We start from the raw sequence: 141,609 nt of genomic DNA, 5'->3' as shown, positions 1-141,609 counted from the left end.
TGTGTGTGTGTGTGTGTGTGTGCGGACACATGGGTGTTTTCAGGTGTCTCGGTGAATGATGGGTTTAATTTTGAAGGGGTTTGTGAGGTCTCACAAGACATGGGAACTTTTTTATGTATTAGATATATCACTGCAGACAGACGGAGAGCTGAGAAAAAGGAGAAAAAGAGAGTTTTGACTTTTGGTGTTGATTATCTTAATAATTCAGACACTGCAGCACATGTTAGATTTCAAGGAGAAACATCAGAGCCACATTATGGAAAGTAAAAAAAAGTATCTCACAGACATATTAGATGTATCCTTAAAGTGTTAATCCACCAATTTTACACATTAAAGTATGTTTACAGGCAGTGTTGTGTAAAGTGCCCATAAAAGTAAAGATAACATTACTTTGGTAAAAGTGAAATTTGCGCATATGAATTGTATTGAGTAAAAGTCTTAAACTATCTGATGGTAAATGTACTTAAGTATCAAATGTATAAGTAAAAGTAAATGTCAATGCACATATATTGTATATCGTATGTACACTGTATGCTCTGGGTCGGTATCAGTATTCTTTTTATCCGATTGCTGATAAAACAAATATGTTTCTAAACACGCTACTTCAGCTCTGATGCAGCAATCTGCAAAGTAACTAGTAACCAAAGTTATCAAATAAATGTAGTGGAGTAAAAAGTACAATATTTTCCTCCAAAATGAAGTGGAGTTGAAGTATAAAGTAGCAGAAAATGGAAATACTCAAGTAGAGTACAAGCACCTCAAAATTGTACTTAAGTACAGTACTTGAGTAAGTGTACTTAGTTACATTCTGTCACTGTTTACAGGTGTTGGGGAGTACAAGTGCATATGTGTCCAGAGGAAGCTGCATGTAATTGCCTCCAGTGATGTCACTCAGTGGTCAAGTTGCATTGTGGGTAATGCAGGCGCCAGGTTTTGAAAATAGGTGGAATAATAAAAGGCGATATCTCTGGTTCTGTTGTATCGATTTTGTTAAACTGTCCATAATGAGTCCAATAGTATTGTAGGAGTGCAATGCAACCAACAATGCAACTGTGCGACTGGGTGACATCACTGGAGGCAATTTACCAGATTACATGCAGCTTCCTCTGGAGTCACAAAAGGGTTTTTACTACTTTTTTCACATACAGTTTGCAGTAGTACTCCCCAACACCTGTAAACACACTTTAATGTGTAAAATTGGTGGAGTAACCCTTTAAAGGCATCCGTCTACACAGTCACATGCTGTTGCATTGACCCAGAAGCAGTGCTGATCAATTTAAATGAGATTTATCTGACTTTAAGCACGTACAGTTCCTCCTGTGTCACGTCACTGAAACACAATGTGAGCATTATCTCTGAGTGATAGTGCACGAGAGGAACATACAGTAAGTGGTCCTTAAGGATCATACCGAACATGCCTCAGCACACCGAGAGGGAGTAACTTCAACATAATTTAGGACCTCTCTCGGTGTCCCACTCTGCTTTTTATGGCTTCCCTTTCCCCCCTCACTCTTTTCGCACATTCCTTCACTCTGTCTTTATGTCCCTTTTCCGTCAAAATAAATTTTGCAGGCGTCTCATTTCTCGGTACGCAACGTGCCAAGATTAGAGCGAATGAATATAACGTACAGCCCCTCCAACGCTGACATGCAGGCATGATTTTAATAGAGCTGTGGGACTGCTGTCAAGGTGATGTGTTTGTTCGTGGAAAAAAGGAAAAGAAAAGAAAAGTTTCTGTCCCCTCTTGCAGCTGGAGAGGAAGTTGTGATTAACGTATCAACTCGTGTCATGATCCTGCTGTCTCATCTCCTCTTTTCAGGCCTTCAGACGCTCATTTTCCTTCCATATTTTTCTGTTGCCTTTACACCCGCTGTAGAATTACATCCTTCAAATGGAAAGGTATCCATTACCACCCCCTAGGTTGTAAATCTCATGACCTATAGTGAGGTCATGCATGCTGTAGCACTGCTGTGGAGCTGAGAGAGCAGCTTGTTGCGAGCTGTGGTCGTTGTATACAGTAATGGCCAATTACCAGGCTGGATAATGACTATAACCAGGGGAGTTTACAGTACGCAGGCTTATTGTTTAGTCATGAAGGAGAATGATAGGGGATTTGACATTCAGCAGGACTGTGGTTATGTGAAGGAGTGATGAATTCAGATGTGTGTGTTTGTACGTTAGGAGATGCTGTGTGTGTGTGTGTGTGTGTGTGTGCGTGCGTGTGTGGCAGTCGACTTATCCAAAAGAAGCAAAGAGACTTTGAGCTCTCATCTTAGCCTGCACGCAAAGAGAGACCCACCCATCTGCACAGGCGCTTCATGACACGAGCTTGTAAAAGTGTGTGTGAGAGCATGGCTGCGGACGAGCATGCGTCTGTGCGGAGATTGCACAAGTGTGTGTGTGTGTGTGTGCATGCCGTCGGTAAGGGATTAAGGATTAATTGCCTTCAGAGATAGACTTAACTGCTTGTTACATGAACTTTGTAAAGTTCTCACTTGGCCCCAGAGAGGCAAACAACAGTGTATAGTGAGGAGCGGAGGGAGAGGTCCCACTTGTTTTCCGTTCTTCAGAAGTTTGTGTTGCTTGTTACTTTTTTGGTTTTTGTTTGTTTTTGTCTGGAGTGTACTGCCACCAGAGGGTAAGAACTTCCCTTGTTCTCACCTTTCGCTCCAAGACTGGTTTGAGAAAAAATACTGTTTGCCTTTTTTTTTGCTAATTTGTTTTCATATCACTGCCTTGTCTTTTTTTTTTAATCTCCCTTTTCACTGTCTGTAGTTCCTTTCTTCAGCCTGTGCCTGCAAAAAAACCCAGAATGTTTCCTTTATTGATGTCAAAATTTATATTTTTCAATTGAAACTGCTGTGTTCTCCAAGAGCCAAAACACTCACTCTTTTTGCTTTGTGGCTTCAAAGATTATTTGATTGATACAGTTGGATTTTTAAAGAATGCTGATGTGATGAAAATCCACGAACAGATTCTACAGATTATTTCATCTATTTTTTGCTCATATATGAATTACACTAACTTCTCTGCTATCTAAGTGTCCTTGCTTTCTTCTGTTGAGGGCTGCAGCCAAAGATTATTTTCATTATCGATTAATTAAAAACAATTAAAGCATGTTTCTCTTCATGCTCCTACAGTTGAATGTTTGAGCTTCACTGTGTGTGACGCTAGAAGGCTGTTTTCACATCATTGCTGAAAAGGTCAAATTTGTCAGTGCTCACTGAAAATCTGATTTTAAGAACATCATTTGTTACATCGCAAATAGTTTGGAAGCCAGTTCTGGTCCAGTAGAGTGCCGAAGTCAGGCTGATGGGGAGAGACAAACACATTTTTGATCCTGTTTGAGTGTTGCCATGAATCAAACATATGATGTTTTTCAATTTAAAAGACAATTTTTTCAAGTCAAGAAAGTCGCAGTTTGTCATAATTAAACCAAAACTACCATCTAGTTTTGTGTTAAACCGATCAGTGAACTACATCATCTCACTCAACACACATCACCAACAACAACATGGCTGCCAACTCGGCACGGAAAAGGTACCAAAAAAGATGAAAATCACAATAAATCTGCAGTTAAGTGAAAGGAGAGTTACAGTTACTTGTGTCCAGCAGTTAAATGTGTTTTACTGTCAGAATGATACCTTTTTTGCCTGCAAAAACCAGTTTGACACACATTAGAGAATTTATTTTTTCAGTTAAGCCATTAATTAATCCACTAATTGATTAGTCCATTAAAAAAAGGAAATTAAAAAATGTCTACCACAATTTCTCAGAGCCGAAGGTGACATTTTAAAATGGCTTGGTTTGTCAGACTAACAGTCCAAAACCGACAAAAACTGAATTTACAGTCAGATAAACCAGAGAAAACCAGCACATTCTCATGATTAAGAAGCTGCAGGCAATAAATGTTTGCTCAAAAAATCATGATTAATTGATGATCTAAATTATTGCTGATTGATCAGTCGACTAATTGTCTCAGCTCTTCTGCGGTCTCCCCTCAGGTGAGTTGATACAGCCGGCAGCAGAAGGAGGAGACCCGAGAATGACGGAGACCAACCCCCCCAAATCGGCTAAGAAGCCCCGCTGGACCTCCCTGGAGATCGGCCTCATTACTATCGTCTCCTTGCTCTTCATCGTCATTGTCGCCCTCATCATCCTTTTCGCCACGCAGAAGACTGGTGAGTGCTGAAGAAAGTACTGAGAACTGATTAGAAAAAGTGAGAAATATCTGAAAATCTGAGAGGCTCCAAGAATAAAGAACATTCCTTTAGATCTTTGTCAGACTGTGAGAAAAAAAACAGAGCGATCAAAAGAAGTGCGTCGTGTAATTAAAATCTATTTTCGGGAGCCATTCAGCGTGGAGGACATTCTTTTGTTTTTCTTGTCACCACAATATGAAGTAAACCTTTCAGAACTTCTTGAATCTCACCTGTTTTAAAATGTGCACACGCACTGACCATCACTTCCAGCTGAGTTCATGTTTAATGGTAAGCATGCTGAGGAAGTGGATTGTGTTCAGGTGAATAGAAGACACTCGAGCTGTGTGCTTTTAACGCAGAGTGCTAAAGTACGACCACTGAGCCAGAAAGAAGAAAGCAATGTGCAAAGGTCCTTTTTAGAGTTTACTTTGTGCTCTCAGGCATTCCTATACTGCTGTGTGTGACTCAAAACATGGTGCAATTTCACATTTCTGTGTAAATGATGAAGAATTGTGTGTCTCATATCTCGCTGCAGATGTCATCAATTCACATTATGAGATATGGATCATTTAAAAGGGACACAGTGAAATCAAACAGACCTCCACGCCCCCGCTTTCCTCGCCATGGGAAACCAATCGAACCGGCTTCAGATCAATGTCACAATATGAGCATCTCATGGGGTGTTTTTTTCGAAAAGCACAATCATTAATCTCCTGACAATTGCTTTGCTTGCTTTTTGGACTTGGATATCAAATTATTAAACTGGTACATACACAAAGTCAACATGATGAGGGCTTTTATAAATCACTTATAAGTCCAAGGGGGAAGGATCACTGTGATGTAGTATGGGAAAAGTTATCTACTAGTATGACATTAACATGCATGGTCAGCAGCTTGATTATAGATCTATAGGTTAATGATTGATAATGGAATAACTATGTCCAGCAGGTCAAGAACAGAAAAACAATCCAATTAAAGGTGCACTATTTAGTGTTGGGGAAGAAATTTCAATCAGAAGAGAAAGATCATCATTGACTGCTTTTAAAAAAAAAAATGCCTTAACAAACAAAGTCTCTTTCATACTGTTTTACTTTGTTTATATTTGGTGGACCCTGCCACCTTTCTAGCTTGAAACAGTGTTCTGGGGACCTTATTTTCCCCTGAGAAGCAGTGTATAGGGTCATATGTGTTTGTGTGTGTGTGTGTGTGTGTGTGTGTGCTTGTGTCAGAACATGTCAGATTGTGTTTGATTAACAGTTCTGCACCTAAATCATTCATGACAGTGCGAAAGAAACACTTCTAAGCAGTCATATGAGTGTAAAGAATGAGCTGTAGAAAGAAGAAGCAGAGAATGAGCTTTTGACATTATGACTGATGACTGCAAAAATACCACTGAGTGATGATTTGTTTTGCATTTTCCTACAGATGAAATCTGCACCACAGCTGACTGCACACAGTCAGGTAAGTGTTGTGTGTTTGTTTGTGCCATTTCTTTATTGTCTCCATCTAAAGGCTTTGATTTTTCACAGAGGCGGACAGAATGGGAAAATCGAGACTGCTGCGGGAGCCGGGGGATTTCAGACGTACTTAGACAAAATGGCCTCTTCAAATGTGAATATGTTGCCTCTAAGTCAAAACAGTGATCAGCACAAATATGTTGCGAGGGGTTATTGTTCTCGGCTCACCTCTGAACAACAGTACGAGAGGAGTTGAGAAACTGGTAATGGGTTTGAGCTTGTATCTACAGCTTAAGCAAATCCACTGGGATCTGCGTGTGCGACGTGTGTCCAAAGCTGAAGTGTTTCAACATATCCCAGAATTGTTGTGGAGCTTTTGTAACTTAACTGTAAGTGCTCCTTGTTTGGTTTTCATGAAAACACGGCCACAGTTAATTAAAGATTTGTAGCTCTACTTCTAGTTTCCAGCAACAGATGCCAATTCATTTTAGATGCATTTTCGGGGAACCGCTGTCCCAGTTCAGTCAAATATGACAGGCTGCCCTCGTCACAAGAGATCTCTCAGCAGCCCTCATGTAATTTAATTACAGCTCAAAAAACTTAGCGCATTTTCAGTATTAGTTCAGCACTGAACCCAATTACTGCCATTTTACCTTCAGACTTTTGTTTCTAGCCTTTTGAATCATATTTTAATGAATGTGTTTTTAGGATACATGTTGAGTATGTTAGAGCATGAAACAGTCTGGCGAGCTTCCAAGTCTCAAGGCACCACACTACTGATAGTGACAATTGACACGCCTCAAATGAAGCGCGTCATTTCATGCTGCTATGGCGCACTGCAGGCATCAGATTTGAAATGCCAACACCACAGAATCAGCTGTATTTATATGTAGCCCTCATATTACTCTATAGTGACCTCAGTTGTGCAACACGTACATAAACACATGCAGCCTTTCAAACCCAAAATGAAAACTCCGCCTCTGTCTTTACATCTCCTCTCCTCCTGCCTCCTCACACTTACATTTACCTCAGTTAAAGTTTTCACAACAGCTGAATTTGGTCATTACTGATGACAGATTTCCCAGCAGCGTGTCCTCACAGGCCACAGCTGTGATATCTCTCACCCTCTGTCTCTCCTTACATTCTTTTTTCCTTTTAGCTCTTTCCAAATGGGTACCGCGGCGGCAGAAAAGCATTTATGGTCACTGGGTCCCTATTTGAAGCTTTAAAATTGAAACAACGTCGGAGTACGGGTGTCACGGCATCTTGACGCACCTCAAAATGCTTTTAATGTGCATTCGGACATTTAAAACAATGGGTGGGCTTCAAAACATGAGCGTCAGACGCTTTCAGTGCATTTGGCCCTTTGAGGCCGTCCATCATCTAGTTCCAGGGCTCTGGTATTGTGCATGCTCACTCACTTACATGGCGTTCTGGGACACTTTGGCCCTGTCCACATGTACATGGGTATTTCTTAACAGGAAGCTTATCTATAGATTTTGGGCTTTTGTACACATGTAAACGGCATTTCAGGTCACTGAAAATGGACCTTTTGGAAAACTCCAAATACACAATACACGCAGATACACAAGTTTATCAGGAGTGTTTGAGTTTGTAAAGTAATGAAATGGATGTTACATTGTTTAAACATTGTTTTATATTTGGAGAGACGCATATGGACATCTGTAATATAATGATGGAAAAGAGAGACTGCTTGCAATTTTTTGCTGACAAGTTATCCGGGAAGATTCTGTTTAAGAGCAGTCATGTTTCCCTGCCTCGTTTATAGTATTTTCTGTAATTAACGGCACATGCATGCCCAGTGTACTTGGATGGCCATGGTATATGTATTTTCAGAGGAGATTCACAGAGATTTTTTTTTTATAAAACCCTGTTTACAAAAATACCTGTGTACGTGTGGACTAGGCCTCAATTTAATGGAGCCCTCATTAAAGTTACTGATCACTACTGTGCTTTTCCTGCTTTTTTTCAAATCAGCAAGTAATGTTTAATACGATACTTTTTTTGAGTGAAGACCCCAACACTGTTTAATTTAAAAAGGAACCATAACACTGACAAATTGTAGTTTTGTTGGGGTCACGTGCAGGACTATTTCTTGGTAAGGCGCAGTGACTTCCTGGACTCACCACTGGTTGCCTGGTAACCTCAAAGTACAGCACATAACTTCAGTTTTTGTACAAATTGAACAATATGGATATAATGTGATATAAAATGTGAGTTTAGTGAGCTTTGTAGGTGGAATTTTGTTACCTTCAGATGGATTCTGCTCACTTTTTCACTGTTTCCAGTGTTTATGCTAAGCTAAGCTCACATATGCGAGTGATATTCATTTTTTTCCTTTAACTCTCAAGAAGAAAGTGAATTAACATATTTCTGAAAATGTCAACCCATTACTTAGTGAAACAACAAGCATCTCTGCCCTTCATAGACTTGCTAATCAGGCTGGTAAGAGGGAAATTCACATGCAAAATGTTATACTATTAAGGCTTTTATATCATTAGTGGTGGTTGATTTCCTGCCAGGTATTTCTTTTAGCATGCTCTCAGATCTCTGTTTCCTCTCTGTCTGTGCAGCGTCTCGTCTCATTGAGAACATGGATGCTAGCGTGGACCCCTGTGACAACTTCTACCAGTACGCCTGCGGAGGCTGGCTGAAAAAGAACATCATCCCCGAGACCAGCTCTCGGTACAGCACCTTTGACATCTTACGAGACGAGCTGGAGGTCATCCTCAAAGGTCGGACACCTACACGCATCCACCCGCCCACGCACAGGCAAACAAACACAGATCTACATACAGCGAGGTACAGACAGGCCGCTCATTTGTGAAAAATGTGGAGACCTGTGGTGCCTGTTTTTATTAGAGTCATAATACTTTATTTAATCCATGATTAAGAGTTGTAAAAGCAGCGTAGAACACTAAGTCTTTTTCAGTGCACTCGCTGTGTGAGAGAACAGCTTGATTCAGTTGCTTGAGAATATGAGCTAAAGAGGGCTGTCCTTCAGGGAGCGCAGCTCTATAGATATCACAGATGCCATGGGAGTTTTGGCTTCTGTACTACCATGTGAGCTGGGTTTGTCAACAGAGCAGGAATTATCTGTGTGTGTGTATGTGTGTGTGTGTGTGTGTGTGTGTGTGTGTGTGTGCATGTGTGGATATTGCTTTCAGGCTGTTTTCTAAAGACGTCAACACACAGTAGTGAGAACAATCTTAATAGCACGTTTGTGTATGCGTGTGTCTCAGGTGTTTTGCCAGCTTTTAGCAAGCATTAGAGTCTTGTTAGTGTCCTTGTGGCATGCTTGATACAGGGAGGGTCACGTTACGCCGCATATGTGCGAGCGCTTACGGATGTGTGTGTGTTTGTGTGTGTGCGCGTGTGTGTGTGTGAGGGTCCATACTTCACCAGGAGTTGTCTTCAGGAAGGCCAGTCAGATCCCGGGTGCTAAATCTTCAAGGGGCACAAACCTTCCATGGACAACCGAAACTCCTCATCTACCATAAATTTACAATTTATATGCCGGTCCCTTCCGCGATAATGAAGACAGTGCAGATCGGCTGCAGGAGAAACAGAGTGATTCAGAGGGGGGCGAGAAAGATTGATCCTTAGTGGGAAAGGAGAAACCAGAGTTTAAAGTGCAGCCTGTCTCGTGGACTCAGATAATTCGCACCAGCCTCGAGCACTTTATCTGTCCAATCTTGATGGAAAAACACAGAGTCTCGTGTCGCGGACAGCCCTTTTTTTCTCTCTCTTTTCTCCCTTGCTTTCTTGCCTTTCTGTTGTCCACTGATGACATGCAGATTATTTTTCCTAAATATAAAACTGAGCGTGGGTGTTAATGGATAGATTTGTTTATTCAGTACATCATTAATATGCATAATATGCATTTAGTCTCACGACACATTGTTGTTTGAAAGGACAGGGAATCTATTATGAGCCTTTAATAAACATTTTTTCTTTCTTAAACCTTAAAGGAAAAGTTCACCCAAAAATGAAAATTGAAGGTAGGTAGTCTGTGAAACATTTCTGGAGCTTTTACAGCAAAACAGCACTGCAGCATTCTCCTTAACAACTGAAGTAGATGGGGAGTAATCCAAGTCTCCAGAAGCCCTCAGATAAGATTTCAAATGGATTTTAAAAGATGCTTGTTTTGCTGCTTTTGCGGCTTCTGGAGACTTGGACTACACCTGTGGAGCCTTATGGACCCATTTTATGTTTTTTTTGGTTACTTTTAGAACAAGTCCCCATCTGCTTCAGTTGTTTAGGAGAACGCTGCAGCACTATTTTGCTGTGGAGCTCCACAAGTATTTTATGGACTGCAAAACTTCTCCCGACCTTGCATTGGCATGAGGGTGATAATAATAATAATAATTAATAATGATTGAATTTTCATTTTTGGGTAAACTTTTCCTTTAAAGCTTTATCTTTCTGTCCTCTGGAAAACAAATGCCTTTAAACTAGTTCACTGCCCTCACGTTTCTTTTATTTTTCTTGATAAACACGTTTTTTTTTTTTTCCCCAGATCAATATAACATTCATTACGGTTCAGAGATTGCTTGTAATGTAGTCAGCACTTGTCCCTTTTGAGGGTGCTTGCGGTGGGAAAAGTGCATCTTCATTCGTTCTGTGTAGCCTAATTATAAAAGTGCGTTATTGAAATTCTGGGCTGTTGTTCCTCTGCAATGATTTGCTCGAACATGATGATTTTAGAGCCACTGCAGAGTTTTCTAATTCCATTTCAAACAAACACGATATACTGGTGTCAGAGTCATCGGGAAAAACAGAGGCAGCTGCGAGAATTGTCAGAAAACATGATGCATACTAGCTTTTTGTTGCATTGTGACAACTTATAGCCCATCTGTTCTGTTCTGCTCCGCTCTCTCCATCTCCTCTCCTCTTCGTGGCAGCCTTAACACCCATAAAAATCACACACAGGGGAGAAAAAGGAAAACAAACATTGCTTAACAAGGGCTCATTTCTCGCATTTTGTTACTGTATGCGCACTTACGTACATAGCACGTCTCTGTGCGAGTGTGTGGCGTCATTTCACACTTTGTTGTATTTTTTTACTATGATCGAGCAGATTTACCAGAGGTCTTAGGGTGAAAGAAGATATTTGCTGCCTGTCTGAAAACAGAGCGAGATGATGAAATATTGGGCAAAGTGCAACAGTTGATGTTTTTCAATAAATGTCCTATTTGCTCTAAAAGCTGCCAAAGAACTGATCCTAATCATTTAACAGCTTAAATGTTGTACTCATTCCTTCATCGTGTCTCGCCTACCAGCCAGAGCTGTGCTGTATGCACACATGCTCAGGTTTACTTTGTGTGTGTTTTAAAGAGAATGCTGTGTATTTAAGATTGTACAGTATTTGACATTCCAGCCCGTGGCATGTGCGCATTCCGCTTTTTGAACATTTACAGTAGCAACTAAGACCCGCTCGCTTTCAGAGTTTCATTTGTTTCTCAACCGCTTACGCATGTCGAGCTATAGGCCCCGGCAGTGTGAGGCCTCAGCAGAGTTGTGACCTCCACTCTGGAGGTGACATCAAACATGCAACCTCTGATCCCGGGGCTGGCTGCTGCCGCCTGCTTGGATACCACCGCCCGCTGATGGACAGATCCTTTTCCTGTCAACAGCTTCGGGGGCCTGGAAACACCTGGACACTGCGGCGCTCTAGGGCTGCATGACAGCAATAAAGAAAAGGCAGCGTGCGTGTGTACACGCGTGAATGGCTGCGCAGATTTGCGGCTGCTTGTAAATGCCTCGGATTGTTCTCTGCCGCTGTAAAAGGACATAAATGATTCATAATGAGGCTATGCACTCTGATTGTGGTGTGTGTACATGTGTGTGTACGCGGCTGTGTGAGTGTTTTTTCCGCCTCCCTCTACTCAGGTGTGGCATACTGTGCAATGATTTGCCCAATTGACCGTGAGTGTTTTAATTACTAACTAGTTTGTGTCAGGAAGAGGAAGACGGTAGGCACAACAGGCAGAGGAGGATGAAAGAAAAGGAAAAAAAATAAAGAGCACTGAGGTGAAATGAAAGACAAAATGAGAGTGATAAAGGAGAAAAGATAGGTGAGATACACTGTAACCATAGGGGCTTTTGAGGAGAAATGAGGAAGACGCTTTGAGGATAGGTCAGGAAATGTGAAACAGCATGTGGTCGTCATCTCTAAGCTGAACCTGGTGTGTGCGTACGTCCATCAGTGCACGAGTGCGTGCGTGACACTTTTACGAGTGTGAGCGAACTGCTGCTCCTCTGTATTACACAAGGTGCTTCTCGCATGACTCCAGGTCTGAATCTCGTTGCGAAGGAGATAATTCCAGCTGGAGGCATGCAACACACGAACCAGCTTATGTTCCTTGTTGAATTTATCATCACCCGGAGTGTCGAAGCACGTCTGTGACGTCAGAGAGCCGCTCAGATGTGTGATGGATGTCGGGCATGCTGCGAACAGTCTATGACACACAGCACAACATCTAAGAGACGGAGTGTCTGTCTTTTTCCTGCGATAACAATAATCGGAACAGAATTTATGTCAAACAATTCTGACTACAATGAGACTTTTTCGATAAACGGTTTGTTCACATGACCTCCCTGATATCAAAATTCCAGTCCAGACCCATTGCACAACACCATAAATACTGTATTTCTCATAAACATATCAAATAAAGATAGCAGACCAGAGGTTTCTGGCCAAGTGAAATATTATGAATATTAATGCAGCAATTCTTGGCCAACAAAAACATATTCAATAGAAAACCTGAATTGAATATGTTTTTCCCTGCTAGGATGTTATAAACAGCAGGAAAAGAGTTTAGACCTCCACCGAGGTAATAATCTGCCCTGTTAGCTGTCTCACCGCCAACACTGCACTGGGTACATGCAGATGACTTTTTTACACAGTGAGACGAGCCAAGGGGCATGACTTTGACTGACAACATGGCACTGAGGAAATGACAGAATGTGGACAAAGTTTGGCCTAATGGCAGTGCTAGTGGAAACGTCAGGAGCTCACCAAAATCAATTTTGAACCGGTAGTTTAAAGCAGTGATCTCAAAGTGGGGAATTGTCCGTGAAGGGGTCCCAGAGGCTCCCCGGCAACAGGGAACAATTTATTCCATCCATTAGTAAAAAATCACAATAATGTATGACTATTGTGGTCAGGTTTAATACACTTTATGTAATAAAACATCTAGAGTCATATTCTTATCAGATGGGGGTACATGGTCTATTTTTTTGTCAGTATAGGATTCCTTGACATGTTTCCAACTATTTTGGTCTTCAACCAACCATTTCAGTCATGTTTCAACCAAAGCTGTCAAACATTTGCTTTTCCTGCTTCTTAAATGTAAAGATTTGCTACTTTTCTTTGTCATTTATGGTGACAAATGAAGCTTCTTTGGGTTTTTGATGACTACCTATTACTGGTAGCACAAATGATATATTATGATATATTATTATGAGATATTATGATAAGCATTCATTTTCTTTTAAACGATTAATCAATTTATTGTGAAAATAAGTGTCGAATTAACTAATAATAAAAACTAGAATGGCACTCAGTAGAGTGCATACCTCCACCATGGCCCAACAGTCTCACATCACATCAAATTCTACATAACAGCCACCTAAATGCACCTGAGTCTTTTCATCAAGATTCCCTGACAAATTAATGATAGCGTCAAAAAATGCCCTATCCCGCAATGTTAAAGAAAGTGAGAAAAGATTCCTGTATCCTTTTATCTGGATCCGCACCAAAAAGACTGAGATCCACTGCATCAAATGACACTGTTGAGCTGGATAACCTTTTTCAGCTAACACAATAATGGTTTTTGCTCACACTGTAGTTCCCCAGAGGGATGAGCCACCGGGTCTGGAGGTATTATTACCTCTGCCATGGAGGTTATGCTTTGTCCGTTTGTTTATTACACAAAAACTTCTGATTGGAGTTCCATGAAACTTGGATGGGTCTCGGCCCAGAATAGACCTCATTAGCTTTTGGTGTGGTTCCAGATAAAGGGATGGAAAAAACAGGTGTATTTAGGTGTCAGGTATCTATGAGTGCTATTTAAAGATCCTAGCTCGGGTGAGCTTATTATGGTTGCTATGGGTGGTTTAAATTTAGAGTGATACTTGAATTAAGTATATCGATTGAATTAAAGGGGCCTCGGTGGACGTATGCATATTCTTGTTTTAATATAATTCTCAATGTTCCCTGAAGAGAGAAAGACAGAGTTTCCTATCTGACGCTACAATAGAGTTTATGTTATGGAAATCTTTTTTTTTTTGTATCGTTATGTTTGTTATGGCAGATGGCTCTTAGATACCCATGGGCCTTAGCCGCCATTGCTACAGAGAAGATGCCAGTCAGAGGTGCTGATGAGAGCTGTAGCAAATGTAGACTACTTAGTCATCACTATTGTTGCCAGATTCAGCAGAATGTGACAAGTAAAATGATTTACACTGCACAATTAATCATTGTGTTTCCGCCAAGAAGTAAACCGTAGCTTCTGGTTATCTTTAGTAGAGCCGGCATTAGAATTTTAAATGCAGTGCCTGCAAGTTTTGTATCTAAATAAACCTCGGGAGTTGTTGATTTCTCTCCTTTCAGCTCTATGAAGACAGTCTTTTTCCTTTCTATCCAAGAACCACATTTTTTGAACACAACCGCTTATCTTGAGGTGAGGTAAGAATTGAACCAGGAGACTTTCACTACCATCCAAGCTTTGAAAGTGCTCTAACGGTCAGCCAAATAACAGTGCCTGTACAAATAAACAGGAACGCCCTGTTTAGTTCCTCTCATTTTGAACAACCCCCCCCCACACACGCACGAATTGAAGTTAAAAAAAAAGATAAATAGACACTTGTATTGTAAACAAAAATCTGACAAAACTCAATTGTATAATCCTTAAATACCTCAATGAAGTGATTTACAGCTTCATCGAGGTAGTTAAGGAAGTTTTTATTGGGCTTCTGTTGTGGTTATATGAAATGTTTAAGTTATTTTGACAAATATGTGTCCTTACGGGTTTATTACCACTGCAAAGCTCTGAAGCCATATGAATGTCGAAAGAAATCTACCTCTCTATGGTTTCATAACACACAGAGAGAACAGTAAACATTTCTATTGTGGCTGATTGAGACTTATCACTTGCATAAAGTGTCAACTCATTTTGGTTTCAACCTCATTTGCAGCTTCTGTGTGCAATATACCCTGGAGAACTGCGTCACGATGATAAATTGGAAGCTAAACTCTTTCTGAAAACACTGCAAGTGAAGTGCCTGGTGGAACGAGAGGCAGTCAAGGATAAAATGGCAACGCGGAGAGGATAAAACTCAAAATTCAGATTCTGTATCATGCTGAGTGGTTTGGTTCAAATTGACGTGATGTCTCAAACAAACATCAGGTGGCACAAAATCCATTCTCAAATAAATCCAAACAGGCACACATATGGGGCGAGGGAGAGAGAGTGTATGTGTGTGTGTGTGTGAGCGAGAGAGAGGGTAAGCCTTTGCTGTGGTTAAACATTAGCACCAGGCAGTCAGTAATCCAATCACACACACATGATCTGTGCCCTTTTGCAGGAAGCGCCCTGTGAAGGGTCCCTATCTCAGGACTTCATTAAGATTAAATGAGCACATAAATAGTGCGCACATGGTAATGAGAAAACAGGAGGATTAGAAAAATGAAAGGGTAGAAAGAGCAACCAATGAAACAAGTTGAAACAGGGGAAAGAAATTAGTCTGATCGCTGAACAAAAAAAATAATAATACATTAGATTTCTTAGATTTGGAATATGTGGCTCTGCTAAGTTGGATGACAGTAGAGGGGATGTTCCACAAACAGGTTTTCTTTTATTTTGATCTGTTGTGACATTCAGTGAAATTAGAGATTAAAGAAAGGGATAAACCTTGTCGTAATTCTGTTCTATCTGCTTTGTCTAACTGTCCTTATTGTGATCGGTCTGACAGTAAGTCACGAAAATTGTTCTTATTTTATTCATCTTTATCTTTTGATCCCAACTCATGGCGACATGAGTGATGTGTCGTTGGACTCAGGGGAGGTTTTCCTGTCAGTTGGCTGTGCAATTTAAGATCCGTCCTCTATCCAGTATTGATCCTGGAGTTGCATTGAGATCTGCAGTATGATTGTGTATCTATATGTATTCCATATGCAGCATTTAGAGTAGATAACTTTATAAGTGACAGGCGGTACTGAGGCCATGTTTAAAGGATTTCCTTTGAATTTAGTATTGATATTTAAAGTTGATTTTACCGTTTTCACTTTCTTGCCCCTCCAAAAAAAACACAACAGCAACAAAAAATCCACCTACCAGCATCTCTTAAGCTCTCTGAGTAATGGTATGTGTCCACGTGGGCATTTTCCGAGCATTGGAAGCTTGACCAAAAAGGCAACACCCTGATACAGCCACACAAACATGTCCTGGCTGAATCTGACTGGGTGTAACACCACTCACTGGGTGTAATCATGGACTCAGACCTGACTTTCAGCAGCCACACTAAGACAATCACAAAGTCAGCCTACTATCACCTTAAGAATATATCCAGGATAAAAGGACTTTTGTCTCGGCAGGATTTGGAAAGACTTGTTCATGCATTTATCTTCAGCAGACTTGACTATTGTAACGGTGTCTTTACAGGACTCCCTAAAGAATCCATCAGACAGCTGCAGCTGATTCAGAATGCTGCTGTTTGAGTTCTAACAAAAAACAAAAAAGTAGATCACATCACTCCAGTTCTCAGATCTTTACACTGGCTTCCTGTCTGTCAAAGAATAGATTTCAAAATCCTGCTGTTGGTTTATAAGGCACTGAATGGTTTCTTGCCAAAATACATTTCTGATCTGCTGCAACGTTATGAACCATCCAGACCTCTGAGGTCGTCGGGTACAGGTCTGCTTTCAGTCCCTAGAGTCAAAACTGAACATGGAGAAGCAGTGTTCAGTTATTCATATCTGGAACAAACTCCCAGAAAACTGCAGGTCTGCTCCAACTCTCACCTCTTTTAAATCAAGGCTGAAGACCTTTCTGTCTGCCACAGCCTTTCATTGAAGCAATTTCATGGCTTTGAACTGCACTGTGACGTTTATTTTCTAGTCTTGTCTCTTTTAAACCCATTATATTTTAGCTTACTTTCCTATTTCTTAACTTGTTTTTATGTTTTGTTTCTCGATGTCTTCCTACTTGTTTTTATGCATTTCAAATGCAATTTTTAATGTATTTTAATTTAATTTTTATGCCCCTGTAAAGCACTTTGAGTTGCCTTGTGTCTGAATTGTGCTATACAAATAAACTTGCCTAGTCTTGCCTTGCTTTGGGCTATCTGCTCCTAGATTTCAAACCAGACCAACATGGCAGTTAGTTTAGAAATTTTCTCTTAAATTACCGCAATTAGTTAACAGTTTAGGCAAGAAATAAGCATGCAGTCACTGTATCTGTCTTCACTTCAATCATTTTATGGGGACTACCAGTATGTATTGCACAGCAGCTTACATAGACAGTGAGTGGAAAGTGTGTCTAACATATCTTGTTTGTTTATTCTGAACAAAAACGTAATTAAAAACGATTTCAAAATGATGAATTGTCATCTTATGGGGGGTTACTGTATGTGTTGGTATATTTCTTGGCCAGGTCCAGTAACTTCCTGGAGTCTCTGGTTGCGTGGCAAGAAACTGTCGAACAAATGAAATACAATTTGTTAATAAGTTAGCGTTTGAGGTGCTTATTGGTGGATTATGTTATTGTTATCGAACCAGGCTAACTGTTTCCAATCTTTGCGCTAAGCTAAGCTAAGCTAATTTAATTTAAACTAAACTAAACTAAGCTAAGCTAAGCTAATTTAAACTAAACTAAACTAAATTAAGCTAAGATTAGCAAAGCTTACTTGCTTCTTTATTGAAAGGGTTAGGGTTAGGGTTTATGAGAGTGGTATTGATCTTCTCATTCAGCTCTTGGAAATAACGCCAATAAACATGACTAAGTGTGATCTCGTTCACAGTTAAAGGTGCAATATGTAAGAACTGGCGACCTGTTGAATTCATACACAAAACATAGAAGGGGGCAGCATAACACCAGAGTAACAGCTAACTGCTGCCAACTTTGCTAGCTACAGCAGCTGCCATAAGGTAGTTAGCTCAGTTAACCCTGCAGCTAGCAGTCCAGACTGGGAGTTCAGAGGACTGTGGGACTGTTGGTGTTTACAGTGCCAGGTCAGAAGCTTTGGACTGGGATGGGCTGTGGCTACCTGGTTAGCATACTAACATCAGTGTATATCATGATGTCGTTCACATTCTGTTGATAATTTTAGGTAATTTTCTTAATGTTTACAACTTAAATAGTTGCCTATTGCACCTTTAAATTATTTTCATTGAGAAATTTAGTTTTACTTATATGAACTTGTGTTCTCACATCTGAACACAGATTGCTTTAGTTTTACACAGCATGTTTTAATGTTAGAGCTCTCAGTTCATTTCCTTCATCGAACAACTTCATGAGCATTTCGTACAATGTGGACATGTACATGGAAACACAAATGATCCAAATGCATAACTCTAAGTAAACGCATAATGAATTCTCGACACGTGCAAACAAATGCAATGATGCGTGATATAAGCGTGAATCTACATGGATGTCAAATGACAAACATTTGTTACTTCATACCTTCTCCTGGCTGCTTTCAATTTCAACAGGCTCTTCATGCCCTTCTTCTAAATTACCATCAACAAGAGCAAAATCAATCTGGGGGTCAACAGTTTGCACACATTTTGCATTACGGAGAGCTGATCACATGTGCCTGGACTTTAAAGAGATTTGCTTCATCCATTATTCATGCTGCAGTCTTTATAAGCAAATAGACACATTGTGAATACTATACACTCCACAAAACAAACCACAGGAATCTTGGAAAATTAACTGTTAAATATGAAACACTCATTTTCAACCCCAAAGACAAAAAATATACCTCATAAAAAAATGAAATAAAAATAAACGATCATGCTCTTATTAAACATAATGGTTTTGTTTGTCAGTTTAGTTAAACCAGATAGTTCTGGTCTGCTGAACCAGGACCAGATGGACTTCAAGGGATCACATCAAAACCCTTCAGGATCCCAATGGCGAAACTAACTTGCCAGTGCTTCCAGTCTCAGACAGGACAGGCCTTTCTTTAAGAATAGCGCTGCGCCACACAGGAGCCTCAACATACCAGTTGAACTGCAGCGAACTGAGATTTGAGAGTCATGAGGTCGTAGTTAGTATATAGTGTAAGTTAAGTTTTATCATTTTTTGGTACTGAACGACAAAACATCAGACAGTTTAAGCTGAAGCTGAGGTAAAGTTTGAGAAGCCTGTTGAGTAGGTGTGAGGTTCTCTTCCTTCGAAGGACAGAGGGCACAGAGTTTCTAACACCATCACAGCAAAACACTTTTATTCACCATGGTGGTGTTCAGAAAAATACCAAAATTACAATGTGGGTGTCAGGTTGAACCTTGTTCATCAGAACATTCATTTAAGCTCATGTTCGATGCTGCTGAAAAGCGACAACAGATCCTGAGGGAATGGTTACACTTAAGAGCTACAATATTCAACTGTGTGCCTCGAGGCTGTGCAGGAACAGAGCACTGTTGGTCCCACTCTCCTCCCCCTCAGTTGAGCAAGTTTACGCCCCAACACTTATCACTCATTTTGATTAGCTGTCTACCTAGAAACGCTATCTAGCCTGAGGCTGAGCTAACTGGCGTCCATATGCCCACAACAGGTGTTGAAGAGGCAATGAACGCACGCAATAAAACAAGCAATGGTGTTCACTCTTGTTTTCAAATGGCCCTTTACTGCCCCCCCCCCCCCCCCCCCTTCAGCTTTACTGCGCCGTGATTTCTTTCCACCTTTTTGGATTCCCTGCTCTGAGGTCACTAGCTTCCCCTTGATTACAGCTGCCAGAGTCCAATTTATAGCAGCCACAGGTTAAAATATGCATTGCGTAGCGGCACTCTAATTTGTGGTTTATATAGCAGTGTTGACCTCTATGACAAATATTCTTAATCACCCAAATGAAATGATTAATTGCAGTGCAGCTAATAAATAGTTTGTGCTTGATTATTTATTCATCATATATAGCAAAGCTTGGCCGTGCACAGCACAAGAGAACATTTTGTAATCGTGTATTGATGTGCCAGTTATTGTTGTGCTTTTGATGCATTTGATGATATAAGGCAAGTGGATTTGATACGATGATGAAAAATTGCCAGACTAGTGAAAACTGACTTGTCTTTTCAGCAAGGGAAACACTAAAGCTTTATTCTCTCTCTGAACAGAGTATTCATTTCTAATATTGGCCAGTTTTGTCATCAAACACAAACTTCATTACAGTTGTCATCTGAATCAGTTACAATTCTTCGGTAGTTTTTCAGCTTTTATGCCAAGGCCATAAATATACAGAGTGCAGATAGCGTGATTGCACTGGGGCATGGGAGGTCAATACAGAGAGAGCAGGTCCCTGTGAAAGACTCAGCTTGTCACCTTGAAATACATCTTTGCTCAAAGATGAAAGCACATTCAACTGCAAATGGTGCCATTTGCTATACATGCCCTCGAAATGGCAAACCGTTCTCCATCATCTTTTCTGTTTTTTTGTTTGTTTTTTTAGAAAATAGTCAGTAGCATTACAAAAAAACCCAATATGCCTATTCTACATAAACTCTGTGAATGAATCATTTGTTATTTTCTTCACTTTTTTTTTATCATATACAGATATGCCGTGTTGATTGCTGGGTAACATGTGTTGATGTTGTACCATTTCAAGTCTTGATTATGTGACAGGATGAATACACTGTAGCTAGCTTAGCTGTCAAGACTGACAGCGCATCTGCATGTCATCTCTTTCATACAAGAACAGGAATAGAAGGAAACAAAGCTCCCTAAGAATTCTTTGGCTTTTTTTGAAATATAATACCCACAACCCTTTTCTACTTCTGATCGCTCAACACGTTATCACTCCCAACTCAACTTCAAATACGGCAGCTTGGTCAGTGGCCTTAAAGGTCCAATTTTTAAGATTGTTGATTGTTGAGTTGCATTCCCATCTTTTCAAATACTGACGCTTTGGGTTGGTAGATTAGGCCCGGCAGACCAACCCAAAGCGTCAGCATATGACGATTTGAGTAACCCAAAGCGTCAGTGTTTGACACGATGGAGATGAGACCCAACAATCAACGATTTTACAAACTACACCTCTGATGTTCTCCTGACCCATCTGGCGTCCATTTTGCATGTGAGGGGCTCCACGTTCCAGTTAGCAGTAATACATAATATGTAGCGTCCGGTTAGAGTTTGATGACTAACAGTTCAAATATTGTATTGTGGCTTTTGGACTGTTGTCAAACGGTCTGGGTTTGGTTAGGTTTAGGCCTCAAAACTCCTTGATTATAGGCTTGAGGAAAAATAACTATGTTTAGTTTTGTATCGTACATAATGTAAGTGACATAAGCGATGTAACTCACCTCACGTGACCTTAGTTACTCCGTTTACCTAATTTTACTTACACAACATTACTTAAAAACAAAACACAATACTCTTGGTCAGAAATGGGACACAAACCCAGGTCTCCGTGTGGAAAGTCCATTGTATGAGCTATCCAACCACCATGACCATGACCATCCCCTGACTCTGACTTTGAATTTAGAGGCATGGGGCCTGACGAGGTTGCTGTATTTGACACATTGAGATTGAAAATGGGCTGGATAGCTTTCTTATTGACCTCTCTCCCAACACAATAACTCATTCATCTGTGAAATCCCAAACATTGTCATAAGAGCGTGCACTGGTGCCATTTCTAGTCCCTTACGCCACTTTACTGTTAAAAAACAGAATTCCAGAAGTCCACAATTGTTTTCCATCAGTTTATAGCATTTGTCTGTGCATAACAGTTTTTCCCCATTTAAGTGCATCCATCAACATCTTTTCTTTTTTCACCCTTTGAATAATATCCCATTGTCTGTATTGTCGCTGGTTGCTATGTACTGTGGTGGTTTGAAGTCATCAGTTTGTTTTTCTGGCGTTGTGTGAAACAGGGACGGATGACATGCCTTAATTAAGACGATTAAATGCATCTGGACAACAGCTGGATTCTATTTTGAATCCACAAACATGAAAAACCTCTGCATTGTACCTAAGGTTATTTACACCCTTCTTCTGTCTTCCCCCTCCCTCTGTGTACTGGTACACTCATTCCTTTATCTTGTTTATCTTTCTGTCTGTGTTTCTTCCCTTCATGCTTGCTCTGTTTCTCTGCTCTATTTGTAGGTGTCCTTGAAGAAACAGTGGAGGGGGAAGCAGGTGCACTCACCAAGGCTAAGACCCTGTACAAGTCCTGTACCAATGAGAGTGCGTCCAAATGCGTCATATGTCAACACCTTTTGTGTCTTCTTTTGTCTTAAATTGAACATTTTTCTTACTGTCATCAAAAGTTAAGTGTCTCTAACTCAGTTCTATTAAAAAAAAAAAAAACTAAACTTGATAACAATTTATATTAGTTTTAAAAGTAAGAATTAATGTCTTTCATCTTGACAGCATTATAAGATGCACGTCAATGTTCTCTTCAAAAGCATGTTGGCTTAGAAGTCACATCAATAAACTTCTCAAATTGGATTAGATTAGTTACACTTGGTTAGAAGTACAATATGTGAATAATAACAAGGTTTCTTTTCTTTTTTTAAATGAATTCTCTGACTTAACGTAATTTGAATGAAATAAATGTATCCGCTCTTAAAAACAAACTTTTGCATCCACGCTCCATTAAGGTCTAATTGAGCTCAGAGGAGGAGAACCTTTGCTCGACATGCTGCCTGATGTGTTTGAGTGGCCCATAGCTGTGAACAACTGGGAGGCCAATTATGGTAAAGAATTCTCTTCCACAGTCACACACAGTAAATGTCACAATCAATTCGTTCTTTCTCACTTTCTCACTTCCCTCTCTGTTCATCAGGCAAAAACTGGAGGTTGGAGGACGTCGTCGCCAGGCTGAACGAGAAATACGGAACTCAGCTCTTGATTAACTTTTTCGTCGGCACCGATGACAGGGACTCCAATTCACACATCATTCATGTAGGTGTGCAACTGTGGCTCGAAAGCCCTCGTCGCTCTCTCTTTCTCTCTCTGACATCACGTGCATTCAGCTTCAAAATTAACCACCCACCAATTTCTTCAAATCTGATTTCCTTGGCAGTTTGACCAGCAGACGAGCCTCGGCCTTTTGTCGAGAGATTACTACGCTTGCTCCGGACCCTATGCAGAGGTAGGATTTTGTTTCACATGTACACAGATGCACACACACTTGTATTATAATTAAACAACTCCATGTGTTCATTTGGGCCAGTGCCACTGAGTCTGGGTTCCATGTCCCCTGGAGTTTGTTCCGAGAAACATGATGCGCAACAAATGACGAGGGCATCAGTTAAAACATCAGAACCGTAATTAAATTTGTGTTTATTTGTATGCTTACATCTGTTTGCGAGCGTGCATATACACGATGCATAAAAATGCAGGCAGCAAATGACGATAAAAATCAAAGAGGCAAAGCAAAACAGATTTGGTTGCGTCTCAATCCAGACCAGATGTGGGTGATTAGAGCAGACATCCCACTGCTCTGGTTTTACTTTACAATTTACCATAGACTCTTGATTGATATGCGGAGAGAAGCACTCAACCACACTTAGCTTGAGGCAGTCTGAGTGTACGAGTGTGTGTGTTTATCTCTGTATTGCACGCTGTTGCATTCAGTTTTTAGTCTTTTCTTACTGCTTAAGTAAAGTTACAAATATTATGAATGACTGTGTTTTTGACAGGCATGCCGGGCCTACGAGCAGTTCATGATTGACCTCGCTAAGCTGATCCGGACTGACCGGGGTCTGGCCATCAATGAATCCAGCATCAGGCAGGAAGTGACACGAATTATGGACCTGGAGAGGGACATCGCCAACGTAAGCGCTGATTTAAATTTTTGTTCAACCAGATAGTTGGTCAGATCTTATCTCTTTTCAACCAAGGTGGTTCAGGTGCTGGTTCAGGGCCAGTGCCTACTCTGGGAACCAGTTCTTGGTGTTTCGACACTTTGCTGGTCTAGAACAAAGAACCGCTTACGTCAGGGGCTGGGGGAAGGTGTTATCATGACCAAGGACCACCTAAAACTGCTTATGACCGCCATTTTTAAAAAACAGAGCTAATGTAGTGTTTTCTGACTTATCCACAAGAGAATAATCTTAAGATCTGAACTATTTTCACTAATTGAGGTAACAGTGGTCCACAGTTCCATAGTTGTTCCTAGTAATGCTAGGAAATAGGAGACATATATATACAGTGACTATGGTAGCTCTCATGCCCGTGGAAAACCAACTTTGAACCAGCAGTAGTGCCATCCCAGAACCAGCACTCGGTTCGCTTTGGCCAAAAAGGGGTATCTGAGAACTTTAAAGAGCGCTCTTTTCTTCTTTCAGAAACTGAAGTAAGAAAACAATGTTTTGCAGCAGCAATACATACCTTATCTTCCGTCTCAGCTTCACACAGCAGGAGGATTTTGTGAGCAAATGACTTCTGACAGAATGACCTTCCACTTTGTAGCCCAATTCTCTCTCCTCTCTGAGAGTTTGTGGCTCCAGTCAGGAGCCGCTGCTGTGTAAAACAAGCCGTTAACCAGCCTGATCCCTACATAGCCACATTTCTCAGACATCAACAGATTTCAACAGTCCACGTTTGTCATTCTGTGCTGGTCCGCTCCGTTCACTGCCATGCTTCACTTACCCTCCACTCGGCTGCTGGGTTTTACAAGGCAGTCACCGTTCGAGCACTGACATTTACAAACCTGAAGCCCCCTGGGACTCCAAATCTGTTTGTTGCTGCTGGACACTGCACTGCAAATTGTGTGCATGTGTCAGGAAACGGGAGGCTTATGTTGTGACAGCATTCTTGATTTTCAACTTCTCTGTCTTGCACACTCTCCAAGGCTACTGACACACCGGAGGACCGTAACAACCCAGTACTGCTTTATAACAAGATGGAACTGGGTGATCTGAACGCCAACTTCACCCTGGAGGTTGAATCGCAGGTAAAAATACACTCTTTATCTGTCAGAATGTGTTGTTTCTGTTTCGCTCTTTCCTGTTTCTTATTTATTTTTCTTCTCCTCCTTGTCTCGGTCTTTTCCTGAAGGTATTTGACTGGAGTTACTTCGCCGCTAAGATAATGGACACAGTCAACATCAGTGTTCCTGACACGGAGAAGGTCATAAACTACTCCCCCAACTATTACAGAAGACTCAACCTTGTCTTGGCCAGATATAGCAAGAGGTCTGTTTGTATGATTCTGTAGTCATGTTTGTGCATAATAGCCTGTTTGTGAGTTTGTGTTTGTGGGGGCGGGAGCACACTGCATGCAATGAAAACAGCTGTTCGCCCATCACTGATATATACTGAAGCTTTGTGTCCTCTCCTCACAGGGATCTGCAGAACTACATGGTGTGGCGTTTTGCTATGAACATGGTGGTGGGCCTGAGCAGAGCTTACAGGGACACCAGGAAGGCCTTCCGAAAGGTACACCGCCAGGACCCTGACACTGAACCTGTCTGTTGGCAAAACGTAGTATGGGGAGCGTTAGCTAATTGGGAAGACATTGGCAAGACATTGGCATTTGTCTTGTTAGCGTCTTCCCAATTAGCAAATGCTCCTCATACTACGTCTTGCTATTGGAAATCACACTGACATCTGCAAGACATATGAGTGCTATTGAGGATGCCTCATGCTGAAAAGTTGAGAATATTTCAACGTTAATGTGCGTCTATAAATGGCTTGAAGAACATAACACGCGACACAAGAGAAGAATGTGTGCCGACTGTGTAGGAAAACAATGGTTTTGCTGGCGACGTGTTTCAAGTGACACGTCTCTGTGTGATTGGCCGTTAAGAGTCAATTTTGTGGCAATTCATCCAACAGTTGTTGTTGTCAAAAACTCAACCTCATTGTGGTGCCAAAAGTCAAGGTATCACCAAAATGTGAATGTTTAGGCAAAATTCCAAGGCAATCTATCCAATAGTCAAGATATTTAAATCTGGACCAACCAAAAGACATTGCCATGCCTATGCTGCACGGCTCTTGATAGACTTTTTTGGTGACTTGGCATAAAAACTTTTTAAGACTCTCTCCAAATGATTCTGTGCTACAGTTTATTGCTATTTACAGTATTGACAGAAATATACACCGATACAAGGTATCAGTTGGGGCTCTTATAAACACTAGATGTCTACATGCTCTGTTTATATTCTTCTTCCACATTTATAACTCTTTCTAATCTTAAACCTCTTCATAATCCAATCATTTCCCCTCTGCCCTATTTCTTACAGTCCTCAGTGTAACAGTAATTCATAATGAAGGTGCAAATAAAGAATCGCCCTGGGCCCTTTTACCCAAAATGCTGAGTGGTTTATCCTGCATCTCTAATTGATCGGTGCCTTGTTACTTTCCCTGCAGGCTCTGTCTGGTACAACGTCAGAGGCGGCAGTGTGGCGGCAGTGTGCACTTTACGTCAACAACAACATGGACAATGCTGTCGGACGACTGTATGTGCAGGAGGCCTTCTCTGAGAAGAGCAAAGAATTGGTCAGTAGGGTTGCATTATTCGCTATATTATTATGTTTGATTAGATTTCATGCAGGATTAAAAGCTCTTACATATCATCAAGAGGATTTCCCTACTGCGTAAACAGAGTACATACTGTGTACTACATGATTGAGTGCTGTGTTTGCTTGTTATTGACACTTGGAACTGGTACTGAGTCATAGAGATGAATCTGCAGGGCATGTGATTTCACAAAAACAGTGTTAATGTACTCAGTTATTCATACATACAGAATGAGAACATGTGTTTCAGGCACATCCCATGCCAGAGTACTGTAGTCCCTCACCTGTCTTTTTGCCACCTTCGTCTGCATCACCACCACACTACTGTATTTTTTTTGTGTGTACCCCTTGCATTGAAAGCAGCTGAACAAGGTGTCCTTGTTATCATGCCCACACCACCCACACTATAAATCTCAACTCTGGGCATGTGTGTATGTGCGTGCTTTGGCACATGACTGTGTGTGCGGCCGTGTACATCTGTCGTAATGCTGAGCGTCTCATGTACTGTAAATCTCTGTCATCTTCTGGAATTTTGCCAGCTTTCGCTTGTGAATGCGTCTTTGTGGATAAATGCGTCTGTGTGTGTGAGATTGCACTCCTGACATACCAACCTTCTCTCAGCCACAGAGCTATTTCCGATATGATCATGAGTGAAATGTTACATAGTACATTCACACAAGTAGTGTGCTTTAGCAGATTTCAGAGGCACTGCTACGTAAAGGGTAACTTGGATAGTTCTACCGCCTATGTCAAGGTGGTAGAGCCTTTTGTGGCTCCAAAGGAAGTTGCAAGTAATCTGAAAGAAAACCCCCATGATGGCAATGAGGGGCTGTGTTGCATTGTGGGTAATGTAGGTGCCAGGTTTTGAAAAGGAAGAATTTGATGAAAGAAAAAAAAAAAGAAGATGTATCTTCTGCTGTATCGGTTTTGATTATGTATTTTCCAAGTCCAACAGTGTCATAGGAGTGCAATGCTAGACTAGTGGACTGCTTTCAAAACCTGGAGCCTAGATTACCCACAATGCAACTTAGCCACTGAGTGACATCACTGGAGGCAATTTATCAGATTACTTGTAGCTTCCTCTGGAGCCACAAAAGGCTTTATACTACTTTTTATTACATCTGCAGTCGTACTCCCCAAGACCTGTAAACACACTTTAATGTTTAAAATTGGTGGTTTTACCCTTTAATACTTAAACTACTTAACAGACAATATTTGACTCCATTGCACTTATGTGACATAAGATCATCTTTTTAAAAGATTACGTTATGTTATTAATTAACCTCCCCAACAGTAAATAAAGTAGTTAATAATTACACCAATGACCAACTATAACATGGAAATACTATTTATACGTTGATTCAACCATGATAATAATCCAAAAACATAATATATAATAATAAATCACTCACAGTGGCATTTCTTCTGCATAATGAGTATTATAATTTTGGATTCTTTGGTGCCATTTCTCTATGTTTACTCAGGGGATTTGCACGCAAGAGTGAATTAAATCAAATGTAATTGCTGTGGATAAGTGCCCACAATGGGAAATCATCATATTTCTAAAGCAAACTATATCATGATACATATAGATTTAGTAGGCTTACCATTGTATATAATATATATATACTGTATATATATATATATATATATATATATATATATATATATATATATATATATATATATATATATATATATATATATATATATACTCTGCATTTGATCCATGTAAATTGTATTATAGGTTTTCACATGTAACCACAGACATTTAGGCCTACGTATGCACACAACGCAAATGTGCACACTCACAAACGCAAACACATATGCTGTATGCTAAAAGGTTTTCAGAAAAGCCTCATCAGTAGTGGTCCCTGGTGGTTTGTGGCGAACCACAGCATGTTGTCCAAGTGGTCATGCAGTGTGTAAGCGAGGGGTCTGCTGATATGTTGAGACACTGGAATGCCTCTGTCAGCTTGCTGTGGTTTCAGAGCACAACTGTGGTTGGAAGGACCTGGAAGGGTGGCCAAAGCTCCAAGGGCAGTTTTTCATTTTTCGCCTCCTACATTGCTTTCATTCCTTTGTTGGTTCAGGTACTTTTTTGTGAATTATTTTAATTTTGTTTTTGTTTTGTTTGTGGACAAAATCTGTCATTTTACCGTCCAGTAACCATGGTACATTGCATGGTTTGCACAAAATTATGCCATCGTGGTGGAGACAGTCAGTCTGTCTCTCTGTGTGTAGGCGCATTTTTGTAAATACTGTAACTCAAGAGCAATACATTACAGAAACATTCAACTTACACCACAGGTTCCCACTGAAAACTGAGCTTCGGATGTGGATTTTAGAGCACCTTGCTGTGTGGATTTGCATATGAAAATAGAAAATCTCATCATCTTGGCACCACTACAGATGTGCCAATGTTTTATGTGGGGACAAGTATGCTTAGAACACATAGAAATATGTCTTATTTACACACATCTATCTACTTAATAAGTGTACCATAACCTGTTTGTTTAATATTTTATATTGATGTTGAAACATTTAGCACAAGCACCTCTTCTTTATTCTAGAGTTATACAGCTATTATTTCAGTAACACAAAACCCTGAACCGTTGGGTGCATCTACAAGTAAATTTAAATATTTAAAGGTTTTAAGATGCCGAATGTAAATTGGTAGCATTATCAATAATGTATCTGCAAATTTGCAGCCAGTACAGCACACATCTACTGTAGAACATTTTAAGGTTACAGGACTTTTGTAAAAGAAGTAGAAATGTCATCATAGCTTTTTTGCATACCATCATTTTAATTGTCACTCTCAGTCACTGAACATTTCTGCAACTGATTGGTGCAGGGATGTGTCTGAAAACCTGGAAAATTGTTTTGCGTTTTTGCAATTTCCCTTCCCTCGTCTTGAAGTCAGTGGGTTTTATGACTGGGTTTTCAGTTAAATACCTTAAATAAGATCTATGGTTAACCCTACATGTGAATTACACAGCATTAACTTTTGTTTACCTGTTTGAAAAGGTAGTTGTAAGAATTGGCTAAATGAGTCTACAGAGATTGTCGGTAACATTAAACGCCCTTATACCAAACACAGAGACTCATCTACTGACTACTCCGTCTTTACAGGCGAGTGTGTAGTATGGAGTGATAGGACGCTTATAGAGTGCTGTAGGGATGACGTATTTTTGGAGGCAAACCCGGAAGTTAGCAGAAAATAAGATCACGTTTATGATACTTACACATTTCACGAACACCACTTTTTTTTTATTAAATCGCTAGAAGAAAAAAAATAGGCTATACACAGACTACATTGCGGTCGCATGACTTAAACGTCACCACCACTAAATGTCTTACTACATAATTACTATACATGTCTTCTATAAATTGATCAATCCACAACTTGTTAAATTAGGATTAGAGCAGTCCGCCTGTAAAGACGGACTAGTAAGTAGATGAGTCTCTGTGCTCTGTGTGTTTTTAAGACACGTAAGCGCTTTATAATTCAATTGTTGGACACTTTAATGAGATATTTTTGTCTTAGAACACAATTTGTAAATATCTGAAGCCTGTAGTAAATACAGACCTTTTTTTGGCCATTCAACCGAAACCCATTCAAAAACCTCATTGACTTTGAGGTGAGGGAACAAAAATGCTAACTTATTTCTGGGTTTCGTTTAGAGCCTAACGTTAGCTTTTTACTTTATCCTTCAAAAAACATAAAATCAGCATTCATCTGTGAGAATTATCTTGCTAAGCAAAATGTGTAAATATCATAAGCTTGTGTTTGCCACAGAGCTTATTTTCTGCAATAATCCAAAATACAATAGAGAAATCCCATAAGCTTTTAGTCAAAGGCACTGGGGCGATGCTAACTTCCAGGTTAGCCAACAAAAGTATGTCAACCATGCAACACTCATTTCATCTGTCATATCAATCACAGAAACATTATCGCACTGGTAATATTACCCAAGGTCATCAGACTTCTACACGGAGGGAGTCTAACCTCGAGTGCTTCCACATTGATATGTGACTATGTAAAGATGAGGCCGGTGTTTTTATGACTGTGTTGCACAATATGTTGCAAGATTTGTGTGTGTGTGTGTGTATGTGTGTGTGTGTGTGCTTTCCACTGGATCCTCTTTGCAGACCTTTTCGAGAAAAACTCCCACACAATGGAAAATTTATACTGACTGACAGTTAATGTTGAGATTTTGCCACGATGTATATTTGATTATTATATGTGTGAGTGTTGTATCTTTCTCTCATTGTGTGTATGTGTGTGTTTGTGGGCATCAGATGGAGGAGATGATTAAAGACATCCGTGAGGTGTTCATTAGTAACCTGGATGACCTGACCTGGATGGACAAAGAGACCAAGAAAGCAGCTGAGGAGAAGGTACTGGTTATAATAAACTGTCTATTGTGTTGTATTATATTGTTAATTTTAGGATATGTGATGACTAAGACGTTTGTTTGTCCAATTTTCCCCTCTTCTTATCTATAGGCCCGAGCTATTCGGGAACGGATTGGCTATTCTGACAACATAATGGATGATGAATACCTTAACAATGAGTACAAAGATGTGAGTGTCTGAAAAGATGCGATTATGAATGTTTTCCTTCTTCCACTGTATTAGTGTAACAGAACTCAGAGTGGGTTCATTCAAGCCTTGTATCAGCTCTGTGAAAACATCTCGGTGAATTCTTGGCTTTTGCTGGTGAGCATATGACCAAGTGTTGATAGCTCTCATCACGGCTAATCCTCCCATTTCTCTGGCTGTGTGTCGGTTTTAGCTGAGCTACAGTGCAGAGGAGTACTTTGAAAACATCCTACAGAACCTGGAGTATGTGCAGAAGAAACGCCTGCGGAAACTCAGAGTCAAAGTCAACAAAGAGGAGTAAGATTCCCCGTGGGGGCAGAATTAAATCAATGCGCAGCAAACAAGCTTTTACCAGATGTGTAGTAATTTTAAAATATGATTATAACTGCTTAAATCAGTAATAATAAATGACTTATTTGCTTGTGTTTTCTTTTGACACACTATCTTGCATTTAGCACAGAGCACTCACATTCTCCCACACAAACTCCTACTCGCAGATACAGTTCAGCCTTCCACTGAGCACAGCAGGAATGCTAATATTAGTTTTTTTATTAACCACAGGTTAATTTTGATATCTTTCATTGAAATTGTGCTGCACGAAAATGCTCTTTACTGTGTGCCTGTTTAATTCCCGCCTTCGTGTCGTCTGCAGGTGGGTAACTGGAGCTGCTGTAGTCAATGCCTTCTACTCATCCAGCAAAAACCAAATAGGTATTTTTACATACAAAACACGTGTGCAATTATTCAACATTCTAGGTTTAGTCACGTATTTAGTGTTTCTGTTTCTCCCTCGTGTCAGTGTTCCCTGCAGGTATCCTCCAGCCGCCTTTCTTCAGCAAAGGCCAGGCTAAATCTCTCAACTATGGCGGCATCGGCATGGTAATCGGTCATGAGATCACTCATGGCTTTGATGACAATGGTATGATTTTCCGCATTGTTGCTCTCACTTCCTCCCTGAGGCGGCTTTGGCAGATTATATTGGTTTTTGGATCAAAATAATGCCCTGTCTGTAACTGGCACCACTTTCAAAAAAAGTGTTTTGAAATGCCGTTTTTGTGTGCTGCTTCAGATCATTTTTCATTGCCCACATTGTTATTGGGTTGTGTGAAGTTACTGTGTTCAATCTCAAAGATGTCAAGATTCTTTTGTGCTGATATCCACAACTGCATGCCACCCAGAAGCACAATGGAAATGAATGAAAAGGAATGGAAAATTGTCATTTGCAGCATTTTGGCGCTGCCATAGATAACAAGATAATGGCCTCTTGTTCTAGGTCGTAACTATGATAAGGATGGTGACCTGAAGGACTGGTGGACACCAGACTCCACTCAGCGGTTCCTGGAGCTGTCAAAGTGCATCGTCAACCAGTATGGCAACTTCTCCTGGGACCTGGCCAATGGACTTCATGTAAGTCCTGGCGGCTCGAATCGCTCTCCTCAACATTACAACAGTGTTTTCTCAAATATTTTCCAAAACCTTGCCTTTTCTCTCATTTGTTTGCCTTCGTGTTACCTTTGTCAGTCTATCTATTTCCATCTTTCCCCCGCTTTTTGCAGGCTCATCTCTTCTCTGTTCAGGTGCCTTTAATATTCTGTGTTGACATCTCAATCCCTCTCCCTCGCTTTGTCTCCCCTCATCGGTCCTATTGCTTTGAACAGTGCTTCTTTTATCCCCTGGGAAGATGATTGCTTGTATCCCAAAGAGTAATATCTGTGATCTGCTCAAATAAAGAGGAATTCATTACCATCTCCCATTGTCCTTTTTCCTTGCAAATCTTTATGTTCTCTCTCCTCTTATGTCCCCTCTCTAGTTAAATGGTAACAACACCCTCGGGGAGAACATTGCTGACAATGGAGGGATACGGCAGGCATATCAGGTAATGAGCCTGAAAACAAAGGAGGAAACTCAGTTTAAGAGCCCTGGTTTAAAGATGACAGAGGATGCCATTCAGTGGTTTGTTATTTTCGTCTGCTTGCGAACATTAATAGATGTGTCATCTTGCCAGGTCACTGACTGGCTCATTAACCATTGTAAACACGACAATGACGAGACATGGTGTTGTTGTCTGGTTATGACCAGAGGTGAACAGAGAAAGGGCATTTGAATACAAAAGAGAAAACAAATGTTTTCATTTTAGATCAGCAATGATAGCATGCAAGTATGCTGTAGATTTGTTTTTGCTTTGAGGCCAAGTGGTCTTTTGTTGTTCTCGGATCAAGAATTCAGGCAGCACACCTGTGTACTATAATGAAAGGTTCATCCTGGACAGGAAATGTTGCAGCATTTTTTTTTTAAAGTGACTAGAATTTAAATGCTAATTTAATTGCTGACATTATAGTTTAGATAAACTGCTGCCACAACAAATTTGTTGCTATAAACAGCCCGACACATAAAATCATCCACTGCTTCAGAGTTTCTGTCCGGTCAGATAATTAGAAGGAGTTTACAGGCAGCATAACAGAAATGAACATTTTGATAACGACAACATGAACATCAACATGAACATCTAAAACTGGAACTGCTATTTGAAATTTAACTCCCTTGGTTCACTGTCTGTTTTCCAAGATTGACCTGAATAGTAATGACATTGTTAGCGACATCCACATTAAATTAGCAGAGGTATTATATGGAATCAGTCGCAATCAGGTCATTTTGAGCCATTTCAGCCTTTGGTGATAATGGGTGCCCAAAAGCTGTATTCCAACCTCCATTAAACAACAAAAGAAGTAGAAGAAAAACAAGAACAAGAAGAGGACCCTATTTCACTATGCGCGGCGGCAAGTTCAGATGAAACACAGGCGGCAGAGTGACCCCCCCTGCTTCTTTCAAATCAGCTGTGTGGAAAATTTTCAGAGAGCGAGTGGTGATTCGGATGGGGTCATTGTGTTGATGTTGTTCCACAGTGGTATGTGGGTGGAAACACGCAGGCCATATGCTAACACATATTAGATGGCATCACACAGATGTGTCAATCGTGCGAGTCCAACAACTTATCTGCGCTGATATAAAGCAGCCTCTTGATAGCAGACAGAGTCAAAGACATTACCAAAGGAACTGCATAAAAACATGACCTATGCCACAGCGTATGTTCCCTGTTTACTGCTGAGTGCACTACCAAGCAAGGTGAAGCAGCTTTTACTTTCTATGCCCCCCACCTGTGGAATAAGCTTCCTGAATACCCGATGTCTGCTAACTGTCAGCTCATTTAAATCAAAATTGTATATGTTACATACATAACCTCTTCTATACAGAGGTACGTACAAAAACTGTGAATTCTGTGTGCTGTTACACCGATAGTGGTCATAAAAGATGAGAGCATTTGTCTACTATTAATACTGCAGGCCTATAGGAACTATGTGAAGGAGCACGGAGAGGAGCCACCACTGCCTGGAATTGACCTTTCCCATGATCAACTCTTCTTCCTAAACTTTGCTCAGGTAATGGATGACTGGTTGAGTTGAGTGATGGATGCAAAGATGCATGGATGGATAATTGGATTGTTTGATGACTGGAAGGATGAGTGGGTGATTGGACAGACAATTGGGTGGGTGGATGGATGCATGGATGGATTAATGGATGGATGGATCAATGGATAGAGGGGTAAGCCAAACTTATTGGTGATCTGAGCTCTAATGCTGTATGTCTTAACGTCTGTCTTTTTCAGGTGTGGTGTGGAACACACCGACCAGAGCAGGCTGTTAATTCCATCAAAGTCGATGTACACAGTCCAGGAAAATTCAGGTAAATTCACATCAATCAGCTGTGTGCTTGGGGGGAAAGGGCAGGAAAAAATTACACTTTTGGCTAACTTTTTAAAACTTTGACAAGGTGACATGCCATGTGTACCTCAAGCAACCTTCCAATACAGCACCTTTATCCCCAACCAACAATCTCCTCCATATGTGTCACAGGGTACTGGGCTCCCTTCAAAATTTCCCAGAATTTGCCAAAGCATTCAGCTGCAACAAGAGCAGCCACATGGTCCCTGAAAACACCTGCCGTGTGTGGTGATCCACAGACCTCTGGGATGGGGACTGTTCTGACGTGGGTCGTCCTTGCCCTCCTACAGTACCTCTCCCCTCTGACTGTTGGAGCACTCGTGGGGGGCTACAGGGAAGTGGAAGCTCCCCTTAGCTCTTTACTGGATGGACCAGGGCTGGTGGACTGACGCTGCAGTATGCACTTCCTCTGAGGAAAGCAGTGGACTGTACCCTCACGGACAGACGGAGCACTGTCTCTCTGACTCTGATACTGTAGTTCATTCAATCAGCCTGATTATTCTGCTACTCACTGGATACAATCACTTCTTCTGTTTTTATTTTCCTTCTCTCCATTTTCATCTTGTTTTATTCAGCATTTGTGAGTCTGCCAATGTGTATTAGAGTGTGAGTGTGTTTCAGTCAAAATACTGTACAAGTAGTTGGCAAAGAGAGGGGCAGACATACAAATGTGCTGAAACCCACTGGCATATGAATACAGCACACACCCACTCACACTTATATACATGTAACAGGGCTGAACCACTGCACTGTATGTGGGATTGAGCTGTATGCCTCTCATGAAACCTCAGCTGGTTTCAGCCTTCATCTACATGCTGATACACTCTACAATGTACTCGTAATGTACTCTTTGTTAACAAGTAGGACTAGATTAGGTAAATTATCACAGAAATCAGAATTTATTTTGTTGAATAGACCAGTAAATATTTAACCGTAATCACATATTACACAATACTGTTCTATATTTAATGTTAATGACAGGCGGCTGCTGTTAATTAGCAGTATGTCAAATAAACCAAAATGAAGTTTTCGCCTTTAAGATGACAGCTGGTCATGAATCATTGAGCTGACAATCGACAGACACCAGACCCTTTTTATACGTTCACTGAGCCTCCTGTGTGTATCTGTGTGGATGTAAGTCTCTATATGTTTTCCAGTCTTTGTGAGTCATTATGATCGCTGCCTACTGTTTGTCAAGCAAACTGGTATGCCTTACATGATCTGTTGTGCTACAGTGTGTGTGAGTGTATGTGTATTCGCAGGAACAAAGGAAAAGCAAATGTGACGTAAAACAGATCGTTTGACGTTTTCACAAACGTGCTTATTTGCTTTCGTGTCGAGAGTTAGACGAGAAGGTCGATACCACTCTGATGTTTGTTCGCTATAGCCAGTTGGCTTAGCTTAGCTTAGACTGGAAACAGGTAAAAAAAAATCCGCCAAGCACCTCTAAAGCTCTACAGCTCCACGTTACTTCTGGTTGGTTTAAAAACGAGCTGTGGTTTTATGGGGCGTTATGTGCTGGATTGTTTCTTGGCTGGGAGCAGTGACTCCCTGGTGTCTCCGCCAGCTGCCTGGCAAATTTTTAGTGATGACAAGACTTCAGAACTTGGAGTCTTTACTCTCTATTTTTCTATGGCAAACAAAATCTTTTAAATGTGCTGTTTCCAGTCTTTATGCTAATCTAAGACAACTATCTCCAGGCTGTGGCTTTATATTAAACATGACTGATATGAGAGTGATATCAATATTCCTAAAGGTGTAATATGTGCGAATTTTCGTTCAAAACAGTACAAACATCACTAAAATTATCAACAGAATGTGAAAAAATAACAGTATCGATGTAATGTCAAAGGGGTCTACGTACTGAAAAGATATCTACTGAAGTTAGCGTGCTAAACAGCTAGCCCCAGACCTGAAAACCTCTTTCTACCAGCAGTCCAAAGCTCCTGTGCTAGCGGTGTAAACACTGATACTCCCCTGGTAGTCTGGCTAGCTGCATGGCTAACTGAGCTAACAAGCTAACAAAAGCTACACTCATGGATGTAGAGGAAGAAAAGAGTCAGCAGCAGTTAGCAGTTATTCTGGTGATATGTTGCCCCTATTCGTTGGAAGTATGAATTCAAGGAGGCTGATTCTTACATACTGCACCTTTAACTAACCTGAAAGCTAGTAAGTGTGTTTGACAAAGTGTTGAACAATTCCATAAAAAGTCCAGAGTGTAGGATTCTGGGGGATTTAGGGGCAGAAATTGACTATAATATTCAATCATGTTTTCGTTAGTGTATAAGCACCTGAAACTAAGAATCGTTGTGTGTTTATTACTTAAGAATGAGCCTTTTACATTTACAGAGGGAGCGGGTCCTCTTTTACAGAGTCAGCCATGGTGCACCACCATGTTTCTACAGTAGCCCAGAGCGGACAAACCAAAAAGTGGCTCCATAGAGGGCTTTTTGTGTTATTAGTTGGTTCAGTTGGTTGCAATGTGTAAACTCACTCCTAGATGCCTCTAAATCCTACACACCTTTCAGAAAGGTTAGCAATGTCTCTTTCTTTGATTTAGGTTTAATCACACAAAGTGTGCCATATTACTCATCTGTTTGTCTTTTACACACTGAGGCAAAAGTCAATTGAGGGATGATATAATTAAGTTTTTGAAAAGGAATGTTTATCTTATCCATTTTAAATCTGCAGGCTGAGTTATTGCTGGAACCCAGTGACCTTTTCAAAAGTGCATGCATTTTTCTCAATGCGGAAGGTTGTATCAAGTCAGTGGATCCCAGTTTAGGGTTCATCGTTTTGTATGGCTTTGTTTTCTACGTTAAAATGTAACTGAGGCTACTTGTGGAAATTTTTGCCTTTGCCTTTTATATAGAAATTAGTTCAATGAATGATGCGCCATAATCATGTAGACCACTTCTTCAGACTGTATACAACACCCTTCAAGCCTTTATGCGTTGTTGTTTCTCTGGGTTTTGTTCTTACCATTGTTTGTGCAAGCTTTCTGTCTCTCTGTCAATGTCGCTCACTCCCTCAGGCTTTCTTTATTCTGCCTCTCTCTCTCTCTCTCTCTCACACACTCCACCTGTAGAAAGACAGATATACCTCAGTTGCCTGTATTTAGATACTTTATAATAATGACTGATAATCATCTTGAGGAGCATTTTTTTCCTTTCAAAATAAATCTTTAAATAACACGCTGAGCCTGCAGGCGAGTAGTCCTAAAAGGCATGTGTGTGTATTTATGTGTGCACGTGTTGTTTTAGCATCTCAACCAGGCTTGTATATGAATGCAAGCTCTTTAATCTGATAGAACGAAATATTACATTACATCTTAAGCGTTGGGTGGTAATTCTTGGCAGAGCCTCCAAAAGAGAAAGGTTTTTTTTAATGTTTAACTTAAATTGTGCACTGCATAAGAATGTGAGTGTTCAGAATATCTTGGTTCTGCTGACTTGACTTAATGGTTTTTCTCTGGACCTCAGAGACTTTACATACATATAGAAATCTTGTAAAAATGTTCAACATCAAAAAGCAGAAATTCTGCAGCTGTTTCCTTTTTGCCCCTTGCCACCAAGAGTGCAGCCTGCGATGTTCTTAAAGAAGGTTAAAGTATGGACAGATATTCCTACATTCCATTTCAATCATGCAGTTTTTTTCGACTTGAGGGGGTTTAGCTCATTTTGTAATTTCCATCGACATAGAGAAAAACTCCAATAAGTTAATTTAAATGCAGCATTAGCTAAAGCTCTGCCCTCTAATTGGACCTATAAGCATTGGGGGCTAATGTGTGATGTTAGTAAAAGGCACGATGCAGACAATATCTTTATGGCTGTCCCCAAACTGCCTCCTGGTAAATATACCCCACGCTGCAATTAACCCACAAGCACATTTCCTGGCACTGGGATCTCTTGTACCCAGGCTGAAACTGGAGAGGCAGACAGTCTGGGATGTACAGGGAATACGAAAAAGCACTTCAAGAAGTTCAGAGGTAAAAGAAAAAAAAAAGAGAGAGAGAGCGAAAGAGAGCCAAAGAGAATAATAACACACAGGATGTTTGGGACAGGGGTGCCAAAAAGAAGCATCAGATATATGGCTGAACTTCGAAGCCAAGTGTCAAAAATATCTTGAGGAACAGAGTGAGAGAGTGCAAGAGGGGCCAGAGTTGATTCACAGTTGTGCAAATAGACAAAAGTAGTTTGGCGGTTCATGACCTTCATTTTATTTATTTCCTCACTTTTAAAATTGTTTATACCACAATGTGTACATTTCAGCCTGTTAGTGGTTTAAACCACATTGTTTCAACTAAACAGCTTTAATGTGAATGTCTTGGCTCTGGTTGGTGGAGCAGATCATGAGCATATTTCAGGGTTTTACTCTGCATTCCACAAAATGTCACCAACGTGGCAGAGTCAAACAGTTTGGCTTTGAAAAATCAACTACAAAGTGTCTTTTTAACGCCCTTGTCTGGTTACTTATTCCTAATACTTTATTTCATGTGTGGTAAAAGTATAAATACAAGCCTGTGTGTTTGTGTGTGGATGCATTCCCACCTCAAGGCTCATTCAAGTATTGTTTTCAGCTGAATATCAGTTTCAATGGCTTATTTACTGCCTGGCTTCCCCTTTCGCTCTCATTGGCCAGTAGCGCACTGGCAGATAACTGGTTCACACCACCCACTTTCCTCGTGCTGTCACCCTCCTTGTCGGTAGCTGCTATGCTTGCTAACATCACAGCTAACATTACAGCACCTCAGCATGTTCCTGGGAGCTGTTTTGCACTTTGCACACTATAGACGGCTGAGGTTTTATCCTCAAGTAACACGAGGCACAGGAGATATCCAGAGTTTTAAAACTTAATAAGGAGCATGACTTGACTGAAAATATACTGTCAGTGAAATAAAATAATAAATTAACACCTTGTGCACATTAGCACTTCAAACATCCAATCTTGAAGGCCATTTTTAAAAAGTCACCCATGTTAGACCTTCTATTGTTTTTGCTGTCAGTACAAAGTTCTGCTCCCCTGTGTTCCTGTCTAGTCATAAAACGACTCAGTTTTCCTTCATGTGCCCTTTAGGCGACCCTAACAGTGGGTCCAGTGGTATGTGTGTGTGGGGGGGGACGGGCATGCGGCCTTTGGAATGCCTGTCAGTGTGTGTGCGGCAGTGCTTGGGGCAGTGTGTGGTGACTGAGGTGTATGAAAGGGGAGCGCATCACATTTAATGTGTGCACACACACCATATGCACACCTGCAAAAAACACGTGCACAGAAGCACACATGTGCATGCACACAAATACACGTGCGATTTATGTGTTTGGATCATAACAGAGAAAGTGTTTCAGGTAGGCAATTAGAGTGGGCACTGTGTTACTGCGTACTTGATTTGAAAGGAGCTCTTATTATGAAGTGCACTCTCACTGTGCTCTCGTTGTTAAAGGCCACTGATAACCAACCATTCTGAATTTTAAGAGGCAGAATTTTCTGTTAAAAGTTTTAATCACAGCGGCTTTAATACCAACACTCTTTGCAGCTATCGGTATAAAAGAAAAGGAATCAGTGTGCCCTGCGCCAAATTTGAAAGTCTCACCGTTGTCAGGGTTTGAAAAATGCTGAGGGCCTCAAATGCAGAGAAACAGTCAGGCAGGTTGAAACAACATAAAAGCGAGCTTTAATTAAGTAAGCTGTGATCCACGGTCCAAAAAGAAAGAAAACAAGTAAAGTTCGGTATTTTTAAAAATACAGAAACCAAAACAACAAACCAGAAGCTCAACAGACAGGAACACGAGGGAAACTGGAGACAGACTAACCAACACAGACTGAGTGAACAACACAGGCTTAAATACAAACTAAACTAACAAGGGGATGAGGTGCAGGTGGAGACACTGGGAACAGTGCTAACGAGACTGATGTGAGACAGGTGTGGGGGGACAACCAGACTGTGGAGCAACAATGAACACTGGAGGGAAACAGAACACAGGGAACACAGGTGAGAAGGAAGAATAAAGTAACAAAAAGACACAAGAGGATATCACTACAAAATAAAACAGGAAATCAATAAACCAAAAAACCCAAACCATGACAACCGTTGTTGGAGCTCTTGATTTTATACATAAATGAAGCAACTTCTTCCATTTAGAAACACAATGCTTTTACTTGCTGTGTGCACAGGCAGCAAAAGGAAACAGTACACCTTTTTATTTGTCTCTTTTGATATGTGTCAAGGATTTGTGTACTTAAAATAAGTGACACACTGTACTGCCTAGTGGTATAACTGTCAGATGTGACGTACAGCATACAACATTTGCACAAAAAATTCTGACATTTTCTCATGAACATTCAAAGAACAAATCCCTATGAACATTAATTCATGACTAATACACCATTAAACCAAATTAATTGACTTTACTAAAAAAATAAATAAAAAAAACTGCACGGAAATCTGTTGCCTTAAACCATTTTAGTTTTTACACAAGCTGAAAATAAGCATGTCTAGTTGTATTAACTTAAGAACCATGACTAGATGTAGTAGACATAATGAGCTTTCATTACTTAGCTTTACTCAAAATCATTAGTTCACATAAGTTATTTATTTTCAAGTGGAGCTATGTTGTTCCAAAATTAAAGAGGTCATATTATGCTTTTTGGGCTTTTGCCTTCCTTTATTGTGTCATGTTGCATTTTTGTGCATGTGAAAGGTCTGCAAAGTGAAAAAGCCCAAAGTCCATGCGAAACGGAGTTACTCTCTCCCACAGAAAACACTGCTCCTGCACTGCCTGAACCGCCTGGTTTGGAGTCAAGCCTTTACGTCCGTAACTTATGTGCGTCACTATGTAACAGGTATTATATATTATATATTTTTATATATGTATTATAAAATATATACACTCTAGTCAGTCAGCAGACATATAGTTGCTACTGCTGTAGCAGTGTTATTTTGGATCACACTACCTTGCTCTGCATGACCCGCCCTACTCTGCCTCTGATTGGTTACATCCTGCCCGTTAAGTAATGTACATGTGCAACTGTCACCAAAGATTGAACAGAGGTGAGATGTCTCACTTATGAACAGTAATGTACAATGCACCATATGAGAAAAATAATGTCTTTGTCTTTGGAAATTAAAGTATGTAAACCTATTCTACTAGGACCCCCAAATAAAAGTATGAACCCGAAAATTAGAATAATATGACCTCTTTAATACAAAGATGAGATCACTCCTAGTTAATCTTTGCTGAACTGTAAGTATGAGTGGATGAAGACTGAATTCGACACTAACTTTGATCATGGTTAGCAATGTCTGGATGTCTCTGGAGACTTTTGACTCTCAAACAATGCATGCTGGGAAGTCTGCTAATATGCCACGAATCAGGCCCCCAAAACTTAACATATTAAATGATCTGTGCTTACCATGATCATTGTGCTCCATATTTCATCTGATTCATTTGATTTAGCAATGGGAGAGGTTTTTTCTTCTTTTTTTTAATGAAAAATGAGAATAATCAATGACCATTCAAAAGTTGAATTAATATTTAATCTGGGTTTACAGTGTAGGGCTGCACAAAATATTATTTCAGCATTGACATCACAATGTTTGAATGCGCAATAGTCACATAGCAAGACATGCAATGTAAGGCAAATTAATCTACAAGAGGAGTCTATTACAAAATTTAGTCTGATTTAGTCCGACAAAACAGGGCCTGCTTTGGTTGTTTGATAAAATGCACCTTTTCACAGAATCACCCCAATCATTCTTGATAGATCAATTCTATCCAAATAGTTACTTAAGTTAATATAGTATATCGAAGAAAACCAAATCAACGCAACGTCAGTTTCCTCCGATATTGTGCAGCCCTAATGACTAATATTGAACCCTTTCAAATTGTTTTCCATTACAATTTGTAATGACCAAATGACAGTGAAAGTCTAGATTCCTCAAGCTTCACCAAACCTGCCTCAGCTATTTCACTTTATATCTCCCGCTTGAGCCTTCACACAGGTATACAGTATGTGCTCACTCCATAATTAATGTATAACAGTGACATCCTGTGGTTGTTCAACATATCTGTGCTGTTCAGATGAGCCTGTGGTGATTGACTTCATGCAAAAGTTAGATCACATCAAAAGTGTATGATCCAGTTTCTTAAAAGGATAACATCTTACTCTGTTTCTTCAAATAGCAAATGTTGATCTTGATTCCTGCATTGGATCTTGTTTCTTCTTCACAGGTTAAGCTGCATGTTTGCTTGCTCTAACGCACTTCATGGCACATACTGCTAATGATAGCTCACTGACGCCATTTGTGTTATTTAGCAATCATATTTTTTTTTAACTCTCTCCTCATGTTGTGACCAGGCCACTGCAGTGCTGTTACTTTTCCTTTTCTTATTTAATCATGCAGTAGTTCAACCACATCCCCCACGGATAGGAGCATTAATCACTCAAATTCCAATAATTACAGTTTACATCAAATACTTGATGTTGGTTCAAGGCAGCAAATAACTTTAATCAATCAAAACAACATTTATCTAGAAACCCTCTTGATTGAGGGTATTGTGCAGTAACAGACTGCCATCGTTAAAGTAACCATTGATCCTCTGTCAGCAGCAGACAGGTGAAAGATCAGTTTCATTACTTTTACATCTTAGTGCAGTCAGTGACAATGTAGACTATGCAATTTTAATTAACCGCTTCAAGTTTGGGACTGGCATGAAGGTCACAGCACTTAATTGGCTCAGTTGATGTAACACACTTCCTGTCACAACGGGAAATGCCACTTACTTGACATGCAGTTCTCTGTCTTCTCTATGTTACAGGATTAGTTTTGCTTTCCATATCGATGTTCTTGTTAGGCCAAATAATCTATGAGCACAGTAGTTGTAGTTGTTTCACTGTTGATACACAGATACAGTTCTACAGTGATATAGAAATGGTGAGTCACTCTTAAAGAATATTATATTATTTTTTTTAAAGGGAGCCAGGCAATCTTCAGTCAATCAGAAAGTCTTTTGTACTTAAGTCTCCTGATGATGGAGTGTGTGTAATACAGCTCTGTTGTTACACAACAAAATCACATTATTCCAATTGTGGTTTTCAGGATCTGAATTTATTTTAAGGTTTTATTGATTTTATTTTTTTAAGCACAGTTGGATCTGGCCTAAAGCTACTGTTATAACCAAGTTGAGTATTCCCTTTGAGTGAGGGAATAGCATCAGCTTCACATGCAGGGCCCTTTTCACAGCCCCCAAAACAAGTTTAAGACCAAATGAGACCTGACTTTGTCCTCAACACCCCTATGCTTTGAAATGACCTCTGCCTAAGGCCAGGTTGTTCAAAGGCCATGTCTGCAAACACCACTGGTACTGCTACCACTGCTATTGCAACCGATACTTAGCACAATGTGAAAAAAACAAAAACGAACAAATAGCAAATCTTTTATTACATTTTCATTACTAAAATTATTTAACAAAGTGTAATTGTGCACAAAATACAGATTATATTAATTGTGTTGGGTTTTTTTTTTTTAGCTTCGTTTGAACATTTTGTTACACCCATTTGCCTCATCTTAAGATGGAACATCTGTCACCTTTGGGTCGCGTATTTTCCATATTTTCACCAAATGAGTGCATTCCACCGTGCAAGCAGCACAGCAATAAACATAAACTCTACATAGTAAACACACAGAGTTAATGTCCCACACCTGGAAGACATCTTATTACACAGCAGCATGTGGTGTACCTGCATAATGATCTATTTGAGGGACAGAAATGCCACACTGGGGCTGGCTGCAAGGGTTGGGAGGGGTATGTGTGGGAATGAGAGGTTCTGTTTTGATGTTATCCAAATAAACACATCATTATTCTACTAGTTACAAACAACATGATGCTACTGAATTACTATGAAGTAGTGTATGTGTTTAAATACGAGTTTGTACATGCATGTGTATGAGTGAGAGTGACTGTATGTGTAAGCATGTGTTCCTGCCTGAACATTTGTGTGCAGTTGGGTCACATGTGTTTCTGCTAACCCTAATGCATTGCTGTGGTACAGAAAGTTTCCATCTCAATCTTATTGCCCTGTTGAACTGATGTTTGCATCTGGTGCACATGTTCAAATGACACCAAGTGTACAGGCTTATTTGGCCTGTGCGGGCGTATGAGGCTTACACCTCCTGCTTACGGGAAAGTGGATATGGCACAACCTGCATTAACAAGCAGACGTCTAATTCCCTGTTATTAAACGCAGACTTCGAAATGCTCTTTAAAGCTGACAGCGCTACTATTACAGATTTGGAGGCTCAGCTATAATGGCAAGTTATGAGCTGACATGTTGGGCAAACATTAGTTATTTGATTACTTCTAGCTGAAATCCAAATACTGGCTGGAGTCTTTGAGGTTGGGCTTAATTCAGCTTTAATCTTGAGTTCAGTAATATGCCAAAAGTAAAACAGTTCATCAAGTGCTTACATATAATGGCCCCACCAGGCCAACTCAGCACATAACAATAAAAGTGTTGAAGAAAGTGCAGCTCCCCACTAAATTATCTTTCCATTGTTTTCACCTTCAGATCCTATGACAATGCAGGACAACACAAAATAAAAAAGGCAGATGTTTGGTAGGCATGGCAATGACATTGCCAGTCCTAACACCCAATATTTTTCGATGTCCAATATTGTGACATGCATATACTGATGGCACATGCAAACACACATGTTGATTTTACAAAGACTTACATTAATTTCCTGTAGACTAACCCTGACCCTGATCACTAACAGCCTGACCCTAACCCTAATGAATACCTGTCTGACCCAACCCTTGACCTAACCCTAGGCCCCACAGGATAAGATTTCATATGTACCCTGTATAAAGGTTAGGAGACCAGGCCTGATAATGTAGGGATGAGGGCATAGTCACCTTTTGATCTATGAGTTTGTATCTCTCATGGTCTTTTGCAAACTTAGCAGTTCGAAGCGGCTGTAGAAATGCGTACAAAACGGATCTCTGACGAACCAAGGCTGTTGTTTATTTAAACTCATAGGATGGCCTTCGACCTATCTGCTGCAGCAGACTGATGTTCCTGACCTCATCTCTCCTGAATGGTCAAGCGAGCAGAAATTCCACAACAACCCTGATCACTACCAGCCTGCCCCTAACTCTAACCTTGACCTGACCCTAATCCCGAACCCAAACAACTACTTGGCCAACCTTAACCCAACCCTTGACCTAACCCTGATCGCTACCAGCCTGACTGCTAACTCCAGCCTTGACCTAATCCTGATCACTTCCAGCCTGACTCTAATTCTGACCTTGACCTGACCCTAGCCTCTAACCCAAACTACGACTTGTCCAACCCCAACCCAACCCTTGACTTAACTCAAGTGCCAGAAACACAGGTCCACTGTTATATAGGTTCACGAGTGCACACACACACATACACACACACAAACACACTCACACACAATAAAGTAGCCATTCGTCATTTTACTACCTTTTAGTTACAAAACACACTTTTTCTAATTTAGCTCTGAGGAGCTCTGCTGAGTGAAATACAGCTGCCTGAATGAATAAATGTATCACATCTGACATTGTGCACAGAAACAGCTGAGTGTTCTCATTAGGACGTCTATTTGATGGTAATGGATTTCAATCCATGATGTCTGAAAAGATTTATAATTCACAGCGTACAGAAGATTTTATTAAGTATTACATAAACTGAAGGGGAGAAAAATGCAGAAATGTGTTTATTTAATTCATTTATAACAAGACAGACAGTTAGTCATGCCAGAGGAAACTTTCTTCAGAGCTAAACATCATTACAACTGGACCATGTCAGAGAGCCATTGCTCACTTTTATACAAGCGTTTCCACATATCTGAAAATAGCTGAGAATATGTCTCTAATCGGAAAGTAAGATCCAAACATAATGTTGATAGTTTCTTCCCTGTGTCCCGTGGAGGCAGAACTTAATTTCTGTCTTGAATTCAATTTCTTCCACGCGCACCTCTTTTCTGCCAAAAAAAAGAAAGAAATCAAAATCCTTTAGTAGAACAAACACACAGCCTGCATCTGAGTCTGGCTGGTAAGTTTTGAAAAATTATTATGTACTAGAACTTTTTTTAAACACTACACACTAACTACTGGCCAATGAAAAGCAGATTAAAGTGTAGTGTCTATATATTCAGCCTTATGAAATTAAACTGGTCTGTCATTGTAGATACATTGTGTTTACATTTTAGAGCCCTCTTCACTGAGGTCTACGCAATGAGCCAAATAAACAAAGAGTCTGCAGCCATGTTAGCAGCTCTATGAGGCTTTACTTAGATATAGTGATGTTTTGAGTTAAATGCTAACATCACTAGGCTTACATGCCCAAAATGAATAGAAATCATACTCTGGGCTACTCATAAATGTCTATACAAAGATTCATGCAATCCATGCAATGGATGTTGAAATATTCAGTCCGGATTAAAGTGGTAGACTGACTGACAGTCTGACAGACCAACACTGCCATCCCCAGAGTCACACCAGTAGCTAAAAATACATCGAAAGTACAGCCAAAGAGGCTCATACAAAACCGTCTTTATATGTAAAGGGCATTCACATAATGCTGTGTTGTTCATACATGTATTTACAAGCACATCCTACCCATGCAAAAATGTAGACAAAGTAGACAACTGCTGTGCAGGCAGCAATCCATCCTACGATCAGCAGAACAGAGAAGAGTTTGTGGGATGAAGCTGTTGGACCGACATCTAGAGAGACAAATATGGACACAATAACAATGTGTTGTGAGGATGCATAAGATTTATTGAATTAAACTTTTGTCCAAATCTTCTGGGTGGTATGTGGGTTTCTTACCTCGTTTAGACATGGCACCTCTCTCCACTCTAATCTTCTTGTTGTGATGAGTGCACCGCCAGGCTCCATGCTGTGAGGAGTTGACAGTAGAATCCGGCAGGGCAGGGTGGAACAAATCTGGTGGACTTGGAATTAAATCCATCCTCAGCCCTTCATTAGTCCCATCTAAACTAAGACTGTTCCCTTCTCCTCAACACTGACAAAAAGATTTATATTTCTAAGAGAAACATACATTTATTTTCTCTCTTCGTTTGGAGGTGAAGCCATTTCCCTCACATCCTTTTCTCTGTGGACCTGGTCCCAGCTGTGTGAGGCCCTGGGCTCCTCTTCCTGTATTCCCCTTGAGGAGCTGCTGCAGCTGGGGCTGGCAACTTGGTCTCGAGGGGGTATAGTGGTTCTTCTTCAGTTTGGTCATTATGGGTCAATATCAAAGCTACAGGAAAACAAATAACACAATATTTTAGTAAGCGAAATCTGACCGAAATCGCCTCTTGAGGTACAAAATGGTATTAAGAGGCAGGATGGGTCAGGCTAGCTGGTTAGCATGCTAACTTCAGCAAACATCCCTGCAATACATTGACACACAATACATACATGCCTTTGACATAACATCAACACTAATGTGCCTTCACATTCTGTTGACAATGTTACTTGTTTTTAAATACCATTCTGGTCATATCTTGCACATTGCCCCTTTAAAAGATAGAGAGAGAGCAGACGGAAGGGGAGAAGAGAGTTAAGAGTAGATGAGAGGAGAGGAGTACCAATTACTGGAGACTATTTAAGTACCCACAAAGGCTGAAGTAGAAGAGCAGAGGAAGAGAGAGATCAGGTGGTCTAGAAAGTGGAGAGCAGAGAGAAGAATGAGAGGAAAGGGGAAAAAAGAGTGTGTAAAGGAGAGGACACTCATGGTGTAATTGGATGAGCACTTGTCAGTGACAGGGCCTGCTCCTGAAAATGACAGCTCTCTCTTTCTCCCTCTAACCCCTTTTCATCTTTAATAGGCCTCTCTAATCAATTTGTACATCTACACAAGCACTCTCACGTGCCCACATATAGCCCATCATCAGTGTGGTGAGGTTTGAGAGACATGGGGTCAAACTGATTGCATAATTACACGGAATTACCCAACCCCTGCTATCACTGACAAGTGTGGTCGTTGATAACAGAGACTAAAAAAAAAAGTGTTTTTTGTTTTTTTTGTTTTTTAGATCTTTCGAAATAAGTGCAAAAATGAGAGATGGGCTGTGGCTCATACCAGAAGCTACAGTATCTCACATTAAGATAATAAAACCTGCAACTGCATCATCTATTTTTTAACTGCTATCCCTGCTACATCCTCTATCATCTCCCCTCAACAACAAACTAATGTTCTCCCTCTGCTAAGCAACAATCTGATTCTCTCCCATATGGAAGTAATTTCTGTTCATCACATGAATCTTCTTCCTCTTCCTTCCTTCGGTGTGGCGAGAGGTGACCCCCATTGCTTCAAGTATTTATCCATCCATGTTACCGAGTTGAAGTATGGGTTAGCGTTTTGAGCAGAAAATAGTTTGACTATATTTGCAAAATATGTTCAACAGCATGTGAATTGCACTCCACGTCATCAACAGAAACAGAAAGAGAATTTACAAATTCTCTCCACAGGATGTTGTGTTTATTTGCCTCTTGCTCCATTCACCACTTTCATCTGGCTGTATTTACATGCTGGCTCCTGTGTTAACTAATCAATGCTGTTTATACTTGGATTTCCCTCGCTGCACTTATCTTCCAAGTGATGCATATCTATCTTTGCTCTGCTCCTCTGCTGCCTCACTGGGATGATCCAGGGGGCCTATGGAAGGGAGTCCTGCCTGTTTCCTGGTCATAAAGGCACCACAGCCTGAATTGGAATTTCGGAGTGAGAAGCTTAAAGAGGCAATATGTAAGAATTCAAGTTGAAAACATTCAAAAATGAACCATCAACAGCATGTGAAGAAATAGTGGTTTTGACATTATGATATCTTCTGAAGTTAGCATGCTAACCAGTTAGCGCTTGCTTGTCCCAGTCCGAAGCTCCTGTGCTAGCAGTGTAACAGTGAACACTCCCCTGGCTCGACAGCTAACTGAGCTAATTAGCTAAAGGCAGCTGAAGTCCGCAGCAGTTAGCGGTTACTCTGGAGATATGCTGCCGCCTATCTGTTTTGAAAATTAATTTGACAGGTCGCCAATCCTTACATATTGCATCTTTGATGTTTCCTGTGAAATGCAAGAATTTGAAGAATTGGATATTTTCTTTTCTTTCGCATTTTCAGATAAACTAAGCCTACGTTTCGAATTCAAAGGTAGGTAGCTCCAAAACTATTGTGGGCTAGTTGATACTCTTTACTCTTGGCTAGCTATCTTTGCCTGTAGCTTCTAGCTGCTGTTAGCAAGTGGCTCAGTTAGCCATGGCCCTATCAGCTGGCGGCAGGGGTTAATTTGTGCCCGATCCTGCCGGAACAGAATCCGGCACCTCTTGGTTTTGGCCTGCCTGTGTTCCGGGACTTTTTTGGGCAGATCCGGTACCTCTCGTATAGAAAAAAAAAATAATATAAAAAAAAGTTTTAAATAAATGTATAAAATAAAATAATAATATTCATATATTAATTTACAGAGCAAATCCCAAGAATTTCATGTTGTGTATTAAGATTTAACGTCATTTGAAAGCGTCGGAGATCTGTTGCACTGGAAAGCTTACTGGGTCATCAAACCCCGCCTCTGACACAGAAAAAAAACTTTTGAAATTTGCGCATCTGGGGAGCAAGCAGAGAGGAACAAAAGGTTACTATTTCAACGCAACCATGTCAAAAAGACAGTTAAATTAACTGGCTTTTTTTCAAAAAGAAGGAAGAGTTGCATGATGCTTCAAAACGAGTCAGAAAAGCCTCGACAAGCGACGACGAGGGCAGTTGCAGCGGTCATGTTGACGAGCAAAACCGGCTGCAGCAGGAGGCTAGCAGCGCAACAGCTAGCTCGGTTCACCGACAGCTAGCCAAGCCGGAGCAGGAGGCGGGTACCGCAGCAGCAGCTGGTCAGGTTCACCGCCAGCCGGAGCGGGAGCTGGCTATAGCGCTAGCAGTCAGCCTGGCATCAGCTAGCCCGGTAGCCCGGAGCAAGAGTTGAAGGTGCTTTACGCACAGTACTGGCCCGAGGACGCAGGTGCGCTGTATGGAGAGACTGAGGTTGAGTCGCTGTGTCAGAGCTTTAACATTGTCAACCCGCGCGCAGTCATACGGCCTACAGAAAGTACGGAGACTGGAAAAGACATCCCCGATGAACTGATGGAGGTACTGGTGGCCAAAGGACACAGAACTGCCACAGACACACGCAGTAAAACCCGAAACAGAGAGGAGGAGGAGAATCCGGACATGGTTGTGATGTGGGGTGTTTTGGACAACTAAATATGGTAAGCATACTGTCTGTTAATAGGCCGCCGTGCCAATCTTTAAATAATAATAATGGAAGATTTGTGTGATTTATTGTAAGCCCTGAACTTTTATTTTTTTTATGTTTTACAAGTTAGACCTGTTGAGAAATTTGCCTGTGCTGTGCAGAGTATAGCCTTAAATAATTGTAAATTATTGTCATAACATTTATACCATGGATATTATTTGAAATTGAGGCTTGTAAGTCCCACAGCATGGTAAGTGGGCATTTGCATATTGTCTTCAGCACCGTTTTCTGTATGCGTTCCGGGACCTGTGCCCGTCTGGTCATCCCTGCGCTGTCATATGTACTTTGCGTTCCTGCACCTTATGATTTACAAATTAAGCACTGGCTGGCGGTAGTCTCCCCTCACTGCAACCTCAGATGACTAGGAGAGTCTCTGCAGACAACTGGGCTCAGTCAACCCTCAGTGAACATGGCTGGCCACTAAACTGGGACCGAGGATACACCACAGAGGTGATTTACAGCAGCTCTGAACAGAACTCTTGACTCCTGGGATGGGAGGATATAGCAGGTGGGGACAGAAGAGCCATAAATGGCAGAGATCAAGAGTTGGGAACGGGCAAAAAAGGTGACTAGAGCCGCAATATTTTCACATCCTACTCTGTGAATTGAGGATTTATTTCAACCAAAGGGTGATTGTGGAAAGATAAACCAAGGCTGTTTTGGTAAGTTTTATTTTGTTTGCGTTAAGTTTGAATGAAGTGTTATTTATGATGAGTTCACGAGGCAATTAAGCTAGTCTTAGATCAGAAAATTAGAGAAAATTGAAATCAGATGGTGTACGGTGGTATTTGCCTTTTAGGAAGAAATTAATTTTTTCTTGATATTTTGTGAATTTTGTTTACTTATTCGACCAAGTGGCGAACTCACTGCTTATTACATCTTCCAGCTCAATCAATGGATATTAACGAACTACCGCCTCTTGTGGTAAAAGTGGTATCATGAGTCAGGATGGGCTCGGGCTAGCTGGTTAGCATGTTACCCTCAGTAGACATCTCTGCAACACAACACAGAAACACCTTTGAAATAACGTCAACACTGTTGTTTCGTCACACTCACTTTTGTTCATGTTTTAAACTAAAATTCTGGCCTTATCTTACAAATTACAACTCTTTTCTGTTATTTTTTTCCTGTCTCACCTGCTGCAGTTTTAACCAGTGAGCACATTGTTGGCTTCAGGCTATGATCTTTGCAATGGAGGAAAACAACAACAACCCAGACCTCCTGCCCAACTTCACCCTCAGCTATCTGGCAGCACATACTTGGCGAGCAGAGAGCACCACTCTCTTAACAGCCATGGTTTTTGTAACTTAACAGAAAGTTTGTTGGGCAAACTCAGATTGTGGATCTGTGCCTACAGTCCCAGTTAATGTTGGTGATGTGTGAACTTCAGCCTCCATTGTTGTGGCAAACACCCCTGGGGTGCTTGATATGACCCATGGTGAGGATAATTGTTAATGATGATTTAAGTGCTTGTTAGTTTTCTTGCAAAATATTTCTGATGCTGTATTAGCATATGTCTCTCTTTGGCTCTTGCACATTTGTTTTTTGGGATGCAGTGTGGTACACTGCAGCCTTACAAGACAAAGCTTCAAACCTCAATAGGTCTACCTTCAGTTGTCTGCGTTTTTGTTTACGATTTCTCCTTGTGTTCACTTCAGTTTCCTCTGGCTGCACCTGTTTTCTTCAAAGACACGAATGTTAGATATTAAAGACGCTCCCACAAGTGCCTTTGATGAAGCAAAGAATACAGTTTTTTGGGCACTGCACAGTAGGCGCTCACATCACATAAATAGATAAGATGGGTCAAATGCAGGGGATAAACTTTCTCTCTGGCACTGCTAAAGTGTTACTTAACTATATTTCAGTTTTTCACACTCACTGCCACTTCCTTTTTAAAATATCTTTCTGTCTCTCGTCCATCTCTCATTGGTTAATAGCCACTCTTATTCTGCAGATGAGCTACTTCTGCTCAATGCAGCATAAGCGTGGGCCATGGCTGAATTGCTGCGCCTGCTGGGGTGGGCTTGGGTGGGGGCTGGTGTCTGTGGATGGTGCCTTTGACAGATTTGGGCTTCAGATGTTAATGGACGCACTCAAGGGAATTGAAGTGTGTTTCCGACCATGAAGTGATTCTGGTGAAATAGACACTGCATATCCCCTCTATTTCTTTCTCATTCTCGCCTTTACCATTTTGTCTCTTTCTTACTATCCGCAGTTCTTCTTCTGATCCTTAATATCTCCTTTTTATTCCAAGAACTACCAAAGGATGATAATGCAAAGGATTGTCAAAAGTATCCAGAAATCCTCTGCCAGAGCTGTGTTAACATTTCTTATCAGATCGTGATGCAGAGGTAATTTAATTACGAACATTTACTATTTGACTTTCACATTACTTAGGCATACAGATATACAGATTCACCTCTACTGACGAACTGATCCACCAGAACATAACAGATAAGCAGTGGATCGCTAATGAGACTTGGTTACATATGGCACTGTCTGAGCAAGATTTGCTCTGCAGAAGGCTGATGTTTCTGGATAAATCCCAGCCCAAGTTCCCATGACCCGAACCCTTTCATGATGGAACAGTGTTTGCTCTCTTAGTGCTGGCCTTGGAGGGACGTCCTGTTCAAGTGTTAACCCACCCTGGCATCAACCATTGGTTTGGGGCAACCATTTTGAGGCCTTGAGTTTGGCCTTACTGCTGTCACCATCTTGTTTTTTTGGAGCCAGAAGTGACCATATTTGGGTGAGAGCTAGGGGGGGTCTCCCGATTGGATCTGATTAACAACCTGAGGACATGGAAGTGTCAATGAGCTTGACAGAACTTGTCAATCACAAGGTAGCCACACCCTGAAGCATACACTGATTTATGAAAGCAAATGAAGGCATCAACCAATCATGTTATGCAAAACCAACGTCACGTCACATTCAAGGAGAATGGCGGACCTGTTGATTGTCATATAATACACACAAAATTATACAGACGATATGACAGAGGTGACTTGGGATTTGTGACCTTGACAGACTGCTGTATTTTTGGGTTTTTACCGCCCGGGAACTGAAGCTCTAATATCCATCTGAGCTGTCTTCAAATCCACCAGACTACTTGGATAAAAACATTCATTTTACTTTGCAGAACTTGGGAGATAATCTACCGTTGCCTCCATTTGTTAGTTTGTTTGTAACTTTGGTGTTGTAACATATTAATACATTATTACGGACTGGACTGGAGCCCCGGGACAGTCAGCTGAGATGACCCGGTGAATGCGACCTCCCTCTAACTGTCAGCCAGCCAGATCCTCGGGGATCTCTTGCAGCTCTGGCATTGTTTTTCTACCAGCCCCTGCCCTGCAACTTGTGTTGCTGCCAGTGTGAAATGTTTTGAAGCGAGTATTTTGCATATTCGTGTCATTTATTTGACTCGCCCTTGGTCTGTAAAGGCCTTAAATGGGACCATAATTTACAAATTGAACTTCAGGCTGCATTGAAAAAGGCTTAAAAGTAGCAATTGAGACCATAAACTCATTAGGAAACTGTTTACTGAGGTAATAAATCAAGTGAGAAGAAGGGTCATTTTCTCATGAGCTTACATACAATCTGACATCTTTCTGTAACCAGTGGAGTAGAGAAAATGCAGGTTTTGGGCACTTTCCAGACATAGATACTTTATACAATTAACAGCTCAGACTCAGAGGTTACTGGTGAACACACCTGATAGAAAAAAAGTCTTTCAATCATTTGAACTTTTATTCACAAAAGTCGTCCATTTCTCATTTCATTTTAATAGCTGTGTCTCTTAGGGCGCGTTCACACCAGCCTTGTTTAGTCCGGTTAAACCGAACCCTGGAGTGTTTGCCCCATGCGGTTTGTTTGGGTTGGTGTGATTGACCCGGTGAATGCGAACGCAAACCGGACCGACTCAAAATTGAAACAATGTATCATCCTCGCGTTGGTTCGGATCAAAAAACGGACCTTTCACGGACCTTTAGGTGTGAACCCGACCTTAGATTGAAATGTACCTATCCATCTATTGTCTGTGATGAGTCGCTTCTAGACACTGGGTAGAGAGTTTGTGCACTTTGATAAGGCTGGAGACCAATACAACATCATCAACTGGCATGTATCATTGTTTGCCATTTTGTGTTCTCTCAAGGATCAGATTGCCACTTTCAGTGATGTGGGGTGGAGGCAGCAGACATAAGCTATGTCTTTTTGATTCTTTGTGTCTCTTTTACTCACTGAGAAACTCCAAAATGTGAGTGTCTCTGCTTCTGAATTCTCAATATGTGATGAAATATTAATACAGTATTACAAAATCACCTGATCTTACGTGCCTGTGTCTGTGTGTAGCTGTCCTTCTCTTCCTGGTACAAGAAAAGCTGTGTAGAATGGGAGAGCTGTGTGGTGCTTTGACTGTCTGTCAACTTTGGAGAGTTCATTTTATTTGTTTGAACATACAAATAAAACATTGATAACTTCACAGTTGATTCTCCTCTACTGCATGCAGGCAACGATCAACTGTCAAGTTTATTTAACTCCATGGCGTCTGTCTCTCTCTCTCTTTTTTTAATCTTGATATTCTGTGAGGAACAAAAAAATAGCTTTATACCTTAAAACTCCCTATAATCTTATTAAGATAATGGTGGAAAGAGCAAGCAAGTAGTAGCTTTATGAGGTAAAAACCAGAGCAAACTCAGACCAATATAAAGCTTAAGTGTGACTTATGTTCCTCCGTCGGTTTACATGAATAATTAAGTGTTTTTAAAAAACTTTATTCAAGTGTGACTGCCAAAGATTATGAAATAGTGGAACCTGTATGTTGATTTTTATTTCATCTAGCCTATTAAAGGTGCACTATGTAGTTTTGGGGAAGAATTTTTACTCTTTGTTTTCATGACTGAATAAACAAACTGACCTCAAAGGACAACACAATTTCATACTGTTTTACTCTGTTTATATTTGGCGGACCCTGCCACCTTTCTAGCTTCAAACAGTGTTCTTGGGAACCTTATTTTCTTCTGAGGACAGCTTGTTTATTATTGTTATGGAAAAAATAAATATGTCTGGGTTCGTATTATTACCTAGTTGATATTGTAATTATTAAAATTCAGAGTTTAAATTTAATCTCCAAAACTACATAGTGCCGCTTTAATTGTTTTTTGAATCGAGAAATGTTTGTCTGCTGGTGGTCAGGTTTGCCATTTGTTAACCTTAAATTTGTCTGCTTTGTTATGCTGCTTGAAACATTAAATTAACAAATACTTTTAGATAATTTGGATGAGTGAAGAGTGACACAGTTAAAATTATGAGGAGAAGCTGAATTAAAAGCTGTGACTTTAGGGTTCCACCTCCAGTGCACTATTGAGCTGTCTCAGCCTCCTCCTGTACTGTAGCAGGGAAACTCCCCAACAACTTTAACAATGCCAAACTGTTAACCTTCAGCATGCTGAGTTTATGTACGGTACTGTCTGAGTGACCTGCATTATCTCACCTGGGAAGTGTACTTTAGCAGTGGAGATTTCTGCCATCTTGGCCTCAGGCTTCTGTATCTTTGCCCCAAAGTGTTTTATTCTTCTTCTGAGGCCTGAAATAAAACACTTAAGATGGCCAGATAGTGGGAATTGGTGGGAAGGCACAAAAAAAGTATTGAATTTTTTTATATGCAATGTTCTTTATATTTAAAAATATTGTCGCTTCTCTTCTCTGCTTATGTTATCTGCACATAATTTGATCTAAGCTGTGAAATGTTGCTGTTGGATACAAAACATCTGCATATGTATGTATGCATAAATAGAAATAATCTTCTCATCATATTATCAGCTCATGAGTTAGTGCGGTGCCACCCAGACAGCCCATCATAAACATTTGCACATCATACACTGGCTCTGTGAGTGTTTGTGTTGCACACTTTGCAAATTGTTCTCTCTCACTCTTATTATTCAGTGTGAGAAAGTCTATTGCTGTCTCTCGATTGCATTCTGTCAACACGATTCTTATCTGTCCTCCCATTTTAGAACGCCCTAACATGGATCTGGTGCCTAATTAGATTAGCATAGTGACTCATGCATATCATAAAAGCCATCATCACTGCCGCTACTTCAATTTCGAGGGATTTTTGAGACTTTCATATCATTCACTGCCCTGTATAATGTCGGCAACCGCGCGGGCCCCAGTGAATGGTGCTATTATGGCAGCGACCATTAGTTTCAGCTGCGGTTTCTATGGTGCCCATCTCCTCTGTGACACTGGCTCTCACTAACATAATAGGAGAAAGAAAGTTGGAGAGAAAGCTACCTGAAAAGAACTGGTTTGAAGAAAGAAAAATTGCCGACAGCCAGGATTATGGTGAAAGAGACGTCATCTTCATGAAAAGAGAATAGGTCATGACTTCAATCATCGCAAGACATTTAACATTCTCTCTTACTTACGTAATGATTAGACACATGGCGTTTACATGTGTCCTGCTCCTTTAAATCCCTTTTCTGTCACACTACATCATGTCCTTAATGGCTCTCATCAGTAATATTGGTGCGTTTACAAAAGAGAAGTTAACAACGCACAGTAAAATATAATAGCTCTACAGCTGCATGAACCTGCTTTTAATGAACCATTTATTCAACTTTATGGTCACTCTTTAGACAGTATAGGGTTTTCATTCAGTTGTTTTTTGCATAATGTTGGTAAGGGTCTAGTTGTAAATACTCTTCCCCCTCGCCTGTCTGTTTACCTATATTTTGTTCTGTTCACTCAAACATTTTACATAATCTTTCAGTGACCGCCGCCTCAACAATCCAGACATCACAAAAATGATGCTTGTCAGCCTACAACTGACTCATAATGAAAATTGCTGCTTTTGTAATTGTGATTTCCCAACTCAGTTGCTGATGATAGTTGCAAATTGGTTAGGAGGGAGTCTCAAATAGTGTAATTGTCAAATACAAGTCACAAGTGGATTGTTAGCATTCCCAACTGGCAGACATATTTGTTTAACAACTCTGCAAACTGCTCCCTCAAAACAGACTATTAAGTTGAAGAGACACTTTTGACATTGTCAAAACAAAACAAATGATACTGCCTGCAGCACTGATATTTACTGCACGGCTGCTGAATTTGATTGTGCTGTTTTATCCATCCCTGTATCTCCAGCCCTTTTACTGCTAACACTTCCTGTCACCCCAACATATCATATCACAACTTTGTATTCATGACACATTTTATATTACTTCTCTAATCTGTCTTTGCTAAGGTAAACCCTCATATGTCCCTTGACAAGTCTTCTGTCATTAAAAGAAAACATCTGGTCAGATTTTTTTCCCAGAAACACTCACTGATGACAAGATAGAGCAAATAGCTGTATGTAAGTGTCATCCCCTTATTTCATCTTTGAGTTACCCTCTCATCGCCATGTGCCATTTCTCAGTGTTTCTGGGAATGGATTTCTATGAATTCTCGACTTATTCGCTACACTCAATTGCTCTTTTAATATATTTTTTCACAGTCGTGACGCACTTCATTTTACGTCTGTGTGCCTGTGATTTGATTGCCTATTCATTTTATTGAAGAAATTGCAGTGGAGAGTTTTCTCATTCAAATTATTTAACCCTCAAATGGAGATGATCTGCTGTGCTCCCCTTAATTAAATCAAGCAAATAGCGCTACCATCTGAAGGATTACTCTTTGAAATGAAACAAAAACCAGCTGTGCACTATAGAGAAATCTATCTGTTGTCTTATAGTAATCGCTGTCAGGAGAGGGGACAGACTGCAAGGGGTAATAATAGTGAAGGTTAGAAATACATGTAAATTGAGTATTACAGTGTCAATAAAACACTGCTGTCCATCTGCCCCTTCTGTCCATCTGTCCCCAATGGATGTTTGGGACATTGTCATCCAATTTATTCCTCTGTCTTGGGAGGAACAACAGATCAATCAGTGGCGGATAATCAATGTTAGCCTGAGAGCAGCTGTGGAGAGCAGGAAAAGTCTCTGACGTTTTAGTTTGTTATTGTAGGGAACAGCCAGGCGTGATGTTTATATGTAAAGGCCTCTGGAGTATGAGGGTTTAATTAACCAATGACAGCTGGGATTTCCACAGAGCATACCTCAGAGACCCTGGGCCTCATCATCCTATCTCGGGTCAAATCAGCATGGACACTGCTGCCAAACCCCATTCAGCTCTAGCAATGAGCTGTCCTTCATATTCCCACTGAGAATATCCAAGGAGTGTCATGGTGCTGGAAAAATAAAACCATTTAATTGATTCATGTATTTTGTAAACTGTTGCCTGCATGACTATAGTACACTCCCATATTTTCTTGAACATGGGAGTGAAACTACAAAAAGTTTCAGTGGATTACATCAACTCTTTTTGATCTATTCTTTTGATTTGTTTCTGTGATTGTTCTGCCAGCTCTCATTTCTTACACCACTGATTAAATGAATTCATAAAGTTGAAGTACATCTTGAACTTACACCAAAGGGAAGAATTTATTGTGGTATCGGACTGAAGTGGTTTACAGGAAAATGTACAAAGGGAAATATTTGAGAAAGTTATTGTTGAGAATAAATGTGTGTGATGGCATTGTTGCACATTTCCAGATATGAGATGATGACTGTCAGAAGGCAGCATTGACAGCACACTACTACCATCTGGTGGTGAAATGTAAATGTCACACTGGAGCAGAGTAGGTGAACGCAATGCAAGACACTCAGGAGCAGGAGCAGCAGGATGAAAAGAACAAAAGGGGAGGACATCACATGGATCAAATACACAGAAGTACAATCAGGGACAGGTGAAACTGATCAGGACAATCACAAAGGAGGGAAAACAACAGAAAGGGCAGGAAGTACCACATCATGACACATGAGGATGAACCTTACAAAATAAAACAGGAATCAATAACTAAACCAAAAACCCAAACCATGACAGTAAATGTTTCAGTTCAAGGACAGGAGGAACTTTGTGTCTGCATTCAGTTACTTCAATTATTTTAAAACGAAGTGCACATGTATATACATATATCATATCTTTTATTTATCTTAAAAAAGTCCATTGCAACAAGTCTATAAAATGCACATGTGGTAAAGGTGATCTCCTAAAATTTGTCAGTAAGAACAACTTTGGACATAAGGTGTTTCCTTGTGTTCTTTTCTGGCCTAAGCAGGATTAAGTAGCACTTTGGCGCAAAGATGCAGCCAAGCAGTCCATAACTGGAGGCCAAGATAGCAAACACCTCTGTGACTGTGGCATACTTCCCTGGAGAGCTGATATAGGCAGGAACAAAGGCTACCCAAACTGCACAAAAAATGAGCATGCTGAAGGTGATGAGTCTTGCCTCGTTAAAATTGTCTGGGAGTTTCCTTGCCAGGAAGGCCAAGAGGAGGCAGACGCAGGCCAGCAGGCCGATGTAGCCCAGGACGAGAGCGAATGCTATGGGTGAACCTTCGTCACACAGGAGGATGACAATAGCGCTCTCGCGTGGCATCAATTGCCGTGGAGTCGGGGGAGAAACGACCAGCCACACTGTACATATGATTACCTGTATGAAAAGAGACATTGTGTTTGTTTGTTTGTTACACTTGAACATATATGCCCTTGAGTATTCAAAGCACTTAAAAAAAGTCCTTACCTGGACCAGTGTACAAAAGGTAATGATTGCCTTTTGCTGCGCAGGCCCAAACCACCTCATGACATTACTGCCTGGAAGTGTTGCTTTAAAAGCCATTAGCACCACAATTGTCTTCCCCAGAATACAAGAGATACAGAGGACAAAGGTGATGCCGAATGCTGTGTGTCGCAGCATGCAGGACCACTCAGAGGGCCGGCCAATGAAGGTCAGAGAACACAGGAAACACAGAGTCAAGGAGAAGAGCAGCAGGAAGCTCAGCTCAGAGTTGTTGGCCCTGACAATAGGGCTGGTCCTGTGCCAGGAGAATATGAGGACAACAACACAGGAACAGAAGGAGCCAATGAGGGAAATCGCCACCAGTGTGATTCCCATGGTGTCGCTAAAGGAGAGGAACTCCACCTGTTTGGGGATACAGGCTGTCCTCTCAGCATTGGACCAGAACTCTGGCAGGCAGCGTGTACACTCTATGGCATCTTAAGGAAAGACAAGAAGTCTTTAGCTGCTGTACTGTGGATTTACCACTGCAACTGTAGGTCAGATCAATAAACATAATGTGGGCAGTTTCCTCACCAGTCTGATTGCTAATCTCCCCAGCTGTACAAACCACACAATCATGGCAGCAGATAGGGAAGTGAGGTCTGATCGCCTTCCTGGTACCTTGGGGACAAATACTGCTGCATACTGACAAGGGAACCTGAGCAAAAGATGAAATACATACTGCACTGGTTGCAACACAGTCCCATAGTGAATATATTATCACAGAAGATGCTACTTGCAAAAAGTTGTTGAATGCTATTGAGATCCCTACTTCAGTTTGGTTGCCATTCCATACAATGTTCTTTTCCTGTATCTGGAGTTTTTGCTTTCCAACTGTGGTTGTCTCATCAAATTTGCCAATAGTGACAAAGTCCATTTCTCCATTTAGTGTCAGCTGCCAGGTAACCAGGTCATACATGGCAGCGGGGTCTCCATTATCATCAAACTTGGTTTCATCACCAAAGGAGTTCATGTATTCCACCTGTGTTAAGTAGTGAAGTAGCTAAGGACAGAAAGTACATTTGATCATCTTGTTGTATCACCAAAATCTATAAATTATGTTTTGTTGATGTTGAACCGATTAGGGAACATATAGTATGGTACCTGCCATGGCTGGATATTGTCCGTATCAGCACACGTCTGCAGAAGAAATGGTCCTTTTCCTGTCACACAACTTCTCATAGCCTTGAGTGCATGGGCGATGGCATACACTGCCTTATAGACATTGTAGGAAATCCTTAGCTGTGTCACATCTGAATAAATATTCTTCACACTCCTCAGCTCTTCTGCTCCGGAACATCGAGGTTTACCCTCAACATTGTGTTCCTGACCTTCAGCCTGCACACCCAGGCTGCACTGAAACACCTCTTCCCAAAAGGGTATCAGGAAGGGATCTTCAAGGGCATTCGGGCTCGAGGGATGCAAGCGAAGCAGAAAGTCTTGCAATCCTGGGATTTCTGCTCGCCGAATGGCAAATCCCAGAGAACCCTGCAGAATGTGGTGATACTTTTTGGGGGTGGAGAGGACAGCAGCTGTGCTCCAAGCCTCACTGGCCAGCCACTGTATCCCAGTGAGCCCCTCTCTAAATGCAAGAGATACGTAGATGACATCTTTGCAATGATAAACACATCAGAAATTCAAATTCAGTAAAACTGCAGTATTGAGTTATAAGATTCTGAACATAAGCATCATGCCTGAGTACTTCATCAAACAATGCAGCTGCATCTTGTTCCACAGCAAACACTAAAATCACCCGAGCCCCAGAGGAGCGGATCCTGGAAATAATAGATGAAACAGTAGTCTGTGCTCGGTTCTTAGGGATGATCTCATGGAGGGCAATGCAAGCACCTAACTTTCTAACCTGAGAGAGCAACAGAAGAGATACATGACAACTTAATTTTTAACCTTAACAGTACGTTCAGCGTTGAAAATAAGACAATGGTAATGCATCCTCATTTAGCTTTATTTACTGGTGTGCAACCCACCTCATCTGCAAAGATGTTTGCCCCACCACGGCCATAGGCATCATCCCCTGCAATTACACCCACCCAAGTCCAGCCAAAATGCTTGACAAGTTGTACTAGTGCATCTACCTAGTAAGGAAGAGAGGGACAGAGAATGATTTATATTGTTTCATGGAACGGAATGGACATGCTTTTGTTTGTGAACAGAGGTTACGTCATATTGTGAGTAATTTGAGTGTCTGCTGCCTCTAACCTGAAAGAAGTCACTTGGCATGGTCCTTAAAAAGGCAGGGAACACATTTTTGTCACTGAGACAGGCACAGCTGGAGAAATAACTAACCTGAATGGAGGGAAGAAACAAGTGGTAACTTAATTTTACAACTACTGGAAGAAGCAATTTCCAATGTCCAACATAAAAAAAATAAAAAAAAAATAAAGTAGAGACCATCTTGCGATGGGATCACACCAGCTGCAATGCACGTCAACATGTTCATGTTGGGACCAATGACTACTCAGTAATCATCATACCTGTAAAGTTTTGTGGCTGTATTTTACACGGTCTGTCCACATTCTGACAGAGAGTCAAGATCGAAACAATAACAGCTAAGCTAGAGTGGACAGGAATGATTGGAACAGGGATACAGAGATCTGCAGCTTAAACAAATGTGGGCCAGGGATGCAAAGTGTGGGGCCGTACCTCCCTAGTTCCAGTGCCCTCATTCAGACCATACCTATTTCGATTTTGGCCTTGATTTGTTCTCAACTACACACCTGGAAAGTTTTGTGGCTGCATTTTGCATAGTTGTGGCGTGTCCACGGTAACAAAAAATTGTCCACAGACAGTCAAATAAACACTGGCCAAAATACTCAGAAATGCTCTGGTAGTTCCCTACAATTGGTGTCTACAGAACTACATTTTGCTTTGATGACACACACACAAGCCTACAAAGTGAAAACATTACCAGCTGATGATGTTAACTGCCAGTATGCAAAGGTTAAAGCCAATAAATGTTGAGTTTCTGACTCCCCCTAGTGGTAGTAACACCAAGACATACTGTGGCAAAAAGCAATGCTCTCTCTCTATCCTGCCCGGCTGTAACTCACAGTAAATCACTGGTACACAGTTGTTAAAAAGCTGTGACGAACTTGCCTGTGGCACATGGAAGACTCCCAGGAAACGGGCCACTACGAGAGACTGAGTAGAGCCTCCATCTCCTATCACAGCTGGTACTGCCCCGTGACAGGTGGCTTTTCTCCGTATGTCTCCTTCAACCCCTGAATCCATCTCACTCCCCATTACCTCCATGGCAGCTTTCAGAGCCTGATGGGGTGTACTGCATGAATCATAGATCTTATAGCCCAGTGTGATGTTGGGAAGGAGTTTGCCATCTCTGTTGATCTCCTCAATTGCAAAGATCATAGTTTGCATCCATCGAAATGTCCGAAAGTTAAATCTGGAAGAAGAGAGAAGATGGTTTGAGGCATTTTTATTTTTCAACACAATTATACACCGATTAGCCACAGCATTAAGACCACCTATTTAATATTGTGCAGGTTCCCCTTGCGCAGCCAGAACAGCTCTGACCTGTCAAGGCATGGTCATAAAACCTCTAGGGGTCTTGTGTGGTGTCTGGCACAGGGACAATTGCAGTGGATCCTCTGGGTCCTTTTTGTTGGGGGGGTGGAGGCTCCATGGATCAGACTTGTTCTGGCACATCCCATAGATCGTGTTGGGATCTGGAGAATTTGGAGGCCGGGTCAACACCTTGGGCTCTTTGTTGCATCCCTCAAGCCATTGCTGAGCAGTTTTTGTGGTGTGTCAGTACACTTCCAAGGTTTCTCAGCAGAACAAGAAGATCAAGAAGATTATTCATATCACCTGTCCGTGGTTTTAATGTTGTGGCTGATTGGTGTAAGTGTAAAGCTTTCTCTCTCTCTCTCTCTCTCTCTCTCTCTCTCTCTCTCTCTCTCTCATAGTTGCTTAATCAAAAAATCAAAGCATTTTGTAGACTTAAAACGGCTTACCTGGTGCACTGTGTGGGAGGAGGCATAGAGGTGAAGGACAGACTTGGTTCCACCACCATATCATGAAGGGAGAAGAGTCCCCCTAAAATGATGTCTCCATTTTTCTCAAGCACAGGCAGGGACATAGAACCTGGGATTATTTTGCACTGTTGGCTCTGGTCTTGTTGGGAGTTGGCCGGAGGATAAATCATACACCAAAGGAAACTCAAAAACACAAGCTTGGTCCTTCTCCATAGAAGACTTGACACTACTGATCCCATCCAAAAATGATTCATCCTTTCTTTAAGCTAAGTCACCACATACCCTTGATAGCAAATGTATGACAAGCTCAAATCATAAATGTTTTGATAACCTGTACAAGCAGCAAATGATCCAAACATGCACCCTGAAAGCTGACAAAGCACCACAGTTTGTCATTGGTTAGTAAAAAGCAAGAGCTATTGTAAAGAAAAGAATACATTATGACCCGACTCAGACAAGCACGTCTACGAAATTTGTACAGAAGAGTGCAAAATTTCAAAGAACGTCAGTATGGCAAAATCATCTATATCAAACCAATATGTAACAAAGCATCTTATCATCAACCCAAGTCCTTATACACAAGATAAGACCCTATCTTGGAGTGCTACATCCTCATTGCATCAACACTTCACAGACAAGCTATCCAGTGGATGCTGCCCCGTAGCCTTTATATGCCACATGCCTCATATAACAACTGTCAGATTTAATTAATTTCCTCTGGGCTTCTGATCAATGGAAAAAGAGCCCTCAGTTTCACAGTAACAACAATAACAAGAAACTGGAATGAGCACTTGACCATAATGGAGAAAGACATGAGCTGTGTCATGTAACAATATCATGCCTGACTAGGCCTTACACATCCTTCAGTGATGTGAAGAGGCAGGCAGTCGACCCATGTCACAAGGGGCTGCTGAATGAAGTTACATACCTTTCAAAAGCACACACACACACACACACACACACACACACACACACACACACACACACACACACACACACACACACACACACACACACAAACAAATGTGTAACACACAGAGAACTACAGAGAAAGAGGAAAACTAACTGAACTAGAACAAGAACTAATTTGCTTTCAAAATAATGGTAGCTTCAACAGAATCCACATTTGTCATAAAGGACTATTTTTGCCGTATTTATTCTAATTGTTCTTATTCTTACATGGGGTCAAACAGGTTTAGTATGGTGAAATTAATCTGTCGTTAGGATGTTGTGCATATAATTATCATGACAAAGCCCCCAGGCTACAAAACAGAGCTCCACTGATTGTGTAGCCAATGCTGTATGTTTTGCTGCCTCAGGTCATACAGGTTTTTCTGTTCACTTAATATGTCCCAGTGTGACGCTCAGAAGAGGACGGACTGAGGTGCCCTAAGACAGAATACTTAGTATTATGACACAGTTATTTCCTTTTCTTGTAAGCAAGCCTTTAACAAGATGTTAGACTCAAAGTATTTTATGCACACCGGGGAAAAGGCTCAGCCTTTCTGTTTCTGAACACAAGCTGATTATAGGTGAACAATAAGGAGATTGCAATTGTATCACTTGGATATGTGATCCAAGATAATTAAAGCCCCTGAGTATTGGATGTCCCCTATCTTCTATTAAGCCCTTGAATGTGAAGAGGAACAAAGTGGCTAAAGACAGAAAAGCAGACAGACAGAAAAAAAGAAAAATAACCAGACAGACTTAAGACAGAGCAATCCAAGTAAAGAATTCTAACTGAAATATACAACTAGTCAACAAGAGAGGTAGAACGAGTATGTTGAATTAAAGCATAGTTTAATTAGCTATAAGGACATGCATACAGACAGTGAGACGGAAAGACAATGAGTGGGAGAAAATATAGTCTGCAGAGAGAGCAGGAAGGAAGAACAGAAATGGGGATACGTAAAGACAAATAGAGTGGGTCAAAGAAGAATATTACGAGTTGTTTCAATCCAACACCTTTTCATATTGACATATCTAGTGTGCTATTCTTGAAATAAATTATTGTCAAGTCAAGTTTGATTCCTCAGTTTCAGTGTTATTTTATACAGCCAGACCCCGATGTCAAAACTCTCTCTCTTAATTACTAGATATTCTGACAAGACAATACATACACCAGACATTTTACAAAAACAGTCCATACAACAACACACCACAAAAAACACACAGTACCAAGCAGCAATAACAAAACCACACTCAGGTCTGTTCAGCGAGGCCTATTATTTAGGACAGTTATGGCTGAGGGAATCAGGCTCTTCCCAAAGATGAAACAAATAAACACATAAACTTTTTTAAAATCTCCCCATTACGGAAACTGCAATTGTGTTTTGAATTTGAAACATGTTCACACTTGTATCTGGGGGTAGGATGAGTGGGCAAAACTCAAAGATGGCTGCTTAAAGTCATGGCCAGGATGTCATCTGTGCCTGTCGTGGTGGCAACCAGAGAACCAAGTTCACACCTGTGGTCAAGGAAGCCTCCAAGCAGAAGAACGTCTCATTTTGGGCTTGAAAGGCCCAGATGACTCCTGGGAAACCAGAAGGGCTGTCATTGCAAAACCTTTTAAAACTTGGTAATGGCATGAGTCTGGGGAGACCATGGAGAAGGACTTTAAGTCGCCCTCAAAGAGATTCTAGCAAATCAATAGACAATACAGGGAGGGAAAGTAGGGCATAGCCCCAGCTGGTTTCGTCTGGGGAGAAGAACTGCTGACCCAGAATGAAGATATTGTTTGACAGTAAAAGGAACACTTTGAGAAATCCTGTCATGACTGACAGATCCTCCATGGGGAAGGCAGAGCTGGAAGGTGCAGGACAAACCTTGTCTATTTCTCTGGTGGAGGTCATTGAAGTAGTCAAAAAGCTATACAGTGACATTATGCTGTGGGAGAGGCTGAAGGCTCTGGGCAATGTCAACTCAGGGTCAGGGACAGTCTCAAAGGCTGGCAGCCTGGGTTTGTGATTGGCTCCATCAGCTGAGATATCACATTTCTCAGCATTCTCAGGAAAAGCTTATGTCAGGGTGTCAGGTTGCTGGAAAAGGATACTTTTCAAATTTATTTTTTTGGCCTTTCATGGTTTTATTTATGCGACAGCTTAGAGAGGTGACAGGAAACGGGATGACATGCAAGCGATGGGCCACAGCCTGGACTAGCACCCTGGGCAGAGGCAGCAAGGACATGACCTCTACACATGGGCCGCACGCTCTAACAATTGAGTTACCGGGGTGCTCTTAGGATTTTTTTTCCTACTTCTTGTCGAGCTTCTGATTCAGGATGACGATTGTGGATTGCATTCTAGTCTTGGAAGAGTGGATGAGCTGTTTAGGAGTTTGCCCATTTAGTCTACATTTTGTTGGACTTCAGAAAACTTAAGATCATGTCCCCTTGAAAATGTTATGGGAGATATTGACAGAGCTCTTGAGCCATTCTGTTCTTGAATAAATTAAGTGAGAGCTGTGCCTGCATCCTGGGCAGGAAGTCAAGCACAGGTTTGTGCCATGTCACCAATACTTTTTGCGGAGGTGAGCATTGTGTCTCTGAGATGTCGGTCTGTTGGCTTCATCAGGTTGTGATCTCAACTCAGTGCTAGCACGCAATTGAGTCTGTCTGATGCTATGGTACTCCGTGGTGGGAGTGAGTCGCTGCCCCAAGTAAAGGTGTTTAAGTATCTTGTCTTCTTTTTTGCAATTGACAGTAAAATGGACTGTGAGATCTACAGGGCAATCGGTACTGTGTCAGCAGTAATGCTGATGCTGCTCAGCTGAGGTGATTCAGGCATTTAGTTAGGATGTGTTCACTCTGTGCTTTAATTGTCCATGCCTATCCAACTGGTTTACAGGTTTAGCCACATGGCATTTTGCACCTCTCTCATGGACCATTTGTGGTGCTATGGTGTAGGCAGGTTAGAGTAGAAGCAGGGTGATGTTCTGTCTTCCCACTTTTGGTCATGCTGAAACAATGAGCCACTTGAATTGAGTCAAGAACAGACCATTGCAGTGGAGGGAGGTTCTGTGTCTTACAGTGCACCCTCATCATCACAGGTGGGAAGTGGAAATTGCTGACCATTCTGGGTTTGCATCCCTTCTGACAGACAACATTTGACTAATCTCCATTGTGATGCTTTCAAGAAAATCTTTTAATAGTGCCATATTTTCTCCTACACAGTTGCCTTAAAAGCAGACTCCTGTTGGCTCACATACCTTATATATCTAGTAATCTGTGCATTGCTGCAAAGATGAACACACATTTGAAATTGTTTGTCTGATCAAGCTTGCCTGGCCACGCGTATTTGTCTCACACATTGATTCAAATTTTTATTCAACTGCTATGTGGAAGTAATTGATTCCCTAAAACACACTGGCACAAGTTTCTTCAGGGTCTCAAGTTGTCATCCTAAATCCATTTCCGTGTCACAATGTAATATTAATGTTCATTTTGAAAATGTCCTTAGAATATGGAAGAACAAAATAGGCCATAATTACAAGCATCTCCATCAAGAAAATTTGGTTTAGTTTTTGTAATGAACTCAAACTTTAACAAAATGACAAATTGACCTAGTGTCAATGTCAAACCTTTTGGCCCCTACCTTTACACATTAATTGCCCCTTAAGGCTGATATTAATTTAGTTTTATAGAGAGAAATCAAACCAAATTTGGAAAAACTGAGGATAAACAAGGAGAAATCTGCCCTTAATAATAATAATAATCTTGACAAATGTCAGTTTAAAAAAATCAACAAATCAAAAGAAGGAGCAGATTTATTCTTAAATATATGTTTTCTAGAACATAATTGCTGACAATTCCATATCATTGAGGCCTACTTTTATTATATTTCATATTTTATTGGAGTAGCTACAGATAAAAACAACAAAAAGTTTGGGAAAGAGGAGTGCATGTGTGTGTGTGTGTGTGTGTGTGTGTGTGTGTGTGTGGTGTGTTGGGGTGGTGACTTGTTTGTGAACTTGCACATCAGGAATAACTTATGAGACTGAAGTGTTTTTTTAATTTTAATTTTAATCAGTCATAAATAACAACCTCTACTGAAGTGTAACACCCACTTGGGATAACTTGTTATTGTGTATATTCTGGAAGGGCGGTGGTGCAATTGCATCATCCTAAACCTGCCAATTTACCCTTTACCCAGGGGGCTGAGAGGGAAACAAGGGGCCAGCGGGGCAAGCAAAGACAAGCAACTGTTTCCGACAAGACTGATGACATCTTGCCTGAGGCTGTGAAACAGGAGCTCACCAGGTGTTGTGTTGGAAATTAATTAATTTTGAGTCATTCGTGAAAGGTGATTGCCTCTTTCAAAACAAGCCGCTCACATTAATTAACAAAACAACATTATTCAGTAACAGCTACACTAATTAGTTTGATAAAATAGATAGAGAAACAAAGAACAGATAGTTTATCTGGTTGCATGAAATAATTTTATTGGGATTTATATGCTTTTTGTCATGTTCTGTGATTCACACAAGGTGCTTATTAACAACACAAAAGTTTCAAACGGTTATTCAGACAGTGAAGATAACATTAAACTTTGAAATACAGTACCACTCGTCTTGTAAGTGTCTGACAAATAAACCTGGCAAAACATGTTGTGTGGAATGTATGATTCGGGTCATATATGTCATAATAACACACACACACACACATACACACACACACACACGCACACACACACACATACACAAAAACTGGTACAAGGCTTAGCATGCTTTAATGTTATATTTTACTGGAAAATAAACCTGATTCATTATAACCACTGCCAAGGAGGTTATGTGATCTTTTTCATTTGTTGGTTGGTTTGGCTTCTCCCAAAGTACGACAAAACTATATTTGCTACACATAACACAACATTGAAAACATACAAATATGCAACATACAATAATACAAATAGGCAAGTAACATACTGACGGGTTTCCATGAAACTTGGATAGAGGATGGGTCTCGGCCCTGAATAAGCCCCATTAACTTTTGGTGCGGATACGGATAAAGGGATCCAGGGATTTTTCCTCACTTTCTTTAACATTGCATTGCATGCATTTTCAACATTTTCATAAATTTCTCAGAGAGTAATGCACAGATCTTGATGTAATGGGGAAAAAAAATCTGCCATACTTTAGGTGGCTGGTACCTATGAGTGAGTACAATGTGATGCAGATCCAAATAATGATCTGGATCTAGTGGATTTATATATGTTTTATTTGACATTGGATTAGATGTGATGGAATTAAAGGGGACTATTGGGCCTTGACGAAGGTATGTGCTTGGATGCTTGGATGTGATTTCATTTAACTGGAGGGCATACATAATTGTTCTGGTCACCAGAGTTGGGAAGCATGGTCTGGAGCACATTTCCTCTCCAAGCACCTTCATACACCCCTACAGAGAGATGAATGTGCCTTGTTAGACTCTTTGAAAAAGCCCCCAAATCATCAGAAATTCGCTGCAAAATGTCGCATTTTACAAAAGACACTCTTCTGGGCCTCTTTAGGTGTCTATGTAATCATCAGACAGCCAGTTTTCGGGCAGAGTGAAAAGACTTATCACAAAAGATGACCTTATCGAAGTCCTTATGGTTTTTGCTGGCCTTTGGCAAACAAAGCACTTGTGTGCTGTTTACAATTCCAGTCCCTCTGGGAGTCTGTAATGGTAATTCACATCAGATGATGTTTCTCTGTATTTCTGAAGGTCAGATTTCTGAACAATTTTAATTCAGTTGAAAGGTTGTACACAGTGCAGAAGATACCCTCTGGTATATAGCAACCTTTATTTCAGCATCTTATTGGGGAAAATATACAATCTTAATCATTGTTAAGAAGTGCAGCCATTAACAATATATCATGCCTAATGAACTGTCTTAACACTGGGTCACAACAAGGTTTTTAAGTATTGTAACCTATAATAAAATACTTTTTGATCATTAAGCAACACAAGGCTTAGGTGGTACTTCACAGGGTGGGTTTAAATAGTCAAAATATAGATTTTGACCGATGTCTATCCGCTATGACCTTACAGCCTTACGGATCTCTGAACTTTTTTTTTACTGAAAGGTGTCAGCAGCTGCTGATAGAGCTCAGCTTGCATTAATAGCATTCTAACATTGAACTATGTTGCAGAAATCTCAGCAATCAGTCTTTTGCAGCACTTTGTTCCCATGATGCATCGTGATGAGTTTACTCTCTTGGCCCAACTGGTTCAGAATGGAGCAGCTAGGCTCTTTACTGGTTTTAACTGAATACTCACATTAAATACAATGTTAAGCCTAAATTAGGCTTAATATATTTTTTTTAGGATCAATGTTCCAATTCCAACTAGATCTACATTATAGACACCCTTATCAGCCAAAGTGCATGATCAGATCCTCTAGTTGTTGCTGTGCCAATCAATCAATCAATCAATCAATCAATCAATCAATCAACGTGTTTTAATCTTTTACCTTTGGATTTTTGATTGTCTTATTATATCATGGTTCTTTATGTTTAACCCAACATTGGTCCATTTCAACCTTTATACTTCTGTTTCATATTTCGCACTTATGTCCATTCATATTTATATTTGACTCATTATGTTTATTGCTTTACCTTATTCCTATTGTACTCAACATTACAGCAGCATCCTCCTCATCATCATATGTCATTATATCAGCTGTTCAGCATTGCACAACATTGCCAGGAGATGGCAACATTGCCCATGGTATGACAATGCTCAGATTACAAAGCAAAGACAAGGGTGTGATTGTGTGTCTGTGTGTTTATACTAAGGGGCCGGAAATGTCTTTGAGGTCAGCCATTACATGTTGTTGTTTTTTTCCATTGGGTTTGTACAAGTTTGGAGTCACACAACAACCACAGGGGCTGGTAGAAACTTTCAAACTCTGACCTCTTACCCTTTAAACCTTAGGAAACATTAGGACAATATTCAGGACTCTAATCATAATCATAACTACTTAACATGTACTTCTAAGGTCAGCATGTGGTGGTATAGGTTTATCAACTGACTGATGTCTGTCCTGTGCAGCCAATCTGTTGTAAATGGTGGGTTCATGGCTATTGTGATATTAAATCTACTAACAAACCAGCCTTACGCGATTTTAGTCTCAAATTTTAATATAAAATTGTATGGTTAATTCTCCACCAAAACAGAAAAATAGTTTAGAATCTAAATATAATTACGCCAGTGTCAGCTGGTAATGTTTTCACCACATGACTCTGTGTGTATGTGTAATCATGGCAAAATGTGGTCCTGGAGACACCTATTGTATAATAGGAAGAACCGCAGAAGCACAACTTTGAAACATGCAGTCACGAAACCACACATATGTGTAGTGAGATCAAAATGAAGTTTTCAGGTGGTGTTACAACCCATGAGCCATTACACCTGGTTGGGAATCACTATTTTAGACAATAATGTATTCAAACTTAGTGGCAACAGTTTAGTGAAGGCCCTCCCCTCTTTCAACAGCCAGGTCCATTAGAATAGGTGGTTGGTATAGAAACTTCACAGAGCCCTGACCTCAACCCCATCAGACAACTTCGGATGAAGGCCACATCGCCCAACATTAGTGCTCAATCTGACTAATGCTCTAGTGACTGAATGGGATGAAATCCTGTCATTAATTTTAAAAATCTGTGGACAGTGGCCTTCCCATAGGGTGGGCTGTTGTTGGAGCATATTGTTGTCCATGGTTTTGGAATGAGATGTTAAACAGTCATACTTCTAAGGGTGTAATGTATAGGTAACCACATGCTATGTAATAGACAATCATTAGTGTGCTTATACACTGTTACACGGAAAACAGGACTCAATATGGGGAGCAATACAAAGACCAATTCCAGGGTGTTGGTCCTTTCTTCCTTTTTGATTTTGATTTGATTGTCTAGATGTGCCATTGTGCTGATCAACATGGTAAATGGTGCTTTTCATTTGTAAGTATGTATTTGTACTTTCGTCTTTCTTTGCACACTGTGCTTAAAAATTGAATAAAATCTCATTTAACAGTTAATTATTTTGAACACTGGCAAACAATTTTAAGAACTGATCTAACTTGACATGTTCTCAGACTACCGGTCAGCACATCACATCAAGACTGGTTCCCCCTTACCACATTTTAAAACAAAAGCATTGAAACTCCAAACTATGTCTTTCTTTATTTCATTATTGAAGTTGTTCGAAAGTTCAAAAAGGCAATATCACTTGGGCTCCTGGGAAGAGTCTTGCAAATCCATCAAGTTCTCCAGTAGAGACCCTGAGGGGATCATGATGCAACAATAAGGGAAGTTTCCACTGTAAGCTGAGAGGAGAGGTGTGGAGGCAGGCTGGAGATGCCATGAACTCTAGAGGGAGTCTGTTAGTTCATTAGAATGTATTATTGTTGTGAGTGGGAAGTGCTTGAGGTGTAAGTCATTGTCAGGCCTGAGGCCTCTTGCACTTCACCACATGTGTTCCTACTAAATCAGCCCCCCAAAGACATACCCTCTTAGGAGGTGGAAAGTATTTCATAAACTAACAGGCATCTCTACAAACACAAACAACAACTTCTTTTTAATTAAAGTGGGCCTAAGAGGCACATCAGCTGATTATTAAACAACACGTTGGATGAAACATAACAATAACACCAAATTAAAAACCACATGGTCTGATGCCTTGCCAAATTAGGTGGGTTGAATTGTTTATTTTGAATAGTTGTCAAAAGTGCATCTATAATTCCCTTATCCAAATACAGTGTTCACTAAAAATGATATACAACAAAATAATCGAAAAGGAAATCCAAATGTGTCAAAATCATTTATCACTAATAAGGATGATCATTGTGCAACAAGACAAATAGATATTCCATTCTTTTATACTGTATTGCTTTGTGTTATAATGATGCACAGTCTGACGCAAGTTCACTGTGGCTGTGGAGATATTTGCTACTTTAGCCCCCAGTTATGGGCCACTATACATACCAAAATGCCAAAATGTGTTATGATTGTAGTCAAAATAAAGTTTCAATTAAGGACAATGAAATGGAAGTCTTTTACTTTGCACAGCTTAAAGGCTCATTCCCCTTCGTACATTTAAAAAAAAAAAACCGAAACATTGAGTTCATGCCTTTCTTTCATCATTAAAGTTTGTTGAGTTCAAAAGGCAACATCATGGTCATGGGCTCCAGGGCACAGTCTTGACAAAGAGTTCAAGTTCTCCAGGAGAAATCCTGAGGGAATTATGATCCCACAGCAATGAAGGGAAGTTTCCAAGTGAAAGGAGAGATGTGGAGGCAGGCTGGAGGCACTGTGAACTCTAAAGGGAGTTAGTTAGTTTGTTAGTGTGTTATGTTTGTTAGTGGGAAGACCCTGAGGTGTTAGTCATGGTCATCTCTGCAAACACACAAACAACTTTTTCTTTTTAATTAAAGAGGGCTTAAGAGGCATATCTGCTAACTAATAAACATCCCTTTGGCTGAAAAATAACAATAACACCAAATTAAATATCCCATGGTCCAATGCTCTGATAAATCAGGTGTGTTGTATTGTTTATTTTGATCAGTTGTCAAAAGTGTGACTTTAATTCCCTTATCCAAATACAGAATTCCTAGAAAATGATGTGACACGTAAGGTAAAATAATACAAATAAAAACATAAATGTGCAAAGTAATTTAAAACAAATCAGTATGATGAATCATCCCCTTTAATTCAATTAAGCCTAATCCAATATCAAATAAAACATATTTAAATCTGCTACATCCAAATTTTTATTTTGATCTGCATCAAATTGTACTCACTCATAGATATCAGCCACCTAAATGCGGCAGATTGTTTGTATTATTCCCTCAGAAATTTAGAAGGATGTCAAAAAAGGCCCAATCTCGCAGTGTTTAAGACAATGAGAAAAATATTCCTGGATCCGTCCCTTATTCTGATCTACACCAAAAATGTATTGGGGTCTATTCTGGGCTGAAACTCATCCTCCATCCAAGTTTCGTGAAAATCTTTTTTGAACTTATTGTGTAATCCTGCTGATAAACCAACCAACGAATGTTCACAGGTGAAAACATAACCTCCTATATACAATTACATTATTGAAATGGGAATTTACTGCCTTAAAAGTGGCTTTGGTGACTACAATGTTGTTTGACGTATATGAAATTCAGCATAAGTTTGAAAATAATTTTGTATGATGATAGGATACAGATTGCACAGCACAGCAGCATACTTTCAGCAGAGGTCTGTTCACCTCACTTTACCTGTGGCCACTCTTTTCTTGATCAATAAGGACACTTCCTTGGTGAAGGCCAACAACTCCGAGCTGAGCTTCCAGCTCTTCTCCTTTACTCTGTTTCTGTTTTATGAAAATACCAGTATGTCTTTAACTTTTTCATTCTCTTTCTTTCTTTTTAGCTTTAGGTTTGTTGAAGGTTTTGGGTTAGGGTAGTTCTAGATATCACTGTCAATGAAGTGCCTGTATATTTCACCATTTCAATCCCTTTCTCTCTTGCTGGAATTTTTTGTTGAATTAAAAAGTCGGCATCATGGTCGAATACAATTTTTAGGGTTATTGTTTGGGTAGATCTAGATATCAGTGAAATGATCGTATATGTCTTGCCATTTCATAACCTTTCTATCTCACTGGAAGTTTTTTGAGTTAAAAAGTCGACATGAAGGTCAAATAGAAGCTCTAGGGTTAGGGTTAGGGTCAAGGCTTGGCAGGGTTGGGGCTAGGGTTGATCTAGATGTCATATAAATGAATTGCCCATATATATTACCATAATGTCACATCATGGTTTATAAAGTTAGGGTTATGGTAAGAATAATGTGAAATACTTTTTCATTCCCTTCCTTCCTTTCTTTCTTTCTTTCTTTCTTTCTTTCTTTCTTTCTTTCTTTCTTTCTTTCTTTCTTTCTTTCTTTAAGTTTGTTGAGTTAAAAGGTCAAAATCATGGTCACATGGAAGTTTAGGCTGCAGGGCACCGTCTTGACAAAGGCCTGCAGTAGAGACCCTGAGGGGATCATGATGCAACATGGAGGGAGGTTTCCAGAGTAAGCTGAGGAGGGGTGTGAAGGCTGGCTAGAGACTCTGTGAACTCTAGGGTGGAGTTTGTTTGCCCAGTCAGGTGTTTGTGAACGTGAATAGCCGGAGGTGTAAGGCAAGGTCATCTCTACAAACACACAAACAACAATTTCTTTTTAATTGAAGAGGGCTTAAGAGGCATATCTGCTGTCTAATAAACATCCCTTTGACTGGAAAATAACAATAACACCAAATTAAATATCACATGGTCTAATGCTTTGCTAAATCAGGTGTGTTTAATTTGTTTATTTTGATCAGCTGTCAAAAGTGTAACTTTAATTCTCTTATCCAAGTGCAGTTCTCCATACAATGATGCAAGGATGATGCAAGACAAAATGCAATGTAAATGTGTCAGAATGATTTAATTTAGGATAATCATTGTGTAAACAAAGAAATAAATATTTTCTCACTTTTAAAATTCATTGTTTTTAGTACAAACTCTTTATGGCAGGCTGATACAGTTTATCTGAATTAAAAAGAAGAAAATGACAATATGAAAGAAACATCTGCAGATTAGATCAATTATATCTGAAAACTGTCTGTGTTGATATTATCAATTACATTAAATGTCTCAGATCTCCTTTTACTCTCTTTGTCGCCTCTTTTTAATTTTCAGTTTTAAAACTAAAATCTGTTTTCAAATCTGCCTACTCCTAACTGGAGGAAGCAAGTACTTTATTTATTTTGCAGAGGGGGTACATATACATACATACTGTATACAATACATATATTCATGACAAGAATGACTCACAATTTGCCTCAAAACACAGAAGAAATATGTGAGTACATTCGAAATTGCCATCAAATGAACAGTCTTTGCATTTGTTTAGTAGTATTATTAGAATTGTGAACTTCATGAGTTCTAAACTAATACTAGTACTTTCACTTAGTTATCTCTGTTTTCAGCAAAACTACTTCAGAAAACTTGATAATTAATGTGTGTGCATAATTAATGCACCTTAGGAACTGTGGCTGACAGCACTTCTGTCAAAAAAAGGCCGTAACGATAAATTACTCAGATACAAGTTAAAGAAGGAGAGGCCAAATATGAAGTTTGAAATTAGTTTCTTGCTCAAGTTTTTTGTCCCCACATTTTGTGGCATCAACAGCAGGGCCTGCTGGTTTTAATTGTTTCTTACATGACAGGCCTTCATGCCTATTTGTCAGTTCACATGTCCAGACCAGAAAAGATGGACCCTGTATACCTGCTGTTTTTTCACACACAGAACAGCAGTATTAAAGACCTTCCCATTGACTGCAATTTAAGGGCCAAGCAGAGCATTGTAGTGAATGTAATTCTGTTTTCAAGAGATGGAAGAAGTACTCAAATCCCTTATTTAAGCCAAAATAGAAATACTTGAGCATAATAATATCCTGTATTTACAATTGTATAACGCATTACAATCCGCGACCGAAGTAAAGCGTTTATTGTTGTTTTGTTTTTTTTAAATCTATCCACACCGCACATTACCATATTAATATAGGCTATGCTTGTGATTACTATAGCCGAGCCTATAAATTCTTTGTTCAGTCTCTGTGTGACTGAAATGAGCCGTATCTCATAGGCCTCATGATGAAGCCTAATCCTCCAAGCGCACTTTAATTTACATTCTTGAATCACATATGTCCATGCATTCCTTGTTCTGTGGACTAAAATAAAAAGGCACAGAAAAAGAGATTTTTGTCTTGTCATGTCATTACAGGCTACACTATAGAAGGTATAGGTCTACCATGTTTCATATGATTAAGCCTACAATTAAAATATTTATTCCTATCTCATAATATATCATACTTGATGATCCTTGTCTGCCTGCTCATCCCTGTGTCCAAGGCCATTTGTTCATTTAAAAAGATCTAGGTTATTTAACTGTCCTTTATACTGTAGGTTATTTGGGCATTACGTTGAAAGTCACTAAAAACTAGTGTAATAAGTAATATATTTCTCTACGCAGACAGTAATATTGTAACGTGATATATTACTTTAAAATGAAGTTAACTCGTAATATGTGATATATTGCATTTTGAAAGTAACCTGCCCAACACATGTACTGAAATAGCGCAATTGGTTACTGTGGAGGTATCATTTTTCCTAATTTTTTATCTTGTTGGAAAATTCAATATAAAGCAATGCATCAGATAGAACATATCAGGTGCTGTGTACAAATAACTTAATATGCAAATTAACTACATCTACCACAGCGCAAAAAATTAATGAATTAATTCCATGACAAGACACAACTGTCCCGTCTTACTTATCTCTAATTGGATAGTATGAGGTGAGCGAGCTCTGCCGCCACCTAAGATTATAAAATGTCACACTTAAGACCGCTTTGATCCCAACCTGACTGGGTGGCTCTGCGCCATCGACAATCGGGAGTGGAAAATGTCACAAGTGATAGCAGGTCTGGTTTTCATGGAGCTGCTGTTGGCATTTGGAGCGGCGGAGGAGGAAGCTCCTTTCTGTCAGATACGAGGGAGTCCAGAGTTCCCTCTGCTGTCGAAAGAGGGAGATGTCATGATTGGGGGAGCCTTTTCCATCCACAGTAAAATCACACAGCCTCTGCTTTCATTCACAGAGAAACCAACACGTCTTAAATGTTCCAGGTTATTTTCAGCACTGTTTAAATGTATATTCTCATGAGTTTTGTTACACCAAATACAAGTTTGTATTTTTCTATTCTTGTCTCAGGGTAAACCTCAGAGAGTTTCGATTTGCCCAGACCATGATCTTTGCAATTGAGGAAATAAACAGAAGTGAATTTCTTCTTCCCAATGTTTCTGTCGGTTACCGTATTTATGACAACTGTGGCTCAACATTATCCTCAATGCGTGCAGCAATGGCTCTGATGAACGGTGATGAGTTGAGTTCAGGAAAAAGCTGCTCTGGTCAATCAGCTGTTCATGCAATTATTGGAGAGTCTGAATCCTCTTCAACCATTGTGCTGTCACGCACTACTGGACCATTCAAAATACCAGTGGTAAGAAGATTGTTTATTTGCATCAATGTGTATATCATATGCAAGCTCTCCTCATTCTGTCTCCTTTTTGTGTATTCTCAGATAAGTCATTCAGCTACTTGTGAGTGTTTGAGCAACAGGAAGGAGTATCCTTCTTTTTATCGAACAATTGCCAGCGACCTCTACCAAAGCCGGGCCCTCGCCCAGCTGGTCAAGCACTTTGGCTGGACTTGGGTCGGGGCCGTCAACAGTGACAGTGATTATGGCAACAATGGCATGGCCATCTTCCTTGCTGCAGCGCAGGAGGAAGGAGTGTGTGTGGAGTATACAGAGAAATTTCACAGGGCAGAACCAGAAAAACTCATGAAAGTGGTAGACGTGATCGGAAAGAGCACTGCCCGGGTCATTGTTGGTTTCCTGGCCCACGTAGAGATGAACAACCTTCTACAACAGTTGAGTCTACACAACATCACAGGCCTGCAGTTTATTGGTGTGGAAGCCTGGATCACTGCTGACAGCCTGGTGACTCCCACCAGCTTCAGTGTGCTGGGAGGCTCACTGGGTTTTGCTGTGCAAAAGGCCAATATCAGTGGTTTGGATGATTTTTTAATCAACGGTTTCTGGGAGACAGAGTTTGTGTGCAAGGAGAAAAATGGGAACACCATCACTGATAAAGCAACTTGCAAAGAAAATCAGGATCTAATTGAGTTTAAAGATTATGATGATGATGTGGCAGAGCTGAGATACTCCAGTAACATCTACAAAGCCATCTATGCTGTGGCCCATTCTCTGCACAGCATCCTAAAGTGCTCCAAAAGTCAGGGCTGTGACAAAAATGTAAAGGTTACTCCCTGGCAGGTAAGAAAAAAATACTTTTAAACTGTTTATTTCTTTTTCTGAAAATTAACCTTTTGACACATGATCTGAATGCCGTTTAGATGGTGGAGACTTTGAAGCAGGTGAATTTGACAATTAAAACCGGGGACCAGGTTTGGTTTGACAGCACTGGAGCAGCTGTGGCCCGATATGAGGTGGTGAACTGGCAGCGTGGATCAGACGGCTCAGTCCAGTTTAAACCTGTTGGCTACTATGATGCCTCCCTGCCTCCTGGACAGAAGTTTGTCCTCAAGACTGAAGCCATAATGTGGCCTGGAGGAAAGATAGAGGCAAATATCTGAATTGACAGCAAAGCTAAAACCATGTAATATGAACATATTTCATCTTGTACAATCCCTTAAAAAAAACGTAACATTGTTCATTTTCTTTGATTCAAAGCTGCCTGTGTCAGTGTGCAGTGAGAGCTGTCGTCCAGGAACTTATAAAGTCCTTCAGAAAGGAAAGCCAGTCTGCTGCTATGACTGTATACCATGTGCAGATGGAGAAATCAGCAACAGCACAGGTATATGTACAACAGGCCTGAGATATGGCAATTTGGCTACGTTGTTTGCTTTCCACACTCTGTGTATCATGGTAAAATTAGCTATGGTGCAGTCTCTTATTTACGTTTTTAGGATGTAATTTATTAAATTACAATAATATTGACAATATTTCTGTTACAGATTCTAATGACTGCAAAAAGTGTCCTGAAGAGTATTGGTCCAATCAAAACAGAGATGCATGTATACTGAAAAATGTCGAGTTCCTCTACTTCACTGAGGTTATGGGTATAATACTTGTATTTTTCACTTTGTTTGGTGTCCTCTTTACTTTAATTGTGGCCATTCTTTTCTTGATCAATAAGGACACTCCCTTGGTGAAGGCCAACAACTCTGAGCTGAGCTTCCTGCTGCTCTTCTCCTTGACTCTGTGTTTCCTGTGTTCTCTGACTTTCATAGGTCCGCCCTCTGACTGGTCCTGCATGCTGCGACACACAGCATTCGGCATCACCTTTGTCCTCTGTATCTCGTGTGTTCTCGGTAAAACATTAGTGGTGTTAATGGCCTTCAGAGCAACACTGCCAGGCAGTAATGTCATGAAATGGTTTGGGCCTGCACAGCAGAGACTCAGTGTTCTGGGTTTTACGCTAATACAGGTTTTAATTTGCATACTTTGGCTGACAATTAACCCTCCCTTTCCCTTCAAAAATATGACACTCTATAAAGAAAAGATTATTCTCGAGTGCGCTCTGGGATCACCTGTCGGGTTCTGGGCTGTCTTAGGATACATAGGCCTCCTAGCTTTCCTATGCTTTGTACTCGCTTTTTTGGCCAGAAAGTTACCTGATAACTTCAATGAAGCTAAATTTATCACCTTCAGCATGCTGATATTCTGTGCAGTCTGGATCACCTTTATCCCAGCATATGTCAGCTCTCCTGGGAAGTTCACTGTAGCTGTGGAGATATTTGCTATTTTAGCCTCCAGTTATGGGCTACTGTTCTGTATATTTGCACCAAAATGCTTTATTATTGTACTGAAACCTGAATTTAATACAAAGAAACATCTGATGGGGAAAACAAAATCTGTATAATTGAGATATCAGTTTAAAGGTAATTAACTGTTACTACAATAACGACAGTTAGAAAACACCACATTTTCAAAAACCATTTAAATGTAATATTAATTAATCGAAATATGCAGAATATTATTCTTTGTTCTGTTTCATTTAATAATAAAAAAGACTGAACATTATCCATGGTTACCTATTTTGTTATTAGGGCCTGCACTCAATGTCTAGTGTGCAAGTCTTCACCAGACATTGTCATCACAAAAGTGCAATATGCACATCTTTTATAAAAGCATGTGTGTAAAAGGGCTTTGTCACAAGAAGCAAACCTGAACGTGACACCAACCTCTATCACAGAGACTGTTCTTTCTTTTGTACGCCCAGTAAGAAAGATCTGAACCTTATTATATTTCTTACTTACTTACTATATTTTTCAGGGAAGTTTCATTATACGGCAGGTTCTCTTTTTCAGGAATGCCCTGTTCAGCCTGAGCCAGTTCCAGACATTCACACCTTGAACCTGGCCAATACAAACATGACCTATGGGCAAGTGAATGGCTCAGCAGGCTGGGAGTTAAAGGCCTTGGGTGCATGAGTGGTCTGGGGATTGAACTGTTGACAAGTCACAAGAAAGCATAAGACATATAGGATATATGATATTTAGTAAGCATATTTTCAGGGTTTCATTCAAAGATCACATGGCTAGAATTCCAGCTGTAAAGAGCAATACTCACTGGAAAGAAAAAAAATGTTGGTGGGAATCAGGAGAAAACTTTATTTTATTTCAGATAAAGCAGGTCAGGGTCACCTCCACCTGACTTGATGTTTCAGCAGTCTAAGCTGTATTTTAGGATGCCTCAAGAACACTTCATTACACTCAAATACTGTATGTCTCAGCTGTGACTTGAATTTTTCCATCCTAGCATGCTTATGTTACACTTAGTACATGAACATCTATGCAAACAACCACTGAATCAAAACATGTTGGTGTTTAGCCTACAGTAACAGTTTGCTCGTTAGCATGCTAAACTTCAGCTGTTCTTTATTGCCACCTGCTGGACATGTAATATATTGTAGCTTTGATAAGTGCATTCACTTCAAACTACTTATTCATTGTGTACATACTGTATATTACTATACATAGATTGTGTATGCATAGCAACTCTATCAATTAGGCTCCTACTAAGAATGTCAGTATTTGATGATTCTGCAGGTCTAATTCACTTAAATACCAATATTTTTAGATATTTTGTTCCTTTTGTGGTAAGACATAGAGATATGGGAATTGTGCAAAAAAGAATTATGGATTTGTCCTTTAAATGCTCACGCCATGAGTTCCTGGACAATATGAGCTGCCTGGTCAGCCAGGAGTGCAAAGAGAGGTGACAAAGAAAGTTATATATTTTTTTTTTAGAGCAGATGTTTTATTTTGTAGATCCAGAAAACATATCTTGGATTGGTCACCTATTTTGAATATTTGTCTTAAATAATATAAACAAAACATTGTATTTTGATTCATACCATACATTTTGAATTTGTTATTAAATGTATGGTCTGTTTTTGGATTCGATTCAACTTGACATGCATGTATGCTGTCTACCATTCAGCACACCACATTAAAATTGTATTCCCCTTCCCACATTTTAAAAAAAGACAGAAACTTTAATTCTATGTATGTTTTCTTTATTATAGAAGTGGGCCTCAAAAGGCAACATTATGGTAAAATAGAAGTGAAAGAATTAAAAAGTTTGAGCAACAGGGCATGACAGGTCTTGACAAAGGCCTCAAGTTCTCCAGGAGAGATCATAAGGGGATCATGATGCAACAGCCTTGAAGGGATGCTTCCAGTGTAAGGGGGCAGGCTGGAGACTCTGTGAACTCTAGAGGGAGTCTGTTAGTTTGTTAGAGTGTTTGTGAACAGGAAGAGCCTGAGGTGTAAGTCAAGGTCATCTAAAAAACATGCAAACAACAATTCATGTTTAATTAAAGAGGGCCTTGGAGGTACCAGCTGACAATAACCTTCCCTGTGGCTGAAAAATAACAATAACAGCAAATTAAATATCATATGGTCGAATGCCTTGCTAAAGCAGGTGTGTTTAATTGTTTATTTTAATAAGTTGTTAAAAGTGTGACATTAATTCCCTTATCCAAATACAGAATTCCCTGAAAATGATGTAACACGTAGAGTAAAATAATACAACATGATGTTAATGTGCCAAAGTAATTTAAAAGTAATTTATGCTTGAGGATAATGATTATGTAAGAACACAAATATATGTTTTTATTGATTTATATAAATCATCTATCATTATCACATTCTCTCTCCACCCTCACAGGTGCAGCTAACCTGGATACTCTTTACGACTCCTGTGGTGGACATGCAATAATTAGAAACACATGGTCAAGGTGAGAGGCATGCACATGGCCTCTCGCCTTGATTGGAATATGTTTCAGAGTTAGACAGATAGACGATCCACTCAATGAACCTGGATTACATGTGCACACGTCCTGCATTACATTTGCACAGGAACTCTGTCAGAAATACGGTGAGGAAACCAAGTAGACACAGCTGCTCCTGCAGGAGCTTGAAATGGCAGCTAGAATGAGATGTCACCACCATCAGAGTGCTCATCCATGTGCTCAGAAAAAGCTAACAATTTACAAATATACACCATGAATGACACAATTATGGCCAAGTCGCATGACTCCACCAAGGTTTAGCTGGCCCCGGCAGACGTTAAGGTGCTGGAAGGTTGGAAGGCCACTTAGCCTTCGAGTTTTCAAGGCTAGCTTTGAAAGAAAAGAGTGACTCGGAGTCTGATAAACAGACTACAAACATTCATAAACAGAGAGGTCCCGAGACATGGTATTTCAGGCCCTGTCCTGCGTCATTGATTGCAGTACACCTTCAGTGAACAGGGTGCTGTATACCACATACACAAGGCCCATGAGGCAGTGAGGCCTTTGAATGTGCATGCACCCCTGCTGTTTGTCCTGCCTACCTTCTTAAACGCCTGTTGGATTGCATCCACAACCCTACGAGAGAGCCTAGTCTTGGAGACTGATTGCTCAAGGCAGGTTTGTAACAGACAACAAGTTTGTTTGTTGTCCTGTGGCCATGTGTACAATGAATATACATCTTTTAGGCTGGTGACTGGTGAAAACAGTGACTGCCCACTCAACCCTGTATCACCGTCTTGAGCAGGGTGGAAAGGGTGCAGCTGAATGGACTGACTGGCATGGGACTTTGATCAGACCAGGTCAGGTGGAATACAAGGTTCAGGCACAGATCCATTGTCTCTCCCATTCTTTTAGTCGACTTGAACACCTCTAATATTTCCTGGAGGATGTCATGGGTGATGCAGGAGAGAGGAGCCACCTGTCTTAATTTGGACCATGATTCAAACACTTCCCGAAGATAGAAATTGTCTGCCCTAATTGATGTAGTCTGGGCTCTTTGCAGAGTGCTAACGACAGACTGGGGCAACCCCATGATTAGAAATTTGGCTCTGTCATGAGCCAGTGATCCATGGGCCTCACCAACACGTGGTGGTTTCTCAGCTCTGACAGGAAGTGCAGAAGAGCTGGATAGATAGCTTGCAATTCCAGAAGATAGATGTTTTGTGCTAAGATCCATGGAACTGGCTGCTGATGCCTCTGCCCTTGTGTGAGGCACCCCAGCCTACCAGGGAGATGTCAGGTTGCATCACATTGCAACACAACATCGGCCCTAGTGCAAGCCTGAGGATCATGAGGCAGCGCTGCACTGGGTGTATGTTCAGAAGAGCAAGGAGCACAATGTGCACCTTGGTTGCCCTCAAAGAGGCAGAGACACAATCTCTGGGGAACCTTGGCCCCCACACAGAACTGGGCCTAGCAAGCTTCAAGGGTAGCCTTTCCTCCAGACTTTTTGGAAAGAGTTCCTGCTCTTGTATCCAAACACCTGCCTAGGAATGCAGTAGACTGGAGGAGCCAGGTCACATTGCTGCAGCAATGCTCCTCCAAGTAAGCACCACCAGCAAGTAATCCAAGTACTTATGGATGCAAGGACCTTCCAGACGCAATTGTCCAAGGATTGCATTTGTGCACCTTGTGAGCATGCAGAAGGTAGATACATACCAAATGGAAGGACATAGAGCTCAAAGGTTTTTGTTCTTCCACCAAAGGTGAACTTGAGGCAGCATTGTTGCAGGGGTCTCAGGAACTTGTTAAGCTTTCTTATATCCAAAATTGTCTGAATCTCCCATCATGTTTAGGAAGTAAAGTGACTGTAACTTAGCCTGCTTATTAGTCCGTTTCACATCCATAATGGCCTTCTGTGCCAGCAGTTTTCAGTTGCTTGATTACAGCCTTTATTTCTGTGTTTTTTTGTCCATCCCACTTGATTTGTAGTGGTATCCTAGTAGCGGTATACCACTCTGTCAAGCTTTCTGGAATGGTTTGTGCCTTTTGTTTACTTTCACTGTTACTTTTCTCATGTTACTTCGAAGAACTTCAAGAATATAAAATACTCTCTCTCTCTCTCTCTCTCTATATATATATATATATGTACAGAGTTACACAGGGCCAAATAGGAGGTTCGAAATTATTTTGTGTGTGAAAGTATGAGGAAGTTGTTCATCCCAACAATTTAGAGCACAAGAAAACAGTGCCTTATTGTGTTTAACTTTTTCTTACATTGTCTGTTCTCAAACCCTCAAATTCCATACTTATATATAAGTAGAAATACCTCAATGTAAAAATACTCTGTATTTACAATTTTACTGAAACTACTTTACAGAAGTAAAAATACTAAATATTCAGAATTCTCCTTTACAGGGTATTATGTTCTGAAATATACTGGATTGTGATACTGCAAAGCTATTATTTATTGTTGTATAACCTTTAATGTAGCATCATATTTGATATCTTGTCATACGCAGTGAACAAAGACCTAAATCTGCTAAGTAACTACACCTGCCATGGCGCAATAACTTCATAAATTAATTCCATGACAAGACAGAACTGTCCTGTCCTACTTATCTCTGATTGGATAGTATGAGGTGAGTGAGCTCTGACCTCACCTAAGATTATAAAATGACACACTTAAAACCACTGCTACTCCGACCAGACTGGGCGGCTCTGTCCCATCAGCAATTGGGTGAGGAAAATGTCACAAGTAATAACAAGTCTGGTTTTCATGGTGTTCTTTTCCGCATTTGGAGCAGCGGAGGATGATGCCCCTTTCTGTCAGATACGAGGGAGTCCAGAGTTTCCTGTGCTGTCTAAAGAGGGAGATGTCATGATTGGGGGAGCCTTTTCCATCCACAAAAAAATCACACAACCTCCGCTTTCATTTACAGAGAAACCCACACGTCTCAAATGTTCCAGGTAATTTTCAACACTGTTTAAACATACATTCTCTTGAGTTTTGTCACAGTAAATACAAGTTTGTATTTTTCTCAGGGTCAACCTCAGAGAATTTCGATTTGCCCAGACCATGATCTTCGCAATTGAGGAAATAAATAGAAGTGAATTTCTTCTTCCCAATGTTTCTATCGGTTACCGTATTTATGACAACTGTGCCTCAACATTATCCTCAATGCGTGCAGCAATGGCTCTGATGAATGGTGATAAGTTGAGTTCAGGAAAAAGCTGCTCTGGTCAATCAGCTGTTCATGCAATTATTGGAGAGTCTGAATCTACTTCAACCATTGTGCTGTCACGCACTACTGGACCATTCAAAATACCAGTGGTAAGAAGATTGTTTATTTGCATCAATGTGTATATCATATGCAAGCTCTCCTCATTCTGTCTCCCTCTTTGTGTATTCTCAGATAAGTCATTCAGCTACTTGTGAGTGTTTGAGCAACAGAAAGGAGTATCCTTCTTTTTATCGAACAATTGCCAGCGATCTCCACCAAGGTAGAGTACTAGCCCATATGGTCAAGTTCTATGGCTGGACTTGGGTTGGGGCCGTCAACAGTGACAGTGATTATGGCAACAATGGCATGGCCATCTTCCTTGCTGCAGCGCAGGAGGAAGGAGTGTGTGTGGAGTATACAGAGAAATTTCACAGGGCAGAACCAGAAAAAGTAATGAAAGTGGTAGACGTGATCAGAAAGAGCACTGCCCGGGTCATTGTTGGTTTCATGGCCCATGTAGAGATGGACGAGCTTCTGCAGCAGTTGAGTCTACACAACATCACAGGCCTGCAGTTTATTGGTGTGGAGGCCTGGATCACTGCTGACAGCCTGGTGACTCCCACCAGCTTCAGTGTGCTGGGAGGCTCACTGGGTTTTGCTGTGCCAAAGACCACTATCAGTGGTTTGGATGATTTTATAATCAGAGATTTTTGGGAGACAGTTTTTGACTGCAAGGAGACAAAAAGCCACACCATATCTGAAACAACGCATTGCAGAGAAAACCAGGATCTAATTGAGTTAAAAGATTATGATGATGATGTGGCAGAGCTGAGATACCCGATCAACATCTACAAAGCCATCTATGCTGTGGCCCATTCTCTGCACAGCATCCTAAACTGCTCCAAAAGTCAGGGCTGTGACAAGAATGTAAAGGTTACTCCCTGGCAGGTAAAAAGGAACTGATTACTAGAATGTGTATTTCCCTTTTCTGTAAGTTAATATTTTGACATTTCAAATAATGCTATTTAGATGGTGGAGTCTTTGAAGCAGGTGAATTTTACAATTAAAACCGGGGACCAGGTTTGGTTTGACAGCACTGGAGCAGTTGTGGCTCAGTATGAGGTGGTGAACTGGCAGCGTGGATCAGACGGCTCAGTCCAGTTTAAACCTGTTGGCTACTATGATGCCTCCCTGCCTCCTGGACAGAAGTTTGTCCTCAAGACTGAAGCCATAATTTGGAACGGGGGAAAGACAGAGGCAAATATACTAATTGACAATAAAACCTAAATTTATAATGGTGGTCGCCATGTTGTTTAACCATATTTCATCTGCAATGATTATTTAATTAAATGTAATATCTTTCTTTTTCTTTGATTCAAAGCTGCCTGTGTCAGTGTGCAGTGAGAGCTGTCATCCAGGAACTTATAAAGTCCTTCAGAAAGGAAAGCCAGTCTGCTGCTATGACTGTATACCATGTGCAGATGGAGAAATCAGCAACAGCACAGGTATATGTACAACAGGCCTGAGATATGGCAATTTGGATACGCTGTTTGCTTTTCACACTCTGTGTATCATGGTAAAATTAGCTATGGTGCAGTCTCCTATTTACGTTTTTAGGATGTAATTTATTAAATTACAATAATATTGACAATATTTCTGTTACAGATTCTAATGACTGCAAAAAGTGTCCTGAAGAGTATTGGTCCAATCAAAACAGAGATGCATGTATACTGAAAAATGTCGAGTTCCTCTACTTCACTGAGGTTATGGGTATAATACTTGTATTTTTCACTTTGTTTGGTGTCCTCTTTACTTTAATTGTGGCCATTCTTTTCTTGATCAATAAGGACACTCCCTTGGTGAAGGCCAACAACTCTGAGCTGAGCTTCCTGCTGCTCTTCTCCTTGACTCTGTGTTTCCTGTGTTCTCTGACTTTCATAGGTCCGCCCTCTGACTGGTCCTGCATGCTGCGACACACAGCATTCGGCATCACCTTTGTCCTCTGTATCTCGTGTGTTCTCGGTAAAACATTAGTGGTGTTAATGGCCTTCAGAGCAACACTCCCAGGCAGTAATATGATGAAATGGTTTGGGCCTGCACAGCAGAGACTCAGTGTTCTGGGTTTTACGCTAATACAGGTTTTAATTTGCATACTTTGGCTGACAATTAACCCTCCCTTTCCCTTCAAAAATATGACACTCTATAAAGAAAAGATTATTCTCGAGTGTGCTCTGGGATCACCTGTCGGGTTCTGGGCTGTCTTAGGATACATAGGCCTCCTAGCTTTCCTATGCTTTGTACTCGCTTTTTTGGCCAGAAAGTTACCTGATAACTTCAATGAAGCTAAATTTATCACCTTCAGCATGCTGATATTCTGTGCAGTCTGGATCACCTTTATCCCAGCATATGTCAGCTCTCCTGGGAAGTTCACTGTGGCGGTTGAGATATTTGCTATTTTAGCCTCCAGTTATGGGCTACTTTTCTGTATATTTGCACCAAAGTGCTTTATCATTGTATTCAAACCAGAACTGAACACAAGAAAACATCTGATGGGAAAAGGAGGATCTGATTAAACCTACAGTAGCTATCAGTTTAAAGGAAATTTCACTATGTCCTTTTATTTTTCATCGCAAAACTAGTGGCTTTGAATAGTATTCATTTAAACATAAATGTTGCTTAGCTTTCCCTTTTGTCCTATATACAAATCTAGACAACTGCTACAGTGCAACAATAAAACATATCAATTTGAAAAATCTTTTAAGATTGCTTTCATTAAAAATCATATTTTCCAACAAAGTAGTTGAAAATTAAACTTACAATGCACAGTATTAATATTTGTTTTATTTCACATAAATAAAACAAGATTTAAAAGTATCCATGAATACCTGTCTTTTCATGTTAATTACCACATTTAGGGCCTGCTAATTTGTTCTGATTCCCAGGTTGACAATGGCCGACATTTCTGTCACGCTTCTCTGCGTTTCATACAGCAGACAAGGTACACTAAGACACACCGTCCTTTCCAATGTAAACCCATCTGCGACAATATGAGGCATTTAGAGCAACAGCTTCATCTGTCACAGTATGCATAGGGACAAAGTCCCATGTTGTAATCACACAAGCATAATATACACATATTTTACAAAAGCATGTGGATTAAAGGGCTTCATTTCAGACGATATCTAAAAAGTATTCCTGCCATAACTTTCAAAATAAAATCAGTCTAAACACGATAAAACATGGATGTGAGCAAGTGATGCCCTTTCGTGATAGATTGTGTATGTAGGCAACCATTATGCGCAATTAATCATCTGCAAACAGATTTACATACTATACTTACTGAGCATATTCTAAGGTTTCTTTCAAAAATAGCAAGGCTAGAAATAGTCTGCAATGTTCATTATGCACAAGAAAAATATGAAAACAATACAAAAAATATATATATTTCATGGACTTCATTCAACTCAAATATACTTTGCAATTGTGCTTGTACTTTGCCAATTTACAATTGTGCCTTGAGATGTTGTTAGCATGATATCATGCTAACAATGCCTGCTGTCTGCTAGTATAAAATTTGTCATGTTAGCATACCTAAATTGTGTTCTTCAATGCCATAGGGTGAACATTTAAACATTTAATTTAATAGTAATTCAGCCACGACCACTTTAGTCAAAGAAAACTTATCTGAATGTGCAGTAAGTTATATTTGGCGGTATGGCTCTGGTCTCGGACCTCCCAAGCCTTCCACATGCATACATGGAAATCCTAAGGCAGAGAGAGCACACCACCCTGCCCTTCCATTCATGTACATGGACAGACTAGGGCAGAGAGAGCAGCAGCAAAGATCGAAGTCAGACACTGAACGCTGGCATTTTATGTAATTGTGAAGTGCAGAATCATCCAATATAAACGTAATTCTTAGGCATACTGGGCCGGTACATTATGCTTTTTCTCTGGACTGATTTCTTTTAAATAATCACAAAACATTATATGGCAAATGACAAATACATATATGCCCATTATCAAAATGTTTGTATCCTCTTTTTGATATCTGAGGAGTGGTGTCTACTGCCCCAAATAAACATTACTGCTTACTTATTGCCTTCTCCAGTCAGCTCATCTGGATCATCCTCACCACCTGCGAATATGGATTGTATGATTTATGAAAGCCTGTAAATAAAGTCAGTGACAGCTGTCACAGAATCGTTACACTCCATATCCTCATTGTGAGTCCTAATCATGATGCAGGCTGAGTTCACTGTAACTACACTTTAATGAATAAATAGTGTTCACATATCAAACTTCCATTTTCAAACGATATCACGAGAAACTTTTACGTTTTTTTCCTCCCCCCATGTTCCTTTAGGGGCTCTGTAAAAATGCAATGTGCTCCCTCTGATCACATTTTCTAATGTAAAAATGATCTAAAAACAGAATTTACCATCTCAAATGAAAAACAGCAAAGCGATATGACATCATTACACAGTGATTTGATAAGAGGACTTTCAGTCATCATCATCCATAGAGGTATAAAGCTCTGCCCATTAAAGCAAATACACTGTTTTGTCCAGTGATAGAAGAACTCGTCACAGAGTACAGGCCTGTATGCGCAATTTTGTATCAGATGTGTGACTGTGTGTATGTCATGTTGCTGTTTGTGCTTTTTATGAGAGCCTTTGGAGCAGAGGAAAACACTATACTCTGTGAGATGCTGGGGAGCCCAGAGTTCCCTCTGTTATCTAAGGAAGGAGATATCACTATTGGAGGAGCTTTTTCCATTCATAGCCAAATCTCAAAACCTCCGCTGTCCTTCATTGATACTCCAGAACGTCTTATATGCACCAGGTACTGTTTTCTCCTGTCTTGTTTATTGGTTTCTAAACAGAAGAAAAGTGATATAAAGTCTGAAAACTGTTCTTACTCTTTTCAGGATCAATTTCAGAGAATTTCGTTTTGTCCAGACAATGATTTTTGCCATCGAGGAGATCAACAATAGCAGCTCTCTGCTGCCTAATATCTCAATTGGTTATAAAGTTTTTGACAGCTGTGGTTCAACACTGCCTTCAACGCGTGCAATGATGGGTCTACTAGATGGACAGGAAAGGACTTCAGGAAAAACCTGCTCCAGCCAGTCATCTGTTCATGCCATCATTGGAGCCTCTGAGTCCTCCTCAACCATTGTGATGCTACAAATTTCAGGGATTTTCCAAATACCAGTGGTGAATATTTGTAATATTTGTGCTCCCTTTTGACTTGTTCCACTGTGCACCTTGATGATCACAGGTTATTTTTGTCACTTAATACTCAATTCACATCTTTTCTTTTTCATTAGATCAGCCACTTTGCCACTTGTGCTTGTCTGAGTAACAGAAAGGCATACCCCTCCTTCTTCAGAACCATCCCTAGTGACTACTATCAGAGCAGAGCCTTGGCAAAACTGGTGAAGCACTTTGGCTGGACATGGGTTGGGGCAGTTAGAAGTGACAATGATTATGGTAACAATGGCCTGGCAACATTTATCACAGCTGCAAGTCAGGAGGGGGTCTGTATTGAGTACTCGGAGGCCATCTCGAGGACTGACCCCAGTGAGCAGATTGCAAGGGTGGTCAGAGTGATCCAAAGTGGTAGTGCAAGAGTTTTAGTTGCCTTCTTGGCCCAGAGCGAGATGAATGTTTTGCTTGAGGAAGCTCTGAAACAAAACTTGACTGGGCTGCAGTGGGTGGGCAGTGAGTCCTGGATTACAGCAGGTCATCTTGCCACAAAGAGGTACTCGGGAATCCTGACAGGATCTCTGGGCTTCACCATCAGAAAGACAAAGATCACAGGCCTGCGAGAGTTTCTTTTGCAGGTTAACCCAAGTCAGGACCCTCAGAATAATCTGCTGAGAGAGTTCTGGGAAGCCACATTTGGTTGTAGTTTCCAAAACAGCCTGCGTGGTCAGACCCAGTGCTCTGGTTCTGAGCAACTGCAGGACATCAGCAATCCTTTCACAGATGTATCAGAGCTAAGGATATCTAACAATGTGTATAAGGCCGTGTATGCAGTGGCTCATGCCGTGCATAACATTTTAAAATGTGGACAAAGTGGTGAAGCGGTGAATCAGTCATGTATCTGGAAAGATGATTTTGAGCCAAAGCAGGTAAGAGGTTCGCCCTCATGAATTATGTAGATCCTTTCAATACTTAAAATTATTCACCTCTGCTCTCTATTGATAGATCGTGAAACACCTCCAAGATGTGAATTTCACTCTTCAGTCAGGAGAAAGGGTGTATTTTGATGGAAATGGAGACCCTGCAGCAACTTATGAGCTGGTGAACTGGCAGAGAAACCGAGCCGGAGATACTGTGTTTGTGGCTGTAGGGAGCTATGATGCCTCACTACCAAATGGAAAGCAGTTTACCATGAATGGAATAAACATAACATGGGCTGCCGAATCCCAAAAGGTATCAAACATGCTGGAATACTGTACACGCAAATGTGGGTGTATGTGTGTACAGTATACTCAGTGTTTTAAAAAGTATACTGAAATACATGAGTAAAAGTAAAGCTAACCTGTTGAAATATTACTTTGGTTAAAGTAAAAGCATATTAAACATATATTTACATGTATGTATAAACTGTATACTTTGCTTTGACTTGGCGATCAGAAAATATAGTATCAGAAAATTACCACAGAAGTTCCACAAAGTTGTACTTAAGTACCGTTCTGGAGAAAATGTATTTAGTTACATTCCAACACTGTGTGTACTGTATCTGTATACAGTACACACAGTATAGACTGACATGACAAATGTAAAAAGTTTCAATTCTCATGTTAGTTTATAAGATCAAGGTATGAAGCTAAAACGAATTATCCGTAATGCTGATTAAACCAATTAAATGAAGAATTTATATTATAGGAGTAACAAACTGAGTAACTGATGACTTTTGTGTTATTACAGAGGCCACAGTCTGTCTGCAGTGAGAGCTGTCTGCCAGGTTTCCGGCAGGCTGTGATTAAAGGAAAACCCATCTGCTGTTTCTTCTGCGTTACCTGTGCTGCTGGAGAGATCAGCAACTCCAGCAGTGAGCAAAAGCTTTCCTTACTGTAATTTATAATGTTATTTGTGTACAAAATCAATGCTTTCCTGTATCTCAACTTCAAGTCACTAAAAACAGCCAGTGATTATTTTAATACGAGCTCTGATCTCATAACTTTTAGCTTACGGCATTCAGTTACAGCATTTCAGTATTTTATGTTTTCAACATTTTCAGATTCTGCAGAGTGTTCACGGTGTCCTCTGGAGTATTGGTCAAATGAAGATCACAGCCAGTGTGTTCCAAAGGTGATTGAGTTCCTAAGTTATGGAGAAACCATGGGGACCCTCCTCACTGCTTTCTCATTGTTTGGAGCAAGTTTAACACTGGTGGTGTCATGTGTCTTCTTTTGGTTTCGACACACACCTCTTGTCAAAGCCAGTAACTCTGAGCTGAGCTTCCTGCTGCTCTTCTCCTTGACTCTGTGCTTCCTGTGTTCTCTGACCTTCATCGGCCGGCCCTCTAAGTGGTCCTGCATGCTGCGACACACAGCTTTTGGCATCACCTTTGCCTTGTGCATGTCTTGTATCTTGGCTAAAACCATAGCAGTGGTGATGGCCTTTAAGGCTAAAAGACCAGCAAACACAGTTCCTCAGTGCTCTGCTCCGCTTCAGAGAACAAGTGTTCTCAGCTGCACCTTACTGCAGATTTTAGTTTGTGTGCTCTGGTTAACTCTTGCCCCACCATTCCCCTACAAAAATACTGCCCATGCCACTGAAAGGATTATTCTAGAATGTGATTTAGGTTCACCTATAGGGTTCTGGGTTGTGTTAGGTTACATAGGACTCCTGTCTGTGCTATGCTTTATCCTTGCTTTCCTGGCTCGAAAGCTGCCTGATAATTTCAATGAAGCCAAGTTTATCACCTTTAGCATGCTGATATTCTGTGCAGTCTGGGTCACCTTTATCCCAGCGTATGTCAGCTCTCCTGGGAAGTTCACTGTAGCTGTAGAGATATTTGCTATTCTGGCCTCTAGCTTTGGGTTGCTTTTCTGTATATTTGCTCCGAAATGTTATATTTTATTATTGAAACCAGAGAAGAATACTAAAAAACACATGATGGGGAGAAACCAATCAAAATTACCATGAAAGGGGATCAGAATAGTACCACTGAAATGTTGCCATTTTACTTTTTCTTTCAATTATTAAAGGGTATTATGAAATAAGACCATGAGAGCACTCCATTAAATGCTTTAAAATAATTTATTTTCTGCCTTCTTTTGGCCATTAAGCAATATACAGATTACTTGCATGTGGTTATTTTAAAATGGAAACAAGGGACTGGACATATAAGCAGTTTTGCTAAGATTGTTAAATGCAATAAACATTTTCAGTTAATTGCCATTCCCGAAACTGAAGTATATATATATATATATATATATATATATATATATATATATATATATATATATATATATATATATATATTTATATGTATATATATATATATATATATATATATATATATATATATATATATATATATATATATATATATTTATATGTATATATATATATATATATATATATATATATATATATATATATATATATATATATATATATATATATATATATTTTTTTTTTTTTTACATACATTTTTTTTTTTTAAAATAAAATTATAGGCCTACAACATACAATAGCAGCTCCTGGGCTCATAGGCCCTCCAATAGGCCTATCCATTTGTCAGTCACACCACAAGCGCTGTCATTGGTGAAGAGAAACACATATGGTGCAATCAGGTCCCTGTGGCTTTGTGATAGTTAAAAGACAAAACCTATAAAAATGCTCAGAATTGAGGTCTTATCTTTGGGCCTTGGGTGGTAAATATTGTGGTGAGCAACTATGCTGCTGATAGCAGATGTGCTACTTCTTTCCCTTCTGGCTGTCAGAGGAGGGAGCCCTATGTGTCAAACATATGGCACAAAAGAGCAGTCTCAGTTTTCTAAGGAGGGAGACATCAACATTGGAGGCATTTTCTCCTTCCATCAGAATCCAGTCACTGTTGATCCAGCTCTCCAGGTCAACCCAGGAACAATCCAGTGTGAAGGGTAAGACAGGGATAAAGAAATGCAATTGTACTGTAATTCTTATCACAATTAGGTGTTGTTTACTCATTTTTTAAGATGATATTCTTTTATATCCATATGTGATTTTTGCTTTCTTTTTTTTTTTTGTTTGTTTTTTAAAATTTGTTTGTTCAGACTGGACCCAGGAGAGCTTCAGTATGCGTACACTATGATGTTTGCCATTAACGAGATCAACAACAGCTCAGAACTGCTGCCAGGAGTGACTCTGGGTTACAGGATCTTTGACTCCTGCCCCAGTATCCCTCTGTCCATCAGGGCATCACTAAACCTGATGAACAGGTATGAGAGCAAGGTTGACAGCTGTAACAAACTCACCAATGTGCATGCTGTCATAGGGGAAACCACATCCACCTCTACAATAGGTATTGCACGCACAATGGGACCCTTCCATATACCTGTGGTGAGTGTTGGGGGCATGCAAGCTGTTGTTGTTGAAAGTGATGTAATATAATACATTAAAATGTTTGATTCATATTAGGTAGATAATACATCTGAAAATGTGCTGTCTCTGTTTAACTTGTGTTTCAGATCAGTCATTCAGCCACTTGTGCATGTCTAAGCAACAGAAGAGACTATCCCTCTTTCTTCAGAACCATACCAAGTGACATTTATCAGAGCCAAGCCATCGCAAAGCTTGTGAAACACTTTGGCTGGACATGGGTAGGAGCTATCAGAACGAATAGTGACTATGGGAATGGTGGCATGGCAACTTTCCTGGAAGCAGCAGAAAGGGAAGGGGTGTGTGTTGAGTACTCGGTGGCTATTTACAGAACTGATCCCAGGAAGTGGTTCTTAGAAGTGGTAGACATTATAAAGAAATCCACCTCCAAGGTAATAGTGGCATTTGCTGATGGCACGGACCTTGATATTCTTATTAAGGAGCTTCATGCTCAGAATGTGACGGGCCTGCAGTGGGTGGGCAGCGAGGGCTGGATCACATATCGCTATATTGCCTCTCCGGTAAACTACGCTGTGGTCCAGGGGGCCGTGGGCTTTGCAGCACTTAATGCTCACATCCCTGGGCTGCAGGAGTTTCTGGCTAACAGCAGGCCCTCCACCACACCGGGAGACCAAGGACTAGTGGAGCTGTGGGAGACGGTGTTCAGCTGCACCCTGATTCCCCAAGCAGAGACCCAAGCTCAAGGGTTAGTCGCAGCATGCACTGGGAAGGAGTCTCTGTGGGACACAAACACACGCTTCACAGATGTTTCAGATGCCAGTCTGATGAATAATGTTTACAAGGCCACATATGCCATCGCTCATGCATTGCACATGCTATTTACTTGCAAAGATGAACAGGGGCCTTTTGAGAACAATACTTGTGCTGACAGGGAAATTGTCCAACCATGGCAGGTAAACATAAAAAAAAGGCTGTGCCTACATTACAACTATTGTATTCATAATGTAGTTAAATAACAACATCACTATTTCCCTGCAGGTGCTGCATTACCTAACACAGGTCAATTTCACCACTAAGATTGGTGAAAATGTGTTCTTTGATGAGTTGGGTGACCCTGTGGCACGTTATGCTCTGGTAAACTGGCAGATGGATGAGACAGGTTACATTCTCTTTGAGACCATTGGCTATTATGATGCCTCCCGGCCTGAGGGTCATCAGTTTGAGATGAAGGAAGGTGTGAGAGCAGTCTGGGCGGGCGAGAATCTTGAGGTAAAAGAGAAAAATTTAGACAGCCTGTCGTTTTTAAAATCTTATTTTGGACTTGACATTCTTCCTTTTTTTATAAATAAAAAAGTAATCTTTGACACTCTTGATCAGTATGAAAATTGTATCAAAAGTAATAATTAATAGCAGAGTTAATTACCATATTAACATGATTATGAGCCGAGAAGTCCTTATGGATGTTTTTATTAATGCTTTCACTGCGATACAGGTACCAAGGTCTGTGTGCAGTGAGAGCTGTCTGCCAGGGACCCGCCGGGCTTTTGTCAAGGGCAAGCCTATCTGCTGTTTTGACTGCATCACCTGTGCTGATGGCGAGTTCAGCAACAGTACAAGTGAGACTGCAGGATTTCTAGCCTTTACTTTCGCACTCATCGTGTTTCTATTGGGCAAAATCACTGTCAGCACGTTACTGGTCTATCTGAAGATGTGTGTGCTGTACAGCCTAAATGTATTTATGCTTTCAGATGCAGTGAAATGTGACAAATGCCCTCCTGAGTACAAGTCCAATGAAGAGAGGAATAACTGTGACTTAAAAGCTATTGAGTTCCTCACCTTCAGGGAATTGATGGGTATACTGTTGGTCACATTTTCAGTCTTCGGTGCCTGCCTGGCGATGACTATAGCCCTGATATTTTTTCACTACAGGCAGACTCCTATTGTCAGGGCCAACAACTCTGAGCTGAGCTTCCTGCTGCTCTTCTCCTTGACTCTGTGTTTCCTGTGTTCTCTGACCTTCATCGGCCGGCCCTCTCAGTGGTCCTGCATGCTGCGACACACAGCATTCGGCATCACCTTTGTCCTCTGTATCTCTTGTATTCTTGGTAAAACAATAGTGGTGTTAATGGCCTTTAAAGCAACACTTCCAGGCAGTAATGTGATGAAATGGTTTGGGCCTGCACAGCAAAGGCTCAGTGTTCTCGGTTTCACTCTCATTCAGGTTGTAATTTGCATACTTTGGCTGACAATAAATCCTCCCTTTCCCTTCAAAAATATGAAACACTATAAAGATAAGATTATACTAGAGTGCGACATAGGATCACCTGTAGGGTTCTGGGCTGTGTTAGGATACATAGGGCTTCTAGCTGTGCTGTGTTTTATTCTTGCTTTTTTGGCTCGAAAGCTGCCTGATAATTTCAATGAAGCCAAATTTATCACCTTTAGCATGCTGATATTCTGTGCAGTCTGGATCACTTTTATCCCAGCGTATGCCAGCTCTCCTGGGAAGTTCACTGTTGCAGTGGAGATATTTGCTATTCTGGCATCAAGTTATGGAATGCTGTTTTGCATTTTTTTACCCAAGTGCTACATAATTTTATTGAAGCCTGAGAACAATACAAAGAAGCATTTGATGGGTAAAGTGACCCCAAGAGCCCTTTGAGTTATTTGTTTAGTCACAATAGATTTTTTGTTATGACTTTTCTGTCTCTAATGGGTTTGAAAAGGGGCTGATTCCCTAGCAATGAAAAGGCAATGTATAGCTCTGCACAAAACATCCTCTTGTCATATAAAAAAAAACAGTAATGTGGCAGCTTAGTTTTCTCAAGTGACAGGCTCATAAATTATAATTAATGTATAATCATAACTGCCAACCTTGAGCTTATACTTTTGTCCTATGTATTTGTGTGCTCCCAAGGTCAATAATGAACCCCTATGTTCAATTTATAAATAATTGAAAATAAAATGAAAACACCATGTGAAATTTTTTTTTTGTATTGTTTTTCACAGCTATGACAAGAGTGGTTTCACATTAAAGTACAACACCACACATACTATATATAAAAACTATGTAACAACACAAAATTATCCAGTACACATCACAGAGACTTAATCATTTTAGAATGTATCAGTCAGTGTAAGTAGATGTTTCAGTGTATCAGGAAATAATTTCGACCCCAAAACATAATAAATGTTTTGGGGTCGAGTCTGTCACACTCAATTAATTGTGGATTTCAGTAGTGCTTACAGCACCTTACAACCATGTCTGATGAACAAAGAGTCAAAGAGATCCAACTGAATACTGATCTGTTTACAGTAATACACTAAAGCCTGCAATGGCATACTGTCAGAGCTCTATACCCTGTATAAGTAAAGGCTGATTAGTAAGGCCCCATCTCATGTTAAATAAACCATGACTAAAACAATAAATTGGGGTGAGAAGAGAGGAGGAGGAAAAAAGAGCAGTGATTATAAATTCAAGTTCAAAATGAGGCCTCCATAATCTTTCAATGTTAACGTTAAGAAGGTAAAACTTTTACACAGCCTGACTGAATATTCTAATCTGATGACATACACAGTTAAGATATAAAACATAGATGAAAGCCCAAAACTATTTTTCTGTTTGGGCACCTCCCTCCTCTCGCCCCACCTTGTAGGTCCACAGATAAAACATCAGTGTTCTGTTATTATTTTCATGCTGGTCCATGAGTATAAATACCAGTGTAAGCATATGATTTGCATCAAGGTTCATGTCATGCCACCGGGTAGTTTAGCGCTAGATGGAATGACGTCCACACAGAGGTGGCCAGAGAAGGGTTGGGCACTTTTACAGCTGTTGTTGGTTGTTTCATTCTCTCAGGCTGAGGAGCCGGTGTGCAGGCAGAGAGGGGATCCTGAGATCCCTCAGATATCTAAAGATGGGGACATTATGTTGGGGGGTGTCTTCTCTTTCCACAGCAGCTGGAAAGTCATAGAGGATGCCTACATGCACAAACCAATGCCACTGCAATGCACCAGGTAAATTATATCATTAAAATATATTTAGAATTGAATCATCTAAGAGAGTGGGAGCAGATAAAAAAATAGGTATAAAAATGTTAAAATTTATACTGATAATTAACATGAGAAATGTTGTGTTGATTTAAACAATCAAAGGCTTTCATGTACTATGTTATTGCTGCTATAAAGGACAACATATTTGTAATTTCAACTATTTATAACTGTCCACATCAAGTTTCAACTTCAGAGGGATCCAGTATGCCCAGGCTATGCTCTTTGCCATAGAGGAGATTAATAATAGCACAGATCTACTGCCTGGCATCTCTCTGGGATATAAGATCTATGATGTCTGTGGCTCCATTGCCAGGGCTCTGACAGCTGCACTTGCCTTGGCTAATGGTAATGAAAGGGTATCTGCACCGTCAGAGGCACCATGTACCACACCTGCCAAAGTGCAGGCCATTATGGGAGAGACCTCTTCCTCTCCTTGTATGGCCATAGCTACTGTCATTGGACCCTTTCATATTCCACTGGTGGGTATTGGTAGAAATTAAATTATATTTGTGAAAAAACAATTCTTCTTCTTCTAGTTGGTCATTAATACAGGTTTTAAAACAATTTTAGTGTGCTCTGTAAATATTTTATAATATATATTTACATTGAAATATAATTTCTCTTTTTCTTTTAGATCAGTCATTTTGCAACTTGTGCTTGTCTCAGTGATAAAACCAAGTACCCATCATTCCTCAGAACAATACCCAGTGATTACTACCAGAGCAGAGCCCTGGCCCAGTTGGTCAAGTACTTTGGCTGGACTTGGGTTGGAGCTATTAGATCAAATAATGATTACGGAAATAATGGCATGGCCATATTTACAGAAACTGCCCAGCAGCTGGGTATCTGTCTGGAGTACTCTGTATCTTTCTTTAGAACAGATCCACCAGACAAAATGCAAAAGATAATTGACATTATCAAGGTTTCTACCTCTAAGGTGATTGTCACTTTTCTCTCCCACATGGATATAGATATGCTAATACATGAATTGTCTCGCCACAACTTGACTGGGTACCAGTGGGTGGGCACTGAGGCCTGGATCTTTGATTCCCACACTGCAGCCATGGACAGGCATCACATTCTGGATGGTGCCATAGGCCTGTTCATCCCCAAAGCACATGTCAGTGGCATGAGAGAGTTCATGTTAGATGTGAAGCCGCTCAACTCATCTAGTAATGAATTGTTTACAGAGTTTTGGGAGACATTGTTTAGCTGCAAGTTCAAGCAGTCAAAGTCATCAGCAGAGAATCAGACAGAATGTACTGGACATGAAGATGTGAATGATGTGCAAAACAGCTTCACTGATATGTCACTCATGCCTATCTTTTACAATGTTTATAAAGGAGTGTATGCTGTGGCCCATGCACTTCATAATATTCTCAGCTGTAATAAAACATGTAACAACAAGGTGCAACTGGATCCATTTATGGTGAGTTGAACACCACAGATTTTGTCTTTATATTAAGTCAAATTAACAAAGAAGATAGTGTAAGTGTTGAAAAATAAATTGTTGCAATCTTTCTATTTCTTGAGACATAACACCCAAAATGTTTGTCAGGTAATGATCAACATTGGTGCATATCTTTTTAGATTTTACAGCACATAAGAAAGATTCAGTTCACGACAAAGGAAGGAGATGAGGTCTATTTTAATGAGAATGGAGACCCAGCAGCAAAGTATGAAATTATAAACTGGCAGCCAACAGAAAATGGCATTGTGGACTTTGTCACAGTTGGTCTTTATGATGCATCTTTACCTGCAGACAAACAGCTGAATCTGCTAAATAAGTCTCTAATTTGGGCACAGAACTCCCCAAAGGTAAGTTCTATGTGATCACGAATTATTAATGATTAATAATATAATATTAATAATTAATGGTTATAATGTTTGAGCTGTTACGAAAATTAAACTTGATAATCATGATGTTTGGTTTCGATGCATCAAAATTAATGATGGAGGCTTTCAAAGACAACACATTATCAAAGTGAATGCCCATAATTGTTTTCTCATTGTCATTTTGTGCATACAGGTGCCTTTGTCAGTTTGCAGTGAGAAATGTCCCCCAGGAACTCGAAAGGTTCTGCAGAAAGGAAAGCCTGTCTGCTGCTATGACTGTTTAAGATGTGCAGAGGGAGAAATCAGCAACACCACAGGTGTAGTTATTTGCAGTTGCTAAAGCAAACCAAAAATCAGTGCATTACAATCATAAACACATGCAAATCCAGGTTAAAGCCCATGTTTATTAAGTTTATTTTAAAATAATTCCAATTTCATTGTTTATAGAAAAAATTAATATATCCAAGGGAAGATCGATGCAGTCTGTGTTGTTTTGAGCCCATTAATTCTCAGAATTCTTTGGCCACATCTGTGGGAGGAAAAGGGAGCGATTGTGTATCATCAGCAGTGTATTATTTGGTACCATTATAGACACATGAACAAATGACTCTCCCAGTTTTTATCTTTTTATTTAGTAAAACTACCATGAGTGACAAGCTTCCTATACAGTTAATTAAAAGAGCTTCGTAGTTAAAACAACATTATGTAGAAGGCGGCATTTGAGTGCAACACCACTGTTGTAAATACAAATCCCAGGTCTGTAACAATTTGTCAGACATAATGTAGGTGCTAACTACCATCAAAAATCATTATGTCATCACAATGTTATGTCTTAAAAAACGTGTATCTTGAAGTAAACATGTATGTAACTCTGTGATACTACCCTCTCACTGAAGTTACATAGTGCAGAAACAAGTGATGGGGGGCAGAGTGGCTGAGACAGAGACACCATTCACCCTGTTACAAGACACTGGACCATCAAAATGATTTTGAGGCTGTTATTTTAAGGTAAAAAAGTTGCATAATGTTGCTTTAGGTACTTCTTCTGTTATGAAGGAGTGGCAGGCAGGGCCCTAAAATCCTTTTGGGCCCTAAGGCGCTGCTTGTGGCTGTCTCAGTCACAGTTCTAGCAGAAGTAATGGGACTGTTTACTGAAACTGACAGTGTAACTTCCAGCGAAGTCTGGACCACATGAAGCAAAGTTTTTGAGCGCAGGAAAGTCCCCACTGCGCGAAAGAGGTTTCATGTAGCCAAGGTAGAGGTTTTGCCAAGGTTTCACAGGGCTCGTGGAGGAACTCAGCCAATAGAGCAAAGTGGAGTGCTCTCTCGAGCTGTGCAAGTACAGGGACCACTGAACACTGACAGCAGATATCAAGTCAAGAGGGGTTCCAAACCCATAAGAGCAGAGATCGCATCCTCAGATGTTCGTGATGTAGAGAAGTTTACTTCCAGAGAGTTACACATTGTTGACTCTTCCTCTCCATGGACCACCCATGGCCTCAAGGTCTGCTTTACGCTTTCCCTCCTTTCACACTTTCACGTTTTCCCAGCAGGGCTCAGATTGGTGGCCTGGCCACTGAAAAAGACAGACTTTTGACTTTGGACTCTTTACCAGTCCATGTCAGAGACAATGCAAGAGACCCTGCCCCCACCCTCTAGGGCTGGTTATTTGTATGTTTATGTGGTATGGGGCTCACCAAGTAGATCCCTACTCAGCTACAGGCCTGCAAAATTTCATTTCTGCAAACCCAGCTGAGGTAGACAGACCAATGTAAGGAAGAAGAAAGGGAGGGAGGTCATGAGTGTAGGCAGAACAAAAGTCAATGTCCAATGCTGGGCAGGAGAGAGGTTGGCCAGACAGGGAAGTTGTTGATAACCAAGAGATGGTAGTGGCAATCAAGGTGGTTCATTTCAACGAAAACACAATCAATGAGAGTGACTGTTACTTGATTTTCTCAGTTCATCAGAGGTGCCAAGAGGCATAAACTTCAGAGGACTAGACTTTTGGGCTTTCCATAGAACTTGGACACACTTGATGCACTTCAGCATCCATCCTTTGAGGGGCTGATTTTAAGTGGTTTTCTGCTAAAATGGCATTGCTGTTAACCATAACCTCTACCAAAAGAATTGGTGAGCTCCAAGCACATGTCGGTTCACAATGAATGCTGCAGGTTCTTTCCAGATGGGCTGGGTGTTATCCATCACCCCAATAAAGCATTCCTGCCTAAGGTTCTATCGAAGGTCCACTTGACCCAGCCAGTCAAGCAGTTTACTGTCCTTTCCTGAGGTAGGGGAGGAGGTCCAGCTTCCTGGCTGCTTGGAGATGCATTCGGATCGAACTATCAGTGATTCCATACCAACTGAGGTTTTTTATAGGTAAACCTTGGGGTGTGGCCTGGTAAACTGGTGTCTTTAAGAAGTGTCCACGTACCCTGACAGCAGACAGGGTTCTCCCTGTACATGTGGAATATAAGGGAGTGGACAGATAGCCTCTTCAAAAAAAACAACCAAAGTTTAAATGTAAACAATAGTTGAGCATGCAGACAATTGTCAATACAGATGTCAATGCAATAATTGCATTAATAGTTATATAAATATAGTTATAGTTATAATTATAGTTATTGAAACAAAATAAACAAACAAAGATTAATGAATCATACCATTTTATACTGTGCTGTACTTATGTGATCCAAATTATTCATCATCATACCATTATCCTGTAATCGTGTATTGTCTGTTTAACACCTGCATCCATATTATTTTTCAGATTCTGTCACCTGTGCACGTTGCCACCCTGAGTTCTGGTCAAATGAGAGAAGAGATGCCTGTGTAAAGAAGGAGGCAGAGTTTCTCTCATATAAAGAGATTATGGGAGCACTGCTGACTGCAGCTTCTCTCTTTGGAACATGCATGACTGCTGTTGTGGCTTACGTTTTCTTCAGATTCAGGCAGACTCCTATTGTCAGGGCCAACAACTCTGAGCTGAGCTTCCTGCTGCTCTTCTCCTTGACTCTGTGTTTCCTGTGTTCTCTGACCTTCATCGGCCGGCCCTCTGAGTGGTCCTGCATGCTGCGACACACAGCATTCGGCATCACCTTTGTCCTCTGTATCTCTTGTGTTCTGGGGAAAACCATAGTGGTGTTAATGGCCTTCAGGGCCACACTTCCAGGTAGTGATGTGATGAAATGGTTTGGGCCTGCACAGCAGAAACTCAGTGTTCTGGGTTTCACTCTCATACAAGTTATCATATGTATCCTCTGGTTAACAATTTCTCCTCCTTTTCCCTTCAAGAATTTCAAGGAATTCAAGGACAAAATCATCTTAGAGTGCGCTCTGGGCTCAGCTGTAGGCTTTTGGGCTGTACTTGGGTACATTGGACTTCTGGCCATGTTATGTTTTATTCTTGCTTTTCTGGCTCGGAAACTACCTGATAATTTCAATGAGGCCAAATTTATCACATTCAGTATGTTGATTTTCTGTGCAGTATGGATCACTTTTATCCCAGCTTATGTCAGCTCTCCTGGGAAGTTCAGTGTTGCTGTGGAGATATTTGCTATTCTGGCTTCAAGTTTTGGACTGCTCATTTGTATTTTTGTTCCAAAATGTTACATCATTTTACTTAAACCAGAGAAGAATACTAAAAAGAACATGATGGGAAAGGGGGCTCCAAAGACTGCAAAAGCATTCTAGTGCCATTATACTCTTTATATTATAACTTGTTAACCAGACAGTGAAATAGACTATCTTCCCTCATTTATTTATTTAGGGCTGTGATTAGTGGTACCCAGCACACAATGAGAGAGATCAGCTCTGGCTGAGCTGCAATGTGGGACCAAGTGCACCCGAAAATGCCTGAGGCCTTTCCCATGAGAATCTGCACCCACCATTGATTGACCCCTACACCATAACCCAAAGCAATTGGACAACTGAATCCATGTTGTTTTCCATGTGATTTGAGGGTCATGCTATGGATTAATAGGAGTGAATAAAAAGTGATATGTTAGAACTAGGGTCTCACATCAAATGGGAACAATATAGAATGGTTTGTAGGTATTTCCCTCGTGCTTCCCACCATGAGTCACTGCTTGAAATGGAGGTTATGATCCTCATTCATTCATTAATTTTGTATCACTGTATCAGTGCTAAGATCATCATTGCATCTATTCATTATATCCTATGTTCAGTAGTTACTGGATATGTATGTAGTTATTAGATCAATAAACGTTTCTTTATAGAGAAGTTGATTAAGTGGTTTGTGTTGTGTGTGTGAAACATTAGAGTCACTGTTTACAAGTCAAGGATTGAACTGGTTATCAATGTTACTTTACTGAGGAGGGTGCCCCAAGGTGAATTTATTGCAAGTCAAAGTCTGTTACTCATTGTAAGTACTTCTCATTTGTGATTGCCCAAAGTTGAGTGAAATCACTCTTTTTCACCTTGAGTACTGATTAGTGTGTTAATGCTACGTATTGTATAAAGCACTGCCATGGGCTGTAAAGCTAATTAACCTGGTCTGAAGAGCAGAGCAGAGCTATGCCATTGTTGAGGATTCTACTCTTGGTTCTGCTAATGGAAAAGGGAAACTCTGTGCTGACTGCAAGGCTCAGCACAACCGGCTAAATTGGCCAAAGATGGTGGCCTCATTATTGGATGCATCTTTTCATCTTGAGCAGTGCACAGTTATGCAATTAACATCATTTAGACACTTACAGAAGTACAAAATGCAACAAGGGCTAGGGCTATTTATTTTAAATAGATTATATATATATATATATAGATTATATATATATATATATATATATATATATATATATATATATATATATATATATATATATATATATATATATATATGTATATGTGTGTGTGTGTGTGTGTACTTTATTTAAGACATCAGCATAAATATATAATTTAGTTGGGTCTGTCACCACACCATATACCAAGTATATTCTATGTTGATCTGCTTTGGTATTAAAGCCAGCAACTTTTCAGTTTTGATTAACTTTCACTACTATCAGCAGCAACAGGCTGCATTCGGCAAAACAACTCTAAGAACCCAATGTATACTACATTCCCAGCTCCAGATGTTGGACAAAGTTAACAGCTGTATGGTCAACAAAGTAGAGCATTTAGCAGCTAAACAGTTGGTGGAGACCAAAAAAGTGCAAAGCAAGACACAAACACATTAATACACATTACATTAAAATATGATAATGTTTTATATACACCTTGATGCACTGCCCCAAATACAAAAAAGAACAAGAAATTGTGTTGTGTAGTGTTATGTGATAAAAATCAACAGTTTTCTCAACTAGATGAAGGCCCAAAATTGGTCTGTTTGGGCATCTCCTTCCTTTCATCCCACTCAGTTCTTTTCCTTTTTTTTTTTTTTTTTTTTTGCTGCTCTAAATTGTATAAATATCAGTGCAAGCTTCTGATTAACATGAAGGTACATATGATGCCACCTAGTGGTTTAGTTCTCTTAGACAGTATGATGTCCACACAGAGGTGGCCAGAACAGGGATGGGCGCTCTTACAGTTGTTGTTGGTGGTGTCTGTCTCTCAAGCTGAGGAGCCAGTGTGCAGGCTGATAGGGGGTCCCCAGAATCCCCAACTATTCAAGGATGGGGACATTATGTTGGGGGGAATCTTCTCCTTCCACAGCAGCTGGAAAGGAAGACAGGATACCTACATGGACAAACCTCTGCCACTGCAATGCACCAGGTAAATTATTCCATAGAATTCTATGGCATGGTATAATCTATGTAGATGTCCAATTTTGCAGAGGAGCTAAGTAGATAAATAACCAGTATGAAACATGGTTATCTAACTGGGAGTTATTGTAAGAAATATGCCTTGTTGTTGTATGTACTAACACCATTAAATGTTTCAATTTACATTTTTTTGCAATCAAACTATTTATAAGTGTCTGCATGAAGTTTGAATTTCAGAGAGTTCCAGTTTGCCCAGGCTATGCTCTTTGCCATAGAAGAGATCAACAACAGCACAGACCTACTGCCTGGCATCTCTCTGGGCCACAAGTTTTATGATGTCTGTGGCTCCATTGCCAGAGGTGTGAGGGTCGCACTGGCCTTGGCTAATGGCAATGAAGTTGTGTCTGCACCCTCCGAAGCACCATGTACCAGACCTGCCCAAGTGCAGGCCATTATGGGAGAGACATCTTCCTCTCCTTGCATGGCAATATCTACTGTCATCGGACCCTTTCATATCCCGCTGGTGGGTAAGATTAGCTAAAATTAAATTATTTTCGTTAAGAAAATGTTAAAAATAATTTGAGTGTGCTTCGTGAATGTTTTATGTTTTATTCTTGGAATATCTTTTTTTTCTTCTTTTAGATCAGTCACTTTGCTACTTGTGCTTGTCTCAGTGATAAAACCAAGTACCCATCATTCCTCAGAACAATACCCAGTGACTACTACCAGAGCAGAGCCCTGGCCCAGTTGGTCAAGTACTTTGGTTGGACTTGGGTTGGAGCTATTAGAACAAATGATGATTATGGTAATAATGGGATGGCCACATTCACAGAAACTGCCCAGCAGCTGGGTATCTGTCTGGAGTACTCTGTGTCCGTCTTTAGAACAGATCCACCAGACAAATTACAAAAGATAGTTGACATTATCAAGGCTTCCACTTCCAAGGTGATTGTTGCTTTCCTTTCCCACATGGATATGGATGTGCTATTACATGAATTGTCTCACCACAACTTGACTGGGTACCAGTGGGTAGGAAGTGAGAGCTGGATCTTTGATTCCCACACTGCAGCCATGGACAGGCATCACATTCTGGATGGTGCAATAGGCCTGTTCATCCCCAAAGCACATGTCAGTGGCATGAGAGAGTTCATGTTAGATGTGAAGCCGCTCAACTCATCTAATAATAAATTGTTTACAGAGTTTTGGGAGACATTATTTAGCTGTAAGTTCAAGCAGTCAAAGTCATCAGCAGAGAATTTGACAGAATGCACTGGACATGAAGATGTGACAGGAGTGCAAAACAGCTTCACTGATATGTCACTCATGCCTATCTTTAACAATGTCTATAAAGGAGTGTATGCTGTGGCCCACGCACTTCATAATATTCTCAGCTGTAATAAAAAATGTAACAACAAAGTGCAGCTAGATCCATTCATGGTGAGCTGAACACAAGCTTTTTTTTTTTTTTTTTACAAAATGAATTATATTTTGTGGAAAAAACATTTCAATCTTTTTGTCATACTGTGTATACAATACACCTACAAAATGCTTGTCAGATAATGATCTATAATAATATCTGCTTAGATTTTACAGCACATTAGAAAGATTCAGTTCAAAACAAAGGAAGGAGATGAGGTGTACTTCAATGAGAATGGAGACCCAGTAGCAAAGTATGAAATTATAAACTGGCAGCCAACAGAAAATGGTATTGTGGACTTTGTCTCAGTTGGTCTTCATGATGCATCTTTACCGGCAGATAAACAGCTGAATCTGCTAAATAAGTCTTTAATTTGGGCACAGAACTCACAGCAGGTGAGCTAAAATGTGAAAATCTTGATTGTTAATGAAAGACTATAAAGTCAACTTCTTGTCATTATCATACATTTTTTCATTGTTATTTTGCTCATGCAGGTGCCGTTGTCAGTTTGCAGTGAGAAATGTCCTCCAGGAACTCGCAAGGTCCTGCAGAAAGGAAAGCCTGTCTGCTGCTATGACTGTTTAAGGTGTGCAGAGGGAGAAATAAGCAACATTACAGGTGCAGTATGTTAAATGCAAGACAAACAAACATCTAAAATTTGTCATGTTCATGTGCCAATTTTAAGAAATTATTTTAAGCAAACCAAAAACCAACATCATTACATCAAAAATCCTAAACAAGCAAGTTACTCAGGTGTATTTAAAAGTACTTCCATTTCACTGTTTATACACATATGAATAAATAACTAGGACAATTGGAAAAGAATGTTGTTGTCAGCCCATTCATTCCAAGTATGTGTATTATTAAGCCCAATTTAATACATTTTCACTATTTTGTAAATTGTATATTGCTGGACAGAGAAAATGGAACACCTGACAAAATACTGTAATGGTCCAATATGCATGATAATATTTTCATTTGTGTATAATCATCTGAAACTAAGAATGGTTGTGTTTTCGTTACCTTAGAATAAGCTACTATATCCACAGAGTCGGCCATGTTGCACTGCCATATATTCTGCAGCAGCCCAGAATGGATAAATCAACCACTGGCTCCAGAAATTGCCTTTTGTGTTTGTTGCCCTAAATCCAATGTAATGGACCTTCAACAGCTTGTACTTGTATATTTGAAATACTTAAAAAAAGCATTATATAATATAAACACAAGTGAATCATGTGTAATGTCTCTTTTATGTATAAAATCAAAATCTTTCATTATGATTTCATTTAACCCTCAGAATGTTATCTATCTATTATGTGATAATCAATAAGTGTCTGGCTTGTAGATATAGAACATATGCAACATAGACACAAAAAAATACAAATGTCCTGAACAAGTCCAAAACCTGCTTCAATTTTATGTTCCAGATTCCATCACCTGTGTGCGATGTGACCCTGAGTTCTGGTCAAATGAGAGAAGAGATGCTTGTGTAAAGAAGGAGGCAGAGTTTCTCTCATATGAAGAGATTATGGGAGCACTGCTAACTGCAGCATCTCTCTTTGGAACATGCATGACTGCTGTTGTGGCGTTCATTTTCTTCAGATACAGACAGACTCCTATTGTCAGGGCCAACAACTCTGAGCTGAGCTTCCTGCTGCTCTTCTCCTTGAGTCTGTGTTTCCTGTGTTCTCTGACCTTCATCGGCCGGCCCTCTGAGTGGTCCTGCATGCTGCGACACACAGCATTCGGCATCACCTTTGTCCTCTGTATCTCTTGTGTTCTGGGGAAAACAATAGTGGTGTTAATGGCCTTCAGGGCAACACTCCCAGGTAGTAATGTGATGAAATGGTTTGGGCCTGCACAGCAAAAACTTACTGTTCTTGGTTTTACTCTTATACAAGTTATCATTTGTATCCTCTGGTTAACAATTTCTCCTCCTTTTCCCTTTAAGAATTTCAAGGAATTCAAGAACAAAATCATCTTAGAATGCGCTCTGGGCTCGGCTGTAGGTTTTTGGGCTGTACTTGGGTACATAGGACTTTTGGCAATGTTGTGTTTTAGTCTTGCTTTTTTGGCTCGAAAACTGCCTGATAATTTCAATGAAGCCAAATTTATCACCTTTAGCATGCTGATATTCTGTGCAGTATGGATCACTTTTATCCCAGCGTATGTCAGCTCTCCTGGGAAGTTCAGTGTTGCTGTGGAGATATTTGCTATTCTGGCTTCAAGTTTTGGACTACTTGTTTGTATTTTTATCCCAAAATGTTACATTATCTTACTGAAACCAGAGAAGAATACAAAAAAGAATATGATGGGCAAGGTGGCACCAAAGTGATTCTAAATACGTTAAATAATATGGTGGCAAAGTCATTTTAATACCATTGTAATTTTGACATAACAATTTGCTTACCAGACTGTCAAGTTGATGTCTTTTAATTTCATTGAATACTTGCATTGTGCTTCTGTAGTATTTTTCCACCATACATCATAATGTGTATATATATATATATATATATATATATATATATATATATATATATATATATAGACATATATATACATATATATGTCTCTCTATATATATAGAGAGAGACATATATATGTATATACAGTATATGTATATATGCCCTTACAACAATTTACAGTATCTCAACAATTTATAAAATTGTGTTAAAAAATAAAACCTGAAATTTATCTCTGTTTTGATTGTTGTCTGGTTTACTTCATGCTTTTGTACCTGTGTGCTAACTTGTATGCGGGCCGTTATGTATAGATGGATAGGCTGGGTAATTGGAGGGTACCTCCCTCCTCTCAATCCACCTCATGTGTCCACGGACATCAGAAATCACTGTTTAATTATTTATTTGTGTTGTTCCAAAATGTTTAAACATCAGTTTGATTTGCATAAAGGTACATGTGATGCTTACTAGTGGTTTGCTTCCCTTCGACAGCATGATGTCCACACAGAGGTGGCCAGAGAAGGGTTGGGCACTCTTACATCTGTTGCTGTTGGCATCTCTCTCTCAGGCTAACGATCCAGTGTGCGTGCGGAGGGGCGATCCAGAGAAACCCCAGCTATCTAAGTATGGGGACATTATGTTGGGGGGAATTTTCTCTTTCCATAGCAGGTGGAAAGACCGAAAGGACACTTACATGCATGAACCATTGCCTCTCCAATGCACCAGGTGTGTGCAGACCAGCTGACTCATGTCCTAACAGACATATTCAACATCTCCCTGAGTCAAGCTGCTGTGCCACCATGCTTCAAAACTTTAGCCATCATCTCAGTCCCCAAAAAACCCACACTCACCAGTCTAAATGACTACTGACCAGTAGCACTTACGCCCATAATAATGAAGTGCTTCAAAAGGTTAGTCAAGGACCACATAACCTCTGTCCTTCCCCCCTCACTTGACCGACTCCAGTTCACCTACCGCCCAAACCGTTCCACTGAGGATGCTATATCCACTGCACTTCACCTGAGTCTCCAACGCCTGGAGAAAAATAACTCTCATGTGCGAATGTTGTTTGTTGATTTCAGCTCGGCATTCAACACCATAATCCCCCAGCATCTGGTGGATAAACTCGGCCCACTTGGACTGAACACCCCACTGTGCAACTGGATTTTGGATCTGAACACCAGATCGCTGCAGGGATGTGTCCTGAGCCCCATTCTGTTCACCCTGATGACCCACGACTGCTGTGCAAAGTCCAGTACAAACCACATCATTAAGTACGCGGATGACACGACAGTGGTGGGCCTGATCCAGAACAATCAGGAGAACACCTACAGAGAGGAGGTGAAACATTTTGCTGACTGGTGTGGGAAAAACAACCTGGTCCTGAATGTCAAAAAAACCAAGGAGATGGTGATCGACTTCAGGAAAAAACAGCCCGTGCACACCCCGATCTTCATTAATGGAACTGCCGTGGAGACGGTTCAGAACACAAAGTTCCTGGAGGTGCACGTCTCTGATAACCTGTCCTGGTCCCTGCACACCTCCTCTCTCGTGAAAAAGGCTCACAAACGCCTACACTTCACACGGCGGCTGAAGAAGGCCCACTTTAGTCCTTCCATCCTCACCACTTTCTACAGGGGCACCATAGAGAGTGTGCTGACCAGCAGCATCTCTCTGTGGTTTGAAAACTCTAACACCTTGGACAGAAAAGCCCTAGGGAGAGTGGTGAGGTCAGCAGAGAGGACTATTGGGGCTGCGTTGCAACCCATAGAGGATTTGGCCCAGAAGCGCTTACTGACCAAAGCCGCCAGCATCCTAAAAGACTCCACCCACCCCTGTCACAGACTGTTCTCCCTCCTGCCATCAGGAAAGAGATACGGCAGCCTGCATAGCAGCACGGTCAGGTTTAGGAACAGTTTCTACCAGTGGCGTGCACAGACTTTTTGACGGGCATGGGCGAAAAGAAAAAAAAGGGCACATACAGCGCGTTCTCGCCACTAAAGAGCACGTTAGCGCGCGTTTTGGCTCCCAAGAGGGCAGTTTATCATGTTTTAACCAGCCAAGGGGGCAGTTTAGTGTGTTTTGCCAACCAAGAGGGCTCTTTAGCACGCGTTTTGGCTCCCAAGAGGGCACTTTAGCGCACGTTTTTCAACAACTGGGCCACGAGGGGGGGCGACCGCCCCCGTGCACACCACTGGTTTCTACCCTGCTGTTATCAGACTGCTTAACAAACACCCACACTAACCTCAACATGTGCAATAATAAATATCCAGTGCAATATATCCATTATCTGTGCAATAATAATTATCCTGTGCAATATCTATTTATTATCTATTACTTATGTCTGCTCAATTCACTTCTTTTCATTTTTATATCTAGATCTAAGATCAACAACTCTGAGCTGAGCTTCCTGCTGCTCTTCTCCTTAAGTCTGTGTTTCCTGTGTTCTCTGACCTTCATCGGCCGGCCCTCTGAGTGGTCCTGCATGCTGCGACACACAGCATTCGGCATCACCTTTGTCCTCTGTATCTCTTGTGGTCTGGGGAAAACAATAGTGGTGTTAATGGCCTTCAGGGCCACACTTCCAGGTAGTGATGTGATGAAATGGTTTGGGCCTGCACAGCAGAAACTCAGTGTTCTGGGTTTCACTGTCATACAAGTTTTTAAGAATTTCAAGGAATTCAAGGACAAAATTATCTTAGAGTGTGCTCTGGGCTCAGCTGTAGCCTTTTGGGCTGTACTTGGGTATATTGGACTTCTGGCCATGTTATGTTTTATTCTTGCTTTTCTGGCTTGGAAACTACCTGATAATTTCAATGAGGCCAAATTTAGCACATTCAGTATGTTGATTTTCTGTGCAGTATGGATCACTTTTATCCCAGCTTATGTCAGCTCTCCTGGGAAGTTCAGTGTTGCTGTGGAGATATTTGCTATTCTGGCTTCAAGTTTTGGACTGCTCATTTGTATTTTTGTTCCAATATGTTACATCATTTTACTTAAACCAGAGAAGAATACTAAAAAGAACATGATGAGAAAGGGGGCTCCAAAGACTGCAAAGGCATTCTAGTGCCATTATACTCTTTATATTATAACTTGTTAACCAGACAGTGAAATAGACTTCTATCTTCCCTCATTTATTTATTTAGGGCTGTGATTAGTGGTACCCAGCACACAATGAGAGAGATCAGCTCTGGCTGAGCTGCAATGTGGGACCAAGTGCACCCGAAAATGCCTGAGGCCTTTCCCATGAGAATCTGCACCCACCATTGATTGACCCCTACACCCTAACCCAAAGCAATTGGGCAACTGAATCCATGTTGTTTTCCATGTGATTTGAGGGTCATGCTATGGATTAATAGGAGTGAATAAGAAGTGATATGTTAGAACTAGCGTCTCACATCAAATGGGAACAATATAGAATGGTTTCTAGGTATTTCCCTCGAGCTTCCCACCATGAGTCACTGCTTGAAATGGAGGTTATGATCCTCATTCATTCATTAATTTTGTATCACTGTATCATTGCTAAGATCATCATTGCATTTATTCATTATATCATATGTTCAGTAGTTACTGGATATGTATGTAGTTATTAGATCAATAAACGTTTCTTTATAGAGAAGTTGATTAAGTGGTTTGTGTTGTGTGTGTGAAACATTAGAGTCACTGTTTACAAGTCAAGGATTGAACTGGTTATCAATGTTACTTTACTGAGGAGGGTGCCCCAAGGTGAATTTATTGCAAGTCAAAGTCTGTTACTCATTGTAAGTACTTCTCATTTGTGATTGCCCAAAGTTGAGTGTAATCACTTTTTTTCACCTTGAATACTGATTAGTGTGTTAATGCTACGTATTGTATAAAGCACTGCCATGGGCTGTAAAGCTAATTAACCTGGTCTGAAGAGCAGAGCAGAGCTATGCCATTGTTGAGGATTCTACTCTTGGTTCTGCTAATGGAAAAGGGAAACTCTGTGCTGACTGCAAGGCTCAGCACAACCGGCTAAATTGGCCAAAGATAGTGGCCTCATTATTGGATGCATCTTTTCATCTTGAGCAGGGCACAGTTATGCAATTAACATCATTTAGACACTTACAGAAGTACAAAATGCAACAAGGGCTAGGGCTATTTATTTTAAATAGATTATATATATATATATGTACTTTATTTAAGACATCAGCATAAAGATATAATTTAGTTGGGTCTGTCACCACACCATATACCAAGTATATTCTATGTTGATCTGCTTTGGTATTAAAGCCAGCAACTTTTCAGTTTTGATTAACTTTCACTACTATCAGCGGCAACAGGCTGCATTCGGCAAAACAAATCTAAGAACCCAATGTATACTACATTCCCAGCTCCAGATGTTGGACAAAGTTAACAACTGTAAATTGTTATAAGTATAAAAAAAGAACAAGAAATTGTGTTGTGTAGTGTTATGTGATAACAATCAACAGTTTTCTCAACTAGATGAAGGCCCAAAATTGGTCTGTTTGGGCATCTCCTTCCTTTCATCCCACTCAGTTCTTTTCCTTTTTTTTTTTGTTTTTACTGCTCTAAATTGTATAAATATCATTGCGAGCTTCTGATTAACATGAAGGTACGTATGATGCCACCTAGTGGTTTAGTTCTCTTAGACAGTATGATGTCCACACAGAGGTGGCCAGAACAGGGATGGGCACTCTTACAGTTGTTGTTGGTGGTGTCTGTCTCTCAAGCTGAGAAGCCAGTGTGCAGGCTGATAGGGGGTCCCCAGAATCCCCAACTATTCAAAGATGGGGACATTATGTTGGGGGGAATCTTCTCCTTCCACAGCAGCTGGAAAGGAAGACAGGATACCTACATGGACAAACCTCTGCCACTGCAATGCACCAGGTAAATTATTCCATAGAATTCTATGGCATGGTATAATCTATGTAGATGTCCAATTTTGCAGAGGAGCTAAGTAGATAAATAACCAGTATGAAACATGGTTATCTAACTGGGAGTTATTGTAAGAAATATGCCTTGTTGTTGTATGTACTAACACCATTAAATGTTTCAATTTACATTTTTTTGCAATCAAACTTTTTTATAAATGTCTGCATGAAGTTTGAATTTCAGAGAGTTCCAGTTTGCCCAGGCTGTGCTTTTTGCCATAGAAGAGATTAACAACAGCACAGACCTACTGCCTGGCATCTCTCTGGGCTACAAGTTTTATGATGTCTGTGGCTCCATTGCCAGAGGTGTGAGGGTCGCACTGGCCTTGGCTAATGGCAATGAAGTTGTGTCTGCACCCTCCGAAGCACCATGTACCAGACCTGCCCAAGTGCAGGCCATTATGGGAGAGACATCTTCCTCTCCTTGCATGGCAATATCTACTGTCATCGGACCCTTTCATATCCCACTGGTGGGTAAGATTAGCTAAAAGTAAATTATTTTCGTTAAGAAAATGTTAAAAATAATTTGAGTGTGCTTCGTGAATGTTTTATGTTTTATTCTTGGAATATCTTTTTTTTCTTCTTTTAGATCAGCCACTTTGCAACCTGTGCTTGTCTCAGTGATAAAACCAAATACCCATCATTCCTCAGAACAATACCCAGTGACTACTACCAGAGCAGAGCCCTGGCCCAGTTGGTCAAGTACTTTGGTTGGACTTGGGTTGGGGCTATTAGATCAAATGATGATTATGGCAACAATGGGATGGCCACATTCACAGAAACTGCCCAGCAGCTGGGTATCTGTCTGGAGTTCTCTGTGTCTTTCTTTAGAACAGATCCACCAGACAAAATACAAAAGATAGTTGACATTATCAAGGTTTCTACCTCTAAGGTGATTGTTGCTTTCCTTGCCCACATGGATATGGATGTGCTATTACATGAATTGTCTCACCACAACTTGACTGGGTACCAGTGGGTAGGAAGTGAGTGCTGGATCTTTGATTCACAAACTGCAGCAAGGGACAGGCATCACATTCTGGATGGTGCCATTGGCCTGTTCATCCCCAAAGCACATGTCAGTGGCATGAGAGAGTTCATGTTAGATGTGAAGCCGCTCAATTCAACTAGTAATAAATTGTTTACAGAGTTTTGGGAGACATTTTTTAGCTGTAAGTTCAAGCAGTCAAAGTCATCAGCAGAGAATTTGACAGAATGCACTGGACATGAAGATGTGACAGGAGTGCAAAACAGCTTCACTGATATGTCACTCATGCCTATCTTTAACAATGTCTATAAAGGAGTGTATGCTGTGGCCCACGCACTTCATAATATTCTCAGCTGTAATAAAAAATGTAACAACAAAGTGCAGCTAGATCCATTCACGGTGAGCTGAACACCAAAGATTTTTTTTCTTTTTTTACAAAATGAATTACATTTTGTGGAAAAAACATTTCAATCTTTATGTCATACTGTGTATACAATACACCTACAAAATGTTTGTCAGGTAATGATCTATAATAATATCTGCTTAGATTTTACAGCACATTAGAAATATTCAGTTCAAAACAAAGGAAGGAGATGAGGTTTACTTTGATGAGAATGGAGATCCAGCAGCAAAGTATGAAATTATAAACTGGCAGCCAACAGAGAATGGCATTGTGGACTTTGTCACAGTTGGTCTTTATGATGCATCTTTACCTGCAGATAAACAGCTGAATCTGCTAAATAAGTCTTTAATTTGGGCACAGAACTCACAGCAGGTGAGCTAAAATGTGAACATTTTGATTTTTAATGAAAGGCTAAGAAAACAACTTCTTGTCATTATCATACATTTTTTCATTGTTATTTTGCTCATGCAGGTGCCGTTGTCAGTTTGCAGTGAGAAATGTCCTCCAGGAACTCGCAAGGTCCTGCAGAAAGGAAAACCTGTCTGCTGCTATGACTGTTTAAGGTGTGCAGAGGGAGAAATAAGCAACATTACAGGTGCAGTATGTTAAATGCAAGACAAACAAACATCTAAAATTTGTCATGTTCATGTGCCAATTTTAAGAAATTATTTTAAGCAAACCAAAAACCAACATCATTACATCAAAAATCCTAAACAAGCAAGTTACTCAGGTGTATTTAAAAGTACTTCAGTTTCACTGTCTATACACATAAATAAATAACTGGGACAATTGGGAAAGGATGTTGTTGTCAGCCCATTCATTCCAAGTATGTGTATTATTAAGTCCAATTTAATACATTTTCACTATTTTGTAAATTGTATATTGCTGGACAGAGAAAATGGAACACCTGACAAAATACTGTAATGGTCCAATATGCATGATAATATTTTCATTTGTGTATAATCATCTGAAACTAAGAATGGTTGTGTTTTCGTTACCTTAGAATAAGCTACTATATCCACAGAGTCGGCCATGTTGCACCACCATATATTCTGCAGCAGCCCAGAATGGATAAATCAAACACTGGCTCCAGAAAGTGCCTTTTGTGTTTGTTGCCCTAAATCCAATGTAATGGACCTTCAACAGCTTGTACTTGTGTATTTGAAATAATTAAAATTATATACATTATTTAAACACAAGTGAATCATGTGTAATGTCTCTTTTATGTATAAAATCAAAATCTTTCATTATGATTTCATTTAACCCTCAGAATGTTATCTATCTATTATGTGATAATCAATAAGTGTCTGGCTTGTAGATATAGAACATATGCAACATAGACACAAAAAAATACAAATGTCCTGAACAAGTCCAAAACCTGCTTCAATTTTATTTTCCAGATTCCATCACTTGTGTGCGATGCCACCCAGACTTCTGGTCAAATGAGAGAAGAGATGCCTGTGTAAAGAAGGAGGCAGAGTTTCTCTCATATGAAGAGATTATGGGAGCACTGCTGACTGCAGCATCTCTCTTTGGAACATGCATGACTGCTGTTGTGGCGTTCATTTTCTTCAGATACAGACAGACTCCTGTTGTCAGGGCCAACAACTCTGAGCTGAGCTTCCTGCTGCTCTTCTCCCTAAGTCTGTGTTTCCTGTGTTCTCTGACCTTTATCGGCCGGCCCTCTCAGTGGTCCTGCATGCTGCGACACACAGCATTTGGCATCACCTTTGTCCTCTGTATCTCTTGTGTTCTGGGGAAAACCATAGTGGTGTTAATGGCCTTCAGGGCCACACTTCCAGGTAGTGATGTGATGAAATGGTTTGGGCCTGCACAGCAAAAACTCAGTGTTCTGGGTTTCACTCTCATACAAGTTATCATATGTATGCTCTGGTTAACAATTTCTCCTCCTTTTCCCTTTAAGAATTTTAAAACATTCAAGGACAAAATCATCTTAGAGTGCGCTCTGGGCTCAGCTGTAGGCTTTTGGGCTGTACTTGGTTACATTGGACTTCTGGCCATGTTATGTTTTATTCTTGCTTTTCTGGCTCGGAAACTGCCTGATAATTTCAATGAAGCCAAATTTATCACCTTTAGCATGCTGATATTCTGTGCAGTATGGATCACTTTTATCCCAGCATATGTCAGCTCTCCTGGGAAGTTCAGTGTTGCTGTGGAGATATTTGCTATTCTGGCTTCAAGTTTTGGACTGCTCATTTGCATTTTTATTCCAAAATGTTACATTATCTTACTGAAACCAGAGAAGAATACAAAAAAGCACATGATGGGGAAGGGGCACCAAAGTGATTCTAAATACGTTAAATAATATGGTGGCAAAGTCATTTTAATACCATTGTAATTTTGACATAACAATTTGCTTACCAGTCTGTCAAGTTGATGTCTTTTAATTTCATTGAATACTTGCATTGTGCTTCTGTAGTATTTTTCCACCATACATCATAATGTATATATATATATATATATATATATATATATATATATGTATTTATGTGTGTGTGTGTATATATGTGTATATATATATATATATATATATATATATATATAAATATATATATATGTGTATATATATATATATATATATAAATTTATATATATATATATAAATTTATATGCCCTTACAACATATCACGGCATCACAACAATTTATAAAATTGTGTTAAAAAATAAAACCTGAAATTTATCTCTGTTTTGATTGTTGTCTGGTTTACTTCATGCTTTTGTACCTGTGTGCTAACTTGTATGCGGGCCGTTATGTATAGATGGATAGGCTGGGTAATTGGAGGGTACCTCCCTCCTCTCAATCCACCTCATGTGTCCACGGACATCAGAGATCACTGTTTAATTATTTATTTGTGCTGTTCCAAAATGTTTAAACATCAGTTTGATTTGCATAAAGGTACATGTGATGCTTACTAGTGGTTTGCTTCCCTTAGACAGCATGATGTCCACACAGAGGTGGCCAGAGAAGGGTTGGGCACTCTTACAGCTGTTGCTGTTGGCATCTCTCTCTCAGGCTAACGATCCAGTGTGCGTGCGAAGGGGCGATCCAGAGAAACCCCAGCTATCTAAGTATGGGGACATTATGTTGGGGGGAATTTTCTCTTTCCACAGCAGGTGGAAAGACCGACAGGACACTTACATGCATGAACCATTGCCTCTCCAATGCACCAGGTAAATTACATAGATTTCAAATGTCAAAGTGAATACAGATACAAAGCAGGTAAACAAGATAATCAAACTGAGTATGAATTATTATAAAAAAAGTATTCCTTTTTGTGTGTATTAACACCATCACCATTTATGTCATTTTTTCTACTTTAAAGAAACATTGGTTGCACTTTTAACTTTTTTTTTTGCTGTCCACATCCAGTTTGAATTTCAGAGGGTTCCAGTATGCCCAGGCTATGCTCTTTGCCATAGAGGAGATTAATAACAGCACAGACCTACTGCCTGGCATCTCTCTGGGATGTAAGATCTATGATGCCTGTGCCTCCATTGCCAGAGGTGTGAGAGTCGCACTGGCCTTGGCTAATGGTAATGAAGTGGTATCTGCACCCTCTGAGGCACCATGTACTAGAACTGCCCAAGTGCAGGCCATTTTGGGAGAGACCTTTTCCTCTCCCTGCATGGCTATAGCTACTGTCATTGGATCCTTTCATATCCCACTGGTGGGTAAAATTGGAAAAACATATATTATATTCCTAAAATAAAAGCATGATTCTGACACTCTTCCTGCTGTGTCATCACAAAGAAGGATTTAAAATAAATGTTTTGGGCTATGTAAATTATGTATATCTTTATCTTTGGATATACTTTCTTTTTTCTTTTAGATCAGCCACTTTGCTACTTGTGCTTGTCTCAGTGATAAAACCAAGTACCCATCCTTCCTCAGGACAATACCCAGTGACTACTACCAGAGCAGAGCCCTGGCCCAGTTGGTCAAGTACTTTGGTTGGACTTGGGTTGGAGCCATTAGGTCAAATGATGATTATGGCAATAATGGCATGGCCACTTTCACAGAAACTGCCCAGCAGCTGGGCATCTGTCTGGAGTACTCTGTATCTTTCTTCAGGGCAGATCCACCAGACAAAATACAAAAGCTAATTGACATTATCAAGGCTTCCACTTCCAAAGTGATTGTCACGTTCCTCTCCCCCACAGAGTTGTATGTGTTAATGTACGAGTTCTTTCACCATAGCTTAACCGGATACCAGTGGGTGGGCACTGAGGCCTGGATCTTTGATTCTGAAACTGCAGCAAGGGACAGGCATCACATTCTGGATGGTGCCATAGGCCTGTCCATCCCCAAAGCACATGTCAGTGGCATGAGAGAGTTCATGTTGAATGTAAAGCCGCTCAATTCAACTAGTAATGAATTGTTTACAGAGTTTTGGGAGACATTTTTTAGCTGCAAATTCAAGATGTCAAAGTCTTCAGCAGAGAATCAGAGAGAATGTACTGGACATGAAGATGTGACTGAAGTGCAAAACAGCTTCACTGATATGTCACTCATGCCGATCTTTTACAATGTTTATAAAGGAGTGTATGCTGTGGCCCACGCACTTCATAATATTCTCAGCTGTAATAAAACATGTAACAACAAGGTGCAGCTAGATCCATTTACGGTGAGTTGAACACCAAAGACTTAATTTATAGTTTTTTAAATTAGGTCACATTGACAAGTTGTGGTTTAAATTTTGACAAAGAAGTTGTTGGAATCTGTCAATCATGCTATTTAGACAATAGACCTACAAAATATTTGTCAAATAATCATCCACATTGATGTATATCTTCTTAGATTTTACAGCACATACAAAAGATTCAGTTCACAACAAAGGAAGGAGATGAGGTTTACTTTAATGAGAATGGAGACCCAGCAGCTAAGTATGAAATCATAAACTGGCAGCCAACAGAGAATGGCATTGTGGACTTTGTCACAGTTGGTCTCTATGATGCATCTTTACCTGCAGATAAACAGCTGAGTTTGCAAAATAAGCCTTTAATTTGGGCACAGAACTCACAACAGGTAATTAGAATTGTTAATGAAAGTCTGCAAAGACAACACCTTATCAAAGTGAGTGCCCATACATATTTCTCGTTGTCATTTTGTTCATGCAGGTGCCTTTGTCAGTTTGCAGTAAGAAATGTCCCCCGGGAACTCGAAAGGTTCTGCAGAAAGGAAAGCCTGTCTGCTGCTATGACTGTTTAAGATGTGCAGAGGGAGAAATGAGCAACACCACAGGTATAGTATATAAAAGCAAAGCAAAGCAAAACATAAAAGTTGAAAGAAAAAAAACTGGATATGGAAATCCCTGGGAACAGATTTGTAAATCCATGCTCTTGGATTCACGATCCGTGCGCACAGATTTTGCCCTCTTCTGTTCTTCAGCGAATGGACCCGCCTTGCATGGACCACTATGACCACATCCACCCAGTAAATTAAATTGTATCTAGATTTAACGGCAGATTTTACAGAAGCGCATTGCTACCACACAAAGAAAAAAAAATAAAACACTATCACGTTATGACATGAAAATTTTTGTTTTATGAAAGTGATAAGTTTCACGTTATAACGTGATAATTAATATAATTAATTACTTTTTATTGTTAAATTTGAGCATGGTGGATGACATTTTGAACAGTATGTGTACAATAAGGAGGATTTTAAAATGTATTGGGCTGTACAGAGGAAAGAAACAGGAGCTAGCGTCATTTCTCATTGATCAGCCGGAAGCATGGATACAAGCAACCCAGCACAGCTACTTACAGTCCTATCTTTCTACATGGAGTTTGCCTTTGATAGTGATCAATAATCAATAAAGATGATGACAAGATGCAATATTGATTGCAATATATACACAACAAAGGACAAATGTACTGAGCAAGTCCAACACCTGTTTTAATTATTTTTCAGATTCTGTTACCTGTGTAAGTTGCCACCCTGAGTTCTGGTCAAATGAGGGAAGAGATGCCTGTGTAAAGAAGGAGACAGAGTTTCTCTCATATAAAGACATTATTGGAGCACTGCTCACTGCAGCTTCTCTATTTGGAACATGCATGACTGCTGCTGTGGCACTGATTTTCTTCAGATACAGGCAGACTCCTGTTGTCAGGGCCAACAACTCTGAGCTGAGCTTCCTGCTGCTCTTCTCCTTGAGTCTGTGTTTCCTGTGTTCTCTGACCTTCATCGGCCGGCCCTCTGAGTGGTCCTGTATGCTGCGACACACAGCATTCGGCATCACCTTTGTCCTTTGTATCTCTTGTGTTCTGGGGAAAACAATAGTGGTGTTAATGGCCTTCAGGGCCACACTTCCAGGTAGTGATGTGATGAAATGGTTTGGGCCTACACAGCAGAAACTCAGTGTCCTGGGTTTCACTCTGATACAAGTTATCATATGTATCCTCTGGTTAACTATTTCTCCTCCTTTTCCATTTAAGAATTATAAAACATTCAAGGACAAAATCATCTTAGAGTGTGCTCTGGGCTCAGCTGTAGGTTTTTGGGCTGTACTTGGGTACATTGGACTTCTGGCCATGTTGTGTTTTATTCTTGCTTTTCTGGCTCGGAAACTGCCTGATAATTTCAATGAAGCCAAATTTATCACCTTTAGCATGCTGATATTCTGTGCAGTATGGATCACTTTTATCCCAGCATATGTCAGCTCTCCTGGGAAGTTCAGTGTTGCTGTGGAGATATTTGCTATTCTGGCTTCAAGTTTTGGACTGCTCATTTGCATTTTTATTCCAAAATGTTATATTATCTTACTGAAACCAGAGAAGAATACAAAAAAGCACATGATGGGCAAAGGGGCACCAAAATTATGATGAAAACAGACAATAATATAATGGCAAAGTCATTTTCCTTCCATCATAATTATTACATAATCATTTGTTAACCTACGCAGCCCACTAAGGGTCATGGCAAGACATTTTTTTAAAAACACCTTTGCATTACCTTGCAATAGTTTTGTGTCACCTTGCAATACTTTTTTGTTCCCTTGTGATACTTGTTTCCTTCTGTTCCTTCTGAGCCGGCTTATTATGGATCTAGTGATGTGATTAAACAGTACATTCGTCATGGTCCCTGACCCCCTCCCTCCCTCTGGTTGTATCGCGACTACCCAAGGGATCAGGGTCGATGTACACAAGAGGACAGCCTAGATCAGGCACTAGGCTGTGGGCGTGGGTCCCACTGATCCTCCTCCCTCTCGTCCCGTGGCAAAACTATTGTGAGGTAACGCAAACTATTGCGAGGGTACGCAAAAGTATTGTGAGGTAATGAAAAGGGCAGAGCCACACCAGATAAAGTTCCTGATCCTAGTCGATCTATGATGTCCTCCCCAGACCGTCCAACCTCTTCTGTCCGAGCCTAGCAGAAACCCCAGCATGCCCGCTTTGCCAGAGAAGAGGATTACTGGAGCACACCTTAAGCTGTTGCCCAAAGCTCTGGGAGAGGGGCGCTACACAGCACAGGGATCTCTCTTAGTTCAGTTTATGAAGTAACCAGAGGGAGGGAGGGAGTCATGGGCCATGATGAATTTACTGTTTAATCACATCACAAAAGGGACAAGAATGAACTATCTAGCATACTATTTCCTAACTGGATGTTAAGTGGTGTTAATGGGTTATGTTTGTGGTTTTCTCATGGTTGGTTTGTAAATAAAAGCCAGCGGCGGAGCTGATGCGGCAGATTGTGAGCCCTTGCCCAACCGGTATATACACCGGCACTTTGGCTGTCGCAGCTGGAGAGTAGCTGGGCTCGTTAGGCTGCCCTACTGCTGCTCTACCACTCAGCCTGTCTGCTCTACCTTAGGTAAAGTAGACAGGCTGGTTGAAGAGCGGCTCCGGAGGACCAGCAGAAGACCCGGAGAGGCTTAAGAGTTTGATGTGCTTGATCCATAATAATGTTGCTCAAAAGGAACAGAAGGAAACGAGTATTGTGAGGGAATGCAAAACACATTGCGAGGTACTGCAAAAGTAGTCCTAAGGAATGTCTTGCCATGACCCTTAGGGGGCTCACCAGACTGTCAAGTAGACATCTCTTTACTTTACTCCAGACTTGCTTGATACTAATTTTCCACTGTGTGTGACTTCTTTCAGGACATGATATGCACAAGACTTATATATCATGGCATTCTTATTTCATAACATTTTGCAATATGACAACAGTTTCTAAATCGTGATCAAAGAATAAAATCCACATTTATACAGACAAAACACCTTTGGCATGATTTGTGTGGTTTCTTCAACTGGTCCACGAAGGTATATATTGTAATTGGAAGCATCTTTTATTTTTGCACGGGATAATATTATGTAAATATCACATTTCAGACAATTACAGAAGTATGCAAATGTACGTAGTACATATTTCTCTATTACTGTATTAGCATGGGGAGGAGAGACATGGGTTACTAATCAAACACTCTGGCTGTGTCCGAAATCACTCACTACTCCCTATATAGTGCACTACATAGTGAGTATGACATTTTGTAGTGCTGTCTGGATGTCTTGTGGGAATTATATACCCTATATAGTGGACTCAAAGTATCGCACAAGGCATCGCGAAAAGTAGTGTACAACCGATGGTCACTAACCAAGCAATATTTACCATCATGCATTGCGCTGAGAGAAAAATGGCGGACAAACGCATTATTCGTGTGTGTTTTTATGAGCTATTTTTTAACTTTTTTATTCATGTATGTTTTTATGAGCTACTGGACACATGAATTTCCCCTAAGGAGTGAATAAAGTATCTATCTATTTATCCATCTATCTAATCTGATTCAAGAACAAAGTTGTGCCATGTCTGTTTCCACAGGAGGGGGTGTAGTCTGACAATACGAGTGAATTATTGACACTGACAATACATTAATGATTTAGATGTCTTGTATAAATGTAATATCCTTAATCTTTATACTTACAATCTGACGCTGTCTTGCTAGATTAGCAAGAGCCGCAAATCTCACTGTTATTCGTCTTGTTTGTTGTATTCCTCTTCTCCTTCTGATCAAAATCATCTGGATGATGGTGAGTAAGAACACAGATAAATTTATGTTTGGTGGCATTTTGGGGAGCTCTGAGACTCGTATGCAATTGTGAGGTAAATGCGGTCTAACTATTGCTCTTTGATCGCACGGTACAAGATAAAAGAGATAAAAAAGAGACAAAAGACGTGACGCGAAAATGGTGTGTATATATACACATACATGTACATAGTATATATATTTTAAATATAAATATAATCGGGATGTACATTAAAATGCTTGTGTTTTGACTCAATATTAACGGTATACTTTTTAAATACTCATTTTAATATATATTTAAGTATTTATTATGGATAGACCACAACCGGCGTTGATGTATGACGTTTCAACTGTGCGACAGCAGTGACGTAATTAAGTAGTAATTAGAGTGGTGTCTGAAAGTGCTTTTTTCTTTCTGCCGATGAGCTCCCTATATAGTCCACTATGTTGGACTCCCTATGTAGTGACTAGGTAGTAGGGAATGAGTGAGTGATTTCGGACACAGCCTCTGTAACAGTGATTACTCAGCAAACATCTTTTGTTTTGATAGAGAGCCCCCTAGTGGCATAAGTTGCACATTGTACGTTTAAGACATTTAAAATAGGCTAAAGTGCCTCCCTCCTCTCCCACCTTGTTGGTCCCAGAGATCAAATATCCCTGTTCTACCATTCATTTTTATGGCATTACAAAAGGTATAAAGACCAGTGGGAGATTTTGATTTTACATAATGGCACAGGTGATGGTCTTGAACGGTATGACATCCACACAGAGATGGGTAGAGAAGACTTGGGCACTGTTACAGCTGTTGTTGGTGGCATCTGTTTCTGTTTCTTCAACTGAGCAGGACTGCAGGAGGAGAGGGGATCCTGCAAATCCTCTGCTATCTAAAGATGGAGACATTATGTTGGGAGGAATCTTTTCTTTCCACAACAAGTGGAAAAACAGACAGGATACCTACATGCACAAACCATTGCCACTGCAATGCAACAGGTAAATTATACCATGAAAAAAATAGATTATAATATCTAAGAAGAATTTAGTACAGATATTGAAAAGCAAAAAGTTAGTATTTCATGTGTGAATAAATACCATCAAATGTTTTGTTTTATTTACTGTTATCGTTCCTATTTTATGGATAAATTGGTTGCACCTTCAACTTTTTATTACTGTCCACATGAAGTTTGAAGTTCAGAGGGTTTCAGTTGGCCCAGGCTATGCTCTTTGCCATAGAGGAGATTAATAACAGCACAGATCTACTACCTGACATCTCTCTGGGATATAAGATCTACGATGCCTGTGTCTCAATTGCCAGAGGTGTGAGGGTTGCACTGGCCTTGGCTAATGGTAATGAAATGGTATTTGCACCCTCTGAGGTACCATGTACCAGATCTGCCCAAGTGCAGGCCATTATGGGAGAGACCTTTTCTTCTCCTAGCATGGCAATATCTACTGTTATTGGACCCTTTCATATCCCACTGGTGGGTAAAATTGGTAAAAATGAAACGACATTGGTGTAAAATTGTTATTTTTTAATACATCCAGACCATACCAAAAAGTTGTTATAAACAAATTGTAGTTTGCTGTCTAAATCGTTTATATATCTATTATAGGATATAATTTATTTTTCTTTTAGATCAGCCACTACGCTACTTGTGCTTGTCTCAGTGATAAAACCAAGTACCCATCCTTCCTCAGGACAATACCCAGTGACTACTACCAGAGCAGAGCCCTGGCCCAGTTGGTCAAGTACTTTGGTTGGACTTGGGTTGGAGCTATAAGATCAAATGATGGTTATGGCAATAATGGCATGGCCACATTCACAGAAACTGCCCAGCAACTTGGCATCTGTCTGGAGTACTCTGTATCTTTCTTTAGAACAGATCCACCAGACAAAATACAAAAGATAATTGACATTATCAAGGCTTCCACCTCAAAGGTGATTGTCACTTTCCTCTCCCCCTCGGAGTTGTATGTGTTAATGCACGAGTTCTTTTACCACAACTTGACTGGGTACCAGTGGGTGGGCACTGAGGCCTGGATCTTTGATTCTGAAACTGCAGCAAGGGACAGGCATCACATTCTGGATGGTGCCATAGGCCTGTCCATCCCCAAAGCACATGTCAGTGGCATGAGAGAGTTCATTTTAGATGTGACGCCACTCAATTCATCTAGTAATGAATTGTTTACAAAGTTTTGGGAAAAATTATTTAGCTGCAAGTTCAAGAAATCAAAGTCCTCAGACGGGAATCAGAGAGAATGTACTGGACATGAAGATGTGACACGAGTGCAAAACAGCTTCACTGATATGTCACTCATGCCGATCTTTTACAATGTTTATAAAGGAGTGTATGCTGTGGCCCATGCACTTCATAATATTCTCAGCTGTAATAAAACATGTAACAACAAGGTGCAGCTGGATCTGTTTACGGTGAGTTGAACACCAAAGACTAAATCATAGTATTTCCTTTAAAAAAATATTTAATGGTGTATATTATGATGAATACGTTGTTGCAGTCCATTAATCAAGCTGTTGAGACAGTAGACCTATAAAAAAGTTACTCTGACAATGATCTACACTGATGCATATCTTCTTAGATTTTACAGCACATAAAAAAGATTCGGTTCAAAACAAAGGAAGGAGATGAGGTTTACTTTAATGAGAACGGAGATCCAGCAGCAAAGTATGAAATTATAAACTGGCAGCCAGCTGAAAATGGCATTGTGGACTTTGTCACAGTTGGTCTTTATGATGCATCTTTACCTGCAGACAAAAAGCTGAAACTGCAAAATAGGTCCTTATTTTGGGCCCAGAACTCACCACAGGCAAGCTACTATGTGATCACTAGTTGTTACTGAAACTGTATTTGAATTGTTAATATTGAATATTTTTTAAGTCGTTGTTACTGTATCATAGTGTGTGGTTTCAATTAATAATAAAATATCCTTGTAAAGGCAACACCTTGTCAAAGTTAAGGCACATACATTTTACTCATTGTCATTTTGTTCATGCAGGTGCCTTTGTCAATTTGCAGTGAGAAATGTCCCCCAGGAACTCGCAAGGTCCTGCAGAAAGGAAAGCCTGTCTGCTGCTATGACTGTTTAAGATGTGCAGAGGGAGAAATAAGCAACATTACAGGTATGGTATAGTAGTAATTAAAGACAAAACAACATCTACAACTTTCATGCTCACACAAAACGTTTTTTTAAGCAAATTAGTATCATTACATCAAAAATCAATAATGACATAAATAACTAACCACACTAAATAAATACTGATACATGAGTCTGAAACAGCAGCAAAACTATATACACAGTCATGGATTTCCAGGGATTAACCTTGAAATGCAAATGCAATGCCCCGATGTGAAAACATTTCTGATACATCTGCTTGTCACCGATTATGGTGGACAACAGACTGACTGGCTGAATCTCTCTGATGTTTCTGATAACTATCCTCTAACAGTAGCCATAACGCGGCTGCTCTATCAACACCAACTTAGCGGCAGCAGCAGTGGGCAGGGCACTTCAAAGGACAACTAGCCACGGACTGTCTGCTAGGTTTCACCAGTGGCTTCAACTCAGCTAATTTGATTCACTCAGCTTGACCTGTCGGTGCCCTTTGGAGAATTTCTAAGGCAAATATCAGACAAACAATATGGCTTGCTGTGCAGTGAATTGAACTAACAGACCGGGGCAGAGGGACAGATGCTGAGCCACCCACTTTGAGCTTCACACTGTTTTTTTAAAGAACTATGGGTGAATTCACGGTAGCTGTGTACACTATTTTACAGACAATAGTTAACCCCCTTTTCAGAGTTTTTTTTTTTTTTTTTTTTCACTTTTCAAGCAGGAAAACCATGTTGAGAAGAAATGTTATTCATAGCAGATCATTTTTACATAGTTTAAAACATGTCTAGAGGGGAACTTTAAGAAATAAAACAATTGTACTTGATTGTATCGTGTCTGTCTTGCAGGCAAAGAAAATAAGGAATTTGAGACAACAAAGGACAAATGTACTGAGCAAGTCCAACACCTGTTTTAATTATTTTTCAGATTCTGTTACCTGTGTGCAATGCCACCCCGAGTTCTGGTCCAATGAGAGAAGAGATGCCTGTGGAAAGAAGGAAGCAGAGTTTCTCTCATATGAAGAGATTATGGGAGCACTGCTAACTGCAGCTTCTCTATTTGGAACATGCATGACTGCTGTTGTGGCGTTCATTTTCTTCAGATACCGACAGACTCCTGTTGTCAGGGCCAACAACTCTGAGCTGAGCTTCCTGCTGCTCTTCTCCTTGACTCTGTGTTTCCTGTGTTCTCTGACCTTCATCGGCCGGCCCTCTGAGTGGTCCTGCATACTTCGACACACAGCATTCGGCATCACCTTTGTCCTCTGTATCTCTTGTGTCATGGGAAAAACAATAGTGGTGTTAATGGCCTTCAGGGCCACACTTCCAGGTAGTGATGTGATGAAATGGTTTGGGCCTGCACAGCAGAAACTCAGTGTTCTGGGTTTCACTCTTATACAAGTTATCATATGTATCCTCTGGTTAACTATTTCTCCTCCTTTTCCATTTAAGAATTTTCAACAGTTCAAGGATAAAATCATCTTAGAGTGTGCTCTGGGCTCAGCTGTAGGCTTTTGGGCTGTACTTGGGTACATTGGACTTCTGGCCATGTTATGTTTTATTCTTGCTTTTCTGGCTCGGAAACTGCCTGATAATTTCAATGAAGCCAAATTTATCACCTTTAGCATGCTGATATTCTGTGCAGTATGGATCACTTTTATCCCAGCGTATGTCAGCTCTCCTGGGAAGTTCAGTGTTGCTGTGGAGATATTTGCTATTCTGGCTTCAAGTTTTGGACTGCTCATTTGTATTTTTATTCCAAAATGTTATATTATCTTACTGAAACCAGAGAAGAATACAAAAAAGAACATGATGGGCAAAGGGGCACCAAAATTATGATGAAAACGGAAAATAATATAATGGCAAAGTCATTTTCGTTCCATCATAATTATTACATAATGATTTGTTAACCTACGCAGCCCGCTAAGGGTCATGGCAAGACATTTTTTTAAAAACACCTTTGCATTACCTTGCAATAGTTTTGTGTCACCTCGCAATACTTTTTTGTTCCCTTGTGATACTTGTTTCCTTCTGTTCCTTCTGAGCCGGCTTATTATGGATCTAGTGATGTGATTAAACAGTACATTCGTCATGGTCCCTGACCCCCTCCCTCCCTCTGGTTGTATCGCAACTACCCAAGGGATCAGGGTCGATGTACACAAGAGGACAGCCTAGATCAGGCACTAGGCTGTGAGCGTGGGTCCCACTGATCCTCCTCCCTCTCGTCCCGTGGCAAAACTATTGTGAGGTAATGCAAAACTATTGTGAGGGTACGCAAAAGTATTGTGAGGTAATGAAAAGGGCAGAGCCACACCAGATATAGTTCCTGATCCTAGTCGATCTATGATGTCCTCCCCAGACTGTCCAACCTCTTCTGTCTGAGCCTAGCAGAAACCCCAGCATGCCCGCTTTGCCAGAGAAGAGGATCACTGGAGTACACCTTAAGCTGTTGCCCAAAGCTCTGGGAGAGGGGCGCTACACAGCACAGGGATCTCTCTTAGTTCAGTTTATGAAGTAACCAGAGGGAGGGAGGGAGTCATGGGCCATGATGAATTTACTGTTTAATCACATCACAAAAGGGACAAGAATGAACTATCTAGCATACTATTTACTAACTGGATGTTAAGTGGTGTTAATGGGTTATGTTTGTGGTTTTCTCATGGTTGGTTTGTAAATAAAAGCCAGCGGCGGAGCTGATGCGGCAGATTGTGAGCCCTTGCCGAACCAGTATATACACCGGCACTTTGGCTGTCGCAGCTGGAGAGTAGCTGGGCTCGTTAGGCTGCCCTACTGCTGCTCTGCCACTCAGCCTGTCTGCTCTACCTTAGGTAAAGTAGACAGGCTGGTTGAAGAGCAGCTCCGGAGGACCAGCAGAAGACCCGGAGAGGCTTAAGAGTTTGATGTGCTTGATCCATAATAATGTTGCTCAAAAGGAGCAGAAGGAAACGAGTATTGCGAGGGAATGCAAAACATATTGCGAGGTACTGCAAAAGTAGTCCTAAGGAATGTCTTGCCATGACCCTTAGGGGGCTCACCAGACTGTCAAGTAGACATCTCTTTACTTTACTCCAGACTTGCTTGATACTAATTTTCCACTGTGTGTGACTTCTTTCAGGACATGATATGCACAAGACTTATATATCATGGCATTCTTATTTCATAACATTTTGCAATATCACAACCATTTCTAAATCGTGATCAAAGAATAAAATCCACATTTATACAGACAAAACACCTTTGGCATGATTTGTGTGGTTTCTTCAACTGGTCCACGAAGCTATATATTGTAATTGGAAGCATCGTTTCATTTTGCTGATTACTCAGCAAACATCTTTTGTTTTGATAGAGAGCCCCCTAGTGGCATAAGTTACACATTGTAGATAGATAGATAGATAGATAGATAGATAGATAGATAGATCGCACCCCAGGACACCACAGCGAAGAAGATGGTGCTTGCAACAACAGACTGATAAAACATCTGGAGCATCAGGTTGCAGACAATAAAGGACCTGAGCCTCATCAGGAAGTTAAGCCGGCTCAGGCCCTTTTTGTAGACTGCCTCCGTGTTTGTAGACCACTCCAGTTTATTGTCCAGCACTACACCCAGATATTTGTATGAGTCCACAATGTCAACATCTGTCCCACCAATGCAGACAGGACAGGGCATGGGTGTTTCTCCTGAAGTCCACCACCATCTCTTTCGTCTTCGCCACATTCAGCTGCAGGTGGTTCTCCCCACACCACTTAACCAAATTGCCGACCAGGTCCCTGTACTCACCCTCCCTCCCGCCCTCCACACGCCCCACAATGGCCGTGTCATCAGAGAATTTCTGCAGATGACACGACTCAGTGCAGTACTTAAAGTCTGCAGTGTAGGTGGTGAAGACGAAGGGAGACAGCACAGTTCCCTGGGGGGTGCTGATGTTGCTGATCAGATGGTCAGACACACAGTTCTGTAATCTCACAAACTGCAGTCTGCCCGTCAGATAGTCAACAACCCATGTGACGAGGGGAGAATCCACTTGCATGTTCTCCAGTTTGGCCTTCAGCAGCCTGGGCTGGATGGTGTTGAAGGCGCTGGAGAAGTCGAAGAACATGACAAGGACAGTGGTGTTGGGTCTGTCCAGAGAGGAGTAGGCTTCCTGCAGCAAGTATATGATTGCATCATCTACCCCAACATGAGGCTGATATGCAAACTGTTGGGGGTCCTGTGATGGGCACACTATGGGTCTAAGGTGTGCTAGAACCAGCCTCTCCATGACCTTCATGATGTGAGAGGTCAGTGCGATCGGCCTGTAGTCATCCAGTGCCACAGGATATCCTTTTTTGGGCACTGGGACGAGGCAGGATGTTTTCCAAACTGGCACTCTCTGAAGGTGGAGGCTCAGGTTGAAGTGGTGCTGGAGAACTCCGCAGAGCTGGCTGACACAGGCCTTCAACACGCGAGGGCTGATACGGTCCGGTCCGGCAGCTTTCCTCTGCTTGAGCCTCTCCAGCTCTCTCTTCACCTGCCTGGCTGTGATGTCTTAACATCACAGCCAGCCATGTGATGTTAAGACATCACAGCCAGGCAGGTGAAGAGAGAGCTGGAGAGGCTCAAGCAGAGGAAAGCTGCCGGACCGGACCGTTTGTACGTTTAAGATATTTAAAATGGCCTGAAGCGCAACCTCCTCCCTCCTCTCCCACCTTGTTGGTCCCCAGAGATCAACATCCCTGTTCTATCATTAATTTGTCATGGCATTACAAAATGTATAAAGACCAGTGAGAGATTTTGATTTTACATTATGGCACAGGTGATGCTCGTGAACGGTATGACATCCACACAGAGATGGGTAGAGAAGACTTGGGCACTGTTACAGCTGTTGTTGGTGGCATCTGTTTCTTCAACTAAGGAGGAGGACTGCAGGAGGAGAGGGGATCCTGCAAATCCTCTGTTATTTAAAGATGGAGACATTATGTTAGGAGGAATCTTTTCTTTCCACAACAAGTGGAAAAACAGACAGGATACCTACATGCACAAACCATTGCCACTGCAATGCAACAGGTAAATTATACCACGAAAAAAATAGATTATAATATCTAAGAAGAATTTAGTACAGATATTGAAAAGCAAAAAGTTAGTATTTCATGTGTAAATTAATACCATCAAATGTTTTGTTTTATTTATTGTTATTGTTCCTATTTTAAGGATAAATTGGTTGCACCTTCAACTTTTTATTACTGTCCACATGAAGTTTGAATTTCAGAGGGTTCCAGTTTGCCCAGGCTATGCTCTTTGCCATAGAGGAGATTAATAACAGCACAGATCTACTACCTGACATCTCTCTGGGATATAAGATCTACGATGCCTGTGTCTCAATTGCCAGAGGTGTGAGGGTTGCACTGGCCTTGGCTAATGGTAATGAAATGGTATTTGCATCCTCTGAGGTACCATGTACCAGATCTGCCCAAGTGCAGGCCATTATGGGAGAGACTTTTTCTTCTCCTTGCATGGCTATATCTACTGTTATCGGACCTTTTTATATCCCACTGGTGGGTATTGGTAGAAATTCAATTATACTTGTGGAAATTGATTATTATTCTGCCGGATGGTCATAGCAAAACAGGTTTTAAAATAATTGTATTGTGCTGTTTAAGTGTTTTGTATCTTATCATGGGATATTTTTTTCTTTTCTTTTTTTTCTTCTTTTAGATCAGCCACTTTGCTACTTGCGCTTGTCTCAGTGATAAAACCAAGTACCCATCATTCCTCAGAACAATACCCAGTGACTACTACCAGAGCAGAGCCCTGGCCCAGTTGGTCAAGTACTTTGGTTGGACTTGGGTTGGAGCTATAAGATCAAATGATGATTATGGCAATAATGGCATGGCCACATTCACAGAAACTGCCCAGCAGCTGGGCATCTGTCTGGAGTACTCTGTATCTTTCTTTAGAACAGATTCACCAGTCAAAATACAAAAGATAATTGACATTATCAAGGCTTCCACCTCAAAGGTGATTGTCACTTTCCTCTCCCCCTCGGAGTTGTATGTGTTAATGCACGAGTTCTTTTACCACAACTTGACTGGATACCAGTGGGTGGGCACTGAGGGTTGGATCTTTGATTCTGAAACTGCAGCAAGGGACAGGCATCACATTCTGGATGGTGCCATAGGCCTGTCCATCCCCAAAGCACATGTCAGTGGCATGAGAGAGTTCATGTTAGATGTGACGCCACTCAATTCATCTAGTAATGAATTGTTCCCAAAGTTTTGGGAAAAATTATTTAGCTGCAAGTTCAAGAAATCAAAGTCCTCAGACGGGAATCAGAGAGAATGTACTGGACATGAAGATGTGACTGGAGTGCAAAACAGCTTCACTGATATGTCACTCATGCCTATCTTTTACAATGTTTATAAAGGAGTGTATGCTGTGGCCCATGCACTTCATAATATTCTCAGCTGTAATAAAACATGTAACAACAAGGTGCAGCTAGATCTGTTTACGGTGAGTTGAACACCAAAGACTAAATCATAGTATTTCCTTTAAAAAAAAAAAAAAAGTCTATATTATGATAAATACATTGTTGCAGTCAATTAATCAAGCTGTTGAAACTGTAGACCTATAAAAAAAGTTACTCGGACAATGATCTACACTGATGCATATCTTCTTAGATTTTACAGCATATAAAAAAGATTTGGTTCAAAACAAAGGAAGGAGACGAGGTTTACTTTAATGAGAACGGAGATCCAGCAGCAAAGTATGAAATTATAAACTGGCAGCCGGCTGAAAATGGCATCGTGGACTTTGTCACAGTTGGTCTTTATGATGCATCTTTACCTGCAGACAAACAGCTGACTCTACAAAATAGGTCCTTATTTTGGGCCCAGAACTCACCACAGGCAAGCTACTATGTGATCACTAGTTGTTACTGAAACTGTATTTGAATTGTTAATATTGAATATTTTTTAAGTCGTTGTTACTGTATCATAGTGTGTGGTTTCAATTAATAATGAAATATCCTTATAAAGGCAACACCTTGTCAAAGTTAAGGCACATACATTTTACTCATTGTCATTTTGTTCATGCAGGTGCCTTTGTCAATTTGCAGTGAGAAATGTCCTCCAGGAACTCGCAAGGTCCTGCAGAAAGGAAAGCCTGTCTGCTGCTATGACTGTTTAAGATGTGCAGAGGGAGAAATAAGCAACATTACAGGTATGGTATAGTAAATTCAAGACAAAACAACATCTACAACTTTCATGCTGACATAAAATTTTTCATGAAGTTTTTTTAAGCAAATTAGTATCATTACATCAAAAATCAATACGTGACATGAAAATCTCTAACCACACACCTTGAAATGCAAATGCAATGCCCCGATGTGAAAACAATTCTGATACATCTGCTCGTCGCTGATTATGGTGGACAACAGACTCCTCATCTGAGTCTGGGTATGACTGGCTGAATCTCTCTGATGTTTCCGATAACTATCCTCTAACAGTAGCCATAACGCTGCTGCTCTATCAACACCAACTTAGCGGCAGCAGCAGTGGGCAGGGCACTTCAAAGGACAACTAGCCATGGACTGTCTGCTAGGTTTCACCAGTGGCTTCAACTCAGCTAATTTGAGTAACTCAGCTTGACCTGTCAGTGCCCTTTGGAGAATGTCTAAGGCAAATATCAGAGAAATAATATGGCTTGCTGTGCAGTGAATTGAACTAATGGACCGGGGCAGAGGGACAGATGCTGAGCCACCCACTTTGAGCTTCACACTGGCTCTTTAAAGAACTATGGGTGAATTCACGGTAGCTGTGTACACTGTTTTTTACAGACAATAGTTAACCCCCTTTTCAGATTTTTTTTTTTTTTTTTTTCACTTTTCAAGCAGGAAGACCATGTTGAGAAGAAATGTTATTCATAGCAGATCATTTTTACATAGTTTAAAACATGTCTAGAGAGAAACTTTAAGAAATAAAACAATTGTACTTGATTGTATCGTGTCTGTCTTCCAGGCAAAGAAAATAAGGAATTTGAGACAACAAAGGACAAATGTACTGAGCAAGTCCAACACCTGTTTTAATTATTTTTCAGATTCTGTCACCTGTGTGCAATGCCACCCTGAGTTCTGGTCCAATGAGAGAAGAGATGCCTGTGTAAAGAAGGAGGCAGAGTTTCTCTCATATGAAGAGATTATGGGAGCACTGCTAACTGCAGCATCTCTATTTGGAACATGCATGACTGCTGTTGTGGCGTTCATTTTCTTCAGATACAGGCAGACTCCTGTTGTCAGGGCCAACAACTCTGAGCTGAGCTTCCTGCTGCTCTTCTCCTTGAGTCTGTGTTTCCTGTGTTCTCTGACCTTCATCGGCCGGCCCTCAGAGTGGTCCTGCATACTTCGACACACAGCATTCGGCATCACCTTTGTCCTCTGTATCTCTTGTGTCATGGGGAAAACAATAGTGGTATTAATGGCCTTCAGGGCCACACTCCCAGGTAGTGATGTGATGAAATGGTTTGGGCCTGCACAGCAGAAACTCAGTGTCCTGGGTTTCACTCTTATACAACTTATCATATGTATCCTCTGGTTAACAATTTCTCCTCCTTTTCCATTTAAGAATTTTAAAACATTCAAGGACAAAATTATCTTGGAGTGCGCTCTTGGCTCAGCTGTAGGCTTTTGGGCTGTACTTGGTTACATTGGACTTCTGGCCATGTTGTGTTTTATTCTTGCTTTTCTGGCTCGGAAACTGCCTGATAATTTCAATGAGGCCAAATTTATCACCTTTAGCATGCTGATATTCTGTGCAGTATGGATCACTTTTATCCCAGCTTATGTCAGCTCTCCTGGGAAGTTCAGTGTTGCTGTGGAGATATTTGCAATTCTGGCTTCAAGTTTTGGACTGCTCATATGCATTTTTATTCCAAAATGTTATATTATCTTACTGAAACCAGAGAAGAATACAAAAAAGCAGATGATGGGCAAAGGGGCACCAAAATTACGATGAAAACAGACAATAATATAATGGCAAAGTCATTTTCGTTCCATCATAATTATTACATAATCATTTGTTTACCTACGCAGCCCGCTAAGGGTTATGGCAAGACATTTTTTAAAAAACACCTTTGCATTACCTTGCAATAGTTTTATGTCACCTTGCAATACATGTTTGTTCCCTTATGATACTTGTTTCTTTCTGTTCCTTCTGAGCCAGCTCATTATGGATCTAGTGATGTGATTACAGTACATTCGTCATGGTCCCTGACCCCCTCCCTCCCTCTGGTTGTATCACGACTACCCAAGCAATCAGGGGGGTGTACACAAGAGGACAGCCTAGATCAGGCACTAGGCTGTGAGCGTGGGTCCCACTGATCCTCCTCCCTCTCGTCCCGTGGCAAAAGTATTGTGAGGTAATGCAAAACTATTGCGAGGGTACGCAAAAGTATTGTGAGGTAATGAAAAGGGCAGAGCCACACCAGATAAAGTTCCTGATCCTAGTCGATCTATGATGTGCTCCCCAGACTGTCCAACCTCTTCTGTCTGAGCCTAGCAGAAACCCCAGCATGCCTGCTTTGCCAGAGAAGAGGATCACTGGAGCACACCTTAAGCTATTGCCCAAAGCTCTGGGAGAGGGGCGCTACACAGCACAGGGATCTCTCTTAGTTCAGTTTATGAATTAACCAGAGGGAGGGAGGGAGTCATGGGCCATGATGAATTTACTGTTTAATCACATCACAAAAGGGACAAGAATGAACTATCTAGCATACTATTTACTAACTGGATGTTAAGTGGTGTTAATGGGTTATGTTTGTGGTTTTCTCATGGTTGGTTTGTAAATAAAAGCCAGCGGCAGAGCTGATGCAGCAGATTGTGAGCCCTTGCCCAACCGGTATATACACCGGCACTTTGGCTGTCGCAGCTGGAGAGTAGCTGGGCTCGTTAGGCTGCCCTACTGCTGCTCTGCCACTCAGCCTGTCTGCTCTACCTTAGGTAAAGTAGACACTACAGGCTGGTTGAAGAGCAGCTCCGGAGGACCAGCAGAAGACCCGGAGAGGCTTAAGAGTTTGATGTGCTTGATCCATAATAATGTTGCTCAAAAGGAGCAGAAGGAAACGAGTATTGCGAGGGAATGCAAAACATATTGCGAGGTACTGCAAAAGTAGTCCTAAGGAATGTCTTGCCATGACCCTTAGGGGGCTCACCAGACTGTCAAGTAGACATCTCTTTACTTTACTCCAGACTTGCTTGATACTAATTTTCCACTGTGT

At 40.5% G+C, this 141,609-nt stretch overlaps 12 protein-coding genes across 15 annotated transcripts in view; 11 read left to right on the top strand and 1 right to left on the bottom strand.

The window, feature by feature from the left end:
- The window catches only part of LOC141011509 (neprilysin-like), a 39,164-nt gene extending 1,215 nt beyond the window's left edge, over positions 1–37,949 (top strand). The window contains exons 1-23 of one of the 4 annotated variants that reach the window (XM_073484688.1): positions 2,437–2,638; positions 4,005–4,181; positions 5,628–5,663; positions 8,254–8,415; positions 22,006–22,086; positions 22,503–22,598; positions 22,688–22,806; positions 22,928–22,996; positions 23,547–23,681; positions 24,701–24,802; positions 24,907–25,043; positions 25,193–25,286; positions 26,220–26,348; positions 30,674–30,772; positions 30,881–30,958; positions 31,170–31,273; positions 31,629–31,687; positions 31,776–31,895; positions 32,250–32,383; positions 32,787–32,852; positions 34,318–34,413; positions 34,641–34,717; positions 34,888–37,949. In XM_073484688.1, the coding sequence (XP_073340789.1) occupies positions 4,046–4,181; positions 5,628–5,663; positions 8,254–8,415; positions 22,006–22,086; positions 22,503–22,598; positions 22,688–22,806; positions 22,928–22,996; positions 23,547–23,681; positions 24,701–24,802; positions 24,907–25,043; positions 25,193–25,286; positions 26,220–26,348; positions 30,674–30,772; positions 30,881–30,958; positions 31,170–31,273; positions 31,629–31,687; positions 31,776–31,895; positions 32,250–32,383; positions 32,787–32,852; positions 34,318–34,413; positions 34,641–34,717; positions 34,888–34,987 (2,229 nt within the window). In that variant the 5' untranslated portion in view covers positions 2,437–2,638; positions 4,005–4,045 and the 3' untranslated portion in view covers positions 34,988–37,949. Of the gene's footprint in view, positions 1–2,436; positions 2,639–3,500; positions 3,541–3,982; positions 4,182–5,627; positions 5,664–8,253; positions 8,416–22,005; positions 22,087–22,502; positions 22,599–22,687; positions 22,807–22,927; positions 22,997–23,546; positions 23,682–24,700; positions 24,803–24,906; positions 25,044–25,192; positions 25,287–26,219; positions 26,349–30,673; positions 30,773–30,880; positions 30,959–31,169; positions 31,274–31,628; positions 31,688–31,775; positions 31,896–32,249; positions 32,384–32,786; positions 32,853–34,317; positions 34,414–34,640; positions 34,718–34,887 lie in introns of those variants that run through there. The other 3 variants (XM_073484680.1, XM_073484674.1, XM_073484695.1) reach the window with 3 other exon arrangements.
- Positions 37,950–60,180: 22,231 nt separating this feature from the next.
- On the bottom strand, positions 60,181–64,930 carry LOC141019734 (extracellular calcium-sensing receptor-like). Its single transcript, XM_073494736.1, has 10 exons — positions 64,740–64,930; positions 63,865–64,168; positions 62,968–63,054; positions 62,736–62,843; positions 62,445–62,611; positions 61,855–62,332; positions 61,523–61,753; positions 61,285–61,408; positions 60,715–61,187; positions 60,181–60,624 (listed from the first exon to the last, which is right to left on the bottom strand). Exons 1-10 carry the CDS (start codon positions 64,928–64,930, stop codon positions 60,181–60,183), a joined length of 2,607 nt encoding a protein of 868 aa, XP_073350837.1.
- Positions 64,931–79,204: 14,274 nt separating this feature from the next.
- On the top strand, positions 79,205–82,245 carry LOC141019727 (extracellular calcium-sensing receptor-like). Its single transcript, XM_073494725.1, has 6 exons — positions 79,205–79,425; positions 79,511–79,799; positions 79,881–80,636; positions 80,717–80,944; positions 81,054–81,177; positions 81,338–82,245. Exons 1-6 carry the CDS (start codon positions 79,205–79,207, stop codon positions 82,243–82,245), a joined length of 2,526 nt encoding a protein of 841 aa, XP_073350826.1.
- A 5,125-nt stretch (positions 82,246–87,370) lies between these two features.
- LOC141019718 (extracellular calcium-sensing receptor-like) lies at positions 87,371–90,418 on the top strand. Its single transcript, XM_073494712.1, has 6 exons — positions 87,371–87,591; positions 87,667–87,955; positions 88,038–88,793; positions 88,875–89,102; positions 89,227–89,350; positions 89,511–90,418. Exons 1-6 carry the CDS (start codon positions 87,371–87,373, stop codon positions 90,416–90,418), a joined length of 2,526 nt encoding a protein of 841 aa, XP_073350813.1.
- Positions 90,419–92,469: 2,051 nt separating this feature from the next.
- LOC141019709 (extracellular calcium-sensing receptor-like) lies at positions 92,470–96,010 on the top strand. Its single transcript, XM_073494700.1, has 6 exons — positions 92,470–92,690; positions 92,776–93,064; positions 93,178–93,984; positions 94,061–94,288; positions 94,787–94,910; positions 95,100–96,010. The coding sequence occupies exons 1-6, from the start codon at positions 92,470–92,472 to the stop codon at positions 96,008–96,010; spliced, it is 2,580 nt and encodes an 859-aa protein (XP_073350801.1).
- A 756-nt stretch (positions 96,011–96,766) lies between these two features.
- On the top strand, positions 96,767–100,073 carry LOC141016207 (extracellular calcium-sensing receptor-like). Its single transcript, XM_073490448.1, has 6 exons — positions 96,767–96,972; positions 97,126–97,411; positions 97,540–98,364; positions 98,450–98,680; positions 98,904–99,027; positions 99,160–100,073. Exons 1-6 carry the CDS (start codon positions 96,767–96,769, stop codon positions 100,071–100,073), a joined length of 2,586 nt encoding a protein of 861 aa, XP_073346549.1.
- Positions 100,074–101,195: 1,122 nt separating this feature from the next.
- Positions 101,196–106,990, top strand: LOC141019699 (extracellular calcium-sensing receptor-like). The gene is made up of 6 exons (XM_073494690.1): positions 101,196–101,428; positions 101,646–101,943; positions 102,099–102,893; positions 103,055–103,282; positions 103,494–103,617; positions 106,068–106,990. The coding sequence occupies exons 1-6, from the start codon at positions 101,196–101,198 to the stop codon at positions 106,988–106,990; spliced, it is 2,601 nt and encodes an 866-aa protein (XP_073350791.1).
- Positions 106,991–108,833: 1,843 nt separating this feature from the next.
- On the top strand, positions 108,834–114,837 carry LOC141019689 (vomeronasal type-2 receptor 1-like). Its single transcript, XM_073494678.1, has 7 exons — positions 108,834–109,024; positions 109,240–109,537; positions 109,657–110,451; positions 110,599–110,826; positions 110,926–111,049; positions 111,859–112,762; positions 113,973–114,837. The coding sequence occupies exons 1-7, from the start codon at positions 108,936–108,938 to the stop codon at positions 114,835–114,837; spliced, it is 3,303 nt and encodes a 1,100-aa protein (XP_073350779.1). The 5' UTR covers positions 108,834–108,935.
- Positions 114,838–117,529: 2,692 nt separating this feature from the next.
- Positions 117,530–121,520, top strand: LOC141019679 (extracellular calcium-sensing receptor-like). The gene is made up of 6 exons (XM_073494665.1): positions 117,530–117,762; positions 117,979–118,276; positions 118,396–119,190; positions 119,339–119,566; positions 119,666–119,789; positions 120,595–121,520. Exons 1-6 carry the CDS (start codon positions 117,530–117,532, stop codon positions 121,518–121,520), a joined length of 2,604 nt encoding a protein of 867 aa, XP_073350766.1.
- Positions 121,521–122,195: 675 nt separating this feature from the next.
- On the top strand, positions 122,196–126,040 carry LOC141017629 (extracellular calcium-sensing receptor-like). Its single transcript, XM_073492341.1, has 6 exons — positions 122,196–122,386; positions 122,586–122,883; positions 123,046–123,840; positions 124,014–124,241; positions 124,334–124,457; positions 125,130–126,040. Exons 1-6 carry the CDS (start codon positions 122,298–122,300, stop codon positions 126,038–126,040), a joined length of 2,445 nt encoding a protein of 814 aa, XP_073348442.1. The 5' UTR covers positions 122,196–122,297.
- A 3,051-nt stretch (positions 126,041–129,091) lies between these two features.
- LOC141015629 (extracellular calcium-sensing receptor-like) lies at positions 129,092–133,202 on the top strand. Its single transcript, XM_073489770.1, has 6 exons — positions 129,092–129,228; positions 129,419–129,716; positions 129,872–130,666; positions 130,834–131,061; positions 131,251–131,374; positions 132,292–133,202. The coding sequence occupies exons 1-6, from the start codon at positions 129,140–129,142 to the stop codon at positions 133,200–133,202; spliced, it is 2,445 nt and encodes an 814-aa protein (XP_073345871.1). The 5' UTR covers positions 129,092–129,139.
- Positions 133,203–136,279: 3,077 nt separating this feature from the next.
- LOC141015779 (extracellular calcium-sensing receptor-like) lies at positions 136,280–140,348 on the top strand. Its single transcript, XM_073489967.1, has 6 exons — positions 136,280–136,407; positions 136,598–136,895; positions 137,056–137,850; positions 138,018–138,245; positions 138,435–138,558; positions 139,435–140,348. Exons 1-6 carry the CDS (start codon positions 136,319–136,321, stop codon positions 140,346–140,348), a joined length of 2,448 nt encoding a protein of 815 aa, XP_073346068.1. The 5' UTR covers positions 136,280–136,318.
- Positions 140,349–141,609: the final 1,261 nt, after the last annotated feature.

This window comes from Pagrus major, chromosome 2 (assembly GCF_040436345.1).
Source record: "Pagrus major chromosome 2, Pma_NU_1.0".
NCBI classification, from domain to species: domain Eukaryota; kingdom Metazoa; phylum Chordata; class Actinopteri; order Spariformes; family Sparidae; genus Pagrus; species Pagrus major.
This window is presented reverse-complemented; position numbering and strand designations above follow the sequence as displayed.

What these genes read in the sequence shown, in the direction of transcription:
- LOC141019734 (XM_073494736.1), bottom strand. Translation starts at nt 64,930, where the DNA reads ATGATTTATCCTCCGGCCAACTCCCAACAAGACCAGAGCCAACAGTGC. An exon ending in TTGTTTGATGAAGTACTCAG is followed by an intron (nt 62,333 to 62,444) that starts GCATGATGCTTA and finishes TCTTGCATTTAG; the next exon opens with AGAGGGGCTCACTGGGATAC. An exon ending in ACAATATCCAGCCATGGCAG is followed by an intron (nt 61,754 to 61,854) that starts GTACCATACTAT and finishes TTCTGTCCTTAG; the next exon opens with CTACTTCACTACTTAACACA.
- LOC141019727 (XM_073494725.1), top strand. Translation starts at nt 79,205, where the DNA reads ATGTCACAAGTGATAGCAGGTCTGGTTTTCATGGAGCTGCTGTTGGCA. An exon ending in ACACGTCTTAAATGTTCCAG is followed by an intron (nt 79,426 to 79,510) that starts GTTATTTTCAGC and finishes TTCTTGTCTCAG; the next exon opens with GGTAAACCTCAGAGAGTTTC. An exon ending in GACCATTCAAAATACCAGTG is followed by an intron (nt 79,800 to 79,880) that starts GTAAGAAGATTG and finishes GTGTATTCTCAG; the next exon opens with ATAAGTCATTCAGCTACTTG.
- LOC141019718 (XM_073494712.1), top strand. Translation starts at nt 87,371, where the DNA reads ATGTCACAAGTAATAACAAGTCTGGTTTTCATGGTGTTCTTTTCCGCA. An exon ending in GACCATTCAAAATACCAGTG is followed by an intron (nt 87,956 to 88,037) that starts GTAAGAAGATTG and finishes GTGTATTCTCAG; the next exon opens with ATAAGTCATTCAGCTACTTG. An exon ending in TAAAGGTTACTCCCTGGCAG is followed by an intron (nt 88,794 to 88,874) that starts GTAAAAAGGAAC and finishes AATGCTATTTAG; the next exon opens with ATGGTGGAGTCTTTGAAGCA.
- LOC141019709 (XM_073494700.1), top strand. Translation starts at nt 92,470, where the DNA reads ATGTGTGACTGTGTGTATGTCATGTTGCTGTTTGTGCTTTTTATGAGA. An exon ending in GAACGTCTTATATGCACCAG is followed by an intron (nt 92,691 to 92,775) that starts GTACTGTTTTCT and finishes TACTCTTTTCAG; the next exon opens with GATCAATTTCAGAGAATTTC. An exon ending in AGAGATCAGCAACTCCAGCA is followed by an intron (nt 94,911 to 95,099) that starts GTGAGCAAAAGC and finishes CAACATTTTCAG; the next exon opens with ATTCTGCAGAGTGTTCACGG.
- LOC141016207 (XM_073490448.1), top strand. Translation starts at nt 96,767, where the DNA reads ATGCTGCTGATAGCAGATGTGCTACTTCTTTCCCTTCTGGCTGTCAGA. An exon ending in GGAACAATCCAGTGTGAAGG is followed by an intron (nt 96,973 to 97,125) that starts GTAAGACAGGGA and finishes TTGTTTGTTCAG; the next exon opens with ACTGGACCCAGGAGAGCTTC. An exon ending in GGGCGGGCGAGAATCTTGAG is followed by an intron (nt 98,681 to 98,903) that starts GTAAAAGAGAAA and finishes ACTGCGATACAG; the next exon opens with GTACCAAGGTCTGTGTGCAG.
- LOC141019699 (XM_073494690.1), top strand. Translation starts at nt 101,196, where the DNA reads ATGACGTCCACACAGAGGTGGCCAGAGAAGGGTTGGGCACTTTTACAG. An exon ending in ATGCCACTGCAATGCACCAG is followed by an intron (nt 101,429 to 101,645) that starts GTAAATTATATC and finishes GTCCACATCAAG; the next exon opens with TTTCAACTTCAGAGGGATCC. An exon ending in GACCCTTTCATATTCCACTG is followed by an intron (nt 101,944 to 102,098) that starts GTGGGTATTGGT and finishes TTTTTCTTTTAG; the next exon opens with ATCAGTCATTTTGCAACTTG.
- LOC141019689 (XM_073494678.1), top strand. Translation starts at nt 108,936, where the DNA reads ATGTTGGGGGGAATCTTCTCCTTCCACAGCAGCTGGAAAGGAAGACAG. An exon ending in CTGCCACTGCAATGCACCAG is followed by an intron (nt 109,025 to 109,239) that starts GTAAATTATTCC and finishes GTCTGCATGAAG; the next exon opens with TTTGAATTTCAGAGAGTTCC. An exon ending in GGGCACAGAACTCACAGCAG is followed by an intron (nt 110,827 to 110,925) that starts GTGAGCTAAAAT and finishes TTGCTCATGCAG; the next exon opens with GTGCCGTTGTCAGTTTGCAG.
- LOC141019679 (XM_073494665.1), top strand. Translation starts at nt 117,530, where the DNA reads ATGATGTCCACACAGAGGTGGCCAGAACAGGGATGGGCACTCTTACAG. An exon ending in GACCCTTTCATATCCCACTG is followed by an intron (nt 118,277 to 118,395) that starts GTGGGTAAGATT and finishes TTCTTCTTTTAG; the next exon opens with ATCAGCCACTTTGCAACCTG. An exon ending in AGAAATAAGCAACATTACAG is followed by an intron (nt 119,790 to 120,594) that starts GTGCAGTATGTT and finishes TTTATTTTCCAG; the next exon opens with ATTCCATCACTTGTGTGCGA.
- LOC141017629 (XM_073492341.1), top strand. Translation starts at nt 122,298, where the DNA reads ATGTTGGGGGGAATTTTCTCTTTCCACAGCAGGTGGAAAGACCGACAG. An exon ending in TTGCCTCTCCAATGCACCAG is followed by an intron (nt 122,387 to 122,585) that starts GTAAATTACATA and finishes GTCCACATCCAG; the next exon opens with TTTGAATTTCAGAGGGTTCC. An exon ending in GGGCACAGAACTCACAACAG is followed by an intron (nt 124,242 to 124,333) that starts GTAATTAGAATT and finishes TTGTTCATGCAG; the next exon opens with GTGCCTTTGTCAGTTTGCAG.
- LOC141015629 (XM_073489770.1), top strand. Translation starts at nt 129,140, where the DNA reads ATGTTGGGAGGAATCTTTTCTTTCCACAACAAGTGGAAAAACAGACAG. An exon ending in TTGCCACTGCAATGCAACAG is followed by an intron (nt 129,229 to 129,418) that starts GTAAATTATACC and finishes GTCCACATGAAG; the next exon opens with TTTGAAGTTCAGAGGGTTTC. An exon ending in GACCCTTTCATATCCCACTG is followed by an intron (nt 129,717 to 129,871) that starts GTGGGTAAAATT and finishes TTTTTCTTTTAG; the next exon opens with ATCAGCCACTACGCTACTTG.
- LOC141015779 (XM_073489967.1), top strand. Translation starts at nt 136,319, where the DNA reads ATGTTAGGAGGAATCTTTTCTTTCCACAACAAGTGGAAAAACAGACAG. An exon ending in GGGCCCAGAACTCACCACAG is followed by an intron (nt 138,246 to 138,434) that starts GCAAGCTACTAT and finishes TTGTTCATGCAG; the next exon opens with GTGCCTTTGTCAATTTGCAG. An exon ending in AGAAATAAGCAACATTACAG is followed by an intron (nt 138,559 to 139,434) that starts GTATGGTATAGT and finishes ATTATTTTTCAG; the next exon opens with ATTCTGTCACCTGTGTGCAA.